Source organism: Silene latifolia, chromosome 1 (genome assembly GCF_048544455.1).
Source record: "Silene latifolia isolate original U9 population chromosome 1, ASM4854445v1, whole genome shotgun sequence".
Taxonomy (NCBI): domain Eukaryota; kingdom Viridiplantae; phylum Streptophyta; class Magnoliopsida; order Caryophyllales; family Caryophyllaceae; genus Silene; species Silene latifolia.
Window position 1 is genome coordinate 9,945,787 of NC_133526.1, and position 142,232 is coordinate 10,088,018.

Sequence of the window (142,232 nt, forward strand, 5' to 3'; positions counted from 1 at the left end):
TTACAAAGCAGCGGGGGTCGAAAAAAGAACGTAATCAATTTCATACTTGTTCAAAAACATCGGTAATTTTTGAGCCCAACGTTTATAATTCGACCATTTAAGGGTTCGACTTTAGACAAATCGGGAGCATTCTTAGACATAATCGACATTGTTACAAAGAATAATAATATAGTTTTCAAATTGTTAGTCGAAATCGCAGAATAATGAGAAAGATTAGAGATAACCGATTTGTAGTGACGTGGTATGGAAGCCACCGCCTTGAAAACTATATTCCGCACGACCGTGGTGGCGATCGGCTAGTGCTTTAGTTCCCCAAGGATAACACTACGCCTCTCAACTCGGTTTCGCCCACTCGGAATGTGAGACTTGGAACAACAGAAAGTTTTACTTCACCCGAAATTCGTAGCGAGAGAAGATAAGAGAAGAAGAGATTAGAGAGAAGGGAGAGTGTTTGTTGTGTTGTTGAATGTTTGAAGAGTGATCTATTTATAGCAAAATAGATCAACAAAGATTAGTGGAAGGGAGCTCGCACTTGATGGTAAGCTCCACTGAAGCGAGTGGAGGGAATAAAGGAGCATTTAGAGCAAAGACTAGCATCCCACCAAAGATCGGTGGTAGGGATTAAAGGAGCGCAAAGACTATAGCATCCCATCGACATGTCTTCCACCAACAAAGACACTTGGACACTCCGACCAAAACAAAAACAAACGGTCCGCTACGCCCAAAAAGATAGGCAAAGCCCGCCGCAGCGCGATTGCCAAATCCGAATCCCGAATCCCGAATCACGAATCACGAATCAGATCCGGGCCGGGCGGGCCGGCGCGCGCACTGCGATGTCTGAATTAAGCACCTCGCAAAGCTTCCACAAAAGCCTCCCATGACCCACTAGTGATATGGTAAGGAGTGTGGTCATATATAAACACAACACAAACACTATTCCTCACCAATGTGGGACAAAATGGAAAAAAGACTATGCAAATAGTAGCCCCTATTTCCAACAATGCATACTCCAGTGCTCCACGGCAACTGGGGTTAGAAATTTGAAGGTAGAATGTCTATATTTGCGAAAAAAAAGTCATTTCTAACTCTTCTAACGTTTTTCTAGCCATAAGGGTATTAGTACTTCTTAAACAATAAAGGGTAAGAGCTAAACTCAAAATTTAAATTTAAAATAATACCGTACAAGTTGCTTATGAGAAAAAGGATTATACATCGGATGTATTACATCAGACTTCAAATATTTTTGAGTTTTTGTGTACTTTTTTTCGAGCTTTATAAAGTTTAAAAATTATGTGTAAGTTTTTTGACGTCAAAATTCAAATTTTTCTGAGCTTATATGTAATATTTTTGAGTTATACTGTAATTCTTTTAGGTTTATGTTTAAAAGAATGAACTCAAAAACTTTCTATTAAAAATTCAAATTTTTTAAAACAAAACTCAAAAACTTTATCTTAAAACTAAAAAATTATACCATCTGATGTAGTACATCAGATTATAATCCACTTACTGCTTTCTTATGCAAGACGATTATAAGTGTGAAACGAGTTCAAAACAACTCATTTAGTCACTTAGTGAGCATTTATTAGTGAAGTGAAGATACTTTTTCTTATTTTAAATAACACCCCTGGTACCAAAAACAAGAGGTAGTCGTTTGGTACGTTTAATGAATTTTTGAGTTTTTGTGTATTTTTATCGAGTTCTATACATTTTTAATTTTATTATGACGCAAAAATCAAACTCTTCTTTAAAAAAAGTGAGAAAAAAATAAAATAAAAAAACATATAAAAGCGTAATGATGCAATAGTGAGTGGAGAAGAGTTGACTAGAGCAAAGGAATAAAAGAGAAAAAAAGAAGGTGCGGCGGCGACATTCTCGCAAGGAGATAAACAAGGTGATTATTCTTTACTCTTTTCGTATGTCTGCAATTTAGGATTTTCATCCACATTTTGTTGGTATTAATTTCCATGTTTTACTATTAAGATAAGAAATTGTAATACTATCTCATTTCCATGTGTTAAATGCTTGTTGTTATTATTTTCTGCTGCAATTTTGAGTTAGGTTTGTTGAAAATGATGGAAACGAAGCAGTCACCGCCTTCCCACCCAACGTATGACTTGAAGGCTGTCATCAAGCTTGCTCTTTCTGAAGATTCTGCCAACTTAGGTTTTCTCTTTTTTCCCTACATTTTATACTCTTTCCGTCCCCGTCATTTGTTTTTTTTTTTTTTTTTTTTACATTTTGGGTGTCTCGGTCTCGGTTAATTGTTATCTTTTTTATTTTAAGAAAGAACTTGATGAACAATTTGATCATTTACACTCAAATTATTCCACTTGTCATTTGATAATTGGCTCCCTCCTCTTTCCTTATCTTTGTCGCCAAAAATCAAAGATAATGATTATTGACCGACGGAGGAGTATATATTATTCCCTCCATCCCATTTTTATAATTTAGAATTATGAGAGAAAGAACCGAAGAGGATGGACAAGGATAATTGATCAATCTCATTTCCGCTTCTAATCTTACTTCCGTTGGAATGATTTTAATCGGATGTCGAGGACATACTCCCTTCGTCCTGGTCAATTGTTGTCATTTATTTTTGGTATAAAGACCAAGTAAAGAAGAAAGGACCAATTATTACATGATAAGTGGACCAAATTGAGTGTGAATGATCAAATTGCCCTTAAAATGCATTCTTAAAAGAGAAAAAACAACAATTGAATGGAATATGACAACAAATGACCCGGACGGAAGGATTACTAAAGCTAGGGATTTAAGGGTCGTATATACGTTGCCTTATCCAATAATCCATAGTTGGATCAGTCGGCAGCATTTCGTGTTCTGTGTGTAAGAATATTGGACTCGGAATGGTCCATTCTGTGTCTGTATCACTTGCGAGTACATTATGATATCTTTGGCTGAAAAGATTTCTCTTATCATTTTGGAGTACAGAGTTATTTTATTTTCAGCATCGTCTTTAGACTTGTGCATCAGTGTATGGGCTGAGGGCCTATGACGTAGGAAACTATTAGGGTTCGTTTGGATTGAAGGAATTGGAGAGAAGGGGAGGGAAGGGAAAGGGAGGTATTTAATTTCCTTTGTTTGGATAAAAAATATGGGAGAAAGGAAATGGAAGGGGAGAGAAATGAGAGGACTTATTTTCCCTCCTATAGAACAAACTATAATCTTTCCAAAGGTGGCAAGATTTGGAAAGAAAACATTATTTGGACTCTAATTATACCACCAACATCCTTCAATCCTCCATCCATTCTTCATCTCCCTCCTTCCTCCCTTTCCATTTCCCTTCATAATTTTTGTTATCCAAACACCCACATCCCATTTGCCCTCTCCTTTTCTCCCCTCCCTTCACCTCCCCTCACTCCCCCTCCCCTCCCCTTCCCTCCTAAAATTGTATCCAAACGGACCCTTAATGATAAATTTGTATTACTGTCCTACTACATAGTTATAGAGACATGTACATAGCTTTCCTTTACATGACAGTAGTGTGTATCATCCTCAAAGTATAAAGATGAAATAAGAAGTTTAAGCGTTGTCCTTGTGAAATAACTTTTTCCTTGGTGCAGGGGATGTGACATCTTTGGCCACAATTCCAGAAAGTATGGAAGTCGAAGCCCAATTTCTGGCAAAAGAGGATGGAATCCTTGCAGGTGTTGCCCTTGCAGAAATGGTATTCAGTGAGGTGGATCCGTCCTTAAAGGTATTGGCACATGCATGTATTCCCTCCGTCCAATTTATATTATCCCTATTTGACTTTGTTAGTCAGCTGAATCAGTCAGCTTTGACCTTTAATCTCTCCAATTATATGTAAAAAGAATTAAAGAGGCAATATAAAATGTGTAACATTTGATTTAAACTTTTCTGTCTGTGTTGTGTTTTAAAATTGTAACGAGATGTCGGTCAAAGTTAATGTCGTTTGACCATGACAGTTAAATAGAGAATTAAAACAAGATGGAGGTAGGTAGTACTCCTATTGTTTTGTAAGTTATTCTGCTCTTTCTTAAACTCAAACCGTGCAGAATTTTCTATTAGGTGGAGTGGTTCCAGAAGGATGGGGATCATGTTTATAAAGGACTGAAATTGGGGAAGGTGTATGGTAATGAAATAGAAAACTTTTATCTTCCCAAGCAAGCTTTGTCTTTGTTAAGAATTCTTTCTTCATGACTGGTTGTGTGGTTTGATGCAGGCCGGGCACACAGTATAGTAGTTGCTGAAAGAGTGGTTCTGAATTTTATGCAGAGAATGAGCGGCATTGCAACTCTTACCAAGGTTTGTTATGTGATAAATCACAAACTTAATGCATAATTAACACTAATTTCCATCAGTGGACACACAATTGTGAACATTACATCTCCACCCTTTTGCCTGTTTATAATTTGTTTTATAGGATTCACATTCGACTTTCTTCTTCTTTCTCCCTCTCACAAGTTGGTTCAGTACTGCGAATAATGTTTGCGATCAACCACTTCACATCGCTCACTACTTTACTTTGTTGTATTTTTCATAAGCGAAACTTACCTTGTCTGCTTGCAATTCAAGCATTAATATCTCCTTCACTATATTCTATAGCCCTATGCCCTGTAACGCCGCTTTAAATGTCGGCATGACATTGGTACTATTCTGGGTTTCAAAACTTGCGTGCATCAAGAAAGCTAAAGGTTTATATATCTTTTAGGCGATGGCTGTGGCTGCACATCCTGCTATTATTTTGGAGACAAGAAAGACTGCTCCTGGTTTGCGCTTGGTGGATAAGTGGGCGGTGTAGATCTTTATCCTTCTAATCATATCCCATTGCACATGATTTGTCAAATGCTGCTGTTGACCTTGAATTGTATGCTACTCACAGGTTCTTATTGGCGGAGGGAAAAATCATAGGCTTGGTTTATTTGATATGATGTTGATAAAAGATAATCATGTATCTATAGCTGGAGGGGTGACAAATGCCTTGAAATCTGCAGACGATTACTTACACAAAAACAATATCCAGATGGAAGTTGAGGTGGTCATCAGTTCTCTAGTATCTGAACTGTTGTATTGACTTGATTTTATGTATTTCTAATCTATTACCCTTTCTTTTCCCTTGAGATTTTTACACTTTCCTTTTTGGAGTGTTTTGGTGGATTCTTTACAAATTTATTTTGCGAAAACAGACAGTTGAGTGTGAGTGGACCTCTCTCTGTTTTTTTTACAACATCATACCTTAATTGCGAAATACGGTCCCCTTTTTTTAATCCACATGCATACCTTCTATACTCCTAAGATGTTTTAAATGCAAGTATAAACAATCCGATGCAGTAAATAAGTATCATGAGGTTTCTCTTAATGCTTGCCTAGGCTTTCGTAATGTAACTTTGGTGTGTATATTTGTATAATCAAGCTATTATATATTAAAAACTGGGCAGCTGTTGAGATTAATATGTGCTCCTCCATGTTCGTTCTGTGTGTAAAACAGATAGAAACGAGAACCTTGGAGGAAGTTGGGGAGGTATTGGATTATGTGTCCCAGACCAAATCTTCCTTGACACGGATCATGTTGGATAACATGGTCATCCCACAGCCCTCCGGGGAAGTTGATGTTTCCATGCTCAAAGAAGCCGTTAGAATGATAGACGGAAGATTGGAGACTGAGGTATTTCTCATATTTGTAGGTCTAAAATCTAAATGTTTATGTTGGGATTTTTTTGTACAAAACACACTATAATATACAAGAAATAATGTTAAGCACACAATATTTTGTTATTGGATTTTTCCACAACCCAACTTGTATTGCTATTCGAACTGTAACAATAATAAAATCATCCAACAGTTAACTAAGAAGCTAAGAGTTTCTCTATATGCTTAAATCGCGATATTAAACATAACACATACTTACAACAATGACAATGAGCTCTATTATATTTATAAGGTTCTAAGTCCTAACTCTACTAGCCACATAAAGAGTCTTGATATATTACTAACACAACTCCTAATATTTACCTCTAGTAGTACCATAGATTACTGAGGAAAAACGTTACTAACTTACCTAAAAAAGTAACCACTAAAGACTCTAAAAGCTAGTCTTCAAAATCTTGTGCTAATTCCTAATATTTACCGCTAGTTATGATAATTCATACTCCGTAATATATGACAATTTGTGCATTAATCTCTATATATATTTGGGAAAATTAATGGTCAAAGTTGACGAAGGTATTTGTCGGTATTTGCTTCTCCTCCTACTTCCATAAAGTTGAATAGCTGATATCGGAGAAAAAAAACTATCTTTAAAGAGGTAGTTTGTGAAATAAAAAAAAAATGATAAAAGACTTTTCCAAGAAAGAGCAGACGATGAAGTTGGTTCTTTATGTGAATGATCTGTATCATAGTTCCAGGCATTTTATAGATCTACTCTCATGGGTAACTGTATTAAGTTTTTTTCTTATGCTTAATCTTTAGATCCCATTTTCCTCATCTCTCACTGAGAAGCTATAGTTTGATCAGAGGTATAACTGAGGCCACCTAGTGTAGGTGGGATCTTATTTGGGACTGGGGTGATGTTAATAAATGTGTGGGTAAGTTCATCCTCTCCAAAGCACTTTTATGGATAGGTAGGTAGCATCATGAACAATACTCAAGGTATATGTAGTTTTGTTTGATGAAGAAATCATTTCACTGTTGTAGGCCTTGTGGAGAAAAATTGAGGGTATATTATCTTATCTTTGGTTAGGAAGTTGGGTTTCAGGAAAATGCGGGGGTACATAGTACAATATTGGAGGGTATATTATCTTATCTCCTTCCTCTCTTTCCCCTTTTCCCTTTCCTACTCATATCCCAAAAAAGTGTTAATATGTTTATGTGCTAAAGCAAAATTATATGTGAGCATTGCTAAAGACGGAAAAAGTATATAATTAAAAATATCATCACTCCGTTACCTTCAAAGAGCACATAATATTTGTGGTGATTAGTGACCAAAGATTTGTGGGACTGTGTAGCTGTTCTCAACAACAGCTATAAGCCTATAATGCCTATATGCCTCTGCCCATCCGCTGACCTGCTGCATGCATAGCTCGGAGATTTACACATGTACACAATATTGCCTTGGCTAGCGAGGAGACTAGTTCTGAGATTGTCTCCAGCCATTTTCTACCATGTTTGATCATCTTTGAGCCTGAACTGGATATTATAGAAGCTGTTTTGATTTTGAGGCATAAAATTTAGTTGTTTAGTTTATTTCATAATATTTATTATCCAGTTTCTTTGGTGATTGTGTAACAGGCATCTGGAAATGTTACCCTTGATACAGTGCACCAAATTGGTCAGACTGGAGTTACCTATATTTCAAGGTAAGAGCATAATTTTCAAGCTGTGGTAAAAACAGTTGGTGTGAGTGACCTTGCTTAATTTGGAGAATTATGCTACTTTTGAGCCATGCAAATGATCCTAGTGTGTTGTCGACAAGCTTTCATGATAGTTGTGCACTTGTGCGTCAAAAAACTGTCTGACCTAAGAACTTTGAGACTTAAATGCTAGGGTTTCAGTTTCTAGGGTCAAGTACAGAGAATAAGTTTGCAATCTACTGGTGATCTTTGAATAATTCCTCTACGTTTTTTTTAATCTTGAAATAAGTTGAAAGAGTGGCGTCCTAGTATTTAGGAGACTATAGTCACCATACCGTATGAACTTTAAATTGGAAGGTGCTACAATTGACTTTTCCACACTTTGTATTTCCATTTCTAATGGAGCCAAGGGCTTGCAAAAGTTGCAAAAGTTTGGCTTTGGAATATGATGTTATTAAACAAGTATGGGTCACCAACTCTACTTATTTTATTTCGAGTTGGCAGTCAATTGATGCATATCTCGACTCAGTTTTAATTTCATGATAGATCAGCCTCGTTCCTCCAACCTCTAGAACGCAGCTTAGGTTCTACCCTACTATACTTGTATAGTTGTATTTCTCGCATGTACAAGTACAACTTTGTTTTATGAGTTTTGCGTCTGGGCTTTGTATCACAGTGGCTCCATCCTATCTGTTAGATAACCAAAAGTTCAAGTCACCTTGGATTATGAAGTTATAAAATGCATCGTCAACCTTGTCCTTAGTGCCAACTTCTCTTAGTTCTGCTCCTGTGTAAAGGTCTTAGCCTAGTGGTACACAGTGGAGACCGAGAGTTTGTGGTTGATAGTCACATGTACGATGAGCTAAATTCTCTGACTCTATCTTACATATGCTCTGACATTAAGTATTACTTTGATTTACGTCAAATGTTGCTTAATTGATCTGCATCATGATTCATGATAATATGAGTTGCTTGCAAAACGAGCTATTGCGTTTTTGTATTTGTTTCTGTGACTAATGTAGGCGTTAGAAAAACCTAACTTGCATATTTGTTTCTGCAGTGGCGCGTTGACGCATTCAGTTAGGGCACTTGATATCTCCCTTAAAATCGACACCGAGCTTGCTCTACAAGTCGGCAGGCGAACAAATCGTGCTTGATCCTCAAACCAATCATTCAAGCATCAAATTTACGGGACATCAACTTTGATCAGTGGAGCATAATTGCTTCTATTTAGTCTCATAAAATTTGTCAAGTTTCCCAAACCACAGTTGGCAATCTGTAATAATCTTTCAGTCATACATTTAAAGGGGAGTCAGTCCTTATGTTTTGGTATAGACCATCCGGATTCGAGGAGGGTAGGACTACTACTCTCACTCATATGTAAGAGGCTAAGAGCTTTCATCTAACACAAATATCTTGGCTTTTTCGAAAGTGTTTTTTGAGTGACCGAATACATTATAAAGTGATGTTATGAATTTATGATCACTCCATTTAAAGTTCTTAGTTTCGAACAGGTGATCAAATGATCTCATACTAGTAAAGGTTTGTGAGGATAGTTCTCAATTTTGTGTAAAAAATATCGTGAAAATTTAACGGGGGATTTTGACGTTAAATAAAGTTAGTAAATAATTCGTCTCTATTTCCATTCATTTATTTCATTGAACTTTAAACTAATCTTTCAACCAAAATATAAACTGAAACTTATAAATCTATAAACTACAAATTGTTAAAGATTTCATTTGTTTTATTACTACAGATAATGATTCGACCCATACTTATAAACCGCTATTATTAGCTTCATGTTCAAAAAAAGTACATCAAAATAATTTGAGGAAATTTGTAAATAAAATCATTAGCTTTATCGTAAAAGAATATTTTCATTAAAATACATGTTTCATAGCACTACTCAATTACGTTGATTAGTTTTGCAGTTTTTTTTTTCCAAATCAAAATTCAATAAGGTGAAATATGGAAAATTAATGGGTCAAATATCATCCCACATAAGTATAAGACAACCTTTTCATTTTTTCTATGCATTTTATTTTGTCTTAATTATCCCACTGCACGAACGTATTTTAAGCTTAAGACGGATAATACGCCCAATATCATCCCACATAAGTATAGGACAACCTTTTTCATTTTTTCTATGCATTTTATTTTGTCTTAATTATCCCACACGAGAAAAAGAAACATATATCAGATGTACTACCTCAGATTTATTTGTTTTTGAGCATATGTGTATTTTTTCTAAGCTTATGACCTCAAACTTTACTTGTTTTTGAGTATTTGTTTATTTTTTCTAAGTTTATAAGTTAAATTTTAATTTTTTTATGTCAAAACTCAAATTTAACTAAACTTATATGTAATGTTTTTGAGTTTAATGTAAATAAATGAACTCGGAAACTTTATTGTAAAATTCATACAGTAATTTTTAAAACAAAACTCAAAATTGTTAATACAATACGGTGGTAGTACATCGGATATATAGTCTACTTACTCCACAAAAACCACGAAGTATTTTAAACTTAAGACGGATAATACACGAGTGTGGGATAATTACCATTTTATCAACTAGATAAATACAATAGAAATCCAAAAACAAATATACATCAAAAATATTAGGGATATTCTACATGGTACCCCTCAACTTTTCGACTTTCTACGTGGTACCCTTACACTTTTTAAAACATACATGGTACCCCTAATTGTTGTCATTATCACTAAGTGTACCCCTAAACTTTATTTTCCGTCAATTAAACTCAGTTTTAGGCGTTAAATAATTACTTGGACGCGTAACCAAGCTTGTCATTTATCATCCCATGACATAAGGACTCTATTAGGCTCAATATCCATCTTTGGACGTGATAATTTGGCATGGGATCAATAAATTTTCCGTCAAAAAATTTCTAGCCCATATATATGAATAAATATTAGGATCGAGATGGATATTGGCCTGGAGTCCATATGTCATGTGATAATAAATGATGTTGGTTACGCGCCATCATCACTTAACGCCTAAAACCGAGTTTAATTAACGAAAAATAAAGTTTAGGGGTGCACTTAAAGTGAATGACAACAATTAGTGGTACTACGATGTTTTAAAAAGTGTAGAGTGCATCTGCGTAGAAAGTCGAAAAGTTTTGTTAGGTGTCTGTGTAAATATCCCAAAATATTAATACTGGTCCGCACGTGTTTAAAAGTAGTTCGCTCTTAAAAGTTGAAGCACAAGTTCCTTCCTTCCTTCTCCATCACCGCGATCACACTCTCGCATCCCCAAAAAATGGAACCACCACCGGACCACCACTCCAACGACCACGACGCCACCTGTCTCGCCACCACAGATCACCCATCTCCACCAACACGCATCCCAACTCCACCACCACACCTAACCACCTCCGCCACCTGCTGCAAATGCGGCGGACCCACCGCCCTCACTCCACCACCACCATCAAACTCCATCCCTAGCTACCTCCCTATCCGTTACCCCGCCGTCAACCTCCCTCCCGACGCCGCCTCCCGCTCTCAACAATCAATCATCCTAACCCCCGTTCCTCAACCCTCGTCCGTCCCGCCGCTCTCTCCGCCCTTCGCTTTCACTCTTCCCGTTAAACGCATCACCTCGCCTTCCGATGTCAAGCAATTCGTCGAATCTCCTTCTTCCGGCAAGCCTTTCCTCGGTTTCGTCGCCGCGCTCGCCTCCGCGACCCGCGGTCGGAAGATCTCCGATCCTTGCCACGTGTCCGATACTGTCGCCGCTATCGTATCCATCTTGCGATCGTTAATTTCCGCCATTGATGAGATTCCTCCCGCCGCGCAATCGAGCAGGTACGGTAATCTTGCTTTTAGGGTTTGGCATGAACGGATGACGGAATCTGCTGTCGAATTTATGAACAATATTTTGTCGGTATCGTCGCAGGAAATTAAAGGTTCTGTAGTTGAGCTTGTTTCTTACTTTACTGATAGTTTCGGGAATTCTAGTAGGATTGATTACGGTACTGGACACGAAACCAATTTCGCGGCGTGGTTGTATTGTTTGGCTAGGTTAGGGTTGATTAAGGAAGAGGATTATCCTGCTGTTGTTATTAGGGTTTTTGTTGTTTATTTAGATTTGATGAGGAAATTACAGCTTGTTTACTGTCTTGAACCCGCGGGATCTCATGGAGTTTGGGGGTTGGATGATTATCATTTTCTGCCTTTTGTGTTTGGTTCCGCTCAGCTTATTGATCATAGGTATATGAAGCCTAAGTCGATACATAATGAGGATATTCTTGAGAATTTCTCCAAGGAGTATATGTATCTTTCGTGTATTCAGTTTACTAGGAAGGTTAAGAAAGGTCCCTTTGCTGAGCACTCGCCTTTGTTGGATGATATTAGTGGTGTGCCTAATTGGACTAAGGTTAATGGCGGCTTGCTTAAGATGTACCGTGCTGAGGTCCTTGAGAAGCTCCCTGTCGTTCAGCATTTCCTCTTCGGCTCCATCATTCCTTGGTATGCCTTCTGTTTTCGCCTCTTAGTTTGCGTTGTGATTGTTAGTAGCATGGATTTTGTCATTCTAGTGTTTGTGATCAATGCACTGTTTCATTTTTTGCTAGTGGAATTGAGGTTGTTGAAATCGTGCTTTGATGTAACTAGTCAAGATATTTTGCCTTAGTTGGTAGTTGGTTATGTTTTTCTTTTCGGGTATAAGGGAGTCATAAGGGCAAATTTCTATACTAACAGGTTTCAAACCCCAATTCATGAGTATAACCGCTAAATGGCAGGTGATAAACTTGTCGTCAGAGCCGAAATGAAGTAGTGTTGTATGGGATGAACCATAGAGAGTTTAAAAGGTGTTTAAAAGCGCACCAAAGTAGCGATCCAAACACAAACTATCTTTAATGCAAAGCAACATAGGGGGAGGGGGTTAGATTTGAATCAAATTAATGAACTAATAAGTCAAGAGTTGCGAAGGGTGTTACCTTGCATGGCACTTATTGAGAGTTAGAAAGGATGTTACACAGAGTGTATTAGAATGTGAATGTCATTTCTTTGGAGGGGTTGTATGGGGTGATGATCACCGTCTTTCAGTGGCGCTTCTAGGTATTAGAAGTCGGGGGTCTGGAAAAATGGACAAATCACTAGACACTACTTTAATGATAGACCTAAAATTTCATCAACATAATTCGAGTTTTCACGAAAAAAATCAAGATAAAATCGTAGTTAACTATTAAGCTAGTTAATTAAGATTTATAGTTTACACTTACTCGTTTTTAGAAATGATGCTTTTGTATGAGATTATGAGACTCACAAAAACTAAATTGTAGTGTGAAAATTACTAGTACTTCTATTTACTGAAAATAAAAGACACTTATTGTGACTAGTTATACAAAAAAAATTGTTTGAAAAATACAGACGAAATCTGCAATAAGCAAGATTTGATCTACCTTTAAAAATTAAAATGGATTACATTAACTACCAATGGGAGAATAGAAAGAAGTGCAATAATACTATGTTACATTATGTCCATTTTCTATTAAACTATGGGTGAACACAAAAACTTATCCTCCGTAAGTCCTTGCATTATTGTAACCCTAAGTAAATGGAGTGCACTAAATACCAAGTTGTGGGGGTCCAACTCCCACTCGTATGAGCCAATCAGAAGGCTATATCAGTATGAGGAAAAATTAAGAACAATGAACCTAAATTGATTGTTGAGGGAATAGAACACGCGTCCAAGGAATCTAACTTAATGTCTTCATCCACTGTGTTTACCCACTGAACCAATGAAAGAATGCTGATACTTTAGTCTGGAAATACTTAATTATTTTGGGAATTATGGGGCTGCAGACAATCCCCCTGTATCCCCTTTAAAGACGCCACTGCCATCTTTTGAGGGATGGCACGAAGAAGTGGAGTGAGAGTTGGGCAAGGGATGAAGAGTCAGGCTCTTCCATGTTTTGCTTAGGCCTTAAGAGTGGAGTTGTCGATTTTTATGTTCCTTGGTTTAATCGGGACGACTAAAAGTTAGAGCACAGGGGAGTTTGATATGGCAGTTTTATAGCGGCTCAAGTGTGATAATTATCCATTTATAAGGCGGTTTTGGACGACGATTTATGATTTTGTCTCATGCTAGATGTAGATGCATATTTATCGATATTTAGCGATGTTTCGAGGAGGATCCTGATTGGCATGAAATTAATGTTTGTGGATGAAACAAAGGAAGCCTTCAAAAGTCTAACTTGTGATCAATGGAACTCAAACCTGGGAGTCAACCAAAGTCAATGGTCAACACGAGTGGAACCCAAAACCGAGCCATCTTGAAGTCCAAGCCTAAGAACCCAAGTTAGGCCCTGAATTTTAGATTGGAAAATCAAATTAATGAATTAAGAAGTCTAAGAATCAACAATGTAAAGCAAATGTTTAGGTAATTCAAGTGATAACAAGTCTTAGATTCAATAAATATTTATTGATATTTAGCGATTATTGATTGATTGGCTTTAACCACCAATTAATCCCAAGTACTATATATATTATATATTATATTCTGTGTTGAGTTTGCTCTCTAAGTGGCACCTCCTGCGACAGCTGCTTGGCACACAATTACTAGTCTTAGAATCGAGTTGAGCCGTTGAGGGTAGTTCTAGATCTCGTCCGAAACCAAACCCAGGCGAGACTTTCTTCCCGAAAATACGGTCCCCAGTCACTTCAGCCGCTCCAAGTGGAACAAGTCTTAGAAGTTCGTTCGGTGTGAAAGTTTGGGCCTTCTAGTGCTCAGTAGATATCAAATTTTTCAGAAGGGTTGGTCTTACATACACACAGGTGGAATTGAAATGGTTTCCGCTTTTTAAAAGAGCAAGTGAGAAGGGCGGTGGACAGAAATGGTACCATTGATCAGTCATTCCAACCATGCATTGCACTGAAACCAATATTTCCTAAAAGTAGACGACAAGTTTCTAAGGTTGGGACTTCTCAGAATTCTTGAGAGTGAAAACATGAGTTTCCTTCCCCCTCGTAAATTTAATCATTCAAATTGTTTAACGAATTAAAATGACCCTAGATATTAAACAACTAAAACTACAAATTCAAATGTAACTCAATTGCGAAAACAAAAGTTTCCTACTTCCTTTAAGTTTAATCTAGTGTTTACTTTCTCCTGCCCTTCCCTCCGTCCCTCCCTTTTCATCCCCTCCTTCCCTTCCCTCCTAAACTGTTATTCAAACACACCCTCGTATTCTTGTGCAATGTTTCATCTTTCAAGAGATTCAATGACCTATAAGTCTTTGGTTTTTGAATCTGTTGGAGTAACAGAAATAGCTCAATAAATGGGATGCACTTGTTTTTAGCTAGCAGTTTGTCAATGCATGAGTCAATATTTATTGTAGGTCATCACGTACCAATCTCTATGTTCTTAACATAAGGTAAGGCTCCATATATTCGACACCTTTATCTTGCCAACTGAAGCCTTTGAAAGTGGAGACCTAAGGGTAATGCTATTTTATTTTTAAATGTTTGTGTACATGTTTCGGTGCGTTCAGAAGTTACCCAAGCAGTAGAATTTTTTTCTTCAGAAAATTAAATTCAATAATTTAGACGCGGTGCAATATCAATCCACAGGCTATCAAGTGGTATGATGCTTCCTTGTTGTCCCTGTTTTAGTCAATAATCATGATTATTTAGATTTAGCAAGCCTTCTTCAGTTTCCATCTCATTACATTCCTTGTTTAGGTACTCCCTAATCCCTATAGCTAACTTTACTAGGTTAGACTCTGTAGTTCACATATACAAAATTGTTAGAATACACCGCTTTAACGGTAAACAGGGTGACAGCTGCATGCCATAATAGAAGAGGCTTTGTAGTTCACATTCGCTGGAGTATTATTGGGGGTTCGGGTTACTTTGGTTCATAGAAATAGGGCAACTCGTTATTTTGTAGCTTGGTGTACTTTTTGTCCTTAATTGCTTCTGCACACTACTTGTTATTGTCAGGTAGTGACTTTTTTTTATGTGATCAGGGAATGATGCGGCAGCCTCTTTGATTCAGGCCTTGACGTTGAAGGTCACATTCCTTCGGATTGAGACGTGGAATCTACCGGCTAAATGGAAGTGGAACCGACGGTCATAGCCGTCATATGTACGTTTTGGGTATATGCAGTATTTGAGTTGGATGTTAATATCAAACCATAGATTTTGGTTTATACATATGGCTGTTAAATTAGGTATCACCAAATTTAAATAATTTCCAACTAGTTAGAGATTACATATTTTGTAGTTGGTACTTGTGTTAGGAGGAAAAAAATGAAATATCCCTCTCCCTCTGCATGGCAAAAACAAACTTCAATGTTTCGAGTTGTGCGGACTTGTATGAATGGAGGTTCTGTTTCAGTGATTTGTTATAGTCAAACCAACTTCAATTATTAATGTTAGTATTATTATTCTAGCTAAAAAGGTTAAAATATAAAGTTATGCATCTTACTCGTCCTGTGCATTGAGGAAAGTTCATAGAGCTAAACGGTTGTTCACGTTAAAAACTTGGACAATTGGGCGCCCTGCTGAATTTTCGAACAATAAGATATCCGATAAAAAAAAGGTTGTAAACGTATATTTTGTCCATCATCCCACCTCAAGCTTTTAAAAGGAGACAAAGTAAAGGTCTCAATTTTAAGAGGAAACCACTCCGAATCCAAGTTAAGATCATCTTTCTCATCTCGTCTAATTGACTGTCTTGTCACTTGTGTAGCACTAAAACTTGGGAGAGACGGTCTCTCACTAAGTTATTGAGAGACCAATCTTTCGTACCCTTTTATTTGTATTTCGTACCTTTTTTATTGTTGATCGTGACCTTAGTAATTTCAATCTATTTACATAATAAATGTACCCATTTTATTATTAATCATGATTTGTACCTATTTTATTATTGTTAGTACCATTTTTTCTTAAAATTGTACAATGGTCTCTCAATAAAGCTTATTAAGAGACCGTCTCTCAGGAGACCTACTCCTTGTGTAGAGATGGTAATTGGGTCAGTCTGGTTGAGTTTGGTTTGGGTCGTAACGGGTTCGGGTTATATCGGGTCAAGTCATTTCGGGTCAAATGATGTGTCGGGTCGGGTTTGGGCCGCGTCATTATCAGGTCCGGTTACGTTGTCACATTAGTGCAAATTTTGACATAAATTTAGTTTTTAACCATTCTTTGTTTTAATTACTTCATTATATCTTAATCTCAATCGTCATCAATTCATCATACACGCAAAACATTTTCACCATATCCGGGTTTAACCCAAATTCAAAATAAGTTGGATATTGCATATCAAAGTCATGACAATTTTTCATAGGATGCAATGTTTTAGAGACCAAATCTAGAAAGGGATCAAATATAATACTCCCTAATCAGCAAACAATAAAATGGTGCAGATTGCAGAATACTTGGAAGAGACCAAAATAATGGCACCTAACTAAATCCGTCCAAGAAAAATAAAAACAAAATAATGAGACTCTAAAACGGTTAAAAAACTAGTCCGTTAATTCGAATTTTTGATTGTGATGTTGGATGGGCGGCATAATTATAATCATAAATTCATAATCAATAAGTATGAATTTATCATAAATTCATAATAATAATCATAATAAATCATGCCCATCACCTCAAAACCTGCATTCTCCAGGATGTGATTTCTGAAAGTGAAACGTAAACCATTTTAAAATTACAATAATCATCCTTATTTCAATTTAATAAAAAAAAATCATCACTTTCATACACCTTGGAATTTTCTTCAAATTTAATATATACTACTCGTATATTCGTTGAATTTTACATTTTTAATTCAATTTCCTCCTCCAAATAATAATCAAACATTTGTGTCAACAAAAATTAATATTAATCAAACAAAGATCTACATTTCTCCTTTTCTGTTTGTTTTCTTGCTGTTTGTTTTCAAACTTTTTGAAGAAAAGCAGGTGAAATTCTGTAAGTGGGCACCTCTGTTTTTCAATTTTCACCACTTAATTATTGTAAATTAATTACAAGATCTATTAATTCCTATAATTCCAGAAATTTGGCTTCTTTTCTGCTACTTATTTGATCAATTCCCACATTTTTGGGGACTCGATTCTGGGTAATTAATTATTCATTTGATCGTCTAATCATTTTTCTGGGTTGTATGATTATACCCTTTTATTATTGCAATTATTATTGATTTTGATTGTATTTATTTGGTATAATTTATTGTATAAATTGATCCATTTGGGTATCATATACATCAATTGTTTGGGGGTTTGAGTATAATGGTGAATTTGTACTATTGATACTATTGAACAAGCACAAGGTTGGTTGGTCCCTTTACCTGTCCCTTTAAGTGATCAAAGGTGGGTCCTTTGACAAAAGTTTGATAGTCCTTAAACTGAATAAAGAAGAGTAAAAAAAAGTACCTTTTTTGTGGAATTATTATTGATCTAATACCAATTACCAAATGGCTACCATTGAAACTGATTCGTCCTCCGGATCACGGAATCCGTTGGTTGATAAGAAGACGGTGCCCAAAGTTAGGGCACCGCCTTCTTTTACTTCAATTAAGTCGTTGCCAGCAAAGTTTAAGTCGATGGATGCTATTGAGGGAATTGGTGTTTTCAATTCTACTTTTAATGATATATTAGAAGGGTATGAGTATGATGATGAACAAGGGGATCAGGGAAATAATGATTCACCTTATGGAGGAGTAAGGGATTTGCCTGACCTCGATGATGACGACTCTGATGTTCCTTCTTCGCCTTCTATCCCGTCTATTGCTGAGTCTAAATGGAATGACACTTCTTCTCCTTATGCTAAGAAGGTAACATCTTCCCTCTTTTTTGTCCTCATCTCGATCAAGATTATTTATTCTGTGTTTGCTTGATTGTAACTTTCACCCTGAGTTTCCTGATCAAGCTTAATTATGTACTAATGTTCTTTGCAACTTATATTTCTATCGCTAGCTTACGGAGTATATATTGAAATCTTGTATTTGGTCAGAAGTGTGTTAACTTGCAGAGTCTTCCTCTTATGCATAGAAAGTGACAAAAAGTCTCATTCTTTTTGCTTACCTGGTTTTGTTGATTAATGCCTCTGATATTCTGATCCCCACATCTCTGGGGACATAGTTTCCAATTCGAGTTCAGAAATCTATCCGCAAGATACTCCCTCCATCCCAATTTTATTGGCACCTTTCCCGTAAAAAATATTTTAAAATTATTGTCCCCTTCTAAATGTTGTAAGGAAAAAAGATGAGGATCCTATATTACCTCTGGACGTGAACTATCACAATCTCCACCACAATGATATTGTCTCAACTCTCTTTAATTCAAAGATAGTTCATCCCTTTCCCTTAAATTCTCCTAAAATAGAAAAGGGGTCGATAAAAATGGGATGGAGGAAGTAATTTTTACGAACTATGGCCTATGTGAAGGTATTTTCTTTGATGTAAGTTGCTTATAAAGCAAAGAGGTGCAATGAACATGGCATGGGAAGGTAGATGCAATCCTTTCGGGGCACCCTTTTTTATTAAATTGCTTGGTGTGGAGATTGCCCTATCTTGTTGCACCTATTCCAATTCCACTGCAGCGATATTTGTTACTTCCATTTGGCAAACTGCAAATCTTTATCACTCATGTTTCTGGAACTTGCACTTGTTTTTATATAGCCGGTTAGCTGTTCGTTTGAGTTATAATTCTTTTTTTTCCAATCTATGTAACTTAATATTCACATCATACATTCTCCATCATCAAGGAACTTTAATATGTGGGTAAGAAAGTTGCTAAACCAAATAAATTTGTGCGTAGTGAACTTTTAAAACATGTTTTGACTTATATTTATCGTCTTAATTCACTATATCTCACGTACTGTATTATTCCATGCTGTCATGCAACTGGCTGTTAGCTGTATGTCAATTTATTTTTGAATGGCAATTATGGTAATGACATGATGGAAATTACTTTTTTCGTTGTTACTTCGTACTTAAAGTTGAAATTTATTTTCCAGAATATCCACTCTTGGTATAAACAACCTGATGGGAATTGGAAACTTGGAAAGATTATATCTAGTTCAGGGACAGAAACTATCATTTCTCTGCCTGAGGGGAAGGTAAGATGATTACCAAATTTTTAATTTTAATGGTTTACACTTGCTCTACTTTGTTTACTTCATACAGACACACCAACTGTAGGTTGTAAAAGTGCAAACTGATCGTTTATTACCAGCAAACCCTGACATCCTTGATGGCGTGGACGATCTTATGCAACTAAGCTATCTCAGTGAACCTTCAGTTCTCTACAATCTTGAATACAGATATGACCGTGATATGATTTATGTGAGTGATTCTATTATTGAATGCTTGCTAAAAGATTTATCATTTATATTTAGTTTTTTCGAATTCTGATAACTGTTGCTTTGCATTGAATCAGACAAAAGCAGGCCCTGTGCTTGTTGCTATCAATCCTTTCAAAAATGTTCCACTTTATGGAGAGGATTATATTGAAGCATATAAGTGTAAATCCACCGAGAGTCCACATGTGTACGCAATTGCAGATACTGCCCTTCGGGAAATGACACGAGGTGCTCGACTTCGTTTATTTATTATTATTTTCTTTGGTCTTCCTTCCTTTTTTCTCTGTGACTTTGTAGAAGCTACACTAATCAATACTTGTATGTTTCTTTGTCTTTCTTTTGTTTTTTAATTTATCCCTTTTGTTTCCTTTTTATTCCCTTTTGCAGATGAAGTGAATCAATCAATCATCATAAGGTGGGTGTTATCTTCTAGCACTCCTTGTTAGGACATGGTATAACTTGTTTATGGATTAGCTCTGCATGACCAGCTCAGTTACTTACACCTGGTTATGTATTTTTGTTAATCATGAAGTTGTTTAGGGAATTTGTTTAATCATTTATCAGTTGACACTTGTTTTTCTCATCTTTAACAACTTTTCATGAAGCTAGAATAACCTCACCCAGTCCCTTAAAATCTCCTCCCATGGGGGGTAAGGGTTCAGATGTTTTGATGACCCATAATGAAATTGCTTCTACTGCAAAATAGGAAGCACAAACATATTAATGAACCATTATATTCCAAACCCTGATAATATTGAGTCTTTGGCTTTGTTGATATGTATTTACTCGTCTTTTGAGGTTCTAATCTCTCTTTCTGGCTAATAGACAAATCATTTGAGATATGTGACATATGTCTGGCATTATGACTAAATCTAGTAGCCGAACCAATTTTTGGTTGTCAACGTCCTGAAAATGCAAGATAAGTCCTGACATCGCTGATGAACATTTTCATTTATGATCTAGTGGCGAGAGTGGAGCGGGAAAAACTGAAACAGCTAAGATAGCAATGCAATATTTGGCTGCACTTGGAGGTGGAAGTGGGATAGAGTATGAAATATTAAAAACCAATCCTATCTTGGAAGCGTTTGGCAATGCAAAGACATTAAGGAATGACAATTCAAGCCGCTTTGTAAGTTCGTGGTTTCGACCTTCTGATTGAGTGACCAAATGTTACGTTGGACGTGCGCCTGAGTTTGGTTTGGAGAAATAATATAATACTATCGTTTGCGTACATATGGCAGGGAAAGCTGATTGAGATCCACTTCAGTGAGACTGGAAAAATCTCGGGGGCAGCGATTCAAACATGTGAGCCTGCTTTATCTAATTTGTTAAAAGTTCTGAAATTTTCAAGATTGATGTTGCCGGGCCACTAACTACGCATTTCTCCTCTTTCTTATGGTTGGCCTTATTGGTTTTGAGGATACAGTCTTACTTGAAAAGGTCAGCATCTTCTACTGCTTCCTTTGATTATCATTGTTTTTGAGGGGTAATTGTAATATTATTTGTTTACCGTTTTATCCTGACTATATTTGATTCATAAACAGTCCAGAGTGGTACAATGTGCGGAAGGTGAACGATCATACCACATATTTTATCAGCTGTGTGCTGGTGCACCAGCTTCTCTAAGAGGTATATGCTCTCTTGATTTCTGTATTGCCTTGCTCATTGTTATTGTTTTTAGCATGGCTTTATTGATTACTCGTAACAAGTTTATCCCCCTTATGAGTTTATCTCATAGGTTCGTGCATGTCATGAAGGTTGTTTAGTGAGAGATCATGCGTATATATTAGACTACTAATGAATCGGAAGGCTTCACTAATATTTTCTGAATACAATCTCTGATTCTAGGTGCTCATTTCTTCTTATTCATAGGCCCTGTCAGCCACCGGTTCTGCTTGTTTAGGGTCTAATTACCTGCTTAACTATTATTAGTGATTTGTAAAATGTTTGTCGATGTTCCTCCATTATACTAACCGCATACCTCTAGATGGAATGCACCCGGTTACAACAGGAAAGATTCAGTTGACCCTATATACCAAATCTTGAAATTTTATCTATATTGAACATTGCTGAATGAGATCAATGTTTGTTGGGGAACCAATTTTGTACATGCTCTTAGTTAGCGCATGAAGTTCTTAGGAGACTAATAATTAAGTGTTCATTGGTAGTGCAGAATGCTTGATCTAAGCTTATGGCAATTTTTATCGCATCATACACGTAAAAAGTAATAAATTTCTTCTTAAGCCCTTAACCTTTATTAACATACTGGTTACTTGAACTGGTTGTGATTGTCACAATGTCAATCTTCCATCATTTGTTCATCTTTGTTTTGTAGACTGTTCTGGGGTGTTTTGAATTTCTTTTTTTTGCCTTTGTAAATTCCAGAGAAATTGAATTTGAGGAACCTTGATGAATATAAATACCTGAGACAGAGCAATTGCTACACCATTGCACGTGTGGATGATGCTGAACAGTTTCGCATTGTCATGGTACACAGATACTGTTATCTTTTTGCCATTGGAGAGGAAGAGAGACTGAGAGTATTGATAGACATTTCTATTGTCATTCAAGCTTTCTTTTTGTGTTGTTTTCAGGAAGCGTTGGATGTAGTTCATGTCACTAAAGATGACCAAGAGAGCGCTTTTGCAATGGTCGCTGCTGTGTTGTGGCTAGGGAATGTCTCTTTCAATATTATTGACAATGATAACCATGTAGAACCAGTGCCTGATGAAGGTACGTCGTAAATGCCAGGTCTGATGATTTCAGCAATAGTTGTATTGGTTTTTGCTTCAGGTATTGTTTTCCTGGCATCAGTAGTGTGTTGCCTATTGATGGTTAAAGATGAAAATTTAAGATAGGAAGACCAAAAATGTGAGTATATCTTAGGTTGTGTTTCTATATTTCCCATATCCCCTTCATCAGGATGGTTCATTGACATATTGTCGACTGGTCACTAGTTTATTTATCAGAAGTAATTGTTGAAGGAAAAAGGCAACAACTTGAGGAAAAAATAAATTTTTCGCGTTAGTGAGTGGAAAATTGCCTCATGGAAGAGAGAATATGATATCCACCCTCCCTCTTTTGTTTCCCAATGAAATGTGTAATATTTGTATCACATGTGGCTTTTCGGTTTTCAGCTCTTCTTTCTGTTGCAAAGTTGCTTGGCTGCGAAGTGGAGGAGTTACAACTTGCTTTGTCCACCAGAAAAATGAAAGTTGGAAACGACAATATTGTTCAGAAATTAACACTGCCTCAGGTAAGTTATTCTCTAATCTTTCAGGTCAGTTATCTAGAAAAATGAGTAACATGTGAATCCAGATACTCACTGTAGTTTGTAGCTTATTTTGTTTTGTAGCCGTATTCCATTTCGGATCCACAATGCTACCCTTTGGCTTTTTATGTCAATGTGAATGCTATTAAGTTGTTGTCAGGAAATAGTTTATGATTACATGATTACAGACTTGTTGTAGTCATTATGTTTGCAAATTATTGTCCACTTTGGGTTTCAGATTTTTGAGTGTCATATTCAGGGGACTTGTCTTGGGAATTTTGTGGAACTAATTAGTTTTGACATCGTGACTTACTGACTTATAAAGATAAAAACAAAAAGAAAATGAGATCTATGGTGATTCTGTTGTTGAATGTGGCATGCTGAGTGTTTGAGTGGTTGTATTCACCGGTTAAGGAGAGGTAATTAAGTGGCTAGAAGGTTGGTCAAGGTTAAATCTAATCATAAGGGGCAGTTGTTAGTTACAAGTATATGATCGAGGGCAACATGCCCAGGGCAAATAATGGAAGACCCATGACTTGTGTTTAGAGAAGTGTTTCTCAGCGCGAGTGATAAGAGGCGATAGCTGATAGATCTGTAGCAATTTAAAATAGGTTGAAAAGTTAGGGGGATGTCGTAGTTCGAATAACAGCATATGGCGAGACTAGAGATGATAGCATGTGAGAAGTCCACCATAGCACGTGAAAGCACAAGGAGGGTTGTGTGAGCGATGAGAGATCTTATTCAGGGTGTGATTGAAGGTTTTCAAAGTCTTTTAATGCTATACTTCCTGATAAATGGGACGATTAAAGATGATAATAAAATCAAGGGATAGTGCTCTAATGGAGGTGGTGGGTTTGTGCCTTACAAGAGGTTGGCAAGGATAATGTGAATGATATTCAGTCACTTTTGATATAGCCACAAAACTTGTGATTGTTGAGTCAGATTATGATTTTGATAGCGGTGATGAGTTTTATGCATATGAAAAAGGGGATAATTGTGAAAAAGAGGATTGATACTTGTTTTTTGGGGTTAAAATCGAATAGGGTAACTCTTTAAGAGATCTCGGATATGTGGTAGAAAAACCGGAAAAAAAGAAACATAGTCCGATACGCCCTTTGGAAAATGGCTAAAATTGAAATGTATAATTCACGGTTTTCGGGATTCTAGGATCCCGGAACAAAATTCACCGAAAATCTGACGGAAGGTCCCTCGAGTCTGATAAAGCGGCCACACAAAATTTGAGGACCAATCGGAGACATTTGAGGCAGCGGGTATTCAATTAACCAGCATCGGCCGAAATTATCATGTGAAAAATGGATTCATACTTGTTTTTGGGGTTAAAATCGAATAGGGTATCTCTTAAAGAGACCTCGGATATGTGGTAGAAAAACTAGGAGAAAAAGAAACTACAACCGGTCATGTCTGGAAATGGCTAAAATTGAAGTGTATATAATACACGGTTTTCGGGATTCTAGGGTCCCGGAACAAAATTTACAGAAAATATCACGGAAGGTTCCTCGGGTCTGATAAAGAGGCCACACAAAATTTGAGGACCAACCGCGGACATTTGAGGCTGTTGGTATTCTGCATTAGCCGAAACTCGAATAATTGTGAAAAATGGATTGATAAATGTTTTTTGGGGTTAAAATCGAATAGGGTAACTTCTCAAGAGACCTCGGATACGTGGTAGGAAAACCGGGAGAAAAAGAAACATAGTCCGGTACGACCTCTGAAATGGCTCAAATTGAAGTGTATTGGTTTTCGGGATTCTACGCTCCCGGAAAAAAATTCACCGGAAATCTCACGGAAGGTTCCACAAAATTTGTGGACCAATCGGGGACATTTGAGACTACTGTATTCTCTATAAACCTGCATTAGCCGAAACTCGAATAATTGTGAAAAATCGATTGATACTTGTTTTTTAGGGTTAAAATCGAATCGGGTAACTTTTCTGGTATAAAAACCGGGAGAAAAATAAACATGGTCCGGTACGAACTCTGGAATGGCTCAAATTGAAGTGTATAATATACGGTTTTCGGGATTCTAATCAAAATTCACCGGAAATCTCACGGAAGTTCTCTCGGGTCAGATAAAGCGGCCACACAAAATTTGAGGACCAACCGGTGACATTTGAGGCTGCTGGTATTCTATAAACCAACATTAGAACTCGGATAATTGTGAAAAATGGATTGATACTTGTTTTTTTTTGGGATTAAAATTGAATAGAGTAACTCCTTAAGAGACCTCGGAGAGGTAGGAAAAGCGGGAGAAAAAGAAACATAGTCCGGTACGACCTCTGGAATGACTCAAATTGAAGTTTATAATATACGGTTTTCGGGATTCTGATCAAAATTCACTGGAAATCTCACGGAAGGTCCGTCGGGTCAAATAAAGCGGCCACACAAAATTTGAGGGACTAATCGGGGACATTTGAGGCTACTGGTATTCTATAAACCAGCATTTGCCGAAACTCAAATATTGAGTAAGGTGAGATAGGCTAAGGGAAGCTTCATCTTAGATGATTTTAGATCATTTTATGCTTCGGAGACTCAAGGACTATGTTACTATGGGTACGAGTGTCGGACACGGGTACAAATCTAAGTGTTGGGTTTGGCATGACTAAAATTGTGAGACACAAGGCCCCGTTTTGAAAGGAGGATATGGGCCATACGGCTATACGGGTGGGGGACACGTCTTCAAAACAAAAATACATTACTAAAGTTTTGAAATATTTCAATAATGGAAAGAAGTTTAACAAATAACACTTAAATAATCAAATATAATACTTAATGCCTTATTCCTCTTTCCTTTTACTTTTGTGGTGTGATCTCACTAGTTTAGCTCTCTTGAAGTGTTGGACTAATAATTGCCAGGTACAGATGCATACCTATAGGCTATATCCATGTCGTGTCGTGTTGACACGGGTACGGTTGGGAAAGTGAAGTGTCAAAGTAACATCGCTCAAGGAAACAAAAATACTGTGGAAATAAAATTTTGCTCTCATACATCTGTAACTCTGTCACCTGGATGATATTCTTAATTCTTATCATCCAGTCTTCGATCTTTTGTATAATTTCTAATTTGTTTCTTGAATTGTGGATCTGCGGTGCATAGCTGTGTTGTTGTTGTGAGGGCATATAATCTACAAGGTTGACTATAATTGTTCCTTTTTTCTTTCAGGCAATTGATGCCCGCGATGCATTGGCAAAATCCATTTATTCTTGCTTATTTGATTGGCTTGTTGAAAAAATTAACAAGTCACTCGCTGTAGGCAAACGGCGCACTGGAAGGTCCATCAGCATTCTTGATATATATGGTTTTGAATCATTTGATGTATGTTCTTCCTGGTCTTCTCTATCTGATTGCGTCCTTAAGCTTTCTTTCCAAATTCATTGGTCGCAAATATTTATTTAGTGTGTTTTGTTTTCCAGAAAAACAGCTTTGAACAGTTCTGCATCAACTATGCAAATGAGAGATTGCAGCAGCACTTCAATCGTCACTTGTTCAAATTAGAGCAAGAGGTATGTTTGTGATGAAGGTTTCATGATTCTAGAGCCTTCAGGAGTTGTTAATTGAGGACATCACATCGTTTCAAAATCAGATGGCTGTTTTTCCTGGTTCTTTGTTTTTGCTTTAGTTAGTGCTCTGCTAGTCTAAAGAATATACAAGACATTCTGTTAATTGTTGAGGGTGGATTTGTTATGCGTGATTCAATATTGTTCTAGATTGGTCTTCCTGTGGTTGACAGTGAAACAATGATGAGTGATATACTTATGTTACTGAGATGGTTTGTACCATATCCTAGCCATGCTACCTAATGACCATGAACATGTATATGATATCCATTATTTTTGGCTAGGAATATATTCAAGACGGAATTGATTGGACAAGAGTCGACTTTGAAGATAACCAGGCTTGTCTTAATTTGTTTGAAAAGGTATACATAATTTTTGAATTTTATTGTTGAGCCAATGAGGTCAACGTATTTTAGATGTACGCTGTATATTGGTATTGTCCAAACACGTGTTGTATTTTTTGTATTTTTATCTCTCCATTCCTCCTTTTTTTTCTTGCAGAAACCCTTAGGTTTGCTTTCTTTGCTTGATGAAGAGTCCACTTTTCCTAATGGCACAGACCTAACGTTTGCGAACAAGCTTAAGCAGCATTTGGCTTCAAACCGTTGTTTTAGAGGAAAGCGCGAAAAGGCATTTAGCGTGTCTCATTATGCAGGGGAGGTAATCTATTACTTTTCTCTCCACTCTTTTATGTTGATAGGTCTGAATTTCCTCAGAGCCCTCATTTGGCAGGATCTTCACTAGGCACCTTTTTGTTTATGTTGTATCTATACTCAAGTGCTCTGTCTGATCTACTAAATGGTTGTTCCGAAAAGGATGAATGTAGACAACCTTTGCTTCATGCTTATATGGCTATTCACTATTAAAATCTGCCACCTTTTAGGCCCAGTAATTACTCTATAAAAGTTGGCAAATTGAATCTCCGGAGTTGAAATTTGTGATACTGCTACTCCTTGCAGGTTACATATGATACTACAGGATTTCTGGAGAAAAACAGAGACTTGATGCACTCAGACTCCATTCAACTTTTGTCTTCTTGCACAAGTCCTCTCCCACAGAAATTTGCTGCTAGCATGCTTGAACTTTCAGAAAAACCTATTGCTGGCCCGTTGTACAAGTCAGGAGGAGCTGACTCACAAAAATTGAGTGTTGCTTCAAAATTCAAGGTATGTGACATGTTACTCAAGCAATCTTGGATTGTCCATGGATTTGCTTCTTAGATAAAATGTAAAATTTGCAATGTTAAATTTAGTAACTTTCCCCTTTTTTGGTATTTCCCAACAGTAGATTAATTTAGTTGCTGCCTTGGTTTTATATGGTTTAAAATTTGAAATCTCTCTTTATCATAATATTAAGCTAAATTTAGCGGGATCATTTTGTTATTACACACAAGAAAGAGATGTAGATGTATCTTCATGGGGGTACGGAGTGATTGTAATCCCGGGTTTCAATCGCAACTACAAGTTTCTTCCTGACTCTGTTAAGTCGCTAATTTCATTTGCTCACATTAATGGTGTTTACAGAGCCAACTATTCCAGCTAATGCAGCGTCTAGAGGGTACCACATCCCATTTTATCCGTTGCATCAAGCCAAACAGCATGCAGTCTCCTGGAAGCTATGTACAAGCTCTTATATTGCAACAACTTCGTTGTTGTGGTGTACTTGAAGTAGTTAGGATTTCGAGGTCTGGATTTCCTACCAGAATGACTCATCAGAAGTTTGCCCGAAGGTATGAAGCCATTTACAATACACTACCTTCTAAAGAAAAATGTTTATATGATGTCAAAAGTTAACAGATAGTTTTCTATTCATTCAGATTGATAAAATAACTCCCTAATTTTTTTCTTGTTGATATATTGAAATAGGTACGGGTTTCTTCTTTTGGAGAGTGTTGCATCACAAGATCCTTTAAGTGTTTCAGTTGCTATTCTTCACCAGTTCAATATTCTACCCGATATGTATCAAGTTGGTTATACAAAATTGTTCTTCCGAACTGGACAGGCAAGATAATCGATTGTTATATTTTCATCTTCATTTAATTATGGTAGTAATAACCAATACATGACTGTTTATTGAATTTCGGATTTATCGGCTAAGCAATTGTATGTGATCACATCTTATAACAGTGGTACCGCAGGTATCAGAGCTGGAGATATTTGTTCCATTAGACCTTTCCGTGAATATTATTGACCTTTACTGCCAGTAGATTACATGAATCTGTAGAGCAAATTAGTTTTTAGCCCCTATACTAATCTTGGCGGTAAATGACACTTCTCCATAAGAGTTGTGTGCTCTATGAGACTTGAATTTTCTGAACGTTTAGTACCTGCATAACTTTACATTTTTTTTGTTTAGGATACAAGTCTAATATCTATACAATATTTCTCCTTTGTTTAAACTTAAACTTGGCTCTATGTTTCCTGTTTATGGAGCGTTTCACTTGTGGTTTTGCCTGCTATCTTCTTGTGTTTCATCATTCATTTGGAAGCCGACATCTTTGAATTCTCGGTCTTTCATTTGATTTGGTTCATTTAAACCAAAATAGTTAAAAGGAGTGCCTATCGGCAGAACAAAAGAGTGCTCTTGCAGTCTTGCACCACATTTGTGAGAGCACTCTTTGAAAGCTCTCACTGTGTTGCAATGCACACTTTGCATTTGTTTGTGAAGGGTTAAAATTTGCGCGGAAGTTTCCCCCGAATAACAATCTTGTTCATCGTTTATTTAGATTGGGGCTCTTGAGGATACAAGAAATCGTACCCTTCATGGGATTCTACGTGTCCAAAGCTGCTTCAGGGGTCACAAAGCTCGATGCTATGTGAATGAGATCAGGAAAGGGATATCAACCATTCAGTCATGTAATAATCTCTATTCCTGGATTTCTTATCACGTCAATTCTTCTCTATGCTTTGTTGAATGTATCTCCACGTTTCTGCTCATCTGGAACAACTACTGAACTGATGGATATTGGTTTAACAGTCATTCGGGGTGAGAAGTCCAGAAAGGAATTCGCTGTCTTGCTGAGGAGACATAGAGCAGCGAAGTCCATACAAAAACAGGTTAAGTGTCGAGTCGTTAGAAAGCGGTTCCTGAGAACTAGTGATGCTGCAGCTGTGATACAGTCAGGTAATTTCGGTCACCTTCTTATTTTCCCTTGATGGATTACTCTCCATTCTCCGAGAAATAGCCTCTTTTTGAGACATCTGTTTCATCCTCTATTTAGTTATCATTTATTCTGTGTGTTCAAATTGGGGAGGGCTTTCTTGAAATTTTATGCTGGGTGTTATCTGAGATACATACATTCTTTTCATTCTTACTCGGTTGTTTTCTGCTGTCATTCCCTTTTCCTTTTTCTTGTCTAAAAATTGAAATGAAGCTTCACTATTTCTGACTTGCTTGATGATGGTTATCCAATTCTCTCTCTTTTCGAAATCTTTTGCAGGCATTCGGGGCTGGCTAGTCAGGAAATGCTCTGGAAATATTGGCCTGCTAAACGTAAGAGTGTGAACAAACTTTTGCTTTTCTTTTAAACTATTAACTATACATGAAACCTCTAACTTCGCTGCCTGCATCTTACCTCTGTGACGTATTTTTGTATGGAAATGGGAGGCCAAACTGAAGCTAGTTTCATTAAGAAACAATCACTGAGTTCAAACTGGACATATTCTTCTTGCTAATTTCATTAAGAAACAATCGCTGAGTTTCGAAATTATTAGACAAAATTAGTTTTCCAGGATCCAGGAACCCTGCGTACGAGTACGTGTGCATCACTCAATGCACCTAGTTTAGAATCTTTGACAAGGATTTTTTGTACCTTTTCTTTCTTCGTATTTGATAGTGCATGTTTTCGTTTATTAACATCAAGGTCATCTCGAACAGAGTAATATGTCGGATGAGGTTATGGTAAAAGCCACATATCTTGCCGAATTACAAAGGAGGGTATTGAAGTCTGAGGCTGCCTTCAGAGAGAAAGAAGAAGAAAATGTTATTCTTTATCAGAGGCTGCGTCAGTATGAGAATCGTTGGTCCGAGTACGAGTTAAAGATGAGATCCATGGAAGAAGTCTGGCAGAAACAAATGAAGTCACTTCAGTCAAGCCTCTCTGTCGCCAAGAACAGCCTGGCAGCTGATGATTCTGCCAGGCCTTCTGATGCATCAGTTAATGATTCTGGGGAGCCCGTTTCCAGAAGTCACGAAAGTAATGGTATAAGTGGTGGGCCTACGAGTGCCAATTTGACCGTTATCAGTCGATTGGCTGCGGAGTTGGAGCAACGCAAGCAAGTATTTGGGGACGATGCCAAGTTTTTAGTTGAAGTCAAATCGGGTCAGGTCGATGCTGCTTTGAACCCAGATAGGGAACTTAGGCGGTTAAAACAAATGTTTGAGTCATGGAAGAAGGATTATGGAGCCAGACTACGCGAGACCAAAGTAATCATGAATAAACTTGATACCGAAGATACTGCGAATGACAAATTAAAGAAGAAGTGGTGGAGTAGAAGGCACAGCATGAGGATTAGCTAGATTTTGTAGAATTGTGAGAATCCACAGTTAAAGCTGTTTTAAAGCTCGTGGAATTATAAGTTTGCAGCATATATGTATATTTCGGTGGCATTATTTTTGCTGATATTCTGAACCAGAACAGCAAGTTAGCTATAGAACCACCCATATCATTGAGACAGACAAGGGTGATAATGAGAGTGTTCGCCTTGCTGAATGGCGGCATCTGACTGCTTCAGATGATTGTATAATTATATACTTATTGAGTTGCGATTTACAATTGAAATGATTTTGAAAGAAGTGAGACAGGTGAAATGTACGAGTAGCTGAATTTTATTCGTTTGAGTTGTGATTATAGAAGACAGTGAATCTGATTCGGATTTATTTGAACAGATGCTAACAAGGCGGTACATGTATAATGTCCCGATATACTATTTGTGTTGATTTATGTTACTTGTCTCTCATAATATTTCTGTTTTTATTTGCTGCAGGTTAAGTATTTTGTCCTACATATATTCAATATTTTTCCAAAATCATATACGGAGTACTCCATAACTTTTTTTTTTTTTTTTTGACAGGTGGAAATAAAGAGTTTTTATACAGAAATAGGTTTTTAATTACTTCATCTTCTATGTTCCAATCTAATCTAAAATAGATATTAAAGTCCATTAGATGTGTCGAATTTGGATCAAATACATTTAGATTCAAATGTAGGTAAAAATGTTGATACTAAATGCAAATTGTTTTGTAGGGTATCAATTCAGAGTTTATTAGATAACTCCTTGTGAATTGATTAAGTGCTCAAATGTATCGCAGGAAAGTCCAGGTCAAGAAACACCAACTTATATCAAATCACAAATTCTTGTTTCAGATGGTCCAGCTATTTTTATCGCCTATGATAACCTTGGATATAAAATAGTGTCAAAATCTCGTCTTTTTGGAAAACACCAAAGTTATCACTAGATGGACCGACTTACATAAAAGAAGAGTAAGGGGTCGTTTGGTTGCATATAGGAATTTGCATTGCCTAGGAAGTCATAAAACACGTGAATTTGGAATTCATGTGAAGAAGTGCAATTCATGTAGGCATTAGAATTCATGGGAACTTCCAATTCATGTGAATTGGGGTAACCAAACAACATACCCATTTTCCAATTCACATAAATTTAAGTTCCTACATTGTTTAGTGGGTAACCAAACGACCCCTAACTATTGTGAAAGACGGTATCATACTACAAGATTAGTTCAAAATGGGAAAGGATTGTGTTTAAAACGAAGAATATTTTTTTGGGTACAAAAAGGTAGGAAGAATATTCGGGTAGAGGATCTGTCCCAAATATGTGGGAGACATTTACAATTGTAGGCCTCAAGTTTGTTTGGCAACAACAGTCTTAACTTTAACGCCAATGCCCGCTCTCTTTAAAGGCATTTGCACTCTTCTATCAATCAAACCATTTTTCTCCTTCATACCATCCTTCAGGTCAGTTTACCCTCTTTCCTTCCCTTGTTTAGTTGTTCTTCCCTTTTTCAATTGCCTCCTCATTTTCAATTTAATTTTGATTCCTTTTTTTATATTCAATCGTCGATTCTAATTCCTCATTTTTTAGCTTTATTTTTAGTTTTAGCACATTGCATGCACACAAGTTATCCCTTTTTTTTAATTTTACCAATTTAATTGCACCGTGTTTGAATAAAAGTGGGTCTCTCCCATAATTAATTTCAATTGTTGATGTCGTTATCATCATTATATTTTTGAGAAAATGGAGTCAAAACTACACCATTTTCTTACAACGCAACACGTTGGCTTATGTTGACACAATGACACATCACGTGTGATTATCTATCCAGTTTTCCTTCTTTACTTTGACAAATTTTGATTATCATGTCATCTCTGGAGTGAGACGGTGTCACATCGTAAGACGGGGAAGTAACAAATTAGCCCCATACGTTTACTCTTATGTGCAAATCACCCCCACAAGTTTCATTAAGTGCAAACTCACCCCATAACTTTATGTTTTGGTGAAATTTAGCTCCATGTGATTAATTTAGCTAATAATCAATTATATTATTTCTTCTCTTATTGATTTTCCATTTAATTTCCCTCTTCTTTTGCAAGAAACCTGGTGAATTGTCCAAGTTATCCCTACCACACTCCATTTGTTCTTAAATAAACCCAAATTCATGCTCTTCTCCCCGTATGCTTCATTGGCTTCCCACACCTTCCCACACCTGAAGATCCTCCACCACCACGTGTGAGGTGTGACGCCACTCTCTACAACCCAGCTTCAACGGCGCACCGCCCTGACCCGCACTACGTCGACCCAACACACATGCCATCCAACACCATCGACAGTTCGACCATATTCGTCGTCGACACCATAAGTTAATTCAAGGGTGAGGAATGGTTTATTTCGTAGTTGCGAGGGCATATCGGAGGTGGAGTGTGGCAAACTTGGTGCGGTGGTTGATGGTTATTTTGAACTGAACTTAGGTTTGTGGTGGTCGGAGTAGATGGCGACGATCTTGGTATGGTGGTCAGAGGGAGAAAGGTGGTAGTGTGATGATAAGGGTAGATTTGGGTTTTCACAAATTAGTAATAATGAATGGGAATGAATAATATTTATTTATTATGTCAATTTAATTTTTATGTTTTAGATTACAAAAGTTTAATAATAAAATTGAATTGCACCAAAACACAAAGTTATGGGGTGATTTTGCACTCAATGAAACTTGTGGGGGTGATTTGCACATAAGGGTAAACGTATGGGGTTAATTTGCTACTTACCCCCATCGTAAGACACTACATTTTTATAAAAAGTTTATGCATTTTAGTATTATGAGTATTAATTAAGTTGTTTTTATAAAATGAGACGGTGTCACACCATAAGACAGTACATTTTTGTAAAAAGTTTCTGCATTTTTGTATTACAATTTACAAGTATTAAATAAGTTGTCTTTCTATAAAATGAGACGAACCGTCTCACACAAGAATTACTGCATCAGGTTCTCTTGGACATTAAATATATCATCGCCATGAAATGTCAAGTATATACGACTTGGTAGGTAATACTAAGATTTAATGTTATTGTGTGAAAAATGTGGAATAAAACGTGTTTCTTCTTGTTCACGTTCCAGGAACCAGGTTCTTTGACCCTACTTTGGCATCTGCATATATTGCATTCTTCGGGCTGTCATTTCTTGACAGCCCGATTTTATTGAATCTTCTTCCTACAATTTCAAGGTACTTGCTACACAAAATACATCTCTTTGTGTATATATATTCTTCTACAATCTAACTTTTGTAGTAGCTCATTCCATTTCCAACTCATTCTTATCCTTGGTGTAGGTACAGTAAGGTTGTTGCTATTTCGACATACTGCTTTTTTTCATAATGGGTTCCCTTCAACGACCTTTATACGCGGCTGCTGCTGTTGCTGTAGCATCTGTTACTGATCTGCCAATTAAGTTTAAGAAATCAAAGTCAAATGACCCTTGTAGTACTTCTTCAGCAAGTTTACATTCCCTGTCAAATTCCGAACTTTCATGGGTATCTCACATTTCAGTCTCCAAGCTAGCAAGTTTCTCTTTTATCAACAGAATTCAGGTCCCATTGCCTAATATTAAAATCAACCCTTTACCGATAACCAACTGTAGTAAAACCTGGAACGGAAATTCTGTCACGTCATCTCCCCTTTTGGTTAGTTTATACCAGTCAGCTGAGTTGACCAGGGCATCGAAACCAAAACCATGTTCTGACGATTTCACTAGTAAAGGTGTCCCGTCTGAGGACTTGTACAGGTGGCATTTGCCTGACCTGGCGGCTGTCGAGGGTGCCTCGGGTTGTTCATCTGAAAAGTCTAGGACAGTAGTGGTTTTGCTGGGATGGTTAGGAGCAAAACAGAAGCACTTGAAACGATATGCAGAATGGTATACTTCAAGGGGATTCCATGCTATTACCTTTACTTTTCCGATGTCTGAGGTTCTTAGTTACCAGGTTGGTGGGAAATCAGAGCAGGATGTCGAATTACTTGTAAACCATCTCGCTGACTGGTTAGAGGAGGAGCATGGAAAGAACCTTGTTTTTCACACCTTCAGCAATACCGGTTGGCTAACGTGAGTGTCCGGTTTTGCCCTTTAATCAATTACCGTGTTTATCTCATGCTTATTGTATTGACTTTGTGCGTGCCTTGTACAGATATGGGGTTATGCTTGAGAAGTTTCAGAAACAGGATTCTTCTTTGTTAGGCAGAATTAAAGGCTGCATTGTTGATTCAGCTCCTGTTGCGGCCCCTGATCCTCAGGTGATTATATTCCCAATGCTCTATTGAAATTCTCTCTTTCTTGATCATATATTTCAGAAACATGTGTAGTTGATTGGTAATTTGTAATCAAAAATCTATTCTCGAGTAGCTGAAGCCTGAAGCAATGATTTTTTTTTTCATCCTGTCATCATTTTTGATTTAGGATCTTTCTCATATTCATATGCGTGCCATTTCTTTGTTACAGTATTATTTAAGTATAATGCTTTCTTGTTTAACGAAAGGGAGTTTGTTGGAATTTAGAAAATTTGATTTATTGGAATATAATGCAGGTATGGGCGTCGGGTTTCTCTGCAGCTTTTCTTAAAAAGCAAAGCATAGCAACTAAGGGGTTATCGACTTTACATGATTCAGCTGATGAGGAACTTGTTACCCGGAAAACTGCTAGAGAGCCAAAACCTGCAATGACTGAAACAGCTCTACTTACTGTCTTGGGGAAATTCTTTGAAGTTGTACTAAAACTTCCTCCAGTGAACAGGTCTGCATTCTCTACTGGAAAATTTGTGTCATTATTTTGTAATATCATACCACTTCCTGTGATTGTTAACTGGGAATGAGTTGGTCGGGTCCTGGTTCTTTATAAGTAAATTCGCGTAAACATTCCTGCAAGTTATGCTCCCTCTCCCATACACGTTCTGAAACCTAAAAATGCAACTCGTACCTACTGCTTATATAGGTATAAGTTGCTGCTAGCATGCTTGAACTTTCAGAAAAACCTATTGCTGGCCCGTTGTACAAGTCAGGAGGAGCTGACTCGCAAAAATTGAGTGTTGCTTCAAAATTCAAGGTATGTGACATGTTACTCAAGCAAGCTTGGATTGTCCATGGATTTGGTTCTTGGATAAAATGTAAAATTTAGTAGCTTTCCCCTTTTTTGGTATTTCCCGACAGTAGATTAATGAAGTTGCTGCCTTGATTTTATATGGTTTAAAATTTGAGATCTCTCTTATTATAATATTAAGCTAAATTTAGCGGGATCATTTTGTTATTACACACAAGAAAGAGATGTATCTTCATGGGGCATGGAGTGATTGTATGCCCGGGTTTCAATCGCAACTACAAGTTTCTTCCCGATTTTTTTAAGTCGCTAATTTCATTTGCTCACATTAATGATGTTTACAGAGCCAGCTATTCCAGCTAATGCAGCGTCTAGAGGGTACCACATCCCATTTTATCCGTTGCATCAAGCCAAACAGCTTCCAGTCTCCTGGAAGCTATGTACAAGCTCTTATATTGCAACAACTTCGTTGTTGTGGTGTACTTGAAGTAGTTAGGATATCGAGGTCTGGATTTCCTACCAGAATGACTCACCAAAAGTTTGCCCGAAGGTATGAAGTCATTTACAATACACTACCTTCTAAAGAAAAATGTTTATATGATGTCGAAAGTTAACAGATAGTTTCATGTTCATTCAGACTGATAAAATAACTCCCTAATTTTTTTCTTGCTGATATTTTGAAATAGGTACGGGTTTCTGCTTTTGGAGAGTGTTGCGTCACAAGATCCTTTGAGTGTTTCAGTTGCTATTCTTCACCAGTTCAATATTCTACCCGATATGTATCAAGTTGGTTATACAAAATTGTTCTTCCGAACTGGACAGGCAAGATAATCGATTGTTATATTTTTATCTTCATTTAATTATGGTAGTAATAACCAATCATGACTGTTCAGTGAATTTCGGATTTATCGGCTAAGCAATTGTATGTGACCACATCTTATAACAGTGGTGCCGCAGATATCACAGCTGGAGATATTTTTTCCATTAGACCTTTCCGGGAATATTATTGACCTTTACTGCCAGTAGATAACATGAGTCTGTAGTTCAAATTAGTTTTTAGTCCCTATACTAATCTTGGCGGTAAATGACACTACTCTATAAGAGTTGGGTGCTCTACGAGACTTGAATTTTCTTAACTTCTAGTACCTGCATAACTTTACATTTTATTTGTTTAGGATATAAGTCTAATTTCTACACAGTATTTCTCCTTTGTTGAAACTTAAACTTGGCTCTATGTTTCCTGTTTATGGAACGTTTCACTTGTGTTTCACTTGTGGCAACATCTTTGAATTCTCGGTCTTTCATTTGACTTGATTCATTTAAACCAAAATAGTTGAAAGGAGTGGCTATCGGCACAACAAAAGAGTGCTCTTGCAGTCTTGCACCACATTTGTGAGAGCACTCTTTGAAAGCTCTCACTGTGTTGCAATGCACACTTTGCATTTGTTTGTGAAGGGTTAAAATTTGCGTGGAAGTTTCCCCGAATAACAATCTTGTTCATCGTTTATTTAGATTGGGGCTCTTGAGGATACAAGAAATCGTACCCTTCATGGGATTCTACGTGTCCAAAGCTGCTTCAGGGGTCACAAAGCTCGATGCTATGTGAATGAGATCAGGAAAGGGATATCAACCATTCAGTCATGTAATAATCTCTATTCCTGGATTTCTTATCACGTCAATTCTTCTCTATGCTTTGTTGAATGTATCTCCAAGTTTCTGTTCATCTGGAACAACTACTGAACTGATGGATATTGGTTTAACAGTCATTCGGGGTGAGAAGTCCAGAAAGGAATTCGCTGTCTTGCTGAGGAGACATAGAGCAGCGAAGTCCATACAAAAACAGGTTAAGTGTCGACTCGTTAGAAAGCGGTTCCTGAGAACTAGTGATGCTGCAGCTGTGATACAGTCAGGTAATTTCGGTCACCTTCTTATTTTCCCTTGATGGATTACTCTCCATTCTCCAAGAAATAGCCTCTTTTTGAGACATCTGTTTCATCCTCTATTTAGTTATCATTTATTCTGTGTGTGCGTGGAATGGGGGATGGGGGGTTAGGCTACAGTGGTAGCATGGAAATCAAATTGGGGAGGGCTTTCATGAACTCTTCTGCTGGGTGTTATCTGATACATACATTCTTTTCATTCTTACTCGGTTGTTTTCTGCTGTCATTCCCTTTTCCTTTTTTTGTCTAAAAATTGAAATGAAGCTTTCACTATTTCTGACTTGCTTGATGATGGTTATCCAATTTTCTCTTTTTTCGAAATCTTTTGCAGGCATTCGGGGCTGGCTGGTCAGGAAATGCTCTGGAAATATTGGCCTGCTAAACGTAAGAGTGTGAACAAACTTTTGCTTTTCTTTTAAACTATTAACTATACATGAAACCTCTAACTTCGCTGCCTGCATCTTACCTCTGTGACGTATTTCTGTACGGAAATGGGAGGCCAAACTGAAGCTAGTTTCATTAAGAAACAATCACTGAGTTAACTGGACTTATTCTTCTTGCTAATTTCATTAAGAAACAATCACTGAGTTTCGAAATTATTAGACAAAATTAGTTTTCCGGGATCCAGGAACCCTGCGTACGAGTACGTGTGCATCACTCAATCACTGAGTACCTAGTTAGAATCTTTGACAAGGATTTTTGTACCTTTTCTTTCTTCATATTTGAAAGTGCATGTTTTCGTTTATTAACATCAAGGTCATCTCGAACAGAGTAATATGTCGGATGAGGTTATGGTAAAAGCCACATATCTTGCCGAATTACAAAGGAGGGTATTGAAGTCCGAGGCTGCCTTCAGAGAGAGAGAAGAAGAAAATGTTATTCTTTATCAGAGGATCCGTCAGTATGAGAATCGTTGGTCCGAGTACGAGTTAAAGATGAGATCCATGGAAGAAGTCTGGCAGAAACAAATGAAGTCACTTCAGTCAAGCCTCTCTGTCGCCAAGAACAGCCTGGCAGCTGATGATTCTGCCAGGCCTTCTGATGCATCAGTTAATGATTCTGGGGGCCTCGTTTCCAAAAGTCACGAAAGTAATGGGCCCAGTAGTGCCAATTTGACCGTTATCAGTCGATTGGCTGCAGAGTTGGAGCAACGCAAGCAAGTTTTTGGAGACGATGCCAAGTTTTTAGTTGAAGTCAAATCGGGTCAGGTCGATGCTGCTTTGAACCCAGATAGGGAACTTAGGCGGTTAAAACAAATGTTTGAGTCATGGAAGAAGGATTATGGAGCCAGACTGCGCGAGACCAAAGTAATCATGAATAAACTTGATACGGAAGATACTGCGAATGACAAGTTAAAGAAGAAGTGGTGGAGTAGAAGGCACAGCATGAGGATTAGCTAGATTTTGTAGAATTGCGAGAATCCACAGTTGAAGCTGTTTTAAAGCTCGTGGAATTATAAGTTTGCAGCATATATGTATATTTCGGTGGCATTATTTTTGCTGATATTCTGAACTAGAACAGCAAGTTAGCTATAGAACCACCCATATCATTGAGAGACAGACAAGGGTGATAATGAGAGTGTTCGCCTTGCTGAATGGCGGCAACTGCTTCAGATGATTGTATAATTATATACCTATTGAGTTGCGATTTACAATTGAAGTGATTTTGAAAGAAGTAAGACAGGTGAAATGTACGAGTAGCTGAATTTTATTCGTTTGAGTTGTGATTATAGAACAGTGAATCTGATACGGATTTATTTGAACAGATGCTAACAAGGCGGTACATGTATAATCTCCCGATATACTATTTGTGTTGATTTATGTTACTTGTCTCTCATAATATTTCTGTTTTTATTTGCTGCAGGTTAAGTATTCTGTCCTACATATATTCAATATTTTTCCAAAATCATATACGGAGTACTCCTTTATTTTCACTTGTCAAAAAAAAAAAAAAAAAAAAAAAGAGTTTTTATACAGAAATAGGTTTTTAATTACTTCATCTTCTATGTTCCAATCTAATCTAAAATAGATACTAAAGTTCATTAGATGTGTCGAATTTGGATCAAATACATTTAGATTCAAATGTAGGTAAAAATGTTGATACTAAATGCAAATTGTTTTGTAGGGTATCAATTCAGAGTTTATTAGATAACTAACTCCTTGTGAATTGATTAAGTGCTCAAATGTAAGTCAAGGTGAAGAAACACCAATTTATATCAAATCACAAATTCTTGTTTCAGATGGTCCACCTATTTTTATCGCCTATGATAACTTTTTTTTCAAAAGTGGTCACCTTGGCTATAAAATAGTGTCAAAATCTCGTCTTTTTGGAAAACACCAAAGTTATCACCTGATGGACCGACTTACATAAAAGAAGAGTAACTATTGTGAGAGACGATATCATACTACGAGATTAGTTCAAAATGGGAAAGGATTGTGTTTAAAACGAAGAATATTTTTTTGGGTACAAAAAGGTAGAAAGAATATTCGGGTAGAGGATCTTGTCCCAATTATATGGGAGACATTTACGATTCTAGGCCTCAAGTTTGTTTGGCAACAACAGTCTTAACTTTAACGCGAATGCCCGCTCTCTTTAAAGGCATTTTGCACTCCTCTATCAATCTATCTATCAATCAAACCATTTTTCTCCTTCATACCTTCATTCAGGTCAGTTTACCCTCTTTCCTTCCCTTGTTCTTCCCTTTTTCAATTGCCTCCTCATTTTCAATTTAATTTTGATTCCTTTTTTTTAAATTCAATCGTCGATTCTAATTCCTCATTTTTTAGCTTTATTTTTAGTTTTAGCACATTGCATGGACACAAGTTATGCCTTTTTTTTATTTTATCAATTTAATTGCACCGTGTTTGAATAAAAGTGGGTCTCTCCCATAATTAATTTCAATTGTTGATGTCGTTATCATCATCATTATATTTTTGAGAAAATGGAGTCAAAACTACACCATTTTCTTACAACGCAACACGTTGGCTTATGTTGACACAATGACACATCACGTGTGATTATCTATCCAGTTTTGCTTCTTTACTTTGACAAATTTTGATTATCATGTCATCTCTGAAATGAGACGGTGTCACACCGTAAGACTGTACATTTTTATAAAAAGTTTATGCATTTTAGTATTATGAGTATTAAATAAGTTGTTTTATAAAATGAGACGGTGTCACACCATAAGACAGTACATTTTTGTAAAAAGTTTATGCATTTTTGTATTACGATTTACGAGTATTAAATAAGTTGTCTTTTAATAAAATGAGACGAACCGTCTCACACAAGAATTACTGCATCAGGTTCTCTTGGACATTAAATATATCATCGCCATGAAATGTCCAAGTATATACGACTTGGTGTGTGAAAACTGTGGAATAAAACGTGTTTCTTCTTGTTCACGTTCCAGGAACCAGGTTCTTTGACCCTACTTTGGCATCTGCATATATTGCAATCTTCGGGCTGTCATTTCTTGACAGCCCGATTTTATTGAATCTTCTTCCTACAATTTCAAGGTACTTCCTACACAAAATACATCTCTTTGTATATATATTCTTCTACAATCTAACTTTTGTAGTAGCTCATTCCATTTCCAACTCATTCTTATCCTCGGTGTAGGTACAGCAAGGTTGTTGCTATTTCGACATACTGCTTTTTTTCATAATGGGTTCACTTCAACGACCTTTATACGCGGCTGCTGCTGTTGCTGTGGCATCTGTTACTGATCTGCCAATTAAGTTTAAGAAATCAAAGTCAAATGAACCTTGTAGTACTTCTTCAGCAAGTTTACATTCCCTGTCAAATTCCGAACTTTCATGGGTATCCCACATTTCAGTCTCCAAGCTAGCAAGTTTCTCTTTTGTCAACAGAATTCAGGTCCCACTGCCTGATATTAAAACCAACCCTTTACCAATAACAAACTGTAGTAGAATCTTCGACGGGAATTCTGTCACATTATCTCCCCTTTTGGTTAGTTTATATCAGTCAGCTGAGCTGACTAAGGCATCGATGCCAAAACCGTGTTCTGACGCTGACACTAGTAAAGGTGTCCGGTCTGAGGACTTGTACAGGTGGCATTTGCCTGACCTGGCAGCTGTCGAGGGTGTCTCAGGTTGTTCATCTGAAAAGTCGAGGACAGTAGTGGTTTTGCTGGGATGGTTAGGAGCAAAACAGAAGCACTTGAAACGATATGCAGAATGGTATACTTCAAGGGGATTCCATGCTATTACCTTTACATTCCCGATGTCTGAGGTTCTTAGTTACCAGGTTGGTGGGAAATCGGAGCAGGATGTGGAGTTACTTGTAAACCATCTTGCTGATTGGTTAGAGGAGGAGCATGGCAAGAACCTTGTTTTTCACACCTTCAGCAATACCGGTTGGCTAACGTGAGTGTCCGGTTTTGCCCTTTAATCAATTCCTGTGTTTATCTCAGTCTTTTTGTATTGACTTTGTGCGTGCCTTGTACAGATATGGGGTTATGCTTGAGAAGTTTCAGAAACAGGATTCTTCTTTGTTGGGCAGAATTAAAGGCTGCATTGTTGATTCAGCTCCTGTTGCGGCCCCAGATCCTCAGGTGATTATATTCCCAATGCTCTAGTGAGATTCTGTTTTTCTTGATCGTATATTTCAGAAACATGTGTAGTTGATTGGTGAATTGGTAATTTGTAATCAAAAATCTATTCTCGAGTAGCTGAAGCCTGAAGCAATGATTTTTTTTCAATCCTGTCATCATTTGATTTAGGATTTGATTGTGTCATTATTCCGAGATCTTTCTCATGTTCATATGTGTGCCATTGTCTTTTTAATTTAAGAATGATGCTTTCTTTATTTAACGAAAAGGGGTTTGTTGGAATTTAGAACATTTGATTTATTGGAATATAATGCAGGTATGGGCGTCGGGTTTCTCTGCAGCTTTTCTTAAAAAGCAAAGCATAGCAACCAAGGGGTCATCAACATTACATGATTCAGCGGACGAGGAACATGTTACTAGAAAAACTGCTAGAGAGCCAAAACCTGCAATGACTGAAACAGCTCTACTTACTGTCTTGGGGAAATTCTTTGAAGTCGTACTAAAATTTCCTCCAGTGAACAGGTCTGCATTCTCTACTGGAAAATTTGTTTCATTATTTTGTAATATCATACCACTTCCTGTGATTGTTGACTGGGAATGAGTTGGTCAGGTCTTGGTTCTTTATAAGTAAATTCGTGTAAACATTCCTGCAAGTTATCCTCCCTCTCCCATACACGTTCTGAAACCTAAAAATGCAATTCATACCTAATGCTTATATAGGTATATAACATGTTACTATTGGCGCATCAGGATGTTTATTATGTCAAATTATCTTAGCATTACTCAAACTCGGTTGCAAGCGTCTGACAGTAATTTCGGTGTCAGAAACGGTCAGTTTGCAAAAAAAAAAAAAAAAAATACATTTTCAGCCTAAAATAAATTGTCTTAGAATCATGTGTTAGTGTGAGAAATAGTGTTGTATCGACACACTTAGTTCAATAAAGCGCGCCTTGATGCGTTGGCCGGAATGGCCGCTTATGAAGTCCTTGTTAGTCTTTCTAATTAATCTACGACTTGTGAGTTGTGAGGTGCTCTATGCAATTTCATATCTAACCGGTGTTCTCATTCAACAATTGCATGGTTTTTGTTATTTGTCATATATTGTGCAGTTTTTTAAATGAATTTTGTTTGAAATTTGATGGAAAAACACTAATATTTGTCGATAACAGGAGGTTATCAGATGTGATTGGCGTGCTGTCATCAACACAACCTAGCTGCCCACAGCTCTATATCTACAGCTCGGCTGACCAAGTTATCCCAGCACATTCTGTGGAATCGTTCATAGCACAACAGCGAAAATCAGGACACGAGGTCAGGTCCTGCGACTTTGTCTCAACACCACATGTAGATCACTATAGAAATGATCCACAACTGTATACATCTCAACTTACAAATTTTTTGCAAGATTGTGTGCTTAAATGTTGCAAAGGGTCCTGTTGAACTCATGGGGTAATAAAGGGTAAACAAACCGAGCCTCATAGATTCTTTAACACAAACAAGTTCATGATTTTACAGTGGTCATATTGATAGGCATAGGCATCAAGATTTATCCTTGGCCTTTCTGTAACAAGCTTCAACAATGTATTCAACTAATACTGTACAGATTCAATCTTGACATATTGATAGAGAAATTGACGGAGAAGCATCGTGTTGACATTTTCTTATTTGTTAGCCGAGTAAGTCGATGATGGACCATTTTTGTTGTTCGAGCATTCCCGGCCATGTTTAAATGTTCTTTTCTTCAAGTTATAACTTATAATTGTAATTTGTGACACTGGTTTCTCTAATCTTTCAATAAGGAGTGCAAGTCTCAAAAAATCAGCTCGTTATCGTCAGTTTTTGATCTCGAAGATGTCTTTACCTAGCGGTTACGACTTACGATGAAGACATCCTCGACTATTGGTCTCGGGATGGATTATAAGTTTCAAGTTGAATCCCTTTTCCCTACCATCTTTGTGTAGAGGGAATTTATAGAAAATTGAACTCGGGTTTAGAATTTGGCTTTGAGAGCCATATTACTGTGGCCCTGTTTGGTAAACATCGGATTGATATTGGTAGAAGCAGATTGTAAAAGCAGATTATAATAGCAGAATTTGTTGACAGATTTGACTAGCATATTCAATTAGCAGATTTTATTAAGGGGTGTTTGGTTCACGCGTGAGTATGGGTTTGGAATCGGGAATCATACCTGGGTGGTATCGGGTTGGAACTTGATACCTCATACCTTGTGTTTGGTTCAATTTTGAGGGTATGGGGTTAGAAATCAATCAAAGCTAAAAACTCTTCAAAATACAATATTTTTAATAATAATTTTTATACTATTAAATCACGTAGAGAAAATTTAATTAAATAAATATATAAAATATTTTTTTTTACAATTTTTTTTATCACTTTTAATATTTGTAATTTGATACCATGGGTATCAATCTCATACCCACCCCCCTCCATGGGTATGAGAAACTCATACCTCATGGGTTTGAGGTATGGGTATGAAACCTTCAATTTTGTCAAACAAACACATGGTATGGGTTTGGTTCATTCTAAACTCATACCTCATACCTATATTGGATGAACCAAACACCCCTAAAGGTGTTTGGTAATTAACATATTCAAACTAGCAGATTATCTCAATCCTTTGTAAAATGACAAAAAAGGACATGGATAATTTATTAACTAATATTTGCCAACATACATCATCATACAAACAATTTAATTAATAACTAATGACTTCGATTTCTTCTACTAGTCACATACTTTACTCTAAATTGTGATAAATCATTCATAATTTGCAGTAGTATAAGCAACAAGACGAAAAAAAGAGCCATTTAATCTAACAAATAATTCTGAGTTCAGAAAATTCAAAGCATAAACAAATAAATTAGTTGGATTACCATGTAGTACATAGAAGAATTTTAAAACAAGAGAAAAAAATAAGAACGTACCTTTTTCAGAGAGGAGAACGTATGAGGGACTCTAGAATAAAAGTAAGGTTAATATTTCTAAAGGGGTAAAAGGGTGAACATATTCTTTTTCCAATCTACTAATAGAATATGCTGGTGGGAGCAGCATATTGTAAAATAGTAGATTCGACCCCAATCTACTATTTCAATATGCTGTTTATCAAACACCCCAAATAGCATATTGACTGGTCAAATATGCTAAAACCCCCAAATATGCTATTTTTTGTGCAACCTACTGTTTACCAAATACACCCTGTATGTAAGACTTTTGCGCACTGACAAAAAAATAAATAAATGAATTCGGTTAAGTAAGTGGATTATACATCTGATGTAGTACATCAGATGTTATAGTTTTTGAGCATTAATATAAAGTTTTTGAGTTTTAATCTAAAATTTTTGAGTTTTATTTTAAAGTTTTTGAGTTTATTTACTTAAACTTTAATCTCAAAAAAATTACATATAAACTCAAAAAGATTTGATTTTTGACATCATAAAACTAAAATGTAATTTATAAACTTTATAATACTCGAAAAAAATATACAAAAACTTAAAAAGTCATTAAATATGATGTAATATATCCGATGTACAATCCTTTTTCTCGTGATTTTTCTGATCCCTAAAAATTAGGAACGACCAGTAAACTCACTATTGCAAATATAGTACGTATAATCTAAAATTTGAAACAACGAAAGTCGCCCAAATTTAATGGAGCCCAATTTCTCTCCATTTCCTAAAAAGAAATGGAGAGGCAAGTTCTTATTAATGGTCCGGATCACATCTTGACAATATCTAACGGTTCTCAATTTACGCATAAAAGTAAAGGAAAAATGGGAGTGAAAGGGATAAATATTATTAAAATAGATTGTGAGAGGAAATGGAGAGAAAGGAAATAGAGAGGATCCAAATCCAAATTTAATGGCATCGTAGGCTCGTAGCTGAATCCCCCACCAGGTGAGGCCACCACCGTGATTAATATTCAGCTGCGATAATAATACCACATGGATATTTGGATTATACGGCAATATGCCATGGACTCATGGACCCCTTGAATAAAAATTGCGGTCTTTCTCAAGACAAAATTAAGTAATGAAAGGCTACGGACACATCGCTATATTCCTCATATACCATCATTATAAATTCACGTATTGTCCACCCAACCGTAATACTCTTGAATAATACTCTTCTACGTCGGATAACCACACACCTTTACGTCTCCCTTTTTGTTTCATCTTACTTTTCATCAACCATAATCCACTACTAAGACCACCCCCAAGTAAGGTCAATTGTGGGGGTCAATTTATGGAAGGTAACCTTAATCCTTAATTAAGAAAAAAATTAGGATGACCTAAGGGGTGATTAAGGTGAGTAAAGGTCAATTTATGACCCTTATTGGCTCAAATTGACCTCCTTTGTGACCCAATAGGTGTCACTCTCTGGTTGGTTGTTCAATTTATTTTTTTTGCTTTTCCTTTTATAATGTAGAATTAGTTTGAAACTTTTAGAATTATTTATTTTCATGTTTTTTTATCTTATGTATGCGATTTTTTTTAATTATATTTGCGGTTTTTTTTGTTGTCAATAAAATCGTCTTTTCAATTTTTAAATTTTAACAATATTATTTGATAATTTTTTTCCAGTAGTGTATCCCATTAAATTAATATTTAACATATTGGACTACTTTTATTTTATGAAAAATGCAAAAATAACTTGTATATATTTAGTTAGTAAATAATGATGGAAAAAGTAAGAGAGAGGTTTTAGTGAGGTAGAGAATGTGTGAAATGATGAAAGTGAAAAATAATTGGATTAATTGACCCAGGTCGTGACCTTCTGCTTGGGAGTGTGAAATGGGTCAAGTTAATAAGGGGTGATTAAGAGTAAAAATTCTGATTGACCCGATTAAGTCGACCTTTTGCTTCGGGATGGTCTTATGATGACCCTTGTTGAATGTTTTCATTTAGACCTAGAGCCTAGAGGTGACAATTGGGTCAATCGAGTGAGGTCTGGATCCAGTCAAGTTGGATTTTGATTATATCGGGTCAGCCTATCTTTTCAAGTCGAGTTGAATTCGGGTCCGGTCGTTATCGGTCGGGCCATTTCAGGTCAAATGATGTACCAAGTTATTATCGGGTCTAGTTATTTTATCGCACTACTTTGACCATTAAAATAGTTTTCGATCATTATTTGATTTAGTAACTTCATTATTAAGTCAAACGTATCAAACTAAATACTAAAATTCATTTCATTTTGATTAATATTAAACTTAATAATTGTCGAATCATTAATTTAATCGGGTTATGGGTCGGTTCATATAGGGCCGGGTTCGGATCATTGATTATCGGGTCATGCTGGGTTATAGGTCGGATCAATTTTAATTTGCAATATTCCTGAGTTCTATCAAGTCGGTTTTGCTCGAATCGGGGTAGATTTGGACCGTAATGCTGGAAAAATAACCCATCATGCAACAAAGAATCATCTCAAGTCTCGTTCCCCATATAATAAGGAATTGAAGTTGTACATTCACATTTGTATATTGCTCCATTCATGTGGTTTTAAATTTGTCACCACATGCACCTTATATATAATACAGTATGTACCATCTACTCCATACGTCTATGCATATTCGTTCCATTTTAATTTTGTGGCTTGATTATCATTTTACATGTTGAGAATAGTACTCCCTTTGTACTAACTATAATTATTTGTGGTCGATATTGTATGATAAAACATGAAAGTGAATTAGCACCCCGACATTCATTATTGATTAATAAGAATGCTTAAAAAGAAAGCATACATTACTAAGGTAAATTAGGATATGATTAAAGTATTTTTATGAAATTAAACAAGGTCATGGTTAAAGTTTGAATCAGAGTTTAACAAAGTGGCTTTTGTAGGACACCGTTTAAAACTGAATTTTTCTTTCAATTTAAGTAATGGAAGAAGCGAATATGATTAGAGTATTTATATGAAATTTGACTAAAAAAAAAGTTAGATAATGATGTAAGAAAAGATATTATGGAGTATAAAGTAATTTTCACCGCATTTTGGTTTTGACTTGACTCGTATAGTCGTATTTGATCCAATTTAGTTGATTTATTTGAGAAGCGCAGCTGTAGGAATGATCGAAATTAAGTGAAGCGAAATAGTGTGAAAGGCAGCGAAAACAGAAGTAAACAACCCCTAACTGTGATGAATGACTAATTATTCAACGAATAATGCACGCGGTATCTCTGAAGTTTGACATTTTGCCTGAAATACCTCAAATTTTTTACCCGAAAAAGTTTAAGAAGCTATAACTCGTGTTTACGAGTTCAGAACGTGACAACTTTTTTTTTAAATCAATCATTTTTTCGAGAACTACGATTTGCAAACAAAATCGTCGTATTTGGATTCAGGCTAGAAGTTTTTGTATGTCTAAGTTTTTTTTTTACCGAACAAACTTTGAGTGACCATATCTTAGACCTGGCAAACAGATCGGGTCGTGTCGGGTTCGTGTTACATGTAAACGGGTCACAAACCCTCCAACCCAAACCCGACCCAATTAAATATCGTGTCGTGTTCGTGTCGACCCACTTACATAAATGGGTCATCAAGACTCAACCCTAACCCGTTTATTTCGTGTCGGGTTCGTGTCATGTCCATATTTGGAAAGTTTAAGCATATTTATGTGATGGAGGATCAAGAAAAATTAGGATTAATTTAGTAAACAGGTCATTCGTGTCGGGTTCGTGTTTAGAGAGCTCAACCCAAACCCAACCCAATTAAATATCGTGTCGTGTTCGTGTCGACCCACTTACATAAATGGGTCATTGAGCCTCAACCCAAACCCATTAATTTCGTGTCGGGTTCGTGTCGTGTTTTCATGTCGTGTCATGGTTTGCCAGCTCTACCATATCTCTTGGCCACGAGTTCCAAACTCGATATTTTTTTTTTCAAGTCGTAATTCTCGAAAAGATAATCAATTTAAAAAATAAAATAAAAAAATTGGTACTCACTAAGTTCATAAACACGAGTTATAAGCTATTTAATTTTCCAAATTAAAAAATGAGATATTTCGTATAAAATGTCAAATCTCAAGAATACAACGTACATTTTCCGAGTATTCAATTATGAGCGAGAGGACGACTGGACGAGTAATATTGGAAGCAAAGAGAGTCCCCCCTCTCCCTACCATCCCTAAAACTAAAGAGCACATTACTAGGCACGTGGTTTGTGTAGTCAATAAATCCTGGGGAAACTCATCCTCCTTCCTTCCCTCCCTCAACTTTGCACACTTCCACACCACATTTATTCATTTTCATTTTCATTTTCATTTTCATTTATTCCTCTTCCTTCCTTCCCTCCACACACACACTCTCTCCATCTCTCTCTTATTCCCTTCCATCATTATTACTACGTTGACGGAATATTATTACCAGTACTAATGGCCGGCATCGGAGACGATGAAGCTACTCAATGCAGCCTACACCCTTTGAATAACACTTCCCCTGGTGGCGGTATCTGTGCCTTATGTCTTCAAGATAAGCTCGGCAAACTTGTCTCCTCCTCTTCTTCTTCCTCCTCTTCTTTCCTTCCTATTCCTTCCATTTCCCCTCCTTCTCTCAGATCTGACCCCCTTCCTTCCAACCACACCACCACCACTCGTAACCATCACAACACCACCACCTCCACCACCGCCGGAACCAGTGGGCCCCGCATACCGTTTCTACTCACCACCAAGAAAAAGAAGACTTCTTTATGTGATACTGGTGGTAGTGGTGGTGGCGGTTTGATTCTGAAGAGAAGTAAATCCACCACCGCCACCGCACGCTACCACCACTACGACGACTTTACTAACACTCCTCGTCGAAGGGGTTTTTGGTCATTTCTTCACCTCTCTCATAAAAAGCCACCATCTTCCTCCTCCGCCGCCGCCAAGTCAGCAGCACAATTCTCAACCACCACCTCCACCTCAGCAGCAGCAGCACCACCGTCAACATCATCGTCAGTTGTGGTAGTCGTGGAGGAGGATGATGACGACAGCAGTCCAGACAACGGAACAGCAGCTACGTCATCGATTGATAACAAGGTTACCAGATCCAGATCTGTAGGGTGTGGTAGTAGAAGTTTCTCTGGTTTCGGCGACTGCGCTCTTCGCCGTGTCGAATCTCACCGCGAAGGCAGCGGCGGTGGCGGCGCTAAGATCAAACACCGTCATTCCACTTCTACCGCCATGCGGGAGAAAGTCCGATGCGGCGGTCTGTTCGGTGGGTTCATGATGATCACTTCATCCTCGTCATCAACTTCTACCACGTCATCCTCATCTTACTGGCTCGACAACAACAACAACAACAACAACAACAATAACAATAATAACAGCAGCAGTGCAGCGGGTGTAAGGCCGAATGCAAATCATGGCGGAATCGGAATGGTGCACGGAAGAGGGAGGAGTTGGGGATGGGCATTTGCAAGTCCAAGGAGAGCATTTGGTGGTGGTGCTTCGACAAAGCCGGGTTACAACAGAGAGATAATTGCAAATGATGATAGTAAGACTAAAACAACAACATCTAATTTGGCTGCTATTCCTTCATTACTCTCACTTAAAACTTAATTTCAGATCGCTTTTTTACTAAAAAAACTTATCTTGTTAATTAATTACTGCGCGAATTTTCCTGGTTTAACTCAATGATGGATTCATGGATTATATATCTATATTTGCTGTTTTAGGATTATAAATTGTATGTGTATCCTTCTCACTAACTTATTAAGACTAGCTAATCCAACTCTTATTTCATTTCATTTCATTGTATTGTATTGTATGATGATGATTCATGATTAATGGACCCCCAAAATCCTTAATTATTATTGCAATATAAAAGTATATCACTATCAATTTGGATGGAGATAAAATCCACTATGGTACTTGTAAAAGTTATACATAAAGTGGAGTCCTTTTATCAGGTGGTAGTATTTTAGTAGTAGTAGTAGCAGCTAGCTAGCTTAAGATTGCTGATATTTGTGTTGCTGTGAGTGTGATTGGAATTTTGGAAGTAAAGGAGCTGAAAAGATGCTCCTTCCTTTACTTTAGTCTTTAGGTATCTTACTGATTTGACTAGGACTGATAAAAGTATGCTTATTACTGTATTTCCCTTTTTCATGATTTCTTTTAACACAAATCTTTCAAGCTTTTTACAAGATGATTCCTGTAAAAGACACACTCAAGGTTCCACCTTTCCCCATGTTATCATTCACCGTCTTTTATTGTCCTAATCACTTTGTTTCCTGGCCACTCCGTATATACATACTCGTTTTAACTTGTAATCTTTGTCTCGGCCAATAGTATACGTATTGAGCTATAATCTGTCTATGGCGACAAGGCAAGTTGGGGGGGGGGGGGGTTGGGGCATAATTAGAAAGAGATTAATTAAGTATTCCTACACAAAGAGCAAAAGAGGAGGTCGTTATCTGCAATACTTTCAATCAGCTCAATGTCTTAGAGAAAAAGACAGGAGCAAATGGGGTGGTCATACTCATACACTCATACATTCATTTATTTCATTAATAAGTGGTCCAGTTTTATTAGGATGGTCATGGATGTGATCACTGATCAGCGCAGGTTACTCCCCCAACATTTACAAAGTCTTCCATTCCATCATTTCAAGTACTTCAATAGTTCAATGCAATACGCACGCTACACTATGTTATGTACCAAGTACTCGATTTGGGATCAGAAATTTGACAAGGGTCAATGATACCATAAATAAGATTTACTCATTTTCAACTTTGTGCAAAAACAAATTACATAAAACAAAATCATAACGGTTTCTTAAATTGAATGAAAAGTTTTTCAAAAATCTAATTTGTGGTCATTCGAAAAGATGATTCATGTCAGCCGATCCCAAATCATTTTGGGATTAAGGCTCTGATGTTGTTGTTGTTGTTGCTGCTATTATCTTTGTAAATTCACAAAGCCATGTGAAAAAAAAGGGTATACCGTATACGTATGAAATCCCAATAATGAATATACTTGTACTTCAATGTCTTTATTTTTTTTTTTTAAGATGGTAAGCTACGTGGTAAAAGCTTCAACCTTCTGCATCAACCGTTACTTTAATGCGGTGTTGTTACTCTAGCTGCCAACTTCAATTCAGTTCGTCTAGCATGCCTCTTACAGGGTTACAGGTACTTCAATTCAGTTAACCTAGCATGCCCCCCACCCGAGTTACAGGTCAATAATTACACATTATTTACACCTCTAATTTTAATTAGTCCTTATTCATTTGTTGTTATAAAAGATGCAAGAGTTGTCGGGAGATAATGACACAAGACAACTCGCGAGCAGCTCAAGCTTGAGCTTAGCCCGGTCAAAGATTGGCTTGTGCGAGTTTGATTCAAACTCGAGCTAGACTCGATAACTTAACGAGTCGAGTCGAGTCAAGCCGAGCTAACATAGCGCGACTCAAAATTGTATGATAAAATAATATTTTGCTTTTATTTTTTAAAAATATTTATCATGATTATATTTTGGTATAACCATATCACAAGTCTTCATTGTTGCGCAATATTTTACAAAAATTTCTCATAATGCCCTTAATTTAGTCAGATTTCCCAAGATACCCCTGTTTTAAAGAATGTGCCTATAGTATCCTTGAGGTCCATTTTTGTGCCTACGCTACCGCTTAATGTAACGATCGTTAAGACCATTCCCAAGCAAGGTCACGAGGGAGGTCGCGACCTTGTTGGGTCGCCTTAACCAACAATTAAGCATGAGATTAGTGTGACCTTTTGGTTGCTCTTAACCTTATAAGGTCAATTTGTGACCTCTTTGGTTGCTCTTGACCTTATTAGGTCAATTGGCGACCCAATAGGTGTCAAATTATCATTGGTCGTAAACAAAACAAAAAGGGTTGGAAGGTGAAAAATGATTGGGTTGATGACTTAGGTCACGACCTTCTGCTTGGGAGATAAAAATGGATCAAAGTTAATGGGCTATGATAAATACAACCCAATGGGTTGTATTTAAGAAACTAAAAAATGAAATAAACACTTAATATATGCATTAATTGCATTGATTGATGTGTAATTTATCCTCTAATTTCTAAACTAATACCAAATTTGGAAGGGTATTAAATGTTTAAAAACAACACATTGGGTTGTATTTAGCATTTTCCTAAGTTTTAATAATGTGGCAATAAACTAGTAATTTAAATTACGAAACTTTCTCATAATGCTGCTTAATTTTATCAAATTTGCCATAGTACCCTGCTTTTCATTTTTATTTCATATTTATTAATAATTTTTTATTTTTAATTACTAGTTCATTGGTCACATCATCAATTTAATGGCCGTTATAACAGGGATACCATGGGTAAAAAAAAAAAAAAAACTTAAAGAGTCTCATAGGCAGATTGGCAGATTCTTAAAGTATGGGTACCATAAAAAATTTGACAAAATAAATAGACCATGAAAATTTTCCGATATTTTTATATCTAATCTCAGAATCATGTTATTAAAACTATGGAAAAGAAAAAAAAAACGATGAACAATTATATATATGCTCAAGTTAAAAACCCCAAGCATGGTAATGAGTTCGATTTTTTCAAGCTTTGATAAACTCAAGATCAGCTCGAACTCGAATTTTATTTCATCAGCACAAGCGGAGCAAGGGGAAGCTCTAGCTCAGTTCGAGTCGTTATGACACGCTAGGCCCCTACGCACGACCTTTACAACTACTCGGTCAGGCTACCGATACACTCAGCACGCGGAAGTACAGATGATTCATCATATCCGTTATTGGTTGTTAATGTGCAGTGCATGCTACTTGTACAACTACTCGGTCAGTCTACCGATACACTGAGCATGCGTACACTGATACAGTGATACAATAGCCAATATAGAGAGTGCATGCTAGACTATAATAGGACCGGTTGGCGGAATTATATCCGGAGGTGGTGTAGACGGTGGCGGAAACACTTCTGGCGGAGTAGGCGGAACAACATCAGGTGGCTGCCGTGGCGGTTCAGGAGGAGAAGGAATGGGCGGGTGTGGGAAATCTGGGCCTGATGGGTTGGGCCTTGGGTCTGGTGGTGGTGGAGTTGGTCCAATTTCTCCTGGGGGAGTGGGGATTATAAATTCAGGGGGTGAAGGATCAATCTGAGGAGGATCCCTTGGCAATTCTGGCATCTCTTGCGGCGTTGTTGGATCCACCTCGTTTATTCGTCGTTGCGGAAACTCTGGTGGTGGCTCGGAAGACGCCAGGGAACGCCATGTGAAGATGCCGGTTGAAGTAAGTGTGTTGGCATTATGTAATTGCGGTGGTATCTTAATGTAGGTGAATTGGAGATTGAGATGGTGTGGTTTAACGAGACGAGTAGAATTGGAGAGCAAATTGATGAGTGAAACTGAAGTCATGCTTGCCATTTTGTTTTCCTTGGTTTAAGTTTAACTGAAGTATGTACGAGGGTTGGACTTTGGAGGTTGATGTTTGGAAGGTGGTTGGTTAATTATGTGAAAACATGACACGTATTTTGGTACGTGTTAAAACAGTTTAATACGTGTCTCACATCCCAACAGTTTTACAGAGGTATTGTAAGTTGTGTCCTGACTCACTGACTCCTGAGTCCTGAGCATGGGTTAGTAGGTTACTACATTTCTGATAACACAAAAATACAAAATCTCATTGAAGACGCCACGTATCCGTCACTTTGGAGTGACGGATACCATTTTCTCTCACAAATAACCCAAATAGAGGAGAGAGGGAAGCACATGGGGGTACCCCCACCTTGTCCCCCCTATCCGTTTTGTGAGTAGCATTACCCGTCACTTGCTCCGACCCGTCTTCAGCAAGACTAACTGTTCTGATAATTGATGAGGGAGATTTAGTAAAAATGAAATAACAACCGTGCTAATTACCCCTATTACCCCTTACTTAAATACACACCGTAACTGTTTTTTTTTTTACTCGGTAAATGTGTCACAATGGCAATTTCAATACTGACAGAAATCGAGTCCCGAGTACTACTACCGCTCATGACTTAATTAACTAAGCTAGTTGACATATACAATATGCCAAAATGCCAAAAACGATATCCTACTTGTTTCTTTAATAGATAATCAATTTTCATTAGAGAGACGCTAATTGTTCTATAAGATGAAATAGGCCAGAATTCAATTCACATTTTCGGACACTACGACCGCCCTAAACAAGCCAAATCATCAACCCCACCCCTAGGCCCTAGCCACCAATGCCCATACTCATTCATCTCCCCTCTTGACCCGACTGTCTGGCCATGCGTATGGACGATGCTCCTAAGTCCTACCCAACGCGACGCCCTCATACTCTAAGACCAAAGCCCTCGCTACAAATATTCATCTCAAGGCCGCGAGTTTCTATTTTCCCCTCAAATCCACGAGTTTCTATTTTCCCCTCATACTCTAAGACCAAAGCCTCGCTACAAATAACACCCACATTTTATACACAGGATAATATTCATAGATCCACCCATGACCCAACATTATCTGAGAAAGCTGGCTTTCCGCCGTGATTGCTAATTTAAGTTCTTCAGTAAGGCAGAACACTGTTCATTGTTAAACTTTCTTCCCCCTTTCCCCTAACCAAGTTACCAAGGTGCATTACCCCCATACATTGGATAATACTCGCCTGAAAATGCAGCAAAAATTGGCAACCAGAAAATGAGTATGATCACAGTTTGAACAATGCTGCTAGGCTGCTACTGCTACATTACTCCAACAGTCCCAACTCAACTACAACTCTATGATGTTGGAGTGTCCGACATGGTTATTTTGTAAAAAATCATGTTTTTACCTAAAATTAAGTGTCAGAGAATCGTATTGTGTTGGATAGTCAAATACGTAACACAACCCCCCGTAAAGGGTAAATTAACATCATTTCGAATCCATACAACCTGCAGTTGACTCTACTGCTTTATCCTTTGCAACCAACAAACTGCCTTATTTCCATTAACTCTATTATGAGATACCCTCTTCTGGATACTTCACACACAAATATACAAGGAATGATGGGAAGTTAGCAGGTCAAAAGTCACTGATATTATACCCCTTTGACAACCAGGTCATACTTTTCATTCTGATAAGAAAATGTATCCAAGGCAAGCAATCTCAGTATGGTATACTCAGTCTATACTGGATATCATAAGCAATAAAGGGGGTTCTAAAACTTCAATACCACGGAGAGCAATTCGATATTTTCATGATACGAGGAACAAACTTTGTGTACCACAGTTCAATTTATGACCTTAGATGTAAGAAAATCACATTCCCACGCTCAAAATCTACACAATGTGATTACCGTATTAAAACGCACATTGACTATCATGGAAATTACTATAGCCTAGTGACTAGTGTACAGAACCTTCACTTGTCTATGTTTCAAATAAAACCATTAGAGCACTCTAACATTCTGATGTATGCAAAATAAAAGGTTGCTAATCAACACTGCCCCAACCGCAAACATTTTCTAATAACTACAAACCTAGTTTGGATACAAGCTATTGTGTCGTATTCTATCCTATATCAAATTTCTACCACTCCGCAAAGAACAAACCTAATACTGTCCTTATTTACCAATCTTCATCCATTTTCAACATAATGTACTAAAGTATTCTATATTGATAGACTCTAAGCAAAGACTACAACTACAAGGAATGCCCTGCTAAACCTTCCTGCTTACAATAATTTCTCGAAAAAAACTCACATTCTGCAATCATGAAGGTTCATACCAACAAGATAACTCATATGGAACCAAGGAAACAATTAAAAACAACACGAGGAAACAGAACATGTTAATTACTTATAAAAACTCCAAAATACTTGAACAAACAATGCTCCCAACAGCAGCAACAAACTAGGTTAATTCGGGAGCAACATTAGCAACAAGATAGTACTAGTACAGCGAAATGAAACATAATCCAAGCTGAACAACAATGCGAGAGTAATTAATTAGAAAAGATGAATACATCAGTAATTAGGCTGGCCATAAGAGAGCAAAGCATCACCAGTAAGACGACAAATACGCCATTCCTGCATAACATCAGCACCAATCATCTCATAAAACTTAATAGCATTAACATTCCAATCCAACACACACCATTCCACTCTCCCATACTCCATCTTAACCGCCTGATGCGCAACCGCCTTCATAAGCATAGACCCTAGCCCCCTTCTCCTATAACACTCCCTAACAAACACATCCTCAATATAAAACCCAGGTTTCGCAAGAAAACTCGAGTAATTCGGAAAAAACAGAACAAACCCAGCAACAACAGCATCCGGTCCAGACTCAGGACATCGGAAGGACACCTCCTCCGGGTCGGACTCCACGGGTCGGGTTAGTTGGAAGGTTTTATGAACCGGGAGGAAAAGCGAGAGAGTAGGAGTGTGGTGGAGAGGGAGTGGAGTAGAGGAAACTTCTAGAAGGAAGACGGTGAAGGATTGGAACGGAGGTGAGTTGAAGAGGGTGGCGGAAAGGGAGGTTTCCGTGGCGGAGAAGAGGTGGGTTAGTTTTTCGAAGACGGCCATTTGATGGATGAGTTTGTGAATGTAGGGTACGTCGGAAGGGGTGGCGAGTCGGACTCGGGTGTAGAGTGCGGTGGTGGGTGGGTGGTTTGGGTTAGGGTTCATGTTTGGTTCTGGTGCTGGTGTTGGTGGCGGTGGTGGTTCGACGGCTGCCATCTGAAAATGCGGTGGGATTTAAGGAAGGTGGTTTAGTGGAGGTTGGTAAGTTTAGGAGGAGAATTGGGAATGGAGTTGGTTTTCACTTTTTTGAGTTCAGTGTATTGATGCGAGTCGGCTTTACTGGACTTTGTTGGCGGATTTATTTTGGCCCATTAACCCGTTACACGTGTAAGTGTGTCACACATTTTCATGTCCTTCGTCAACATTCGCCAAAATAGTTGAATTATCCAAACTCATCGGCGGCCAGCCGCCCGAAAGTTGCATCTCAATTTTCAATTATTTGGAACTAGTATAGGCCCCGCGCGAATGCGTGGTATTTTAGATAGAAACATTAAAGAAAATAATAATCAAACTGATATTTAACTTAATTTGAAATTTAATTGTAAATTTATTGTTATTATTATTTTGTATTAATCGGTGGAGAAGCGAAAGTTCAGTATAATCCAGATGAAAGCCCAATAACATATATGATATAATAAAAACTCAATTACAGATATGATATAATAAAAGCCCAATTATAGCCAAATTCATTTAGGCGGGAAAATTTTTGAGAACTCTTATTCTTTTAGTATAAGGGGAATTATAGCCAAATTCATTTAGGCGGAAAAATTTTTGAGAACTCTTATTCTTTTAGTATAAGGGGAATTTTGGATATAGATTTTAGTATTTGGGTTATGATAAATACAATTATACAACCCAGTTGGTTGTATTTAAGCAACTAAAAGAGGAAATAAATAGTTAATATATGCATTAATTGCATTGATTTATGTGTAATTTACTCTCTTATTTCTAAATTAATACCAAATATAGAAGGGTATTAAATGTTTAAATACAACTCAGTGGGTTGTATTTATCATTTCTCAACTTTTTATCGTTTATAAAGTACTATTTTATTTACGGTTTATTAACTGTTAAATCTTAGGTGAACTAATTTATTAGAGGTATACTTAAATTTGAGGACAACTAGTTTTAATCTCGTGCAAAAAATACACGGGTTAATTTTTAGATTATGACATACGAAACATGTTAGTTAATACAACAATTAGATATATTTAAAACTTTATTACTACATTAGTTTCAAGCAAAGTAATTTCGTTCATATACTAACTTTTAATTTCTTTTAATATTGATTTGTTGTATTTGTTAACATACAATTACAAAACTAAGTCTACAATTATTTATTTTCATATTTATTTAACACAAATTAGTACTATCTCCGTTTTATTTATTTATTTACCTTTTTTTATAATATGAGAAATATTTTAATAAAAAATAAATAGATAAATGAGACGGAAGGAGTATGAAGCCTAGGAGCTATTCTAATAACGGCCTTTAATCAATACAACCCTTATACATCCAATAAGTGATAGAAAAATTATGTAAAAAGAAGAAAAAAGAATAGTTGTGTTATGAAATAAAGGGAATAGAGAATTAGAGAGAATTGTAGGGACTAGGGAGGAGTTAGAGCGAAAGTAAGGGAGACAAAACTGTATTCTTATTCCATTATGAGAGGTATATATACGCATACAATGGTAGAGTTTTCATAATATAATATATTCTATAATCCTATAAGATATAAACATGCATATAATAATAATATTTCCTTCGACGACTGCCATTTTTGTTGGGAAAGGTGCGGGATTTAAGGAGGGTGGTTTAATGGGGGTTGGTGAATTTAGGAGGAGAATTGGGAATGCACTTCTTTTCACTTTTCAGTTTTTACCACTTATGTTTTATTTGGGTATATATGTGTTGCTTTTTTATTCATTATTTTTCCTTTGAATAATAACTCTCATAGAATGAAATTGGAGTTGCGAGGATCTCAATCTTATTAACAAGTTAGACAAAGAAATCCTATTGACATGGATAACGGCTAAATGTAAATTATTATCTAATATTTATACATACATGTCATATTATCCATCTAATAAGTATATATACAAAACATATAATGGTATTGCAATGAAATTTGTAGTAGGCTACTATATATTTAACTCATTTTATCATTTATGTAAAATTTTAAAATTTAGAATTTTTAACAAATTGATATAGATGATATACTAAGACTAGCATTTATTAAACTTCATAACTATGTTACTATAAAAAAATATAATTTATGAGAATTAAAATATTGAGAAGATAAAAAATCCCTATAATCATATATGTTTTAAACTCCTTACATTGTGAGATTTATCTTTCTCAAAAAAAAACAAAAGAAAAAAAAAATAAAAAAATTCAACATTATGCATTTATTTGTCCTTTCATCTTCACTTACTAACTTTATTTATCCTAAATGAGAAAAGGACGTTCAAACTTTCACATAGAAATTTTAGTACAAAATATATACAATCTAATTAAAACACAACCTTAACCATTTTTTTTACATGGGTGCCATGAATTACTAAACTCATTGATGATTTGAAGGTGTTTTTTTTGTTTTTCTTAAAACTACATATTATTAGTATATTAATCAAAACAACAACTAAGGTACAATATATAGTCTATAAATAATATAAAATGGCAAGCTTATAGTATAATAACACACCATTCACTTTTTTGGAGAGTTCTAAGCAAACCATGTCATCGTCTATTATTTAAAAAAAGAAAAAAATAGATAAATTTCATAATTAAATTTTAAACTGAGTTAAACACCAATAGTATAATTGTTAAATTTTTCAATATCTATATCAAAGAAACCGCGTATAAACTATTTTGTAATAACACAATCATCAAATTTGGCTTTTCATTCTAAAAGTAAAGCTAAATACTTCCTCCGTTCCATATGATAGTTTACGTTTGCTTTATGCACATATGACAATGTTTGTTTTCTTTTGTTTATATCTTTAGTTACATATCATTAAAAATTATAAAAATTTGATATTCAAAATGCTCTCGGTAAGACAATTTAAACAAGATCTCACATGACTATCTTTTATGTTATACATTAGAAGTTGTATTGAAAATTCTTCTCACTTATGAATAATGCACAAAAAGCAAACGTAAACAATTCAATGGAACGGAGGAAGTAGTCATTAAATATCAAAATAAATACTAATTAAATTTTTGGATTTTTATTATTATAAAAATTTTGGCTGACAAAATCATCATTTATTTTTTTCAGCGTTTATAGTTCTCACGTATTCTTTCAAAACAATGTTAACCATTTAATCTATTATGAATTATAGTTTGTGAATAAAAATATAGAAGTTTCTATTTTGAAAATTTTCTTCTAGGTTGAGTTATTACTTAAATCAACTGTTTTAAATGAAATAATAATAAAAGGTAGAAAAATGACTGACATGGATGAAGTATAATAAAAAAAATAGAAAACAATAATAATAATAATCGTTGCAAAAACACTAACAAATGTAGCAATATCCGTGGCAAAATACTAATAATCGTGAGCAAAAATTTAGTAAATTGTGGTCATATACATAACAATAAATATATGCGTATTGATTAATATTTTTTTCCTTAGGAGTCTATTTTGTCCTTAAGGTCTAGTGCGATCGCAAATTCGTGTTTGCATTATACTATCGACAACATAGCCAGTCCCGTGAATTTCACGGGTAATAAAACTAGTGGTCGTTCAAAAGACGGAGGATGGTCATACTCAAGCTTCAAATCCCCCTTTCAATCTCACACTGCGTAACTCACGAATCAGGAATACGTTTCGATTGTTATTGCGTTGTTGGTGTTCACAACCTCTGATTGTGATCCACTGACCACGAAGGGGCAAACATGCCTTCTTGAAAGACATCATGAGAAGGTTTCTCTCCTCTAACGTAAGTTGAAAATTGGAGTTAAAGGCCCTCAAAACAGGTTTTCCATGACACGGGCCATTTCCCCACAACGACCTGATTTCTCTGCCAGATTTGCCAAATACGGATAGTACTCTCTTGCGATAAAATCAATCTCCAGAAATATCAAAACCGATGAAAACAAACAATAAAATATTACCACATTATTTTGAGGAGAACTTCATAAATTAAAACTCAAATAAAATAAATTAGAGTTTAACCAATAATATTTAATAACCAAATTAAATTAAAACAAGAACTAAAGAACTAAAACTACAATAATTTCAGGATTTGAGTTCATCTAATAATGTTTAATAACCTAATTAAAAAAAAAAAATTGTTTAATAAGCAAATTAAATCCAAAACCAAAACTATAATAATCATGAATTATAACTAAAATAATTTTGTATTTTCAAGTTACTTTCTTTCTTGCTTATTTTATTACCAACACTGCTATCAATTTTCAGGTTACTTTCTTTCTTTCTTACTTATTTTATTATCAATTATTATTTTCAAGTTACTTTCTTTCTTGCTTGTTTTATTTTCAGGTTACTTACTTTCTTAAACACATTATTATTTGATTTGTTTCGCTTGATTATGACTGTGTTTGAGTATTGAAATGAAAAATACATTTAGTGCATGTTTAGCCTGGTTTTATGTTATGTTTTTCTGTTTTTCAGAATGTGTGTTTTAAAAAGCTGTTTTATGACAAGTTGGAGATGGGTTGTTCGAGCTTGAAAAATTACTCTTGAATGTCTTTGATATTTGGCTTACATTTAGACATACACCTTTTTATTTCATTGACCTTTATTTTTTTTATTTACTTTTTTTTATCATCATATTAATGGACAATGAACTATTCAAGTGAATCTTTAGAGTACAACCTCCCTATAATCTATAATCTGACCCCAAAAATTAATACCCCTTACACACACACATACACACACACACACAGCACTCAGATTACAGGTAGTTTACCAAAAAATATCATAGATGTAGACTTGACAATAAAGAATAATTTACAGTGCAAAAACCTCACAAATTCTATGTTATAGAGAGTTTGTGACAACCCAAATGCCTTCATCAATTCGTATGGTCTTAGCAATATAAGCCTCTCATGAGGATGAGTTTAGGCAAAAGGATAACGAAACTTTCTCCTTGGGAGAAGTTTTGTTGATCTTGTCAATGTTAAGAAGCATGACATGTTTGAAAGATCCCTTTTGTGATCTATATACGTCAAAGAGTTGGAACTTTGGGTTCAATCATGTACGTAGTCTATCAAAATGGTATTACTCGAGTGTCGAGGTACCATGATGATACATGGAGTTTAGTGGGAGCTAAAGTGAGTTTCTTAGTCTAAAATATGTGCTTGACATATTATTGACTAGAAATGTAGCTAAAGTGATATTTCTTAGTCTAAAATATGTGTTTGACATATTAGTGACTAGAAATATTCTCGGGTGAATACTTGAGAGTAGCATGGCGCATATTAAATATCCGGATCTAATGAGATAGATCTCTATGGATATTAGCATTATAGTCAGGAGACTTATGTGATAAGATTCTTGACTCGTTCAAGTTGTTGAACAATTAATATGATCTCTTGTGCTTCCGCTACAGGATCTATTAAATATACTAAAAGCTTCTCTCGTCGGGACTTATCATGTTGAGAATATGAGAAGTCATTACCAATCATTTCCTACTGAGTGTCACTAGATGATTATCAAGAGCATCCTTGAGTACTTGAGAAGCACTGAGGATTTACTCTTGTAGTTTGGAGGAATTTATGAATTTTGTGTAAAAGGACTACACGGAAACATTCCTATGCTTATAAGATGTTATGGGCCTCATTAAGGAATGGTTAGCATGTAAGAGTGCTATGTGCATAAAGAATAATATGTATAAGAAGTTATACATATGTGTATAAGAAGTTATAAATGTATAAAGCAAACATGTATGAGGAGTCATACATAAAAGATGTCATATGAAGAATGTGTATGTATAAGTGTTATACGTACAAATCATGAACGAAAGCTAAGTACATTACAACATCTGATGTTGGAAAAGAGATAGTTGATAACCAGAATTTAATGGGACTAGAGTAGTTCTGTTAGCCGAATATCGTATCCCAAGAGACTGTGAAAACAGTGGGAGTGTTTGACTGGCTTTAGAACCAGAGTCTAAAAACTTGTTTAGACATGTACTTAGAAAGGGTCTATGTGATGAAAAGATTGCATAGAATAAGGGAAAATAGCAATGGAAATTAGAGTGATGCAACTGTTGCTAATCTACTAACCAAAGCCGTTGGCATAAGGTAGACATGATGGTTATGTTATCTCAATGTGATTGAACAGTATACCTTAATTGCTGTAGATCGTTATGTAAATATTGGATAGAGTATTGATATTTACATAAGTGATGATCGCATTCATTGTTTGAGTCTCTTAAAGAACTCAATTATTCAGTTTGACTGAAAACATGAATACCTTGTTTATCTGAATAAGTTGTGGAGACAATGTTGAACAATATTCAAGTGAATAAGATGAACATTGTATTTTGTCCCTAGTCACTTAATGAGGTGACGTCTCGGAGTGACTAGATTGTAAGTCGATTGATGGTTGTTCAACACCATAAGGTCATATGTGATGACTGGTCGATTACATAGGCAGAGTGTGTGACACTTTGCCGGACAGTGACCATTTAGAGAATCCCTAAGTTCTATTATAGACGCCTGGTCGTGGCGGGGATCTCTAAGATGTTCTAATGAGTCGATTCTTTTGACGGAGACTATTATCCGAGCAAGTGCGGTTCCGAGTGACTTTGGTTTTGTCCTAGGTCGTGCCGTGAAAGGAGGCCAAAAGGGCATTTACTAGGTCATGGTGAGCTGTATTGTGCAATAGGATAAATAGGGCATACATGAATTGTCCACCCACGTTGGGTAACTATATCTCAAGGCCACTCGAAGAGTTAATGACTACAAATGCGTGGCCACGCTCGGAAGTAATCTGTGAGAGATTTTCCCGGTCAAGTAGTCACACTCCCGATCGAGAAAACCACTCGCGATGTGTTCATGTGCAAGTGCGACCTGAAAGACACCTTGCATTGAGTATGATATTAAAACGGACAAGAGAATTGGTAGCGCACACCTTGTGTCGGACAAGTGAGAGATTGTTGGAGTTAGTGTCCTCCACAATAGTGCGTTAACATAATAAATCTCATTAATGGAATATCATCAGATATTTATTTATTTGATCCTCGTCAGTTGATTAACGTAAATCGATAACGGTTGGTGACTAGAGTTTGACGTTATTGTCGTGAGACTACGGTGATCAATCGACCCCTTTCGGTCACACCTATAAGAACGAACCCCAATTGATAACTAATTAATTGTATGAGATACAATTTATTTAGTCCCTTGATTTAAAAACTAAAAAGTTAGTCGATTATTTTTAGAGAGATTTCGAGTTGCGAACTCGAGGAGCGACAGTTATTATTTAATTATGCAATAATTGAATAATGAGTTTTGGGAAACGGATTTTAGTTAATTAACTATTAATTTACTAAAATTGTACTAATTGATTAATGTGATTAATATTAGTACGTAAATAATATGTGTAGTGGTACACGTATATTTACGGAGTGAATTGGACGAATTAATTATGGAAATATTTAAACATGAAACGATGTTTAAAATAAAAATTACACGGATTTGTGCGACAAATATAAGAACCAACATGGACCCGTATATGGGCAAGTGGACCGTGTAAAATAAGAGTAGTGGATGATTACTCACATAATCATTTCACCTTATTTTGTATACTAACATAATTTATCTTATATAAGATTTTGCATGTGATGTAAGATGAAAAATATAAGACAAAATTTGTCCACTACCACACTCCATCTCACCCGCCACTTTTCCCTTCCTTATACTCCATCAATTGTTCATTTTTCCACACTACCTCACTTTACACTTTGCATGTGAACAATTCTTGTACATCTCTCTAAAAATATTACTCATCTTTACTAAGTTTGTTAGTAAACATATATAATTACTAAGACTTGTTAGTAATATCATAAATAATATCAAGGGTTCAATATTAACAAGTTCTAGTTCAATACTTGTTATTATTTTTTGGTAAGTTCTTGGGTGCAACAAGAAGGAGATCTTCTCTTTGAAGATTAGTAAGGAGGATCATCCATTTGGAATAAGCTCAAGAACAAGCTAGTAAGGTGAACTAGTTTGTGCCCTTTTTACCACAAAATCAATGTAAGGAAATTGTTTTTCCGCCTTATACATACTTTCATTTTTATGCTTTCATATTAGCATGCATGTTACATAGATCATCTAAATGACAAATTATGAGATAATTTAATTTTTATTAGAGAGTCTAATATGGATCTATGATCTTTCATTAGTATCATATATAATTATACAATTATTTAACATACACAAATATAATATAAGTAAGTAATAAGTAGGAGAGAGAATGTGGGTTACTCCCTCCTATTCTATATGATCTTCCACATTGGTTTTGCACTAATATTCAGTGGAATGTTAATATGTGAATGAAAATGAAAATAGGAGAGAGAATGTGGGTTCCATGTTATATCAACCACAAATGATAGACAACTAAGAAAACTGGATGATCTTTGTGAATTTTGCGCTTTAGTAAATGTGGAAGATAGTGAATAGGAGGGAGTAATATTCTATAATTATTTCGATTTGATTTAATGCATATCAATCAATCAATACAATATATTAAATCCAGAAACCAAGGGACTCCAATGTAATTAAAGAAAGTTATACAAATTAATCATACTATAAAGTTATATATTAAATTTAAAATCTACCCAATTTTATTAAAATTTATAGTTTATTAGATGTATAGAAATGTTAATTATTTAACATACAAAAATATAATATAAGTAGATTATAAATAATTCAAGTTAGATTCCATAATATGTATTATTGCATAATTCTTTCGATTTGATTTAATGCATATATGTAATATATTTATATATAAATATATAATCCTCTTAAAATTGCATGCTTAAGTAGTAAAAGTAATTGCGTCAGTAAAGAAAATAATGGTAGTAACATTGGATATAGTTATATGATAGTAATCACTCATTTGAATAGTAAGAGTAACAATATTATCAACGAGATTAGTGAAAGCGGTAGAAACAACAACGAGAGTAGTGAAATAATCAATATTAATGCGGCAATAGTGAAAGTCACAATAATTACGCCAGGAGTAGTGAAATTATCAATATTAATGTGGCAGTAGTGACAGTAACAATAATTACGGCGAGAGTAGTGAAAGTAACAATGATTACGGACAAGTAGTGAAATGTTATTACTATTGTTTCATTAATAAGAGTAAAATATTAATAGCGGGAGTAGTGAATTTGTCTCAAAATTTATTTCATCCTAATTTTAGGATATGTCATAAAAAAAAATATAGTAATAATAAATTTATGGTTTATGCAACTTTAAGTAATTTTATTTAACGAAAAAAAACTTAATGGTAAGTAGAGGTAGCCTGGGCGAAGCCGGACACCAATACTAGTACTATATATTTCAGAAACCAATGAACTTCTATGTAATTAAATAAATTCATACAAATTAATTATACTATATAGTTTGTAATCGATAACAGTGTGTGATCTTTATATTAGTTGATTACGTAATTGAATTAAACTTATACAAAGTATATTACATTTTTACGTACCTTATAATTCGATTCACAATAATTTTTTTCATAAATTATATTTTTATTATATGATTTGCGCATAGAGATTAATATTGCTAATATTAAAATTAAAATTATAGATAAATAAATAAAAAGAGGAAGAGTGAGAAAGAGAATTGGAGTTGAACTTGAAAGGACGAAGCATCAGCCAAATAGAACACAAAAGAAAGTTAGGGAAATTGAATTTGTAAAAGAGAATGAGTGACCCAAATTTTGTATCCTCCGTAGAATGAATGTTTCATGAGATATTTTGATGGAAAGCTCTTTAACATTGTTGGAAAAAAAATTAGGCATTGGATGTATTACATCTATGAACTGTTCTTCTATATCAACGTCTATCTCTATTCTCTAGCATGATCACTAATCAGAAATGTAACCGCTGTTTCAACTCGCGATGTCTTATTCTTCCTTCACAGCTGAATGTCGACTTCCTGCCATAATGACGCCTGCATTTTTCACAATCTATTAAGCATTTGCTATTATAGCTTGATTACTTAGATTCTGACTTCTGATTTCGAGTATTAAATCCGACACCATACGACGCCGTTTTGCGTCCAATTTCCGATCACGAACCACCTTTTCTCGCCGAATTTTGAGGAGATCGTCGAATAAGTTACGGGAAGATTCATGTTTGAGGATTTTGTACGAGGATTTGAGTTGAGTGAAATTATCGTTCGCTTTAGGATCGTTAGGGTTCTTGTTGGGGTGGAGAATTAGGGCTTTTTGGTTGTATGCTTTGCTGATTTCGAGGATTGTGAGTTTCGCGCCTTCTTCTCCAATTAGGCCGAGGATTGTGTAATGGTCGATTTCTGGGTGTGGGAGGTCCATGATTTTAATGGCGGATTGAAGGTATGAGTAAACCCTAGGGAAATTGATTTGGGAATTAGGGTTTGTTCGAAGGTTGCGGGGGAAGGGTAAAGAAGGGGATGATAATAATCCGTGAATATATTTCCAACTAGCTTAAAACCCGTGCAAATTAGAGTGAAACTGTAAGATCAAGAATGATCTCTCATAGAGCTGTTAAATGTTCGAGATGTCAAACATACAATTACAGAGACAGCCATAGTATACATCTTTACACTCATTTTCTAGCTAATAATTTGGAGAACTGAATATTCTCCGTCAGTAAAACGTTAGCTCGAAGAGGGAAAGTTAAGATTGGGAGACAGCTTGTTGTACACAGTTTAACATTTTATTGTAACTGTGAAATCCCAAGAACCAGAATTCATAATCGTCAGTCGTCACTACTTGTAAATACTTCTGAGAAGGTTTCTTCGTATTCTCACTTTGGTTGAATCGCTTGATCTTCCTGATTGGAATCGCAACCTTGTAACGGAATCTAATTGAATCTCCTGTGGGAGCTGAGGCTTTAGCAATTGCCCTGTCACTGCAAAATGCAACTTTGTCTGTCGATATGAACAGGCGACCTGCAATTGCACCAGCTGTCGTGGATAAACAACATCGAGAAGCCTTTAATAGTTGTTCTCCTTCTCTGACACTAAATATTTGCTTGAACACTTTGTAAGCTCCTAACCTCAACTTTCCCTTCACTATCATGTTCAAAGATAGCGCACATATAAGCTAAAAACTCAAGTAATTAAACATTATGTTCCCATTTTAAAGCAAAACAAACGAAAAGATTTATCGACATACCAAGGTTGTTCATTGTGCTGAAAATGGATTCCTTTTTGCATTGCCTTGAACATAATGACTTATCAGCAGTGCCAGAAGTTCCAGTCAATAATTTCATGTCGGAGTTTTGGGTTTGATCGTAAGATAGTCTAGACAACCCATTTCTAAGAACATGGTCTCCAAGCATGCTTTTCACACTCCTTGATTTGAAGGCCTCGGAAACATTCATTTCGCCGTGTTTTTTTCTTTGATTTTTTTCTCTAAAGAGTGTTGTGATGACCAAGTATTGCTTGATGTGGGTGGTTGGCAGTAGAGATGAGGTATGCCAAAAAGAAGTATATATAGGAAGGAGGCAGTCATGTGGGTTTTGTTGTGTGAATTTTTAAACTTTTAAGTGCATAACTGAGTCAGGCATGAGTAATCTAGGTCATCCATGGCTCAGCAGAGTCAGCATCAATAAGATTTCTTAACAAGTTGAGCCCATTTTATTTATTTTGAGTTATACTTCCTCCATTCAACTCCACTCTACCTATTTCACTTTTGTACACTATTCACAATTGTGTATTCAATTTCGATTTTCTCTCGATACGTAAGTGGATATATATTCATGTGGGATCTTGTTTGATTAAATCTCTACGAAAGACATTAAAAATATCTAACTTTTATAATTTTTGCAAATACGTAGCTAACGATATTTAGCGCGTAAAATACGCGTTGGCAAACGTGAAAAAAGAAATTGGTAGAGTGGAGTTGAATGGAGGAAGTATAACATATACGTTCTCAAATAACCGCAAATTAGGTAGTTAACAGAATATTCGTCAAATCAGGAGCGATATCAGGTTAGTGGAAGCATTCATATGTAACCATTGTAGCTTTTGAGTAGGCATTGTTACTTTCTGATGCCAAAAATAAAGTGATTGGAAAGAGGTTGTTATTCCTCAAAGCACCCCTATCTATTTACTAGGGCAAGCAACTTCTATATTTGACTATACATAATACATCAAGATTCATTTTTTTTTGTAAATACTGTTGCTTATCGAAAATTAGCAGGACAGGCATATAGGAAAAGTAAAGTTGACACCTTTTTAAAATCTCTGGACCAATGGAAATCTAGTGCAAAATGACATTGGCATTACTAAATTAACTTCTGCATGTTCTTAAAATCTTTTTTTACTACTCTTTTCGAAATTTTTCTAGTAATGTTGCTTTCGCAGTTTTGCTTTGATATAAAATTAGATAAAGTAAAATTGTTCACTAAACTATACGTCGTATTAATCAGGTCATGCTCAAGAACACTCTTAATTGGCTTTTGTGAAAGTCTACATCAGCAATGATCCACTTTTGACGAAGTCCATTTCTTCCAGAGCTGGGTCATTTTTGCGAAAGGAATTCAGAATGTTGATTGATCTTAAATTGTTCTTTGCCAAATGGGTTTTTAGTGGGAGTGTAATGCCCTTCAGCTCTTGGGGCAATGGTAAGAGCGTCACCAGGTATTACCCAGTTTCCATACGCACATAAACAAGATTTTCGCTGGATACAAAAGATAATAAAAGCCGTAGATCAAGTAATATAAGCATCCAGGAAGTGCTCCATGATAATAAGAATAATAATTAAAGTAGTTAAACCCCCTAGCAATCTGAATGCACATGTAACTATGTAAGGGATTAAATCATCAGACAAGAAATCAATCAAACATAATAATATAACACAATGTTGGTCTTAATTTAGGAAATATCTTTTCATTCCCCACTTTTGTTTATTGTATGTATAATGAAATAATAGATTGTGAATGATGACAGTATGAGTGTATGGCATGCACATGTTCATGTTAGTTATGCTAGTTAGTGTGTCATCTTTATGCCGTCAAGCTTTTGAGTAATCTATTCTAACTTTATCATCATAATACTCCCTCTGTCCCGGTCATTTGTTGTCCTTTTCCATTTTGGGGTGTCTCAGTCATTTGTTGTCCTTTCTATTTTAAGAATGAATTTGATGAGTAATTTGATCATTCACAATCAATTTGTTCCACTTGTCATTTAGTAATTGGCCCTCTCCTCTTTCCTTGGTCTTTGTGCCAAAACCAAAGGACAACAAATGACCGGGACGGAGGGAGTACAACTTTATCTCATTTGGCATAAAATAGAGGTTGCATTATGGCAGATGAGATGAGATCCTCAACTGATGAAGTTAGTCGTGTAGCTTTACCTTTCTTTTGTCAGCCTTGAATTAATTTTTTTAGGACATGTATTTTGCTTAAACCGGGGAGAAAGATTCAATAACTTATGGCTTTCAGATATGATAGAATAAAACAAATCGATCCATTGGGCTGTTTGTACTTCTTACGTTGTGAAGTAGCGGCTGAGATCAACCACAAAAAAATGTCTCTTTTCAAAGGAGAGGTTGCATACATCTCACCGTCCTAGTTGGCTTTAGAATAGAACTGGCAAACTGGTTATTCGACTCACGTTTATGTCAAGTCATTTTGGGTATGTTATGTATCATGTCAATTAGGGTACTATCATTTTTTGGGCCTCTTCTGGCGTGCTTTTTCTATTCACTTGGGACTTAAGTCTGTTTCTTGAGGTATATTAGAGCCTTAGCGGGCCATTTAGGGTACTGTCGTTTTTAGGTTGGTCAAACAGGTTTGATTCAAGTGATTTCAAGTCGTATTTATGAAGTTTTCTATCTTTTTAATCCATTTGTTATGTAACTTAAGCGTAATTTCAAGTTAGTCATTTTGGTTCATTTAAGATTAGGTCCAATAAACTTCGGATCAATTTAAGTTTTAGGTCTTGTTTCAATTATTAAGTACGGGTCTAATTCGGATCTCTAATGTTCAGGTTGGGTCAGTCCTTTGATGCAATTCTCGACACAATTTTCATCTGGGCTTATTCAGAAACAACCTATTTGTGTTGCTGACAGAAGGGTAGGGTTGCGTAAATCCGCCCCCCTTTGGCCCCTTACCCTGAAATTTGTGGGAGTCGATGAGGCACAGAGGTAATGTTGTTTTCAATTTTCACAGTCAAATTCAGAACTTTTCCTCTAGTCTTGATAATACATGTTTTGATGTTGGAGTATTGAAGAATAAGCTTCCCTTGAAGATGTTATGTTACAGATACACAAATAAAGCTTGAATTGAAGCCTTTAACTAGAGTTGTAGCTTTTAAGTTCAAAGAAAACTGAGTTGGTAAACAATTGTCAGATGCTGAAGATGTAGAATATACAGTAAACTCATTTCCTAACTTATGTATGGAAAACAGAATGTTTTCCTTCTCTAAAATTTTCATTCAATGTGAGATCAAGTAAGGTTGTGATACTGCTTGTTGTAAACAGTTGAACGTTTTCCTGTAATTCAGGAATCCCATAAACCAGAATTCAAAGGCATCTGTGGTAACTACTTGGAGATACTTCTGTGAGGGCTTCTTCCTATTCTCGCCTTGGTTGAATCTCTGGATCTTCCCGAGAGGAATCACAACCTTGTAATGGAATCTTACAGAATCTCCAGTTTGGGTTGAGACTTTAGCAATTGGCCTGTCACTGCAGAAAGCTACTTTGTCTGTAGAGATGAACAGTCGCCCTGCAATTGGACCAGCTGTTGTGGATAAACAGCAACGAGAGGCCTTCAACAACTGCTCTCCTTCTCTCACACTAAATATTCCCCTGAACACTTTGTCAGCTCCTGATCTCAGCTTTCCCCTGACTGTGATTTACAATGATGGAGCAAACATCAGCACAAAGATTTCAGGTAAAAATTCATTAAAATCTTCATGCAAAATAATGAAGAAAAAGGCTATTGAAGTTCTAATTAACATACCAATCTTGTTCATTGTGCTGAAAAGTGATTCTTTTTTCGTCTGCCTTAAACTTAATGACTTCTCAGCATTGCCAGAACTTGCAGGCAATAATTTCATATTGTTGTTTGTGTTTTGATCATAAGTTAGTCTAGACAACCCATTTCGAAGAACATGATCTCCAAGCATGCTCTTCATACTCCTTGATTTGAAGGCCTCCGAAACATTCATTTTTACGCTCTTGTTTTTTGCTTGATTTTATATATGTTTTTGGGTACTGATACCGATGACTAAGTCGAGGTTGGTAGTGGAATTGTGTTATGTCAAGGAGAGGTATATATAGGAGGAAGAAACCATGTGGATTTTGGTGGGTGAATTTTAAACCTTAATAGATAGATGCATAAATGAGTCAGCCATGGGCCATCTGACTCATTCATGTATCAGCGCAAACAAGATTTCTTAGCCTGTAAGTTGACCCCATTTTGCTAGTTTTGAGTTAAATAAGATATTATTAATTATAAAGTTGGTAGTTAACTGAATTTTCATTGAATCAGGAGCTGAGGTCAGGTTAGTGGAATCATTCATATCTAAGCATTGTAGCTTTTGAGGTGGCAATGCTACTTTATCATGTTCAAAAAAACTTGATTAAAAAAGGTTGTTTAGCAAAACAGATTTATGCAGACAATTTCTTGATTTAGCTATGCATATATTTAGATTCATTCGTTATCGAAACACCGTTTTTATCAAAAATCAGTAGGACGTGTAAAATGGAAAAGAAAAGTATTAACTTTATAAGATCACTAATGGAATCTTGTGAAAAATGAACTTTGAGATTACTTAGTCATTTAATATAACTGTTACTAACTTCTGCATGTTCTTATAGCCCGTTTTTGCTATTTTCTGTGAATTACCAGTCAGTTAATACAATTCTTACTGCAATCTTGATTATGAGTTAATATTGATGTTTTTTTGTTCGATAAAAGATTTATGATACATAAGAGTTTATGCACAAGAATTTTTAAATTGCCTTTAAGAAAATCTACCCCAGCAATGACTTCTTTTGACAAGATACATATTCTTCCCTAGCAGGGTCATTCTTTGCCAAAAGAACTTAGTATGCTGATTGCTGATCCAATATCATACCTTACTGAATTATATGTCTCTTATGTCAGCAAAATGGCCTTTATGTCTTGGATAATTATATAAGCATCAATCAGTTCAGTAAGCATGCATGGGTCAGAAATGATGGTTGGCGAGTATGGCGACCTAGGTAGCACGGACACTCCTCCTAATCGGCCTTCCCGTGTCGGACACGACACTCGTCGGACACACGTCAAACATTTCGGACACTTGTAAAGCCGTGTCTAACTTTCATCTTTTATTTGGGCACGTGTCAGACACGTGTCCATGGTATTTTGAGCCGTGTCCATGGTATTTGGACACACCTTCAAACGGAATCAAGTTGAATTTAAGCTAAGTGACGTGAATTGTTATATGGTGAATTTGGTGGGGAAATAAGTTGAATTGGGGGTAAATGATGTTCTTTAGACTAGTAATGAGATGTCGAAATAGATTGATTATAAGTTGGTTTTTGGTTTTGGAAATGAGAATGAGTTATAATTAACGTCAAGTTTTACCTTCACTTATTTAAATTTAATATTCAATACTTTTTCAAAAATAAAATCACACATAAATAACTATAAAATATATATTTTATTAAATTTAAACGACGTGTTCCGTGTCCTAAATTTCATGGGATGCCGTGTCGCGTGTCCGTGTCGTGTCAGTGTCCGTGTCCGTTTTGGTGCTACCTAGATGGCGACTAGACGAACAGTCTTTGATCACCAAAAAAATGTCTTCTGAGCCTTTAAGATAAATGGCACTCACCCATTTGACCCACAGAGACTTTGTTTTTAGCTTTGTACCTTCACCTTTCCTTGTTCAACCTCGATTTGTTTTTTTCTTTTGAGGAAATCCAACTTTCTTAATCAATCTCCATTCTAACTCGAGTTATATTCAATATTTTTTGTGCCTTTGCAGTATAGTGGAACAAAGCAAGTACACTCGCTTATTGATTTGTAATTTTGTACGTATATTGTGAAGCAGACAGTGGACATTATTTGAGGCACACACCACATTATGGGTACACAACTTTTCCCGGTAGGATGCGGTCGTTAGGGTGATGTTCTTGTTGAGATTTTTAGTCTGCAACTTTGCTACCTCTGAGCACCAGAGGTTCCAATATGTAGAACTCTGTGACGTTTATTGAATTACTGCAATAGTAATATGTAAGTCTAGACAGGTTTTTCAGTTGGATTTCTAACTCTTATAAACCGCCTAAAATTTCATTAGGCGCGTCTCATGATAGTATAAAAGATTATGAACTATATATATTAGTCTGATCAGCATTCAGCAAAACACCTCATCTTTTGGTCAAATACTGAATATCTAAAACTGAATGTGGACATTCGGCCTTAATGACTTCTTTATGTTTACACAATCCATTAAATATTTTCTCTAAGCTTGATTACATAGTCTTTGATTTGAAGTTTTGAAGGTGAAGCTTTCCTTGGTGATGTTAAAAATATACAAAAGTAGCTCGAATTGAAGCCTTCACATTGTGGTATAACTCGTGAGATGAAGAAAATTGAGCTGTTAAAACAACTGTTAGATGCTAGAGAAGTAGAATATACAATAAACTAATTTCCTAGCTAGTATATGGAAAACAGGATGTTTTCCTTCTCTTGAACTTTCACTCAATGTGGGATAAGTAAGGTTGGGAGACTACTTGTTGTAAATAATTGAACATTTTTCTGTAATTCAGGAACCCCATGAACCAAAATTCAAAGTCGTCTGTTGTCACTACTTGTAAATACTTCTGAGATGGCTTCTTAATGTTCTCGCTTTGGTTGGATGTACGGATCTTCCCGAGGGGAATCACAACCTTGTAATGGAATCTAAGAGAAACTCCGGTTTGGGTCGAGACTTTAGCAATTGGCCTGTCACTGCAGAATGCTATTTTGTCTGTCGAGATAAACAGCCGCCCTGCAATTGGACCAGCTGTCGTGGATAAACAGCATCGAGAGGCCTTTAACAACTGCTCTCCTTCCCTCACACTAAAGATTCCCCTAAACACTTTGTCAGCTCCTGATCTCAGCTTTCCCTTCACTGTGAATTACAATGGAGCAAACATGAGCACAAATTTTGCAGGTAAAAACTCATTTCAACTTTAAAGCAAGGTAATTAGAACAAATATTGAAGTTATAGTTAACAACTTAACATACCAATTTTGTTCATTGTGCTGAAAATTGATTCCTTTTTTGTATGCCGTAAACTTAATGACTTATCAGCATTTCCTGAAGCTCCCTTCAGAAATTTCATATTGCAACTCGTGTTTTGATCATAAGTTAATCTAGACAACCCATTTCTAAGAACATGATCTCCAAGCATGCTCTTCATGCTCCTTGAATTGAAGGCCTCCGAAACATTCATTTTCCCGTTCTTGTTTCTGCTAGATTTTATTTTATTTCTTACGGAGTATAGATGTGATGACTATGAGAAGGCGGTTGGTAGTGGAAATGTGGTTGGCTAAGGAGAGGTATATATAGAGAAATGAAGTCGGTCATGTGGATTTTGGTGGCTGAATTCTAAATCTTTTAAGATGCATAAATGAGTCAGACATGGGTCATCTGACTCATCCATGGCTCAGCACCAGGAATAAGATGTACTACATGAGATGGCCACCAAACAGGATTTCTTAGCCACTAAGTTGACCCCATGTTGTTTGTTTTCTGTTAAATAGTTGTTTGTTTTCAGTTAAATAATAGGATATTAGGTACTTAACTGAATTTTTCGGAGACTCGGGGAGTGTAGGTCAGGTTAGTGGAATCATCATTCTTATGTAAGCCTTGTAGCCTTTATAGGTTTTGAGGTGGAAATGTAACTTTTTGATGCCAAAAAAAAGTGAACTACAAGAGGTTGTTATTTCCTAAAGCAGCCTTATCTACTTTTTAATCCAAAGATTTTCTGTATTTGTCTATACATACCTATAGACTCATGTTTTGTAAATACAGTTTCTGGTAAAAACCCGGCAGATCAGGTAAATTGGAAAAGTATACGTGATACGTTTTGTAAACTCAATGGACATAAAATTAGTCTTTTTATTTTACTTTTATGAACTTCAGGATGTGCTTTTTATATTGTGGATTAGCAGTCGGTTAATACAGTCCTAGATATCAATTTAATTACGGGTATCCAGGTAAAGTTTATTGAATCAAACAGGATACGGATGCTCATACTCGACACCTTTACTGATCTAATTTTGTTGTTTTTGTAGGAGACTAAGATATTGATAAGCTCACGCACATTAATTAACTCTTGAATGCATATGAACGTCTACATCAACATTGATCTACTTTTGACAAGATACATTTTCTTCCGCTGCAGGGTCATCTTCGCTTGGTAGAGGAATTCAGAATGCTGATTGAAGTTAAATCATGCCTTTCCAAATGGCTTATTTTGTGTCGGCAAAATTCCCTTCTTTTCTCTTGGACAATGATACGAGCGTCACCAGGTAGTACTCATTTTCAGTAAGTATATAAACAAGATTTGATGTTGGCCTTAACTAGAAATGTCACATGAGGCATGGAGCCAAGGTACCTAGATTATCTAATAATATATTCTCAATTCTTTTACTTTATTGTATGATTTGTATTCATAAGGCAATAGAATAAGATTGAAAATGATAATAGTATGACATGCCCATGTTAGTTTAGCTAGGAGGAGGGTGTCATCGTTAAGCCATAAAGTTTTCGGGTCAGCTGCTGTAATTTTATCATCATCTTACAACTTTATCTCAAAATGGTATAAGAATGAGATGGCGGCCGAGATCGTGAACTGATTACTGAAATCTAGCCTTCTATAGCATTTAGAATGCCTTTTTTTAGTTAAGAAATTTGAATTTTGATTGATCCTAAATGATTTGTCTAATTCTTTTCTTATGTCACCAAAAACCATTACGTCACCAGAGGTTCTTCAATCTCGGTTAAGTAAGATTTGCTGGGGCCTAAAAATGAGAGATGTCACAGACTGGCCATGGAATCAGGAAAATAGAAAATGTCACATGAGGCATGGGACCAAGGTGCCTATCACCTATCTATTGTATGAAATTTGAAAAGATATGTTCTTCAATTCATCCCTAAATCTTTTGAGTCAGCTGTGCTAACTTTATCATCATCTTCAATTCTCCATACTTTATTTTATATTGGTATATGCCAGATAAGATCATAAACTGATATAATTCTATAAGCAGTCCACTTTTATGATCATGGCAATATGACATGTGCAGATGTCATCGACGTCTGCTTTGTTTAGTGCATTGGAACTTCTCAGTTCTTACTTTATAGACAAAGATAAACATTTGTTATGGTTGTAACATTTTTTATTAAAATTAGCTAAAGCAAGTAAACAGGAAATGTAAAAGTGACATCTTTTAGGTTAATGAAAGATTAATGTTGAGGGACACGGAAATTATTATTTATTTATTTTGCATTTTGTCGAATTTAATTGTTAAAATAGATATGATACTACTCATTACATTATACTAATGCAGGACACCATAAAGTACTACTTATAGGTCTGCTACTGTCTGTTGTATGCCAATGCTCTACTGCTCTGTAATTAAGCTTTGTGTTGCTTCCTGGTTATAATATGATAATATGACGCAGTAGAAGATTCTAATGGCCATGTTAATCATGCCATACACTATTTTATTCATACATATTATGCCGAATTGAGGACTGAAAACTTTCTTCATGCCATACACCGAGGCTAGTTGAGCATGTGAATTAGCTTAAACTCAGTTATACTTCAGAAACTGTCTGCTGTAGAATTAGCCTAGAGAGCTTTTTCAGTTGGATTTCTAACTCTTAACCATCTACAATTTCATAACGCGTCATGATAGTATAAAAGATTCTGAACTATATAAATTAGTCTGATCAGCATTTAGGACTTTCTGCCGTAATGACTTCTGTATGTTGACAAAATCCAATAAATATTTTCTCTAAGCTTGATTATTTAGGCTTTGATTTGGAGTTTTTAAGGAGAAACTGTCCTTGGTGATGTCAAAAATATATAAAATAGCTTGAATTGAATCCTTCACATTGTGGTATAACTTGTAAGACAAAGAAATTTGAGCAGTTAGAACAACTGTTAGATGCTAGAGAAGTAGAATATACAATAAACTAATTTCCTAGCTAGTATATGGAAAACAGGATGTTTTCCTTCTCTTGAACTTTCACTCAATGTGGGATAAGTAAGGTTGGGAGACTGCTTGTTGTAAATAATTGAACATTTTCTTGTAATTCAGGAACCCCATGAACCAAAATTCAAAGTCGTCTGTTGTCACTACATGTAAATACTTCTGAGATGGCTTCTTAATGTTCTCACTTTGGTTGGATGTACGGATCTTCCCGAGGGGAATCACAACCTTGTAATGGAATCTAAGAGAAACTGCGGTTTGGGTTGAGACTTTAGCAATCGGCCTGTCACTGCAGGATGCTACTTTGTCTGTCGAGATGAACAGCCGCCCTGCAATTGGACCAGCTGTCGTGGATAAACAGCATCGAGAGGCCTTCAACAACTGCTCTCCTTCTCTCACACTAAATATTCCCCTGAACACTTTGTCAGCTCCTGATCTCAGCTTTCCCTTCACTGTTATTTAAAATGGAGGAAACATGAGTACAAATTTTGCAGGTAAAAACTCATTTCACTTTCAAAACAAGATAATCGAACAAAAGGGATATTAAAGTTATAGTTAACATACCAATCTTGTTCATTGTGCTGAAAATCGATTCCTTTTTTGAATGCCGTAAATTTAATGACTTATCAGCATTTCCTGAAGCTCCCTTCAGAAATTTCATATTGCAACTCGTGTTTTGATCATAAGTTAATCTAGGTAACCCATTTCTAAGAACATGATCTCCAAGCATGCTCTTCATGCTCCTTGACTTGAAGGCCTCCGAAACATTCATTTTCCCGTTCTTGTTTCTGCTAGATTTTATTTTATTTCTTATGGAGTATAGATGTGATGACTATGAGAAGGCGGTTGGTAGTGGAAATGTGGTTGGCTAAGGAGAGGTATATATAGAGGAATGAAGTCGGTCATGTGGATTTTGGTGGCTGAATTCTAAATCTTTTAAGATGCATAAATGAGTCAGACATGGGTCATCTGACTCATACATGGCTCAGCATCAGGAATAAGATGTAATACATGAGATGGCCACGAAACAGGATTTCTTAGCCACTAAGTTGAGATCATGTTGTTTGTTTTCTGTTAAATAGTTGTTTGTTTTCTGTTAAATATAGCGTATTAGGTACTTAACTGAATTTTTCGGAGACTCGGGGAGTGTAGGTCAGGTTAGTGGAATCATCATGCTTATGTAAGCCTTGTAGACTTTATAGGTTTTGAGGTGGAAATGTAACTTTTTGATGCCAAAAGAAAGTGAATTACAAGAGGTTGAAGCAGCCTTAACTGCTTTTTAATCCAAACAATTGCTGTATTTGACTATACATACCTATAGACTCATTTGTTTTGTAAATACAGTTTCTGGTAAAAACCCGGCAGATCAGGTAAATTGGAAAAGTATACGTGATATACGTTTTGTAAACTCGATGGACATAAAATTAGTGATTTTATTTTACTTTTATGAACTTCAGGATGTGCTTTTTATATTGTGGATTAGCAGTCGGTTAATACAGTCCTAGATATCAATTTAATTACGGGTATCCAGGTAAAGTTTATTGAATCAAACAGGATACGGATGCTCATATTTGACACCTTTAGTGAGCTAATTTTGTTGTTTTCGTAGGAGACTAAGATATTGATAAGCTCACGCACATTAATTAACTAACATTGATCTACTTCTGACAAGATACATTTTGTTCCGCTGCAGGGTCATCTTCGCTTGGTAGAGGAATTCGGAATGCTGACTGAAGTTAAATCATGCCTTACCAAATGGCTTATTTTGTGTCAGCAAAATTCCCTTCTTTTCTCTTGGACAATGATACGAGCGTCACCAGGTAGTACTCATTTTCAGTAAGTATATAAACAAGATTTGATGTTGGCCTTAACTAGAAATGTCACATGAGGCATGGAGACAAGGTGCCTAGATTATCTAATAATATATTCTCAATTCTTTTACTTTATTGTATGATTTGTATTCATAAGGCAATAGAATAAGATTGAAAATGATAATAGTATGACATGCCCATGTTAGTTTAGCTAGGAGGAGGGTGTCATCGTTAAGCCATAAAGTTTTCGGGTCAGCTGCTGTAATTTTATCATCATCTTACAACTTTATCTCAAAATGGTATAAGAATGAGATGGCGGCCGAGATCGTGAACTGATTACTGAAATCTAGCCTTCTATAGCATTTAGAATGCCTTTTTTTAGTTAAGAAATTTGAATTTTGATTGATCCTAAATGATTTGTCTAATTCTTTTCTTATGTCACCAAAAACCATTACGATGATTTAAGCATCACCAGAGGTTCTTCAATCTCGGTTAAGTAAGATTTGCTGGGGCCTAAAAATGAGAGATGTCACAGACTGGCCATGGAATCAGGAAAATAGAAAATGTCACATGAGGCATGGGACCAAGGTGCCTATCACCTATCTATTGTATGAAATTTGAAAAGATATGTTCTTCAATTCATCCCTAAATCTTTTGAGTCAGCTTTGCTAACTTTATCATCATCTTCAATTCTCCACACTTTATTTTATATTGGTATATGCCAGATAAGATCATAAACTGATATAATTCTATAAGCAGTCCACTTTTATGATCATGGCAATATGACATGTGCAGATGTCATCGAAGTCTGCTTTGTTTAGTGCATTGGAACTTCTTAGTTCTTACTTTATAGACAAAGATAAACATTTGTTATGGTTGTAACATTTTTTATTAAGATTAGCTAAAGCAAGTAAACAGGAAATGTAAAAGTGACATCTCTTAGATTAATGTTGAGGGACACGGAAATTATTATTTATTTATTTTGAATTTTGTTAAAATAGATATGATACTACTCATTACATTATACTAATGCAGGACACCATAAAGAACTACTTATAGGTCTGCTGCTGTCTGTTGTATGCCAATGCTCTACTGCTCTGTAATTAAGCTTTGTGTTGCTTCCTGGTTATAATATGATAATATGAAGCAGTAGAAGATTCTGATGGAGTGATGGTCATGTTAATCATGCCATACACTATTTTATTCATACATATTATGCCGAATTGAGGACTGAAAACTTTCTTCATGCCATACACCGAGGCTAGTTGAGCATGTGAATTAGCTTAAACTCGGTTATACTTCAGAAACTGTCTGCTGTAGAATTAGCCTAGACAGCTTTTTCAGTTGGATTTCTAGCTCTTAACCATCTACAATTTCATAACGTGTCATGATAGTATAAAAGATTCTGAACTATATAAATTAGTCTGATCAGCATTTAGGACTTTCTGCCTTAATGACGTCTGTATGTTGACAAAAGCCAATAAAATATTTTCTCTAAGCTTGATTACTTAGGCTTTGATTTGGAGTTTTTAAGGAGAAACTGTGCTTGGTGATGTTAAAAATATAAAAAATAGCTTGAATTGAATCCTTCACATTGTGGTATAACTTGTAAGACGAAGAAAATTGAGCAGTTAGAACAACTGTTAGATGCTAGAGAAGTAGAATATACAATAAACTAATTTCCTAGCTAGTATATGGAAAACAGGATGTTCTCCTTCTCTAGAACTTTCACTCAATGTGGGATAAGTAAGGTTGAGAGACTGCTTGCTGTAGATAGTTGAACATTTTCTTGTAATTCAGGAACCCCATGAACCAAAATTCAAAGTCGTCTGTTGTCACTACTTGTAAATACTTCTGAGATGGCTTCTTAATGTTCTCGCTTTGGTTGGATGTACGGATCTTCCCGAGGGGAATCACAACCTTATAATGGAATCTAAGAGAAACTCCGGTTTGGGTTGAGACTTTAGCCATTGGCCTGTCACTGCAGAATGCTACTTTGTCTGTCGAGATGAACAGTCGCCCTGCAATTGGACCAGCTGTTGTTGATAAACAGCATCGAGAGGCCTTCAACAACTGCTCTCCTTCTCTCACACTAAAGATTCCCGTGAACACTTTGTCAGCTTCTGATCTCAGCTTTCCCTTCACTGTTAATTACAATGGAGCAAACATGAGGACCACTTTTGCAGGTAAAGTCTCATTTCAATTTAAAAGCAAGATAATTGAACAAAAGGGATATTGAAGTTATAGTTAACATACCAATCTTGTTCATTGTGCTGAAAATTGATTCCTTTTTCGTATGCCTTAAACTTAATGACTTATCAGTATTGCCTGAAGCTCCCTTCAGAAATTTCATATTGCAACTTGTGTTTTGATCATAAGTTAATCTAGACAGCCCATTTCTAGGAACATGATCTCCAAACATGCTCTTCATGCTCCTTGACTTGAAGGCCTCCGAAACATTCATTTTTGTGTTCTTGTTTCTGCTTGATTTTATTTTATAATTTACGGAGTATAGATGTGATGACTAAGAGAAGGCGGTTGATAGTGGAAATGTGGTAGGCTAAGGAGAGGTATATATAGAGGACGGAAGTCGGTCATGTGGATTTTGGTGGATGAATTCTAAATCTTTAAAGATGCAATAATGAGTCAGACATGGGTCATCTGACTCATCCATGGCTCAGCACCAGGAATAAGATGTACTACATGAGATGGCCACCAAACAGGATTTCTTAGCCACTAAGTTGACCCCATGTTGTTTGTTTTCTGTTAAATAGTACATGATATGGCCACCAAACATGATTTTCTTATTAGCCAGTAAGTTGACCCCTTCTTTTCAGTTGGCTTTGTGCTTAAATATTAAGTGACTTTAAGAGGTTTTTACTCTACAAAGCGGCCTTATCTACTTACAAATCTAACAACTATATTTCGCACTTGGGATCCTTTTACTATCCGAACATATATTTTCATTTGTTTTGGTAACAAAGTTTCTTGTAAAAAATCGGCTAAACAAGTTAATAGCAGGAAAGTTAAAGGCGACACCTTTATAAAAACACTGCACAAGGAAAGTAAGAGCTAAATGACATTGATATAACTAAATGGATCATTTTAGTGCAACTTTTATCAGCTTCTACATGCTCTTGTAATCTGTTATTTTGTTTTAATGTGAAGTTTTCAAAGGATGCAAGACGACATTATTCGTCTAAATTATGTGCATTTTCTATTTTATGAAGTATTGAGTAGGAGTCATTGAATGTAATTTTCAATGCACTTTCGGATCATCCATAGACAATGTTCGTGTTGAATCAGGCCGTCACAAGAATACTTAGAAAAAGCCCTTAATGAATACCTCGGCACTGGGCCAATTCTGACATGATAATGTCTGCATTTTCTTCCATAGCATTTATACTGCCTTTTTTTCTCTGGTTTAGAAATTTGAATACTGATTGGTCCTAAATCGTTTGTCCAATTCTTTTCTCATGGCAGCAAAACACATGACGATGATATAAGCATCACCGCAGTTCCTCAATCTCGGTTAAATAAGATTTGCGGGGACCAAAAATGAGAGATTTCACATACTGGCCTTGGCAGAAAATGTCAGATGAAGCATGGGACCAAGGTACCTACCTATGTGAAAATATGTGTTTTCCAATTTATCCCCTTTTTTAAATGCCTTGTAATACGAGTAGAAAGTTGGAGCTGATAACAGTATGACATGTCCATGGCAATATGACATGTGCAGACGTCATCGGCGTCACCTTTGTCATCTTTAATCCGTAAAGCTTTCGAGTCAGCTGTGAGAACTTTATATCATCATGTTCATACTTTATTTCACAATGGTATATGCCAGATGAGATCATAAACTGATCTTTAGTCCTTTGTTCAAGCATAATTCTATAAGCAGTTCACTTTTATGATCATGGCCTAGGTAGCACCAAAACGGACACGGACACGGACACTGACACGACACGGACACGCGACACGGCATCCCATGAAATTTAGGACACAGGACACGTCATTTAAATTTAATAAAATATATATTTTATAGTTATTTATGTGCGATTTTATTTTTGAAAAAGTATTGAATATTAAATTTAAATAAGTGAAGGTAAAACTTGACGTTAATTATAACTCATTCTCATTTCCAAAACCAAAAACTAACTTATAATCAATCTATTTCGACATCTCATTACTAGTCTAAAGAACATCATTTACCCCAAATTCAACTTATTTCCCCACCAAATTCAACCATATAACAATTCACGTCATTTACCTTAAATTCAACTTGATTCCGTTTGAAGGTGTGTCCAAATACCATGGACACGGCTCAAAATACCATGGACACGTGCCCAAATAAAAGATGAAAGTTAGACACGGCTTTACAAGTGTCCGACACGTTTTGACGTGTGTCCGACGAGTGTCGTGTCCGACACGGGAACGCCGATTAGGAGTGTCCGTGCTACCTAGATCATGGCAATATGACATGTGCAGACGTCATCGGCGTCACCTTTGTTTAGTGCATTCGATCTTCTTAGTTCTTAGTACTATACAGACAAAGATAAACATTTTATATGAAGATTAGCTAGAGCAAGTAAACAGGAAATGTAAAAGTGACATCTTTTAGATTAATGTCCGATCTTTCTGGCAACTGCAAGTGAAGTCTAGTCCTTAGTGACTTTGAGATTACTGAATGAGTCATTTAACAGGAGTATTAGTTTAATGTCATTGATTTTTGCGCATGCTCATATGAGCTGCTATCATTGGCAGATGCATGCTTCAGGTTTTTTGGGGGGGGGGGGGGAGGGTCAAGGGACACCGGAACTTTTTTTTTTTTTTTTCCATTATATGTACAATAATTTGGGATTAAGGTTCTGTTGTTGTTGTTGAATGATGGAGGACACCGTAAATAATTTTTTCTGCCTTAATCACTTCTTTATGTTTACACAATCCATTAAAATATTTTCTCTAAGCTTTGATTACTTAGGCTTTGATTTGAAGTTTTGAAGGTGAAGCTTTACTTGGTGATGTTGCAAATATACAAAAGTAGCTCCAATTGAAGCCTTCACATTGAGGTATAACTTGTAAGATGCAGAAAATTTAGTTGTTAAAACAACTGTCAGATCCTAGAGAAGTAGAATATACAATAAACTCATTTCCTAGCTAGTATACGGAATACATGATGTTTTCCTTCTCTAGAACTTTCACTCAATGTGGGATAAGTAAGGTTGGGAGACTGCTTGTTGTAAATAATTGAACATTTTCTTGTAATTCAGGAACCCCATGAACCAAAATTCAAAGTCGTCTGTTGTCACTACATGTAAATACTTCTGAGATGGCTTCTTAATGTTCTCACTTTGGTTGGATGTACGGATCTTCCCGAGGGGAATCACAACCTTGTAATGGAATCTAAGAGAAACTGCGGTTTGGGTTGAGACTTTAGCAATCGGCCTGTCACTGCAGAATGCTACTTTGTCTGTCGAGATGAACAGCCGCCCTGCAATTGGACCAGCTGTCGTGGATAAACAGCATCGAGAGGCCTTCAACAACTGCTCCCCTTCTCTCACACTAAAGATTCCCCTGAACACTTTGTCAGCTCCTGATATCAGCTTTCCCTTCACTGTTATTTAAAATGGAGGAAACATGAGTACAAATTTTGCAGGTAAAAACTCATTTCAGTTTCAAAACAAGATAATCGAACAAAAGGGATATTAAAGTTATAGTAACATACCAATCTTGTTCATTGTGCTGAAAATCGATTCCTTTTTTGAATGCCGTAAACTTAATGGCTTATCAGCATTTCCTGAAGCTCCTTTCAGAAATTTCATATTGCAACTCGTGTTTTGATCATAAGTTAATCTAGATAACCCATTTCTAAGAACATGATCTCCAAGCATGCTCTTCATGCTCCTTGACTTGAAGGCCTCCGAAATATTCATTTTCCCGTTCTTGTTTCTGCTTGATTTTATTTTATTTCTTATGGAGTATAGATGTGTTGACTATGAGAAGGCGGTTGGTAGTGGAAATGTGGTTGGCTAAGGAGAGGTATATATAGAGGAATGAAGTTGGTTATGTGGATTTTGGTGGATGAATTCTAAATCTTTAAAGATGCATAAATGAGTCAGACATGGGTCATCTGACTCATCCATGGCTCAGCACCAGGAATAAAATGTACTACATGAGATGGCCACCAAACAGGATTTCTTAGCCACTAAGTTGAGATCATGTTGTTTGTTTTCTGTTAAATAGTTGTTTGTTTCGAGTTAAATAATAGCATATTAGGTACTTAACTGAATTTTTCGGAGACTCGGAGGGTCGAGGTGAGGTTAGTGGAATCATCATTCATATGTAAGCATTATAGCCTTTATAGGTTTTGAGGTGGAAATGTAACTTTTTGATGCCAAAAGAAAGTGAACTACAAGAGGTTGAAGCAGCCTTATCTGCTTTTTAATCCAAACAATTGCTGTATTTGACTATACATACCTATAGACTCATTTGTTTTGTAAATACAGTTTCTGGTAAAAACCCGGCATATCGGGTAAATTGGAAAAGTATACGTGATACGTTTTGTAAACTCAATGGACATAAAATTATTGATTTTATTTTACTTTTATGAACTTCAGCATGTGCTTTTTATATTGTGGATTAGCAGTCGGTTAATACAGTCCTGGATGTCAATCCAGGAAAATTTTATTGAATCAAACAGGATACGGATGCATATATTTGACATCTTTACTGAGCTAATGTACTTGTCATCGTAGGAGACTAATATATTGATATGCTCACGCACATTAACTCTTGAATTCGTGTCAACGTCTCTATCAACAATGATCTACTCCTGACGATAAATTTTCTTCCGCTGCAGGGTCATCTTCGCTTGGCAGAGGAATCCAGAATGCTGATTGAAGTTAAATCATGCCTTAGCTTGACAAATGGCTTTTTTTGTGTCAACAAATTGCCCTTTATTTATTGGACGATGATACGAGCGTCACCAGGTAGTACTCATTTTCAGTAAGTATTAGGGTTTTTTTTCAGAAACTACCTTATATTTAGGAGTATTTGTAAAAATACTACCTTACATTATTTTTTTTGTTTTCGACTACCTTTGGTTTCTTTATTTTTGGTCAATAACTACCTATGTTAAGAGTCTAGACGGAATTAGTCAATTTTATGGCTTTAACCTATCTCCCATGAGTCCTTTATGTTTCAAACCTGCTTAGATCCTATTTTGGGAAGTTATGATGTACTTACGCTTAACTTTAAGAGATGTTCGTAGTTATTATTGAAATGTGAAACCATAAATTATGCTTATTTGAAGTTAAATTGTGGTTTGAACGCACTTGATCATTGTTGTTTGGTGTTAAGAGAGTAATGTGAGATAGGTTAATGTCGTTAAATCGACCAGATTTCACCATATTTTCAAAGATAGGTAGTTTCGACCAAAAAAAGAGAACAAAGGTAGTCTAAAACAAGAAAAATAATATAAGGTAGTCTTTTTACAAATACCCCTAAATATAAGGTAGTTTTTGACAAAAAACCCTAAGTATTATAAACAAGATGTGATGTTGCCTTAATTAGAAATGTCACATGAGGCATGGAGCCAAGGTACCTAGATTACTGAATAGTATATCCTCAATTCTTCTCCTTTATTGTTTGATTTGTATTCATATTTCATAATGCAATAAAATAAGATTGCAAATGATAAAAGTATGACTTGCCCATGTTAGTTAAACTAGGAGTGTGTCGCCTTTAAGCCGTAAAGTTTTTGAGTCAGTAACTTTATCACCATCTTTCTACTTTAACTCAAAATGGCTTAAGAAAGAGGTGGCAACCGAGATCGTGAACCGATTACTGGAATCTAGTCTTCTGTTGACATTGTTGATATTAGTTGTGTAAGTGGACCTTTCGTTGCTCACCTTTGAATGAATATTTCTTAGGAAATGTAGCATTCTTAATGAATTTTCGTCTACACAGGAGAAAAAGACTATTCTCTGGTATTGGAGCTATGTTCTTCGACTTATCCATTTTGGAACCATACATGTGAATAACGTGACAGTCAAAAATAAAACATTAATCCAGAAAATAAACCACACACCCTTAACTCCACCTCTAGGGTGGTGTTGTTGACTTGCAACTTTGTGTCCTCTTCAACACGTGAGGAGTCGAAATGTAGAATTGGGGTTACTTTTGTTGAATGTCTGAATGTAGTGATTTATAAGTGTAACTCTAAAGAATCATCTGAAAACACCGGATCTTCCGAACAAAGAATATCTAGTGCTGAATGGCAATTTCCTGCCTTAATAACAAGGGGACTTCATAGGTTTCCATCAGTTTCTTTCATGTTTTCACAATCTGCTTATACATCATATCTAAGCCTAATTACTAACATTCTGATCATTGAGTAGTAAAGGATAAGCTCCATTGGAGATAATTAATACACGAAACTCGAAATTGAAGCCGTAAAATAGAGGCCAGAAAATTGAGTTGTCAGAGACGTGTTTGATGCTAGAGATGTGGAATATACAATAGACACATTTCCTAGCTAGTATGCGGAAAACGGAATGTTTTCCTTCAGTAAAATGTGGAATATACAATAGACTCATTTCCTAGCTAGACTGCTTGCTGTAAGCAGTTGAACATCCTCTTGTAGTTGAGGAATCCCATGAACCAGAATTCAAAGTCGTCTGTTGTCTCTATTTGTAAATATTTCTGGGAAGGCTTCTTCACATTCTCGCTTTGGTTGAACCTTTTGATTTTCCTGAGCGGAATCACAACCTTATAATGGAATCTAAGAGAATCTCCGGTTGGAGTTGAGACTTTGGTTATTGCCCTGTCACTGCAGAATGCTACTTTGTCTGTCGTGATGAACAAACGGCCTGCTATCGGGCCAGCTGTTGTGTATAAACAGCATCTAGAAGCCTTCAACAGTTGTTCTCCATCTCTTACACTAAAGATTCGTCTAAACAATTTGTCGCCTCCTAGTCTCAGCTTTCCCTTCACTGCCATTTACAAAGAAAACCCACAACATGAGTTCAAAACTCGCGAATATTTAACGACTGCTTTGAATCGTGAAGCAAAACAAATGAAGATAAGGATATTGAAGTTAATTAACATACCAAGATTGTTCATTGTGCTGAAAATTGATTCCACTTTGCTGTGCCTTAGACTTGCTGATTTATCGACATTGGTTGAAGTTCCGGTCAATAACTTGATGTTGGAGTTAATATTTTGATCCTGAGTTAGTCTAGACAACCCATTTCTAAGGACATGATCTCCAAGCATGCTTTTCATGCTTCTTGATTTGAAGGCATCCGAAACATTCATTTTCGGGCTCTCTTGGTTTTGCTTGTTTTTTCTCTAAAAGAATACTGTAATGGCTAAGTAAAGGTGGTTGGTAGTGAAATTGAGGGATGCAAAGGAGAGGTATATATAGGAAGGGCTAAGGAAGCCGGTCATGTTGATTTTGGTTGGTAAATATTAAACCTTTTAAAAATATACATAAATGAGTCAGACATGGATTATCAGTTATCTGACTCATCCATGCATGGCTCAGCACAAAGAAAAATTCAGCCGAACAATTAAAGTAACAGGAAAGTTAAAGCCTAAAGGTGACACCTTTATAAAAACACTGGACAAGGAAAAGTAAGTGCTAAAGGACTTTGGTATAAACTAAATGGATCATTTTAGTATTACTTTTATCAGTTTCTTGTATTCTACTTCCTCCATTTTCCTAAGTTTGCCCCATTTCATTAAAATATACCTCACATTTCATTATTTTATGGGGCAAACATAGGAAAATGGAGGAAGTATTATTTGGTTTTTCGGTGAGGTTTTTTAAACGATGCAAGACGAGATTATTTGGCTGGGTATATGATGGAATTCAGTCAATTAGTTCATTAAATTATGTGCATTTTCTATATTATGAAGTATGGAGTAGTAGTCATTCAATTTAAATATCAATGCAGTTTCGGGTCATCCATAGACAACGTGCGTGTTGAATCAGGCCGTGCACAAGAATCCTTAGAACATGCCCTTAATAATGTATGCATTTTCTTCCATAGCATTTAGAATGCCTTTTTTCTTTAGTTAAGAAATTTGAATATTGCTTGATTCTAAATTGTTTGTCTAATTCTTTTCTTATGTCAGCAAAAACCATGACGATGATATAAGCATCACCGGAGTTTCTGAATCTCGATTAAATAAGATTTGTCGGGGCCAAGTGCAGCGGCGGATTTGGGGAGGGGAAAGTGAGGGCACGTGCCCTCACGTGACGGAAAAAAAAAAAGAAAAAAAAAACTGAAAATTTATGTTTACATATTTAGAGCGCCTATTTTTAGCATGATGATGCTCTTGGTCTGGTGGTAAGAGGCTTATAAACTTCCCTGATGGTCTCGTGTTCGAATCTCACTATGGTTAGGTTTGGCTTAATTTTTTTTTGTTTTTTTTGTATGTTCAAAGTTAGATTTAATTAATTGAATTTCAAAATGATGCTACAAGGGTTCGAACCTGGGACGTTAGGCTAGTTTATTCAACGATTGTCCAACACACCAATTGCATACTAATATTGTTTGTTAAGCATATATATTTTTATATCTATAGAATTATACACTTTTAAGTAGTTAAAATATAAAATTTCCCAAAACATGTCTTATAAATAAAGATTATGGTACTCTTTGGTTAATTTTTTTACTATTTTCATGACGATAATATATGAAATTGAAGGGGTATCTCGATTTTTTTTTACACAGGACCCCCAATTCTACCGCCGAAAATGGATATTCCCTCTAAAATAATGCACTTGGGCTTGTTGGTATTTGGTTTAGCCGTTTAGGGTTTGTTGATATATTTTTTCTTTACGATTATATTATTATGTATTGACGATGAAAAAATTTTAATGTATAAAAGTTGTCCGCAAATTTTTTTTTTGGGTGTGCCCCCCCTTTAGTCAAATCCTGCATCCGCCACTGGCCAAGTGACCAACAATGAGAGATGGCACAGAATGTGTGTGGGCTTGGGATCAGAAAATGTCACATGATGAGGCATGGGACCAAGGTATATATGAAAAGATATTATCTTCAATTCATCTGCTTTTTTGAATGCGTAATGTAATAATAGAAAGTTGGAGCTGATAACAGTATGACATGTCCATGTTAGTTAAGTTAGGTGGTGTGCCATCTTTAAGCCGTTAAACTTTCGAGTCAGCTCTGCTAACTTTATCATCATCTCCAATTCTTAGTTCTTACTTTATAGACAAAGATAAACATCTATTATATGGTTGCAGCAGTTTTTATTAAGATTTGGTAGAGCAAGTAAACAGGAAATGTAAAAGTGACATCTTTAATTGTTAAAATAAATACGATATATTACAATATACTCCGTTTATAATAATAATGCAGGACACCGGAAAGAATATTTTCTAGGTCCGCCACTGTCTGTTGTTTGCCGCCACTGCTCTACTGCTCTGTAAGCTTTGTGTTCCTTCCTGGTTATAATATGAAGCAGTTGAAGATTCTGATGTTTATGTTCATCATGCCATACAACGTTACAATCTGTTAAAAGTTGTAAGAGCGAAGGGCCTTGCGTTTTTGGGAGTTTTTCTCCACCCCGGTGGCCAGACCGCACTTTTCATTTATCGATGGGCATTTGACAGTTATTTTTGGTTAAAACAGTCTTACAATCAACATTTTTCATTGAAGAATTTGATGAGAAACGACAATTCTCATTGACATATGCGGATTTTGGTACTACAAAACTCCCAATATTCTCTGGACTCTTTGCTAGAACAAGAAACAAGTTTTTTTTTTTTTTTTTTTTTTTTGGGCAGCTGTAAAAAAAAGTTTTTATACGGTCGGCATTTGACTCATTTGGTCAAATGCACTTATTTTACTAATACCGTAAACTAAGACAACCAAGTAACTATATCGGGTAACAAAAGTGTGTTGTTGTAGGTATTTCTCCAGAGTTTGTCTATTAAGGGCTTAAGGCTAGAACAAGAAGCAAGTGTTAGTCCTATCCCGTGAGATATTTTGCAATACCCTAGGATAAACAAGTATAGGGATCAAAACACTATCTATCAAAGAAAAGTTGTTTTGACGCGACTGTATTATTATCCAAATCGTCTAAACTAATTTCGTTCTGAGACACAAGCTAACGAAGAGGACACTTTAATTCTTGGGTCCAGTCACCCAAATTGGAAGGAATTAGTGAATACAATTAAAAACAGTTAACAGAGTTAGTTGGGTGTCAATAAAATTTAACAAGCATTGCTTTTGGTGGCAGTGCATTTTTGTGATGCAAAGATTGGCAAATGCCAACTACGACTATGTTCCACTTACCAAACATAATTCTACCTTTACATTGATGACCTAGTACTTAGGCATGTGGCATGCTACATTCTGCAGAAAGAAATGCGACAACAATGCCGCCCAATTCTACCTAAATTGTACTTGTAGACTTTAGTCAAGAAGCACTATTTAAATTATTCCGTCTCAATTATTTGTTTACCTTTAATTAAAATACTCTTTTTTTTTTTGGTCTAAATCATCCAGTAATCCGAACCACATTGGGTGTTCAAGGATTACGGTATTTAAACCCCTCCCAATTGCAGTTGTGGGGATCGATCCGCAGACCACCCTACCAAGCGCAGCCCCATGCTACCACCGCGCCTAACGATTGGTAAAGAATATAAAAAGTAAACAAATGAATGAGACGGAGTAAGTAATTGCTAATCTTAATCTAACGAAGAAATTAGGATGACAATCATGCCGCCCAATAACTCATTTATCAATCTCTCTGTATTTTCAATATGGCCATTTCACTTGGGACACCTTATTTCACAAGATAAAGGAAGAGGTTTATATAGTTACATACGCAAAAACTTAAATAAGACCGTTCGTTATATAGTATACGTAAATCAAATCAACTATTCCTATATAATAGGTACATTGCATGATAGAGTACATCATTAATTACATCCCCTTAGCCTTAATTCTGGAATCCAACCCATTAGCCTTTTAAGTGCACATGGAATTGGTTAGAGTAGGACCGACCAGATTTGGGATGGAAATTATGTTTCTTGGTACTACTGGCCAACCTTTTTTTTTTTTTGCAATTATGCATTTTTTTTCCGCTTGCGTACATAATTCTTCCGCCTCGATCAATTGTTTACATTTGGTTTTGACAAAAGGAGGGGACTATTTTTGGTGGTGTTATTACTTATTAGTGAATGGGCAAGTCACAAGTGGATCATAACAAATGTGTATGATCAAATTACCCGTACAAAATCTTCTTAATATAAAAAGGTAAATAAATAAATGAGAAATTCTAAAGTGGAATAAGTAAACAAATTAGCGGAACTGAATGAGTATTTGTTTGGTTAATTTTTTTCGTAGTTGCTCATTCATGTACAAGTTTTACTTATTCATGGACTTTTTTTCATTATTTTTCCATAATATGTCATTTGCCTAATTCTCTCTCTCTAATGCTCTCTAATTCTCTCCCACACAAAATTAATCGAATCCCCAAAATTAATCAAATCCATCAAACTACACAATAGTGAATGCTACTTCTCGTATCGATCGAGTAATAATTTTAATTCTTAATTTTATTAATTATATTATATCAAATTAAGGAATTGGTTTACGCTAATTACATTAGGGTTTGTTTAAACCGTCCCAGTATTAGGGTGGGAAACGGCGGCTGCCGCCAACTTTGGGCAGAGGGACAGCGTAAGTCGGTTGTGGCAATGACGTTGGTGGTGCCTGATTGTGGTGGCATGGTAAGAGTTGTTAAGGGTAGTGGTGACCAACGTTTTAATGAACAAAATTCTACACTTACTGCATGTTTCCTACACAGCAGCAACTCTCCTATAGGACCGTCCTATAGCATAGACTGACCCAATAAGATAAAGCCCAAGCACAAGTCATTACTATATCAAGTTTTTTATTTTATTTTGATAACTTTATGACTTATTTTGAAAACTAACAAATTTAAATATGTATATTATCAACTTATAATATTAAGTTATTAATATAAAAATATTTTTTATATTTTTACTAAGTAATTTTAATGGGTCTCATATTATTGGACCAGTCTTATCTAAATTTATGTCTTATACAACAATTTGTGCCTACACAGGGGCGTCTTAAAACAAATGAAGGCCCAGTACGACACGGAAAAATGAGGCCCCAAATATGAATGCACAAGTCTATTATAATTTGATGTTTGTATTGAATTTCATTAATAAAAACTTGTAATCCGGTGATCAAAAGCGGAGACCCAGTTCCCACGCCCGTGGTTGCCCGTGGTCTTAGACACCCCTGTAATCCTACAAACATCCCAACACCTAGCCAAGAAAACAAATGATGCAAATCAATAATGCTTTATTTACAAGCAGCCTTCGATTAATAGAAGTAATTAATTTACCCGCATAACGAGAAGAAATGGATATGATAAATTGAAAGGGATACAGTTCAAGATCTCAAATTGTATCAATGTCTTTTACTTTTCCTTTTTTTGTGTTGAATGTTTTTTTATTTATTCTACTTTTTTGCTATTTTGGTAATTTTCGCACAAGAGAGACGCCGGTAAAGGTGGTCGATGGTGGCTGACAAATGGTGGTTGGATGGTTGCAATTAGAGTGAGAAAAGAGTAAATGAAGAAGAGAGAGATTGAAGAAGGGTATTAAAATGAAATCATTAAAATAAAAGGGGCATTATGGTCATTTACGTCCATGAATGAGTAAAATCCGTACATGAATGAGCACCACCCATTTTTTTTTTATTTTCTCGATTAATTTTCCTTCCACTTATTTTACTAAATCATATGCAACTTTTTTTTTTTTTTGAGAAATCATATGCAACTTTTCTATACGAAACAAAAAAACACTAAAACACCCACCATCTTAACCACCTCCTACTGCTGAACGACCACCACCGCCATCACTGGTTGTGTCAAAACCAACTTACGAGAACAGTTTCTGGTTTGAAATTTTCAGACTCCGTTGGACCTCACCTTCTACAATTAATTTTTCGAAATACTTCCTCATATGATGTTTGAAACGACACATAAACAAGTTTAGTCGATTAAAATGTGGACCATGGCAATCGTAAAGCAAGTAACAAAATAAGTCGATTATATAAGATACTCCCGACATTCTATGTGAAGGCTAATAGTAAATGTGCAATCGTAATAAAAACAAAGCCATAATGAAACGGAAACCAAGTCGTAGCCAAGAGATGGATTTTCCCCTCCTTCGTCGATCACTACATAATCACAGGCAACAAGGTCGTCCTATCTACATGAAATCCACAATAGATAAACAAGTTTTCTCATTCAAAAAGCACAATGCTTAAACTAAGTTCACCTCCCAAATCCGATCAAACTAGCCTGTATGGCGAGGTTGTACATTTCGAATCTCACTATTGCTGACATTTAGTAAAAATTATTGTGTTTTGTACAAGATTCGCTCTAGCTAAGTTTTAGACAAACCCACAAAATATGACTCAACTACTAGTAATTGGCTATGTTACCTATGAGTGGAGGAGTGCGGCTTTTGGGATGACATAGGACTCGCAGATCCTGGAACCGGAACCCGTGCACCATACACCATGTGCGGAGGAGCTGACAGATGGACGGGAGTACCAATGGCAGGCCTGCTCATTGGCTGTCCAATGGTCGGAGCACTGTAAATGCCGACTCCTGGAGCGTTTGAAGACGCCTGTTTGTTGGATTTGGCAGAAGAAGGCGCAGAAAGAGCTGTATTCGTCTGACCTGTAATTGGTCCCTGTGATGTCGAAAGATCTGCACCGTTTACGCTAGTGATATCATGGATGCTCGATCTCCTCCTCTCTTTGTTCATCGAGTTTAACCTAACAAAGTACTTCTGCGCATGGCTCGCTACTTGCGTGGGTGTTCGCGTTACCACAAAGTTGCGAGATATGCTCCTCCAATCTCCTTTCCCGTATTTCTCCAAACCCAGAAGAAATAACCTGTGGGTCAACCATAGTAAGAGGTATTAACACCAATATTACTTCAAAAACGCCGAAAAATTGACAGGCAACCAGAGATCCCAAGCTAAGATGAAAGATTTGTAAATGAAAATCAAACCAGTACTTTACTACTTTCACACCTTTCTCACATCCAAACCAAATTCATCTAGGATTCTGGGTCATATAAGCCTGTAAAGTCTTACTCTCTTTAACATTGCCAGGGTTCTTTTGCTACGGCATGAAACAGTCGCTTTTTCAAGAGTTTGCAACTCCTCAATTCAATAGATATACCCGATATTTCTCACAATATGCAATCAACCACATTATTTTTATTAATATTGAAGATTGACAGATGTGCGACTCAGAGAATTATTCAAGCGTACAATTACCTGGCAGAGAGAGATAAAAGGAGAACATATGCTGTTTCTAAATGGCCATGAAACTGATTAGTGATAGATATTTGTAAATAACTGGCTCGGATCGTAATCTACCATGTTAATTAACATCAAAAGAACCAACCACATCAGTTTGTTTGTTACCATTTGTATAATCAAATGACCTCTTTTCAACTTAAGTATTCCATTCACTTTCACCATATATTATCACCATTCAACTTTGTTGGTCAAACAATGTTGAATTGCACCCAATATTTTCGCACTAACAATAGTTACAACTTTTAAAATGATAATGTGAAAAATCAAACATGGCAAAGGCTGCATTGTATAATTTGTATTTCTACAAATATGTGCAGAAATATCTGCGTCGTAACTATCATGGTCAGATTAGAATCGACAATTTTGGATGAAGATAGTAGTTAATATTTGGTGTACAACAAATACCACAGTAAGAGATCCGTAGTACAGAGTATAAAATAGCTGAAGCAGCAATAGGAAACAATCACACAAGCACAAAAAGAAGAAAAAAACAAGAAAACTAATCTATCTTGACTCTTTAGACGTAAATCACACTAAAACTCACTGTCTTGACACATAAAAACAAAGCATCACACTGTGATTCTCTTTAAAGACACAGATGGTCTTTAAATTTAGGAAAAAATATGGTGCAAGCAAGAAATGCTCCGTATCTTAGTGTATACTTCTTCAGCCATTATGAATAGTTACAAGAAAGCACTAGTTTAAAAACTAAAATAGTTTTTTTTTTAATTGACTAATGCATTGCACTAAATTCTCCTCGTGAATTTATATTTTCAAAGTACATTCGATTGTTTTAAGGTAGTGACAGTAATTTCCAAACATAAACTTAAAGGTCTTAGAGCGATAGTTCATTCAGCTGTCGTTAAACAAATGCAAAGCAGATCCTGGTATTCAGCAAGGAAATGGAGGGAGCATTGAAAAAACAGTAAGACCTTAATCTATTCCACCTATTCCGATGTAAGGTGAACATAGAAGTTCTCTATAGTCAATACTATTTACTGACAAATTGCACGAAACTCTAGTTAGCATAGCTACTACTACTTGAAGAGACAAAGATACAACTTGAACATGGCATCTAATAACTTGATATTAACAAAAGCATTATCAGAGTGCCTCAAAAACTCTTGCCTATGCCTATTATTAGACATATACTATTATTAGAGAGTATATTATAGTGATGAAGATCTATCTTGTTTATGTTAAAGATAATAGATATTCTAGATCTAGAGTTTTGGGTATTCTCCAAGTTATATTGAGCTATAAATAATTTTTACCTATCAATAATAATCAAGTGATTATATTGTTATATATTAAACGGTAGAAACACCGAGAGCCTATTCCAAATGACTCAGAATGATAGCTTTGTATTACGTCCCAAATTACAAGACTGGCACCGTGTGGTACAACTACAAAGTAATAAGACTCCTGGCAATTTAGAAACGCACAATGACACGATAGAGAAGGATAATCATATCCACCAAATATATCCCAGTGGCCGACTCCTAGTAAAGCACAAGTTCTAATCGTTTGGGAAAGGAAATTGTCACATTGTGAGAACTAACAAAAACAAGACCTACTAATTAGTCAAATAGCATAAAATTTTGTACAATTTAGTAAACTTATCTTCAAACGCCAGCACACCCAACAGGAATAGCTGACAGGATAATTGAACTTTAAACACAATTTCGATTCTCACAACAACAACGGTCCCCTTAGTGCCTCAAGGGCACCAGCAAATGGAGGGCAAAACATAAGTCAAATATACACAACCTTACCTTCGTAACCTTAGCTCTGTATTAACAACACAACAAAGCTTTTTCTCATATGACCCAGTGAAAATGGTGTCGAGAATTGCTTGGAATGACTATTGACTACTACCTCACAATAAGAAGTCCAGGGCATGTTAAGTGTTAACTACATCCCGGCACATTCACAAATTCGGAAGGCAAAAAACCAAAGAAGTATCTGCGGATCTAACACTATAAAACGGTTGTTTAAGCTATAGTTAAGCTGAGGTCAGAAAGCATATAATAAAAATTAGTGTGATTAAAAATTTAAAAAAAAACAGCTACATAAAAAAGAGTTTATGCCAAGCAATATAGAGAAACAAAATCAAAAGTAGACATAGTCAAACTTGCCTGTGTTCGTCCTCTGTCCAAGCTATGCCTTTACGGCGCTCCTGATCTGCTTTTGACGCCTTGCCTCCATGATTGGATTCGTTAGCTGCACTCCCAGATTGACTCTTTTTCTTGTCACCCGTTAAACCCTCTGAAGAAGAACTATAGGAAGGCAAGGGAACACGGCCGGACTCGATCTCGTTGATATCCTCAAGTAGGATTTCATAATGATCCTTAACCTCTTCTATGGTCTTCCCTGCCACATCAGCGGCTATCTTTTCCCAACGATCCTCCGAATCCTCTGAATGAGTCGCGATGGCATTCTCAAATGCCTTGTCTTGCTCTCTACTCCAGATACTGCAATCACTTTTTTCTTCCACACTCATTAATTCTTGTTCAGGTCCACTACCAACTTGCCAAGCTGTTGTTTGGAATCACTCGAATGTACTTAGTCTGAAATAACCAATACCAACTGAAGAATTACTGTACTAGACCACGATAATTCAAAGGTGGAAAACTGCAGTGGGTCCAGAACACTAAAGAACAACCTTCTAATATAACCGACAACACCCACGAACAAGGACGGAAGGAAATCGATTGTGACCAGATCTGCAATAAAAAAAGGGTTTATTTGAGCTGAATATCAAACACAGAATGAAAGAGAATCAAATTCTAGGCTGCACAATATTAGATAAATCACTTTAACAAAAAAAAATACTCGAAATCGAGTGTTTACTGTTACCTGTGATGAAACAGCACACAAAAATGGAGAAGCTAATAGGTGGGAGATGGAAAACAAGCAACAAAATTTTAATTTCCAAATCTAACAACAACCAAATTCACCAATAGCCCTATCTAACAAGGACAGCTTTTACAGTTTGAGGCCCACAAAAGGCTGGTGGTCCTCCAAATTCTCTTATTACTGATTTTCTTTTTAGGTTACAATGGCTAAGAAGTACTGAGTAAAAGGGAGTAACAGTTTGCAATAAATACTCTCACATGTCTCAACTTAAACAGTAAAACTGTGGCAAAATTGCCTTTTAATGTCACTAGGAATAATCAGCCATAATTGCCACTTTGATTTAGTCCAGTGTCCATCATCCTCATCAAGAAAAAATTAGTTACTGAAACATGGAAAATTACAACTTTACTGAATTTTCGAATTTCCAGTTCCAGGTTGCGAAAATTTGAACCCAATGAATGATAATTGAAAACATGTTTACTGAACCAACAGTCGGTGCATTGTCTCTTTTTGACTTCCATCATACACCCATCAACCCCCACCACCACTAAAAATGTGTGAAAAATCTGATGCATCAACGGCAATACTTAAAACCCGGAAAAAATTATATATTCCTATAATTTCAACAACCCATTTGCACCAGAAAAAAGCTCCGGACCTTAAACGAAAGCAATCAACCCACATGCTAAGAGTAATTGATTGTGACATAATGAGGCGGAAAATTAGCATATAACAATCTGGCAAAGTTGGGAAAATATCTATAACACAGATAACTTACTTCCCCACACGCCCGCTCCCACGCCCCGAACCCTACATAAAATTAAAGAAGAAGAATAATTGAAAACTGAAATCATGGATGGGGACCCAAATGATAAAAGAGATAAGGAAATAGAAAGAAATACTCCCTTGTTCCAATCATTTGTTCGCCTTTGATTAAAATACTCGTCACAAAAATAGGGAAATGGATATCAGGAATGATGTTGATAGAGTTATTTAGCACTCATTGAGAATTGAGTGCATAGAATGGATCAAGTGAGTTGGTCCCAACAGACAGCAATAGCAGTAGTAATGCACGAGCTACTTGCATAATAATGCAGCTTTACCTTTGGGTGTCCAAGAATAATGAGAATTGCGGTTATTTACTTACTTTTATGTTGATTTTAGGGTTTCTTTGCACATTTTGCAACCATTAACAGAAAACAAAAAAAAGAAAAAAACAATCAGTTGAGTATGTCTTGTTATTTCACCCACCATATACATACATACATAATGACTGATGAGAGAGACCAACCCACAAAGAAATTGAAATCAATTCCGTGTTCCCAAACACTACCTTAAGAATATTTGACTGATTAAATCAATTAGATAAGAATAAATCAGGGATGATGGTAACAAAAATACTAAAAAATGAAAACTTTGAACAATCTAGCAGAGAAACTGATAGTTAAAAAAGTCAGATGATGCTTAAGAAACAATCAATGATAAGAATAAGCAATAAAAGTTAGTAATTTTCTGGGTTTAACCAACCAACCAACCTTGTTAACAATGTCATTCATTAAAGCATTCAACCAACACTCATCCTTCCTGCTGCTTCTTTTCTTTTTAATTATGCTTCCTTCAGCAGTAACTAACCTGTGACTGCGTGAGTGAGTGGGAGTCACAATTCCTGTGTGTATTTGTGTTTGAGTCTCTCTCAAATTCTCAATCTTATTTCTGTCTTTCTCGCTCTAACGTTTTGAGTCCTTTGTTTTCAATTATTGCTTATTATCTCCATTTTTTTAACTCTTTTTTAACCCAATCATTCAGTTTGGTGTACGATTATTCTATATCATAATCATTTTTTGCTTATCCATCCCTCCAAAGATATAAACTTTACATATCCAAAATCATTATTCATTATTAGGGCTTGCCGGAATCCATGAAATTATTAAGGGGGTAAGTTTTATTGGGCGATAACTACTGGGTAAATTAATTAGTGGGGTAATGAGTTCCTTGATAATATGTTTGGCATAAGAGTAATGATTACTGAGTAGATCTTTTGCTCCCTTAATCATTACCCAGGGGGAGGGTGGGTAATGTATTACCCCTTTACAAGGATAATAATTTCAGGAGGTGAATAATTACCCGCATACCAAACATGGGAAATACACCTCACATATTACTCCCCTATTCATTCCCCTTCTATTACCCTCAATCCAAGCAAGCCCTTAGAGTTATCTTTCGAGTCAAAATTACCGGAACACCCCTGCCCATTGAGTTAGGATCCTCTCCATTATAGTTGTGAAATGTGGCGGGCTAGGTTGGTCCAGTCTGGGTGTGTGGATCGAAAAATGACAGTCCGTTCAGCACACAGCCCAGCCCGGCCTAACCCCTAATGCCACTATTTCCTCGGTCTGGTCCGTTCCAAACACAAATAAAAAAAAAAAAGGATAAATGGCAAAATACTACCTATTATAGTCGAGAATTTTTAAATTACTACATAATATGCTTACTTATACAAACTACTACCTACAAACTTACAATTATACTCAGACTACTACCAATTGGACGGAAAACACAACTTAAATGCAAAACTCACCTGACTTCCCCCTTCTTATATTTTTACCCTAAATTTATACCCATATTACCCTTACTAATTCTAACCTTTTAACCTTAACTAATCAAATCCTTTATTTTCCTCCATAATCCTCTTTATTGAGCCATTTTTTCCCTCCTCAATTAACCGTCCCTTAATGTTTCTCTTTTCTCTTTTTTGGATTTTGTTCTTGTAGATCTGGGAATTGATGTCCTCAAAACACTCTCATTCACAATGCTCATTGACATCCTATAATCAACAATATAAAAATGTGTGTAATTAATCAACAACAAATTCAACAATGTATACATCAAGTATAAAAAAGACACAAATTTTATACCATTAATCATCAAGCAACAAAAACCCCCAAAATATTACCAATAATAGTGTTCATTATAAAGTCAGGGTTTCAAATTAAGGAATAGAAGCTATACTTGAATCACTGACGGATAGATGATCCATGATGATGATAATGGGAGTCCATTTTTGAAATAATGGTCAAAAATAAAATATTTGTCGTTTTGGGTCGGTTTTGAAAATATTTGTCAAAATGGTCTCCACGTAGGCTCGGAATTTCTAGACCTGAAACACGCCACTACTAATGGCGTGTTTTGTGAAGGAAACACGTCATTAGCAGTGGCGTGTCTTTACAACAATATTTTTCCCCAACTGACTGAACTTAAAAAAAAAAAAAAAATTTACATAAGACACGCCATAGGGGGTGGCGTGTTTCCCCTCCGAAACCCACCATTCCCAATGGCGTGTTTGTTTTAGTCCATTTTTTAATGAAATTTCTTTCCCTACTCATTATAAACACGCCATTGGTAGTGCCGTGTTTTAGATCTAGAAATCCCGAGTCTACGTGGACACCATTTTGACAAATATTTTCAAAACCGACCCAAAACGACAAATATTTTTATTTTTGACCATTATTTCAAAAATGGATTCTGATAATGGTGAAAAACTATGGATTTTGGCGATTAATGGAGGCTGTAATTTTGATTCACAATGAGAAATTAAAAGGATAAGTATTTTTGGGTAAGTTTAGGTTAATTGATGAGTGAGGTTGGGTAATTGTTGGAGAATGTTAAGTGAGGGTAAAATAGTCATAACACATTAGATGAGTAAGCTCAGGCGACTTATTAGTAGCAAATACCCATTTTCCGTCAAATTAGTAGTAGAATGTATTTAGTTGTAGGATTTTAGATAGTATTTTGTAAAAATAGGTATATTAGGTAGTAATTTAAAAATTTATGACTTTTATAGGTAGTAGTATGCAAATCGTCGGATATAGGCCCAACCCTACCCAGCACTGGCCCGCCACTCGGTGGGCCAAGTTAGTGCCACACAAAACTAGCCCAGCACTGGCCCGCCCTAGCCCGATTTTCATTTAGTGTCGTGCCCCGGCTCCACTTCCCCATAACGGCCCACCGCACACCTCTACTCTCCGTTACCTCAAATTAATGGATGGTCTATTACCTCTAATAGAATCTTTTTATATATTATTGCTCCTACACATCATCATCCATTACTTAAATTAGACCGTTAAATCGATTCAGAATAATATCTACACCGTTGAGAGGTAATGGAGAAAGAACACAAAATCTCATTTGTGACGGCACGTATCCGTCACTTTGGAGTGACGGATACCATTTTTCCTCACAAATGACCCAAATAGAGGAGAGAGGGAAGCACATGGGGGTGCCCCCACCTTGTCCCCCCTATCCGTTTTGTGAGTGGCATTATCCGTCACTTGCTCCGACCCGTCTTCAGCAAGACTAATTGGAGAAAGAAAGTAATGGAGAGGATCCAAATTGCTACCCATTGGCTATTATTCATTTGCTTATCCAAATTTTTATTCATTAATGTACGTGTACAAGTTAATCAAAGTTTATTTTAACTCTGATTTCTCAAAGAAAAATCTATTTTACAGTCGAGTTTTAACAAAATATTATAATAAGTGGTAATGTTATTTTTTTTTTAAAAATAATTGGTCTGCTTTTAAGATGATAATTTCTTTCTTAAGGATGTTCGTGTTGCTAAGGTTTGGGTCGAGCAAAGGAAAGTATATAACTTATAAGGAGGGGTTTTGGTCTTGGCTCTGTGCATACGTAGCGGCCTAGGGACGCAAGTCATGGGTGGTCGATAATGGGTAAATTTTGAGTCTAGGAGATGCCCTCGAAGACTTTGACACCCAAGCCATCTACCCCCAGGCTCGGTTTATAATGACCCGACCCGTTACCGTCGTAACATAACCCCAATAAGATGGAATGTGTACCTTTGAGCCCATTATTTTTCCTACTTAAGCTCAAAAGGCACAAGACCTTGTTATTAAGTGGTGGGTGGAATCCTTTGTAAACATATCACAAGCTCCTTATTTTCCCGATGTGGGACAACTTTTCCTCTTTGAGGTGTTACACAATTACCCCGTTTCTTATACTAAGGGCATTAGTAATAGAGGTTCATCACAAGGTTTGTATGATGAGTTATCCATTATTTTAGAGGTTTGTCTACAAACCTCTTATTGTTGGAGATGAGTATTAAGGTTCATGGATGAGAAGAGTTACAAATTAGTATTCAGGTTTGTGGAGAGAGAATGTGAGAGCAGAAATAGTTTAGTGGACCCTGATATGAACATTGAAAATGTTTATTTGTTGTTGGTAGGAGGTTTGTAGGTAATTGAGTTTGTACATTAATTTATGTGGCATGAAAACAAACCCATTAGAGATTCATCTATTATCAGCCCTAAATAATAATTACACTATGCTTAATAAAATAAAGGGATATCTCTCGTCTACCCCTAAACTTTTTCGTTTTCTAAGGCGTACCCTTCGTTTTTCCAAAAAAAAACTTTGACTGACAGTAATTCTCTGTTACGAGTTCATTTTTTTTCAAACCAATTATCTCGTCAATGCCTTGAATTTGAAAAAAAAAATTAACCGTTTTTTGAACTCGAAACCGGTACTTATGGTTAGTCAAAGCGTTTTTAACGAATAAACTTTGACCGACCATAATTCCCTACTGCGAGTTGAGTCGTCGGTAAATTCTTTTTCAAACTGAAGACCTCTTCAAGACGGTCAATTTTTTTTGAAAAAAAATTATCGTATTCTGAACTTGTAGCCAAGAGTTATTGACGGTCAAAGTTTTTTTTGCAAGAAAAAAGAGGGGTACATCTTAGAAAATGAAAAAGTTGAGGGATACACGAGAAAATATCCCTAAAATAAATTATATTTATACACATTTTCTAATTTCATAATATGACTATTTTGCTAGGCTAATTTTATTTTAATCTTGTGTAAGTTATGGGTTTCTCATACCCAAGGAGGAGAGCGGATATGAGATTGATACCCATGGGTATCAAACTAAAATAAACAAAAATATGAAAAAACAATTTATAGCATATTATATTCAATTTTAAATCAAGTTCCAAACTCATACCACTAGGGTTATGATTTCTATTCCAAACTTATACCCGTGAAACAAACACCCCATAAGGGATTTTATTAAGAGTATCTTCTACCGATAGTTGTGAAATTTCTTCCAAAATATTGAAGGCAACTTTAATGGGTAGACACTAGACCCCTTCTAAGTTTGGTCATTTTATTCGCAAGAGGCAAGAAAATCAAATTCTCAACCAGTCATTTAAGAGATGAGAACTTTTACTAATAAGTAATAACAGCATTTAAGAGTGTCGTGACTCGTGACTCGTGACTCGTGAGACCTAAAATACTCGTACTGAACAGTTAAGCGGGTTGACCAAAACCTCAACTCACATCTCTGATTCATTTCTTGATGAATACCAGCAAAAGCCTAGAAAATTGAAGACATTAATTTAAAAGTCAAAGGTATTATTTCATCATCAAGAGTTCAGATTTCTGTAACAATCTGTTCTCTAATTTTCAGTTCAATCAAATTAAATACTTCTGTATTGTAGGTATTGAAATGGACATTGATCAAGATAAGCTTATACTAAGCGGGTTAACATTTTACGGATTTCACGGAGTCAAACCCGAAGAAAGAACACTCGGTCAACGATTCGTTGTCGATGTCGATGCGTGGACCGACCTCCGCGATGCTGGCATTTCAGACAATGTCGCCGATACCATCGACTACACTGAGATTTACAGGTCAGTCAGTCAATCACTCTTTAATAGAAGTAGAACAGTTAGTTTCGTGTTTCTTGGATCACGCGTAGTTTGTAATTATGTTGATGATATGTTTGTTGGCTTGGCAGCATTGTGAAACAAGTAGTAGAGGGACCGCCTCACAATCTGCTAGAGTCGATAGCGCACCATATTGCATCCAATACATTTGCCAAGTTCGCTCGAGTTTCAGCTGTTCGTGTTAAGGTTAAGAAGCCTCATGTTCCTGTTCATGGTCAGATGGACTATTTGGGTGTCGAGATTTTCCGTACCAGATCACCTCAACCTCGAACCTGATTTCATTTCTATTACCAATCGTCTTCTGGGATATTGTTTTAGCTCAGAATCTCAGATAGTATGGACTATGGACTGAGATCCCCTCTACTGAGAGCATACAATCGTTTTCTAGGATATTGTTTTACCATTGTGTTATCACAGCGATACATAGCTTAGAATCTCGGATAGTATGGACTATGGACTGAGATCCCCTATTGAGTATTGAGTAGAAACTCGCTGTCAAGTTTTGGTTATTGTATTGGAATCTGCAGTAATGCTACATTTCTTTGACAACTTTTTTTTCCTCTTCATTTACAGTCCAATACTGTTCTCCTGCAAATCGTCGCTTTCCATAATTAGCCATCTATATAGTGTGTCCCGCCACGTCTCTTTCAGAGTTGCTGCCATTTAACGAACGGATGACCTTTTGTATGCATTTTTGTTGGTTTTAATCATTTTCAATTTTTCTCCGTCTCTGAGTTATTTCTTAAAACATTTTCTGGTGCTTCAAAACTTCTGTTCCCTACTCCAACACCATTCGTCTGGCCCTCTTCAGTATAGTTATCGAGCATTAACAACTGCCTGCCTTAACAAACCTTTTAACTTTCAAGGTGACCAAGTTAAAACCAATAACTGGTGATACGAGTGGCAGCTTTGTAAGCCAGCTTTGTTCAAGAAATCGGTCAGGAAGTTCCACATAGCATGCCCGGGATGCAATTGCATATGCAGAGCCCATCTGCGATGGCATTTCACGGACAGGAGCCCTTATCTATTCAGTTCTTTCTGTTTTAGTTTCTCTTGAATGGTTTCGACCTAACATCAACAAATTGTTTCCAAATGATAGGGGCGCGAAAGTGCTTTTTTGGTTAACAAATTAGGGTGGAGGAAATCTGAGAGTTGAAAGTAGGAAATTTGTCCTCAAACTTATCTGCATACTCCCAAGAAGCTTCAGTTTCTGCAAAATTCAACCCGCTGAACCAAATATCGAGTCTAAGCCATGTTGTTTCACCACTCTTCTGCCCAAGATGGACTCAGTTTCTATGACAGCTGAACTATCCTTATTTCTGAATCGAGGAATCAGAGGGGTGTCAGGCGATACACCTCTGAACTGTATGAGTTGAGACACATGAAACACATTATGAAATTGTGCTTCTAGAGACAACTTCAACCTATACGCAACCATTCCAATCACTGCTTCAATTTGAACGGACCAAAGTATTTTGCAGCCAAGTTTTGATTCACTCTTGGAGCTATGGTAGATTGTCTATATGTCTGAAATTTTAACCATACCCAGTCTCCTGAACATTCTTTCACTTCTACAGTTCTTCTACAGCTCTACCTTTATCAGCTAAACTCGTCGGTCTGCCCTCCTGAGCTTTATTGAGGTGATATTTCAAAGAGTGTCAACTCTTGTTTCACCCGGCAGACAAGGGAGATAGACTAGTGGATAGGACCGTGTGACCGGTCCAAAATCGGACGGAAACCGGTTTGGACCAGAACCGAAAACGACAAAAATCCAGACCGGATTACAAAAAATCCGGTCAAAGACCGGACCAGACTGGTTGCACCGAAATTGTTTTTTTACATATCCACCTTTTCAAATTCCGGTCCAAAATCTGGATCGGTTGGACTGGAATAAGCAGGGCTACAATGTTTTTTTAAATAATATTTTAAGCAAAAATATCAAATAAAAACAATTCCAGTCATTCTGGTTCGAACCGGAAAATTAAGGAGTAAGCTAAGTTATACTCCCTCCGTCTTGGTCATTTGTTATCCTTTGTTTTTGGCACAAAGACCAAGGAAAGAGAAGAGAGTCAATTACTAAATGACATGTGGATGAAATTGAGTGTAAATGAGCAAATTGTTCATCAAATGTAATCCTAAAATAGAAAGGACAACAATTGACTGAGACACTCAAAAATAGAAAAAGACAATAAATGACCGGAACAGAGGGACGAGATTGAAAATTGGTATTATACCACCATTGAGAACTACATAGACATTGCAAAAAAGTTTCTAAACATCTATTTACCGCCTCAATTTGGCCCATCCATATGAAGATGGTATGCAGATAGACAACGGTTTGCTGGGTTTGCTCATCATTTATGATTTTATACTTAAATTGAGAAATTAACTACTCTATGGTATGTTTGGGAACATAGATTTGAATTTGAATTCCGGAGTTACAGCTAGTCACTGCCTCATGGGTCACGTTGGTCGGGTAAAATCGATCCGAGAGACGGGTAGGTTCCGGGCGGGTCGTGTCAGGCCAAATGCTTGACTACCCCAGGTAGTATTCGGATAATAAGCCCTATGCTTCAATCATCATATCTCATCTCATCCCATATCTCATCTCATATCTCATATCTCATATCTCATATCTCATCTCATCTCTCATATCTCATATCTCATATATTTCTTTAATGCAATAGCCAAATGTGTGATGTGCCATCATAGTTTTTCATCTAGAGTTGATGTGACGGTTAAATAACGCACAACTAAATAAGGAAAAAACAAAGACTAATTGAAACTTGCCTTTAATAAAAAATTATTATTAAATATTATATTCAACGTAATTTATTTTCGCAGTACATCTTTTACTCATTTCAGTACTTTTTTTCCCATTATTTTCCATTTCCCTACCCTTGAGATAAAAAAAAACATAAACTCTTCTTCTCTCAACCTCGAACACTTCAAACTTTGAATCAATCAAAACTTATTTATATGCGTTTGCTGGTGAGTTTGCTGGTCATGGCCCATGGGTAACGGATTGTGAGGCAGTGGCCAGGGGCGTGGTGGTAGGGGTGGTTAGATGGTGCTGGGTGGGGTTAGGTTGCTAGATGGTACAAGGTAATATGCGGTTCTAGATGGTACATGGTAATGGTTTCATGGTTTTTTTTGTTTTTTCTCTAGGTAGTACAATGAGAGAGGAGAGAGGGGTGAAACCGTGAAAGTGAGAAGGGCAAAATAGTCAAAGGTGTACTGTAATGAGTAAAATATGTACTGCGAAAATAAACACTCATATTCAATGATCTTTAATGCGTTATAAATGTCTTTTATGATATATTAAAATCTATTTTGAAATACATTTTAGCTGAATTTATAAGACTTATAAAATACGCCTACAATTATAATTAAAAGAGGATTAACATGTGATTTTCAAAATATCTTTTACGAAATTATTATTTTCTTTTCCGAAAATTAGCCAAAAGTATTTTGAAAAATACTAAGTACGTAATTTTTTTTAAATAGCAAAATTTTAGCTAGTCGTAGCCTATTTCGAAAAGATTTCAACTATATTATTAAAATGTTACAGTATAAGATATAGTTATTTTATAATCCCTATACCATGTGACGCATATAAATTACATGTGACGAAACACTTTATATTAAAGAAAATATAAATATCTTATTGGGTTCTTATATATTTAAGACATATAAAGTTAATATAATAGAATATTTATAAATAGATAAAGTGAACAATCGGTAAGTTGGGATAAAAGAGATTAATTGGTGAATTTGGTAAGCATCCACCAGTAAGTGGATTATACATCCGATGTACTACCACCAATTTATACTTTCTGAGCATTATAATAAAGTTTTTTAGCTTTGTTTTAAAAATTATGAGTCTTACTATAAAGTTTCTGAGATTAAAACATTAAGCTCAAAAAAATTACAATAAAACTCAAAAACATTACATATAAAACTAACATAAATTTGAGTTTTGACGGAAAAAAAAATTAAAATCTAAATTATAAACTTTATTAAGCTTTGAAAATATACACATGCTCAAAAATAAATAGAGTTTGAGGTAATAATCTCAGAAAAAAATAGAAAAATGCTCAAAAACAAGTAAAATCTGAGATAATACATCCGATGTATGTTCTTTTTTCTCAGCATTCACAATAAAAGAAAAATTCTTAGGTGTACCCAAGATATGACATTATCATACACTTAAACCAATAAGAATATTATAGTTATAAACATTAACATCGATTGTCTTGATAAATGAGCGGTCTCATTGTTTAGGGCGTACAAAAACATAGTAGATTTATACACATAAGAAACTTTGTGAATAAAAAATCGAGAATATACATAAGTGACAAACTTTCTTGATCCCATGATCACTTCACTTATAGCAGATAATTTTTTTATATATGTCAATAACTCAATAAGAACAAATAAGAAATCATAATAAATGTGTATAAGGTGATCGAGTACATTACAAGTACAACAATGAAAAAATGTTTGAAGCCTGACATATTGTGAGGGTTACGAACACGCTGAAAAAATAATTTCAATTTCAAAATATTAGTTTTTATGAATATTAATAATGAAATAGCAATCTTTTATATTAAATATTTTAATGGAGGCCCATGAATTTTCACGGGTTTAAACCTAGTTTCCCTAATTTCTCGAATATAATTCCATGCGAGGAAAACATTGGATCTCCCGGTGAAGTGTAATGGCAATGTATGTAAATGCCAAACGCATGCCAAATTGCCCAAGTACAATAATTCAATTTTGACACTAGAAAAAGTGAAATAATTCAATTTTAACACCAGAAAAAGTACAATAATTCAACAAAGATATCCCCCCGTTTTGCAACATGTGATTTGATTTTTCAGATTTGTTTTTACTAAATGAATGGCAACTTATCTATCTTCATCCACTCATCGAATGCCGCCAACACGACATAGTGGATGATAATGCAGATGGTACGTTTAGATGACAATTGTGCCAAATATAGGAATTAGAAAATTTTGTACTGTAAATTTGAGGGTTGTTCAATTGCCATCTTTTTATATTAAATGGAAAATTTAAAATTTATTTAGTTATTCGACGACTTAAATTTGAGGGTTGTTCAATTTCCTTTATAACAAATTCATATATGCCATTAACTTTGTGGGTTGGGCTAGTCACTGCCTCATGTGTCACGTGGGTCGGGTAAAATCGATCCGAGTGATGGGTCGGTTCTGGGCGGGTTGTGTCGGGCCAAATGTTTGACTACCCCAAGTAGTATTCGTATAATACGGCCGGTGCTTCAATTTTCCTAATCTCACGAATATAATTCCATACGAGGAAAACATTGAATCTCCCGATGAAGTGTAATGGCAATCAGCTAGTCTTTGCTTTGTGAATGGTAATCCCGTCATTAGCGCGAGCATTTTCTCACAAAAAGGGAGAGGGGATAAGGTGGGGCACCCTCCATGTGCTTCCCACTTACCTCTCAATGGGTATTTTGTGAGAGGAAATGGTATCCGTCACAAGCTTGTGACGGATATCACCCGTTTTCAATGAGATTTTGTGAATGGCAATATATGTAAATGCCAAATTACCAAAGTACAATAATTCAAGTTTGGCACCAACAAAAAGTACAATAATTCAACAAAGAAGAGATCCCCCAGTTTTGCAACATGTGATTCAAAAAAGTACAATAATTCACATTTGTTTTTATTTTACTAACTGAATGACCAACTAGTCTATATTCATTCACTCATCGAATGACAACACGACTAGTAGATTTTTTTTAATCATAAAAAAAAAAAAAAAAAAAAAACGACTAGTGGATATTAATGCAAATGGTACTTGCATAAATTCTTACTTTAGACGGACATTATCCATCTACAGATAGATCTTGTCCCTCTTACAAAATGAGAGTAGATAGTGCAAGTTTTTGAAAAATGGATATCTCCACGTGTCCTCTCATTTGCATTTTGTGAGAGGATCATTAACATCTACAACTTTAGATGGATAGTGTCCGTCTACAATGAGACGGATTGCTTGGTCACATGTAGACCTGGCAAATCGGGTCAACGGGTCAGGTTCAGGTCCGGCCAATTGAGTCGGGTCATTTCGAGTTTCTAAAATATTCAGGTTAGTTCGGATCGGGTCGGGTCATTTCGGGTTTACAGGTCTGTTTCGGGTTTGTTGGTCGGGTTGTTTCGGGTCAAGCAGATCGGATCATTTTCGGGCCAATGATTAAGAAGGAAAAAGGCATTTCAAGTCTTTTGGGGCCAATAAAAGTTATGTTTTGTCGGGTCATTTTCGAGTTGGGTAGTTTCGGGTCGGGTCATTTCGAGTCGGGTAAGTACGGGTCTATGAAAGTTCGGGTCATTTTCGGGTCGGGTCAGGTTAATTTGGGTTTCGGGTGCGGCAATTCGGGTATATTTCGGATCTCGGGTTATCCTTTTCGAGTCGGGTCAATCGGGTCGGGTTGATTTTGCCAGGTCTAGTCACATGGAGGTTTTGTTTAGCTCACAATTGCCAAATATATGTAAGAACTAAATTACTTCCCAAAATGGAATCAATCAATACATATATATAAAACAGAAACTTTTCAAGCGATATTAGAGAGTCCAACTTTTTAAGAATTCTCATATATAAAATAATTTTTATATAAAATTATTATCATTATCCTAATAAGTGTAGATCTAGCTTTTTCCTCTTAATAATTTATGAGAAAATTATCCTAATCGAAGTAGATCTAATAATTTATGAGAAAATAATCCTATTAGACGTAGATCAATTATTTATGAGAAAAATAATACTAAAAGAAGTGGATCTAATAATTTATCTATTATTCTTTACTAAAATAATAATAGGAAAATAACTTTATAAAGAATATTTATTTTAGAAATATTCATAACGCAAAAAAGGTCATATAATAAACGTATAAAAGTGTTAAAATTGCATATTTTATAAACATACAATTACTCATTATGAGGAAAAAAAAAAAACAAAAGAGATCCTAATTTTTTACAAATATAATAATACTCCAAATTCTAAGTTGTTCGACTTTAACTAACTAGTGAAATCCGTGTAGTAATAAAGATAATTTTATTTTATTACATTTTTGAATATTTGCAAGATTTACAAAATATTCGAGTTGTTAATTATAATCAAACCCCTAATTATCTTCCAAAAACATAAGAAAAAGCTGATTTTTATTTTAAAAAAAATACTCTAGAAAAAAGTCACATGTCATAATAGGAAAAAGAAGTAAGGAATGACATTTACTTGGCTTTTGGCTTTTACACTGGCGGCGGGAGGAGAATTTTTTTTTATAATGACAATATTAGAAATAAACAACTTCAACGGTGGCATGAAATAGTTTTAATTCTGAATATGATTAGATTATCAATAATATTTACATAGGATTAAAAAAAATTGAGCTATCATTTAAAAATATTAAATAAGTCTCATATCGATTTTGTCAAGCCAAAAATTTAAATGGAAATGAACAAAGTCAAGAATTACAATTTTATACGGGACTAATAATCCAAGAACCAGCTAACTATGATTTTATGAATGAATCAGTGTACGATAAATATATAGAAAAATTGAGCGGACTATATATAATCTGCTATTATATCACCGAATTTTTTCTTCAAACTGGTTTCAAATTCATATCAAATCCATAATAGACGTTAAAAATGTATTGAACTGCCAAATATACAAAATTATTCGGTTACATCAATTTTTACTTTCTAAATTCCAATTCATCTATGTGTTTTTATTCACTTAATTATTTACCGCGTTTGCGTATGGCTGGTTATTACTATGTCGTGCATTAATTGTATATTTAAAAGTGCAATAATTTTTGCAGTAGCTTTTCATAATTTATTTTTTGGGAAATTTTCATTTTGGTGCCCCAAGGTTTGGGTTAATTCCACTTTAGTGCCCTGAGATTTGCATAATTCCACTTTGGTGTCCTGAGGTTTCGACTACTTCCCACTTTGGTAACCCGAGTTTTGAAAAAAAAAAACTCTTTTTTTTTGTTAATGGTTAACTATGAGGTATCGCATATGAGTTTAGTTGAATATAAGGTACTGCTTAGTGTAATAAATTAGGTTAAAATAAAGACAACTAATTGCATATATATTGGTTATGAAGTGAAACGATTGTACATATATAATTAGTAATTTGAAGCCATTTTCTTAAATTTGAAACTCTTTTTTGAAAATTTGTTCATTTTGTTATTATAAATAAAGAGTAGAATAATAATGTAAGATAATGATACTTGATTTTGTTGATAGACAAAATCTCAAATAAACAAAAATGAGTTATAATTTTAATGAAATTAATCTAAAACTAATCAAGTTTAACAGTAGTAGGATATCCTACTCCGTCCAATCAACATAAAACTCTTCATTTGCCTTTTGGAGGTCAGACTTTGAAAAGTTGATCATTAATTCACTCAAAAATATATCCCACATCTACAAAATTAGACGTCATATTATATATTTCGCATGAAGTTCATAGGGAACAGCCAGTCTCAATGGTAGATAGTCAAAAACAAATTTATTGTTTAGAGATCTAACAAAAATCCTCCAAACAGTTACATATATAATTGAGATATCTGTTGTTTTGCGTACCACCATTCTACATTTATACTGTCGTATGCTTACAAAATGGAATTGGTAGATGTTGTAAGTTAATATAATTTGTGAATCTTATAAAAGTCAGTCTCAGTTATCACGTATTCATTTTAAGGAATTAAACCATATTTTTGGGAATGACGTTTTAAGTTGACTAAAATCGGTGGTGCGTAAAACAATAAAAATAGGTAACTACATAATATAATTAACGTAAACCAAAAAAAGTACTCCCTCCTATTCTCCATATTGTTCCCCTTTGTTGGGGGCACAAGAATTAAGGAGGGAAATAAAATATTAATTGTGAGTTGGGTGGGGTTTGGTTATAGGAGAGAGGAATGAATAAAATAAGGAATTGTGAGTTGGGTGGGGTTTGGTGATAGGAGAGAGAAATGAATAATTAGGAATTAAATAAGAAATTGTGAGTTGGGTGGGGTTTGGTGATAGGAGAGAGGAATGAATAAAATAAGATTAAAAGTTTCCAAAAAAGGAAAGGGGAACAAAACCTGAATAATCCGTTTTAGGAATAGGGGAACAAAATGGAGAATAGGAGGGAGTATCTTTTATGTTAAATGGACCGATGATCCATCAATAATCAACTAAATCAACCCAATAGTTTTGTTTGTTCCGATTTTCAACATACTTAGGCCTTTTTTTTATCAACTTAATAGAATTCTACTATCAGACCATGACAATGTAAATTAAAGTATTAAACCAACGTTTGCAATCTATTGTTCAACAAATTCTTAGAACATTCAACATGCATATTGCAAAAGATGATCCTAATAGAAGCCTCATGTATTCTATGTAATAGAATCACATATATTTTTGTACTGTTGTTTAGAGATTACTAATTTTATTGGAATTCAGTATGGATTTGATTTTACGATAAAGTATATAGACCAAAACACTCTTAATTGTAGATAGTCAAGGTAAACTTATGCTATAAGAGATTTAACATTTTCTCTAAACACACTAAATATAGATAATTATCATACATGTTGCTGTACGTAGCACCATTTAGTTTTACGTAGTTGTTATAGGTTAAAATAATTTGTAAAACTCATAAAGGTCTGTCTCAATTATTAAGGGCGGTTCATTTGGTAAGCTGCACTATGTTTATGGAGATAACGTTTTGTATTTAATTAAAAATCAGTGATGCCTATAACAATAATGAAAAAACTAACTACATACTCTTACAATGTTACTTGATGTTTTTCAACTGAAATGATAACTACTAAATGACAAAACTTCTATTATAAAAGCACTAATAGTTCATTGATGATCAACTACACCAATCACGAACTTTTATTTATCAATGATTTAAACATAATTGAACTTTTTTTTTATCAACTATAGAATTAATTTATACAGATGATCCTAATGGGAGTTCCGTGCATTGCACGGGCTTTTCAACTAGTTAAATTAGGAATTTAAGACACAATTACGCCTAAATTGATGTCATTAATGCTTGATTTAAGGTTTTCATTCCTTTTTTGACACCTTAAATACAACTCTAAGGGTAGGGTTGTATTTATCATTTTTCTTTTATTTTATACTCCGTATTAAATGAAAAATTCTAAAATTAATTAATTTATTCGATGGCTTAAATTATTTGTTGTTTTTAAGAGAAATCACGTCAAATTTTCTAAAAAAAAAGTTTAATTAGGCTCTATTTGGTAAGGTATTTTAGGTATCTTATTTGCTCAAAATAAGCTTATTAGACCAAAATTTAAAATACGTTTTTTAGTCATTGCAGTATTTTTTTTACAAAACTTTCCATTTACCTACCCATTCATTAAAACACAAAATCTCATTTGTGACGGCACGTATCCGTCACTTTCGAGTGACGGATACCATTTTCCCTCACAAATGACCCAAATAGAGGAGAGAGGGAAGCACATGGGGGTGCCCCCACCTTGTCCCCCTATTCGTTTTGTGAGTGACATTACCCGTCACTTGCTCCGACCCATCTTCAGCAAGACTTCCTGAATTACTAAAACAATGGGATTGTTAACGATGTAAAAATTAAGTTGTGGCAAAAGGGTTAGAAAGAGTGATTGAATATGAAGTATTGAATACTACTAATGGGGTATATAGCCAAACAGATTAGAAACGATGGTACAAAATGCCCCGTGCATAGCACGGGCATTCCCATTAGTTATCATATTATTTTACGTCATTCCACCAAAATCAGCTATTTTTTCAGTTAGTTTGACAAATATTTATTTATATAATCAGTTAACTTATCAGCTCCTAATTTTTAGCTACGTTATCAGTTATCTTTCCAGATTTTAGTTAACTTTTCAGTTTTCAACTACCTTTTCATCTAATTTGTTAGGGGATGGAGACTGACCTGGCAATACGGGCCAGACCCGAATGACCCGACGCGAAAAGGCTGGCCTGAAACCCGAATTTGTTTTACCCGAGTATGGCCCGAAACTCAAATTGACCCAATGTTGACCCGACCAAAAAAACCCGACCCATAATTGACCCGATCCAAAATGATTCGAAGTGATCCAAAATGAATGGAATCGACAAGTACTAACTACTAAGTCATAATTGATATTATACATATCAAAATATAATTTCATTGGTTACAACCGTCCGTAATAAATAGTTAAATTTACATAATAATATTTCTTAATCAAAATAGTACTAACCAAAATTGTTTAGACATTAACTAGAAAGTGACTAGACCCAAAATGACCCATACCCGAAAGTGACCCGCCTCGAAATGACCCGATAACAGCTCATCCGAAATTGACCCGAAACTCGAAATGATCCGCTCCATCCGAAATATGCGTCAGACCTAAATAACCCGACCCAAATTGACTCGAACCGATTTACCCGAATTGCCACCTCTAGACTCTTATTATTGGAGACTCCTCCAGTAATCCAGTCCTTCTATTTAAAGGCCTGGAGCTTCATGACTTTGTTATGCAGAAAATCAAAGCAACAACAAGCTGAGCTACTGCAATAGGTAAGCCTAAAGGCTAAAGCCCACTTTCCCTCATCGATACTCCTATACTCCTATATAGTTTACGTATCACTTTGAATCCCAAACTACATACTCGATCTATTTGTTTCATTGATTGATAACTGAAAGAGTTTACGGTAAACTCGCAACTTTTTGACTACATACTCTCTGTTAATTCAAAAGTTGGTCGTTTAAATTAAAACTTATGTAACTACATACTCTCTGTTAATTCAAAAGTTACTCTAAGTAATTTGTTGGATAAGGAGGTTTAATTTATTTCCAATGTTTTCGCAGCGAATTGGTCACAAACTCATAACAAGTCATAATGAGGGCGGAGGTCGTTTTAAGGGTGGCAGCAGCAACAATAACATGCATGTTCCTTGTTATTGCACCGGCAACGTGCCAAGATGTGTCGTTTAATCTAAGACAAGAACAATACTCTCCATTTGTGCAGCGGGTCCGAGATCAAGTCAAGGATCCCCGACTGCAATACCATGGCATACCTATGATTAGTCCACCCAATCAACGTAACGTTTATCTTTACGTTAATTTAAATGCTCGGTAAGTCACTCTTATGTACGGACCATTAATTGTCTCATCAACATTTAATTTGTTCAAATTTTGAGTTAATATATTGTGTGCAATGCAGACTCGCCAATAACCAGGCCTTCACAATCGGCCTCCAACTCCGTAGAAGCGACTTATATCTCCTGGCATATCGTGACCAAGTGGACGGAAGCAAAAATCGAGCGTTTTACTTTCGAGGTGAAATTCCTGAAGCAGATGTTTTCCCTAACGTGGTCGCCAAAAAGGAACGTGAACAAATGAGAGTTCAGTTTGATTATATAAGCCTTGAAACAGCGGCGGGTCAACCCATAAATACCTTGCAATTTGGGGTAGCAAGTCTAGAGAGTGCAATGAGGAATATGTATGGCAGGAAAGACGTATCGTCAACAAACCCATTTAGGAGGGACCAGGCTAGGTTCCTCCTGATTACTATTCAAATGGTTGCTGAAGCAGCGCGATTTAAATATATAGAGAAAAAGGGCGATTTCAGTTTGAGTAGTGATTATCAGGTGAAAAGCCTGGTTAACAATTGGGGTTCGCTTTCAGTGCAAATTGCAACTTCTGGGGATAGTGATCGGTTTCCGAATAATGTTACTTTACAGGTCGCTTCTAACCGTTATTGGACAATTACCAATGTTAGTCAGATTAAGCCTGATATGGGGCTTCTCAAGTACGAGAGAGTCGCTACTTTGGAGGATGCTCAGATTGGCCGTGCTGTTGCTTGCTAGCACTGTCTGTATGTAAGCTTAATATCTCTGAATAAATGAATGTAAGTCAGGTTTATAATGTGGTATGTATGAAGCTATGTAATGTCAAATAAGAGTATTCGAGTTGCTACGGTTGTGTTACAAGGAAAATTGTCAGCAAAATAAACAATAACAGTATCTCAACCAGAGCTCGACTATGATATCAAGTTTTGCACCAAAAAACAGACTACATTAAATCAAATAATCAAGTATCTTTATATAAAGTTTATTAACACTACATAAAATCAAATAATCAAGTAGAAAATTAAAAAGATCCAAACTTTCATCTTCACCAAACTTTTTATTCATTGAGAAATTACAAACATGGCTATCAACTCTACAAATTTTCGCTAACATTTAAAATGTTTGAAACTTGCAATCTTTTTCAAACTATTTTTTTTTTCAAAAAATTATATATTTGTTTTATTAATTAAATTTTCATTTATAACTAAGGAAATTATAATTTTTCAAATTTTTTGGTTATGATTTTTTTAAGTATGATATCACAAAATAAACTTTATATAAAGATTTATGAAACTATTTTACAAAATATCATTTCTCAATATTTTTTTTTTTTTGCAAGAATGTTATAATCCTCTTATTCATCCTCAAGGGGTAAAGAAAAGGATACAGTGCCTTACAAAAGAATATCCCCTAAAGCCTCCACAAAATGGAGGCTAAGAAATACTAAGTCTAGAGATAATCCTAGAATCAAGTTTAGGAAAAGTAACATTCAACAAATACGTGCTAATAGTGAACTTAAGGGAGTAAAGGAGCTGATCCACAGTAGATTCAATGTTTCTGAAAATCCTCTTGTTCCGCTCCCCCCAAAGTGAGTAGATAGCACCAGCTACACAGCTTGAGAACCAAGCATTCTTCCAATGTCTACTACTACCTCTTGTCTTGGCCCACAACAGCTCGTAGATGTAATTGTCAGTACGACCAGAAATATGCATCCAATTCAGCAGCCCTTGCCATACCTCACGAGAGAAAGGACATTTAAAGAAGAGATGCGAATGAGACTCACAAGCATTCTTACAGAGAATGCATCTATTCATCAAAACAAGTCCACGAGCTTGAAGACAGTCAACAGTGGCAAGCCTCTTTTGAATAGCCAGTGAAGTAATGATGCCATGCTTATTCATCAAAATATCATTTCTCAATATTAGGTAGAAATTAAAGGCTGGATTATTTTTGTTAAATTTGCTTAAATTGAATGAAGGACCCGATATATTTGTTTAAGTAATAATAACAATGAACAATAGCTTATGCGAAAAAAAAAAGGAATCAAGTGTATAACTCACCAAAAAAACACAATAAAAGCGTATATGCTAAATCCCGCACACCATTTTACTCTATCCCGCACATTTTACCCCTTGTTTCCATCACTACCCTTCATAAAAAAAAAAAAAAAAGTTCTCTCTCTATCCCCCTCATCATCCCGGACCACATCGATCAGCCTCAACGGACCACCTTATGCCAGCCTCAACGACCACCCTACGCCAGCCCCAACCACCAGCCCCCGCCCCGTCAATCCTCAAAATGCTAAATCCCTTTTCCCCAATCCTCAATCGTCTTTCACTACCCATTCCTCAATCACCACCGTTCACCCATCCCCTATTCCCGACGACTATCCATCATCATTCACCCCCCGTCGTCATTCATACTCCGTCACCGTCGACCCAAACGCTCTTCACCATCACTGTTTACCGATAGTCGTTCACCCTCCGTCGCCGACGACTCCATCGCCCTTTACCCGGCCATTGTCGTTCATACTCCATCGTCGAAGACCCAATCGGCGTTCACAAATCCTATTCGCGACGGCCCAGATGAAATCCCATGATTTCATGGTACTAAACTTGCAGATCTGATTTTTTTAAGGATTTTTTAGGTTTTCTCTCTCATAGTCTCTCATGATGTGGGAGTAATGAGAGGGGTAAAGTCGGAAAAAATGGAAAAAAATGTGTAGGATTTAGTAATTTGTTGTGTTGGATTTAGCAAGTCCCTAAAATGGAATATAAAAGTAGGAGTAAATACCCGCAAATAAGCAACGAATAGAAATAGCTGAATTAGAATAGATGAAAAGGTTCAAGGATGAGATCAGATTTTTAGAGTAAAAAACAATAGTGGAAAAAATCAATCAATCAATACATATATATAAAGCAGAAACTTTTCGAGCGATATTAGAGAGTCCAACTTTTTTAGAAATCCTAACAAGAATAGATTTCGAAAAAAATTAAATAAATAAAATTATCCTAATAAAAGTAGATTTCTTAGTATTTAAAACAAATTTTAATAAAATTATCCTAATATAAGTAAATCAAATATATTTTAATAAAATTATCTGTATATAAGTAGATTAAAATTATCAAATAAATAATAGAAATTCATAATAGTTCAAGTTATCGTATTTATTTCCCCCCCACTTATGGTCTCATACATTTTTGATTGCATTCTCGCATAAAATTCAAGAAACTGGCGGATAAAAAGATGAATTTATTTTATTTAAGTGTTATGTTAAGATGATGTAGTGTAAATTTACGTAGTTACACGAAGTATAAATTACGATTTCATTAAAATGCAATCACTAAATAATCATTGGAGTGTGTGTATAGAAATTATAAACATAAATGCTTCCATATACATTCAAGTTATCAATACATAAAACATTTCAGTAATCTATATATGTTACTATTTTTGTTTAACTAATTTAATTTCTATAAGAATGTGGAGATCATTAGATGGAGTAATGAAACCGAGAAAAGTTGAAGTAGAATTTGGGGTTGAAACAACTCAAAGCTTTGGTGTAACAATGGAACAACTCATAGTGTTATTCATATGATGAATTGATGATCGGTTCAAGACTCACGCATTAATAGTATCACTTAATTTCATCTACTACAAAATTTCATATATACCACCAGCATATATCCAAGTAATCTAACCATTACGAAATACTAAAAATACACTATGTAACTATATGGTGTATTAATGTCATACACATCATTCATATACTATATCTCAGATTTCATCATAAAAATTAACCGAAACCTAAAAAACGAGCTTAATAGATAACTGAAAATTCGTAACCGATCAGTTAACCGATTAAATAAAAACTGCTTTTTAAACTAACCGAAAGATAGCTTTTTTTGATAATATGGCATAAAAGGACATAGTAAGTACTCCATATCTATAAAATATTATTAAAAGGCTACCCTAAAATGACCAATTAAGTCCATGTAGACAATGCCACACAGGATAAAAAAAGCCACGCAAACATTCATAATTTATAATTAATATTGACATTTTAATTGAATTTTTTGTGATAAAGCATGTTAATAAAATTTATAATTTTGTAATTAAAATTGAAATTTTAATTAATTTTTTTGTAATAAAACATGTTAATAAATTAATTAAAACTCTTCATATTACTTAATACCTACCATTTTTATTAACATTTTCCTACTTAATTTATTTTTTTAATTAAATATGGTAATAAATTGATTAAAATTCTTCATAATACTTAACACCCACCAAATTAATTAAAAGTTTATCCTATTTAATTAATTTTTATAATATAATAAATAAATTTATTAAAACTCTTTATATTACTTAACAATTAACACCCATAATTTTCATTAACATTTTTTCCTATTTAATTCACCTCTTGAGTTTCTTGGCAATCAATTATCTAATTAAATAATACCACAAAATAAATTAAAAATAAAATTAAAATATTGGAATTTATGGTAGTATAATGGCTATAAAACTTATAATACCTATAATGATTTATGTCTATAAAATTTTATTAAAAGGCTAACCTAAAAAATGTGACATGGCAAGTTTAGTTGTGATGTGACAATTTTGAATGTGACATGGTAAAAAAAAAAGTGAAATGGATTACCAATTTAAGAAAATTAAAAAATATAAAGTAAAAAAAAATTAAAAAATATAAGGTATAAACGCAAAAAAGAAAGAAAAAAAATGGTAAACTATTGATCTCCTCTCATAATTTTTCGAATTTATTTACCTAATTTATTTAACCATTATTTCTTTTATTTAATGAAATAACCTTTTAACTTTCCTTTCATCATTATTATATATACTCCGTATTTATGTACCATATTTTTTATTTTATTTTCATTCATAAAATTTTGAGAGAATTTGTAGAATTTTTCATATATATAACTATTATATTCACCCTAATTATCAATTTTATTCAAAAAAATAGCACCTAAAGTATACATAGAAATAAACTAATTGTTTCGTTTTTTATTTTTCTTATGTTTTGTATTAATTTGTTATTATTTTTTGTGTTTGTATTAATATTGCAGGAGAACGAATTTCCAACTTTATTCAAAAAATTGGTAGGTAAGGTATAACTAAAGAACTAAATTAATTATTTCGCTTTTTATTTTTATTATAATTTGAATGAATTAGAATCTTATTAGTTATTTTTTTGTGTTTATATTAATATTGCAGAAGAATGAATTTTCAACTTTATTCAAAAAATTGTTAGGTAAACTATACATAGAGAACTAGATTAATTAATTCACTTTTTATTTTTATTATGTTTTGAATTAATTAGAATTTTATTAGTTATTTATGTGTGTGTGTGTTTGTATTAATATTATAGGAGGATGACATATTCACATATCAATAACAATGCACGAGATCCGAAATAATGGCTATGGATCTTCTTTACAGATTTTTTTCTTGGTTTGGATGACTCTTTCATTTTTATCGGTTTTTCTTTTTTCTACAATGGTGTATTTGAAATATCGAATGGTAGCAAATCTTTAATAAGTTGTTGACATGTTGTTACATTATTGTCCTTCTCTCTTTCCTACACTTTAGTCTCTTTTGTAACACTTATGTTATATTTATATTTTGTCAAACAGGTTACAAATCAAATTGCTTAGCCAAATTGTTAAAGTACGATGCACATATGTCAATTTGATCTTATCATAGTGTTATAAATGCATAAATATTAAATAGTAATTAGTTAGAAACTGATTCTCATTCTCCAATTCATTGTCCCAATTCCAATGCTTTCAAGCCTTTAAATCATTTTTTGTTTTCTATCAAATATACTATTCTATAACTCACAATATTTTTTGGATAAATATTTTTTTGAATGATTTGTTTATATTTTATTTTCTCATGATTTAGGAAAGGCTAATATTTCGTATGAAGTATAATAGTATTGTTTTGATTATAATTTTTGATGAATGATCGAATTTGAAGAAGCTATGTTTAGAATCGTATATGCATAAATCTCTATTTATTGCGCGATTCCGATAAATGTGTAATTACTAATAATAATTATTAGAGTTCACCTATAAAGTTTTGATTCTTATTTTACTCTCTTACTTTTTGTCCCAAATCTAATCTTATATATACTACGGAGTATATTACTATAGCCCAAAATGCGATATTTTAAATATATGTAACCTTTTCTTGGAATTATTCGGAATAGTTGTTAAAGTTGCTCACATAAAAGTTCACGACCGTTTCTTTGCAAGATAAACACAGGGCCAAGTACTTTAAAATGCACCAAAACGACAATAAAAACAATATCTTCATTCAAGCAATAAAGAGGTAAGTTGCAATGTTTGTTGGTGAAGAAAACCATTCATATTCTATAATCTTTAAGTCGATCAAAACAATAGTCAAATAATAAAGAGACAATTGGAAGAATCACTAATTAAAGAGGCAATTGAAGAACCATTAATTAAACAGGCAATTTAAGAATCATTAGCAACTCAAACGAGAAAATTGAGAGACAGTGATTTTCTTTCTATAAAATCTCACCAAAATACAAATTCATATTATTTTATTTGATACCAGGTTGTCCAAACCAATATTACCCATCCTTCAAAAAGTCGGGTTTTTTTTTGTTCTCTCTGTATTTTAGAGTATTTTATTGGAATTTTGTGTCTCATTTTTCCTTTTTTTTTGTTCATGTATTTATATTTAATAGTTTTAATTGGAGGTGCCAATTCAATTAATTAACTTGATAATTTAATTAATGATGTTATTGTAGGAGGTATGTATATGTTAATGCGATCCTAACATGGATGTGCTTTAAACTTCGCGTAATTATTTTGCATACCAAATAAGAAATATTTTTACGAGACTAGCATAATTATCCATATCGTACGAGTCTTAGGATTTTGACGGGAGTATTTATTTAAATTCTATATCTATATGTGTACTTACTATAAGTGAAGGAATAAGAAGATTATATTTTTGTAGAGAATGAAAGGATAATGAATGAAAAGTAATCACGCTATATATTTCGAAGTTAGGAGGTTTTTAACTACATATGAAGTAGAAAATAAATCTCAATGTAATGTGTTCATATATGGAAGGGTGACTTCTTTTAATGTTTTGTTCTATTGGTAGCAACTTGTACTCATATTTTTAAATCCTTTGAAAACAGGGGACGGCAATAGAGCGTAAATTCATGTTCCAGTACTTATATGGCGTCAAGATTGTCCATAAGACCAGGAGTACCCGAAAATTCAATTTGAGGGATTGTGTCCTCGCCTCAAAACAACCAAAACAACCAAGTTATTCACATTTTGGTTTGCCTATTATCCCGAATCAAAAATTTGGAGTTTATTAGACCTTTTTTTTTTTAAAAAAATATCGCTCCCACAGTCATGTTCATTTATTTACCTTTTTTTTAATTAAAATTAAACAAATGATTGAGAGGGGGGGACTACTCCATATAAGTTATTCACAAATTAAACACCTAAACATAGTCATTTGTTAACGATCCCGTGATTTTCACGGGTTCCAAAACTAGTTTAATATTATAAATTGAAGTATTTAAAAAAAAAACAGGTAGCTTATTTCTCACATGTTTCGCTTATTTTGGTAAATAATTTATCCATCAAATACTAACAGCAAAAAAAGATAAATGAAATTTTGGTCAGATAAATTTAAGCTTATTTTTTTTCGAAACAGGGTCTAAATATGAGATTTTTAATTTCATGATCTCTTGACCTTCATAATATCAAGTTAATTTCTTTTTGATATTTTTTTTGCCCATGTTTACTTACTTTTGAACCTATTGTTAGGAGTTTATCTCATGTTCCATTTTTAATTTTATAAACTCGATTTATAAAATAAATAGCTATTGGTTCAGAATACATATTAACAATGAGACATTGTAACACAAAATACGTATATATCATAATCATGAGAAATAGAATAAATAAGCAATTGGTTCAAAATAAATAGTGTTCCATATAAGAAAATTGTTAACTCTACAATAAGAAAAAACATATTTGATCAAAAGGAAAATTTATCAACCTTGTCCAACTATATCTCTTTTGTCTTGGATGCAGCGAATATAAATAAAGTTTCACACTCAAACTTAATTTTAAATAATGTCAACCGTAGGTGTTAGCTAGACATGGGTAAATAAAATATCAGAAATAAAGTTTCAGACTCAAACTGAATTTTAAATCATACATATCAACCGTGGGTGTTAGCTAGACATGGGTAAATAAAATATCAGAAATAAAGTTTCAGACTCAAACTGAATTTTAAATCATGTCAACCGTGTGTGTTAGCTAGACATGGGTAAATAAAATATCAGAAATATTTGAAAACTGTAGAATAAACGATAATATAACATTTATATGGAACGAACTGTTTTAAGATATACACAAGTTGATATATGCTTTTGAAAATTTTTATTTGTGACAACTAAGGGCAAGTAATTTTTCTAATTAATATGGGTATTAGAAAGCCTACATTCGTCTTGTCCCCTCGCCCGTATGACATCCTTACTTTTAGGAGTCGTTTCTTTCCTATTATTCGAGACTTGGTAGAGTATTTTAGTCCCGTTAGACTTTGGGAGCAAAATTCATTACCTTTTAGGAATTTCACACTAAATGTACGTCATCCTCTTTGCAATGATCCTATGTATTGTTTTTGCAGATTCGTCAATACATTAGTTTGACCATGATTTTTGAAATATTAATAGTCAAAGTTATAAACAACGTTTGCCCCTTCAGAAGCAATGGAAAAAATGTTTATTAAGAAGGGAAAGGAGTATACATGATGAATTATTTAACATAACTCATAATGGTATGTTCTACCAAGTGTGGTATGTTGGTTATGTTGTTGAGGAACATCAACTCCGTAAGAGGACTATCTAAAGTGACATTTTCTTATTATTAATCGCCATGGGAAATTCGAAATAGAAAGGAAGATAATTACGGGTTCCAAAGTTGGCAAAAGGTACTGAACTGAGCATAGGAATGACTTCCTCGGATACAAAGATTTCTTTCGTTCTTAAGCGGAGATAATATACATTGAGGCTATGCTACGCTAAACAATAAACAAGAGTCAGGGACAATCACTTAATCATGTTGGAATTTATGTGTTGAAACCAGTTTTTAGTAATGACCACCTTTACGTAGAAGTGGCAAGAACAACGTCATCCAAGGGATTAAGGTTCTCATAAATGTATCAAGGTCAAACGAAGGGACATTATTTACAAAAATTTTTTCACAGATTTATCAAATTATGTGTCGTATTATATATTTTGCATGAAGCTTTTAAGGACAAGTAGTCTTAATTTGTGTAATTGTAAATAGTCAAAGACTGTTTCTGTTAAAAACCGATGACACGTGAGATTATAAAAATAATCACCCTAGAATCCAATTATATCTGTGAATGTTATACAACTGATATAATCAATATCAAATGCCAACATTTTTGTTGCGTTTTTGTGGGGGAAACTGATGATTAATCACTCCTCATCTAAATCAACTGCCGAAATTTGGTTTGCTCTCATTTTCAGCACGATTTGACTTTTTGTTAAATTTAATAGTTTTCTATTACCAGACCATGGTAACGTAAACCAACGTTTCAGCGCTGCCATAAAATACTAACTTGGTAACTCAACGATTTTAAATGATGTCATAAAACTAATAAATGATGTTGCCCCGTGCATTATATGCAATAGAATCACATCTATTGGAATTCAGTTTGGATTTGATGTTGCGAGAAGTTTATAAGGAGCAAATCCTCTTAATTGTAGATATATAATCAAGGTAAAATTATGTTTAATAAATCTAACATTTTCTTTGAACACACCATATATGATTATGATAATTTTTGTTTTACGTAACATCATTCATATTTACGTAGTTGTTGTAGGTTAAAAATAATTTACAAAACTCATAAATGCATGTCTCCGTTATTACGGATTCATTTTGGTGAGTTGCACCATGTTTACAGAGAGTGTTTTTTATCGAATTAAAAATCAGTTGTGCTTGCGACAATGAAAAAGCAAAGTACATATTATAACTAAATCAGATGTTATAAGTACTATTGAATGTCAAATTTTTATGGTAAAAGCACTAATAATTCATCAATAAACTATACCAATCCCGAATTTTTTTCATCAATAATTCAACATAGTTGGACTTTTTTGTTAACTTAAGAATATATTTTTACAGTTAATTGCAATAGGAGCCCCGTGCATCGCACGGGCTTTCCAACTAGTACATATATATAAAGCAGAAACTTTTCGAACGATATTAGAGAGTCCAACTTTTTTAGAAATCCTAACAAGAGTAGATTTCGAAAAAAGTTAAATAAATAAATTATCCTATTAAAAGTAGATTTCTTAGTATTTAAAACAAATTTTAATAAAATTATCCTAATATAAGTAGATCAAATATATTTTAATAAAATTATCCTAATATAAGTAAATTAAAATTATCAAATAGATAATAAAAATTCATAATAATTCAAGTTATCGTATTTATTTTCCCCAACTTATGGTCTCATATATTTTTAGTTTGTATTCTCGCATGAAAATTAAAGAAGCTGGCGGATAAAAGATTAATTAATTTATTAAAGTGTTATGTTAAGATGATGTAGTGTAATCTTAGGCGATTACACGAAATATAAATTACGATTTCATCAAAATGTAATCACTAAATTATCATTGGAGTGTGTGTATAGAAATCATAAACATAAATGCCTCTATATACATTCAAGTTATCAATACATAAAACATTTCACTAATCTATATATGTTACTATTTTTGTTTAACTAATTTACTTTCTATAAGAATGTGGAGATCATTAGATGGAGGAATGAAACCGAGAAAAACTGAAGTATAATTTGGGGGTTTAAACAACTCAAAGCTTTTGTGTAACAATGGAAAACTCACAGTGTTATTCATATGATGAATTGGCGATCGATTGTAGACTCACGCATTAGTAGTATCACCTAATTTCATCTACTACAAAATTTCATATAAACCACCCGCATATGTCCAAGTATTCTAACCATTACGAAATAGTAGGTGCTACATACTCAAAATACACTATGTAACTAATTATATTGTGTATTAATGTCATACACATATTCATATACTATATCTTAGATTTCATTATAAAAATTAACTGAAACCTAAAAAATGAGCTTAAAAGATAACTGGAAATTCGGAACCGATCAGTTAACTGACTAAATAAAAACTGCATTTTAAACTAACCGAAAGATAGTTTTTTTTTTTTTTTTTTTTTTTTTTTTTTTATAATATGGCATAAAAGGACATAGCAAGTACTTCATATTTAATATTATAAATTGAAATATTTAAAAAAAAAAAAACAGGTAACTTATTACTCACATGCTTCGCTTATTTTGGTAAATAATTTATCCACCAAATACTTACAACAAAAAAACATAAATGAAATTTTGGTTAGATAAATTTAAGTTTATTTTTTTCGAAACAGGGCCTAAATATGAGATTTTTAATTCCATGATCTCTTAACCTTCATAATATCAAATTAATTTCTTTTTGATATTTTTTTGGGTCCATGTTTACTTACTTTTGAACCTATTGTTAGGAGTTAATCTCATGTTCCATTTTTAATTTTATAAACTTGATTAATAAAATAAATAGCTATTGGTCCAGAATAATATTAGCAATGAGACATTGTAACACAAAGTACGTATATATCATAATCATGAGAAATAGAATAAATAAGCAATTGATTCAAAATAAATAGCATTCCATATTAAAAAATTGTTAACTCTACAATAACAAAAAAAAACAAATTTGATCAAAAGGAAAATGTATCACAATTATCCAATTATATCTCTTTTGTCTTGGATACAAATAATATAAAATAAAGTTTCAAATCAAACTGAATTTTAAATCACGTCAACCATGGGCGTTAGCTAGACATGGGGTAAACAAAATATCAGAAATATTTGAAAACTATAGAATAAGCGAGAATATAACATTTTTATAGAACGAACTATTTTAAGATTTACACAAGTTGATCTATGGTTTGAAATTTTTTACTTGTGACAACTAAGGGCATGTAATTTTTCTAACTAATATGGGTATGAGAAAACCTACATTCGTCCAGTCCCCTCGCCGGTGTGACATCTTTGCTTTTAGTCTTTTTTTCCCTATTATTCGAGACTTGGTAGAGTATTTTAGTCCCGTTAGACTTTGGGATCAAAATTCATTATCTTTTAGGAAATTCACACTAAATGTACGTCCTCTTCCCAATGATCCTATGTATTTCTTTTGCAGAGTCGTCAATACATTAGTCTAACCATAAAATACTTATTTGGTAACTCAACGATTTTAAATGATGTCATAAAACTAATAAATGATGTTGCCCCGTGCATTCTATGCAATAGAATCACAAATATTTTTTATTGTTGTTTAAAGAATAATAATTCTATTGGAATTCAGTTTGGATTTGATGTTGCGAGAAGTTATACAAATAGGATTATACATCCAATTGTACCATAAGCATTGTACAACCAAGGTATAAGAACCCGAGTTTATATGTATTTTTTCTGAGCTAATTCAAAGTTCATGTTTTTAATGTGTAAATGGATGAGTTCAATACTTTCTAATAAAGCTCATATTATTTAACATAAAATTCAGATACTTTATCACAAAGCTCAGATTCTACATTGTACAACATATACAACTGGTTATATAATCAATGAATTGGAGAAGTTAATAAGAAGCAAATACTCTTAATTGTAAATATATATAATCAAGGTAAAATATGTTTAAGAGATCTAACATTTTATTTGAACACACTATATATAATTATGATAATTGTTGTTTTACGTAACATCATTCAGTTTTACATAGTTGTTGTAGGTTAAAATAATTTACAAGACTCATAAAGGTCTGTCTCCGTTATTAGGATTCATTTTGGTGAGCTCCACCATATTTACAAAAGAGTGTTTTTTATTAAATCCTCCTATTACTAAGAGAATAAAACTTCTCTTAGTTTTCCCTCCAAAAGCCATATAGCTAAATAAGGTAATAAGTAAAATATTCTTTTATTATATTATTATTATCTTTTCAATAAATATATTCTTATAGTTAAACTCTAACATTTTAATAAATTCATTACTATAATTTTTCATTAAAATAAATTAAAATTGGTATTAAACTATAAAACTCTAATCTTTTAATTAAATTCATTATGGTTTTTTCATTAAAATAAAATAAAATTAATACTAAACTATAAGTTACTACATTTTTTAGTAATGCAATAATTATTACCGTAGAGAATAACTTGACACATGCTTACTACTAGCTTCGTGACAAAAAAAAAACTTAACTTAATTCTTTTTGAATAGTTTTCCATTTCAATTTTTTGTTTCATATCAAAATACAATGTAGTGAAATATCTCCTATCCTCCTATATATTAAGAGAATAAATTTATCCACAATTTTCCCTCAAAAATTCACCCATGTTTTAATAAGGAAACAATTGTATTTATGGGTGTTAAATTTTAATAAGGAAACATATGAGAATTATAGTTATATCATGTGAATATGTGATAAATTTAAAGAGGTAACAAACTAACAATATAATGGTCATGGAACACCTTTAACTTTTTTTTTTTTTTTTTTTTTTAATTTGGCACTTGACACCCTATATATATCAAGATATGTATGGATATTAAAAACAAGTTTTGTTGATAAAAAAATTCCCCTTTACTAAAGGAATAAAAGCTCTATAAATTTTTTTCCACCTAATTAAGTGAGATGCTCTATGATTGGTACTCACTCCTTATATTATACCATATTAATTCTCTATATCTTTTTTTTTTTTGACATATTAATTCTCTATATAATAAATAGGAGATACTACTACAAATTTTAATATACATTAATGGGATATTTTGATTTTGATTTTGTTATACATGTGGGATTGCATTAATAATAATATGTTAATATGAGACAAAATATTCTACAAATTTTTTTTCATAATTCTATTTTCTGTCTTGTGATGATAAATATATTCTCTCTTATAACCCTTAAGTATGTTACCAAGTTATAATGTTTTAACGTCTTTGTACATTATTATCTAAAAAACCGCGCATTTGCGCGGGATCTACATGAGTTAAAAACCAATTGTGCTTGCAACAATGAAAAAGCAAAGTACATATTATAACTAAATCACTTGATGTTATAAGTACTATTGAATGTCAAATTTTTACGGTAAAAGCACTAATAATTCATCAATCAACTATACCAATCATGATTTTTTTTTCATCAATGATTCAACATATAGTTGGATTTTTTTGTTACTTAAAAACATATTTTTACAGATAATCCTAATAAGAGCACCGTACATCGCACGGGCTTTTCAACTAGTATGTAATATAACACGACAAACAACCATTAATTAGACAATACATCCACTTTTAATTTATAATACTCTGTATAAGCAAAGTTAAAGACGCCAATTTTAAAAAAATTGGCAATATGAAGTGTTAGAAATTTAAATGATATAAGCTAAATTTGGGTTTTATAGAGGACGAAATAGAGTAGTAATTTAAAAATACCGTTAGAAATCACTGCGAGATTGTGAAAGGAAGCCATTAATAATCCTCTATTTACTAAATGAATAGGTGAAACTCTCATTTTTCCCGCCTAAAAATATTTCCTAAAATTGTGCTTTGTATTTTTGGCATATACTATAGATATGAATCATCTAAATAATATATGATGAGTTATAAATAGGCATAATTTTTTAAACGTAAATATTTATAAAATTCAATATTTTACATTCCCCACAAATTTATCTTCGGTTTTTTTATGATAAAGAAATTGTTTTTAAAAAAAAAAATGATAAAAATTCATTGACATTTTAAGAAGTTGTGGCTAAAAAAATTTATTAATAAGAAATTAAAAAAAAATAACATCATTATTTTCTCGGTAAAAGTAAATATCTCATTAAAAATACTCAATTCATGACTTCTTAAGATTTTAATTTTAGTTTTTCAAATAAAAATATAATGATAAGAAACATGAAAAATAATTGTCAATGTCAAATCTATAAATAATACTCTAAAAAAAGAAAAAAAAAACTATATTTATCGCGCATATATTGCACGGGGTCTATACCAGTTTGATATCAACATAAACAAATAACACGTAATGGATGATAGATTGATAGTGTGGTTCGACACTTTCAAATTTCGTACTATGACTAGCTATTTTGATGGACTCATTGTATTTTAATTTTGAGTAAATTATCAATTACACCGATGCATAATCCACTTTTTTACATTTATTCCCACGTCAAATTTTTTTAATGAATTACACCCAAGTTAATAGCTCGGGTTATAAATTGCACCCAATATCGGATTCCGACCACATTTCCATCAAATTTCAATTTTTTTGGGTTAAAACATTAATTTTAGGACGATTTTGCCCTTCTTCCTTTCTTTATTAAGCTTATGTTTTTTTTATGTTTAAAATCTCATTCATTCCCAGCTTCTTTAATCTTCTCGCTCATATCTTCCCCAATTTGATTTCCTTCATTGTGTTCCTCATCAGTCATCATCAAGGTAACTCATTCCCCATTATTTGTTTCCGTTCCTTGTGTTAAGTTTAATTAATTTGCAGTCAATAAAATTCGTGACTTTGAAGAATGAAGAAGAACTTACCCGGAAATTAAGGTCACCAAAATTAACCTAATTTAATTCCCAACAATCATAAACCCATCAATTAAGGTAAAAAACATTGAACACTTTCAGAGCAAAGATTAACAATCAAACAATAAACTACAAACACATACGAAAAAAGAGAAAGAATGAGAACTTACATAAATTTGGGGATGGATGAACAATCTTTCAAATAAATGAGCTCAATGATTCAAAGATTATGATGGAGATTTGGGGGAGTATTTAGGGGAAAATGTCTGAGGGAAATATTTGGGGAAAGTTGAGGGAAAATTAAGGAAAAATAGATTGAGGAGATGAAATAGAGAAAGTAACTCAAAAATCACATAAAACTTAGACTAATAGTTGGGGGCAAATTTGTCATTTTATAATTTTGTTGCCTGAAAATGGGGTTGAGTGCAAATTATAACATGCGCTAATAACTTGGGCGTAAAATAAAAAAAAATTGACGTGAGAGTAAGTGTAAAAAAGTGGAGTAAGTGTGGTTGTATGTAATTGATAATTTATTCTTTAATTTTGTGTAATTATATTTATACACACGTGGGTCAGGTAAAATCTCTCTGAGAGACGGGTCGGTTCCGGGCGGGTCGATTTAGGCCAAATGTTTGACTACCCGAGGTAGTATTCGTATAATACCACCAATGCTTCAATTTCCCTAATTTCACGAATATAATTCCATGGGAGGAAAACATATATTGGATCTCCCGATGAAGTGTAATGGCAATGTTAAGGATAATCATATCCTTCATAATAAGCAACAAACTATATAATTGATATGGTCATGATTTTGAGTATAATATCTCACAATTCTATCCTTAATTATAAGAGATTATTATGTTCATACCTAGATCTATCTCATGTATATTTGTATAAATAGCTAGCTATTGTAACTCATCTTAATCAAGTCAATAAACATATATCTTCTTCACATGGTATCAGAGCGATTATTGGTGTAGGTTTGTTGCTTATTATGAAGGATATGATTATCCTTAACATGCTCCCTCAAGATGAACTGTCGTGAGGTTGGGCACGCATGTGATCGAGTTTTGTCCACCCTTTAAAGCCAAATACCCCCATGTCGTCTTTCTCCCACCACCCACATCGAACCGAAACCGTCCTCATGCCCATACTGCAACCCTACTCGAAGCGCCATCCACATCAACCTGGACCCTCGACAGTGGTGCCTCACACCACATCTGTAACACCCCGGCTCAAACCGGGTCGAGAGCGGTTACTTATGATAGCTCACCAGGCTGTGTACATGGCCCACAGATCAACGCGGGTCCTTTATAGCGCATTTTGTCCTCACTCATGCGCATCCCGGGAACCTTCCCAGGAGGTCACCCATCCTAAGACTACTCCCAGCCAAGCACGCTTAACTTTGGAGTTCTTTCGCATGGATGACCATAAAAGAAAGTGCACTTTGTTGATATGAATAGTACTTCCAATCCCTTTAAGCACTAGTCATTTAAGCCTATCACTGGACCTCTTCAATTACCGTGGGGTGTTACAACATCACTGATGACCTTAACACCCTCGCTATGCATCAACCTTATGCAGGCCCTGATGACCTTGTCATTGGTGACGGATCAACCCTTCCTATAACCCATACCGGTTCATTCTCTATCTCGAATTCTGCTCATACTCTTCGTTTTAATAACGTTCTTTGTGTTCCTTCTATTTCGCGAAAATTGCTTTCAATTTCTCAGTTTTGCATTGACAATAATGTCATTGCTATATTCTCACATGATTTTGTTTTCTTAAAGGATAAAACCACCGGATCAATCCTTCTTCATGGGCGAAACCGAGCTGGAACTTACGAGTGGAACCCTACACCTAAAGCACTCGTGTCCAGTCGCTCCAATGTCGTCTTCTTGTGGCATCACCGTCTTGGGCATCCCTCCACACCAACCCTCAAGCTGCTCAACACCCGTTTTAATTTACGCATTTCAAATTTCCAATTTTGTAGTTTGTGTTTAATGAACAAAAGCTACAAGTTACCATTCTCAACCTCCACACTAATCTCAAACGCACCATTCGATATTATATTCTCCGACGTATGGACATCACCCGTAATTTCGGCTGATGGACTCAAATATTACCTCCTTTTTGTCGACCATTTTACGCATTATATATGGCTTTTTCCCTTAAAGAAAAAATCTGACACCGCTTTAACCTTTCATGGTTTCAAATCTTTAATCGAAAATTATTTTAACAAAACCATTAAACAATTTTACTCCAACAATGGAGGCGAATATGTCAAATTAACTCCTGATTTATTAAACCAAGGTATCACCCATTTAACCTCATCACCTCATACGCCCGAGCACAATGGTTTTGCCGAGAGACGACATCGCCACATTGTTGAAACAAGATTGGCCCTCCTAACACACGCCAATCTACCCACCCACTTCCGGCCCTACGCTTTCACCACTACCACATATCTTATCAACCGCTTGCCCACACCCACACTCGACAACGACAACCCATATTACCGCCTCTTTCACCAACAACCTAATTATAATAAGCTTCATAGCTTTGGATGTCTATGTTAGCCATGGCCATGGCTTTGAGGAAAGAGAAGAGGGTCAATTACTAAATGACATGTGGATGAAATTGAGTGTAAATGAGCAAATTGTTCATCAAATGCAATCCTAAAATAGAAAGGACAACAATTGACCGAGACACCCAAAAATGAAAAAAGACAACAAATGACCGGGACAGAGGGAGTAGATTGAAAATTGGTATTATACCACCATTGAGAGAGAACTACATAGACATCGCAAAAAAGTTTCTAAACATCTATTTACCGCCTCAGTTTGCCCCATCCATTTGAGGATGGTATGCAATAGACAACGGTTTGCTGGGTTTGCTCATCATTTATGATTTTATACTTAAATTGAGAAATTAACTACTCTATGGTATGTTTGGGAACATAGATTTGAATTTGAATTCCGGAGTTACAGCTAGTCACTGCCTCATGGGTCACGTTGGTCGGGTAAAATCGATCCGAGAGACGGGTAGGTTCCGGGCGGGTCGTGTCGGGCAAAATGCTTGACTACCCCAGGTAGTATTCGTATAATAAGCCCTATGCTTCAATCATCATATATCATCATATCTCATATATATTTCTTTAATACAATAGCCAAATGTGTGATGTGGCATCATAGTTTTTCATTTAGAGTTGATGTGGTGGTTAAATAAAGCATAACTAAATAAGGAAGAAACAAAGACTAATTGAAACCTATCTTTAATAAAAAATTATTACTAAATATTATATTCAATGATCTTTAATGCGTTATAAATGTCTTTTTTGATATATTAAAATCTATTTTGAAATACATTTTAGTTGAATTTATAAGACATATAAAATACGCCTGCAATTATAATTAAAAGAGGATTAACATGTGATTTTCAAAATATCTTTTACGAAATTATTATTTTCTTTTCCGAAAATTAGCCAAAAGTATTTTAAAAAATACTAAGTACGTAATTTTTTTTAAATAGACGAAATTTTAGCTAGCCGTAGCCTATTTCGAAAAGATTTCAACTACACTAAAATGTTACAGTATAAGATATAGTTATTTTATGATCCCTATACCATGTGACGCATATAAATTACATGTGACGAAACACTTTATATTAAAGAAAACATAAATATCTTATTGGGTTCTTATATATTTAAGACAGATAAAGTTAATATAATAAAATATTTATAAATAGATAAAGTGAACAATCGGTAAGTTGGGATAAAAGAGATTAATTGGTGAATTTGGTAAGCATTCACCAGTAAGTGGATTATACATCCGATATACTACCACCAGTTTATACTTTCTGAGCATTATAATAAAGTTTTTCAGCTTTGTTTTAAAAATTATTAGTCTTACTATAAAGTTTCTGAGATGAAAACATTAAGCTCAAAAAAATTACAATAAAACTCAAAAACATTACATATAAAACTAACATAAATTTGAGTTTTGAAGGAAAAAAAATTAAAATCTAAATTATAAACTTTATTAAGCTTTGAAAATATATACATATGCTCAAAAACAAATAGAGTTTGAGGTAATAATCTCAGAAAAAAATAGAAAAATGCTCAAAAACAAGTAAAATCTGAGGTAATACATCCGATGTATGCAGTTAATGTATTATACAACTGGTTGTATATACAACTTATTCAATGTAGTTAGCTTTGTTACAAAGTTGCCGAGCTTTATTAACAAAATTATCGAGTTATGGTACAAAGTTATTGAGCTTAACAGAATAATTATTAAACTCAATAACTTTGTAAAATAGCTCAATAACTTGTAAAATAGCTCAACAACTTTGTGTAAGAGGTCAATAACTTTGAGGTGGTTGTATAATGCTATTATACAACTGGTTGTAGAATAGTATTTGTGCGATGTATGTTCCTTTTTCTCAGCATTCACAATAAAAGAAAAATTTTTAGGTGTACCCAAGATATGACATTATCATACACTTTAACCAATAAGAATATTATAATTATAAACATTAACATCGATTGTCTTGATAAATGAGCGGTCTCATTGTTTAGGGCGTACAAAAACATAGTAGATTTATACACATAAGAAACTTTGTGAATAAAAAATCGAGAATATACATAAGTGACAAGCTTTCTTGATCCCATGATCACTTCACTTATACCAGATAATTTTTTTATATATGTCAATAACTCAATTAGAACAAATAAGAAATCATAATAAATGTGTATAAGTTGATCGAGTACATTACAAGTACAACAATGAAAAAATATTTAAAGCTTGACATATTGTGAGGGTCACGAACACGCTGAAAAAATAATTTCAATCTCAAAATATTAGTTTTTATGAATATTAATAATGAAATAGCAATCTTTTATATTAAATATTTTAATGGAGGCCCATGAATTTTCACGGGTTTAAACCTAGTTTCCCTAATTTCACGAATATAATTCCATGCGAGGAAAACATTGGATCTCCCGGTGAAGTGTAATGGCAATGTATGTATGTAAATGCCAAACGCATGCCAAATTGCCAAAGTACAATAATTCAATTTTGACACTAGAAAAAGTGAAATAATTCAATTTTAACCCCAGAAAAAGTACAATAATTCAACAAAGATATCCCCCCGTTTTGCAACATGTGATTTGATTTTTCAGATTTGTTTTTACTAAATGAATGGCAACTTATATATCTTCATCCACTCATCGAATGCCGCCAACACGACATAGTGGATAATAATGCAGATGGTACGTTTAGATGACAATTGTGCCCAATATAGGAATTAGAAAATTTTGTACTGTAAATTTGAGGGTTGTTCAATTGCCATCTTTTCATATTAAATAGAAAATTTAAAATTTATTTATTTATTCGACGACTTAAATTTGAGGGCTGTTCAATTTCCTTTATAACAAATTCATATATGCCATTAACTTTGCGGGTTGGGCTAGTCACTGCGTCATGTGTCACGTGGGTCGGGTAAAATCGATCCAAGAGACGGGTCGGTTCTGGGCGGATCATGTCGGGCCAAATGTTTGACTACTCCAAGTAGTATTCGTATAATACGGCCGGTGCTTCAATTTTCCTAATCTCACGAATATAATTCCATACGAGGAAAACATTGAGTCTCCCGATGAAGTGTAATGGCAATATATGTAAATGCCAAATTACCAAAGTACAATAATTCAAGTTTGGCACCAACAAAAAGTACAATAATTCAACAAAGAAGAGATCCCCCAGTTTTGCAACATGTGATTCAAAAAAGTACAATAATTCACATTTGTTTTTATTTTACTAACTGAATGACCAACTAGTCTATATTCATTCACTCATCGAATGACAACACGACTAGTAGATTTTTTTTTAATCATAAAAAAAAAAAAAACGACTAGTGGATATTAATGCAAATGGTACTTGCATAAATTCTCACTTTAGACGGACATTATCCATCTACAGATAGATCTTGTCCCTCTTACAAAATGAGAGTAGATAGTGCAAGTTTTTGAAAAATGGATATCTCCACTTGTCCTCTCATTTGCATTTTGTGAGAGGATCATTAACATCTACAGCTTTAGATGGATAGTGTCCGTCTATAATGAGACGGATTGCTTGGTCACATGTAGACTTGGCAAATCGGGTCAACGGGTCGGGTTTGGGTCCGGCCAATTGGGTCGGGTCATTTTGAGTTTCTAAAATATTCAGGTTAGTTCGGGTCGGGTCGGGTCATTTCGGGTTTACAAGTCTATTTCGGGTTTGTTGGTCGGGTTGTTTCGGGTCAAGCGGATCGGGTCATTTTCGAGCCAATGATTAAGAAGGAAAAAGGCATTTCAAGTCTTTTGGGGTCAGTTAAAGTTATGTTTTGTCGGGTCATTTTCGAGTTGGGTAGTTTCGGGTCGAGTCATTTCGAGTCGGGTTAGTACGGGTCTACGAAAGTTCGGGTCATTTTCGGGTCGAGGTGGGTTAATTTGGGTTTCGGGTGCGGCAATTCGGGTCTATTTCGGATCTCGGGTTATCCTTTTCGAGTCGGGCAATCGGGTCGGGTTGATTTTGCCAGGTCTAGTCACATACTCACATGGAGGTTTTGTTTAGCTCACAATTGCCAAATATACGTAGGAACTAAATTACTTTCCAAAATGGAATTAAATTAGGAATTCAAGACACAATTACGCGTAAATTAATATCATTAATGCTTGATTTAAGGTTTTCATTCCTTTTTTGGCACCTTAAATACAACCCTAACAACCCTTAGGGTTGTATTTATCATTTTTCTTTTATTTTATATTAAATGAAAAATTCTAAAATTAATTAATTTATCATTAATATATTTTTCTATGACATATCCTAAAAGTACTATGAAATAAATTTTAAGACAAATTCAATACTCCCGCTATTAATATTTTACTCTTATTAATGAAACAATAGTAATAACATTTCACTACTTGCCCGTAATCATTGTTACTTTCACTACTCCCGCCGTAATTATT

The 142,232-nt window shown here is 35.0% G+C and overlaps 17 protein-coding genes and 1 long non-coding RNA gene across 26 annotated transcripts; 9 read left to right on the forward strand and 9 right to left on the reverse strand.

The window, feature by feature from the left end:
• Positions 1-1,797: 1,797 nt before the first annotated feature.
• On the forward strand, positions 1,798-8,803 carry LOC141597524 (quinolinate phosphoribosyltransferase [decarboxylating] 1a). The gene is made up of 10 exons (XM_074417994.1): positions 1,798-1,891; positions 2,059-2,163; positions 3,582-3,715; positions 4,048-4,111; positions 4,202-4,284; positions 4,691-4,774; positions 4,862-5,014; positions 5,468-5,644; positions 7,267-7,334; positions 8,389-8,803. Exons 2-10 carry the CDS (start codon positions 2,070-2,072, stop codon positions 8,483-8,485), a joined length of 954 nt encoding a protein of 317 aa, XP_074274095.1. The 5' UTR covers positions 1,798-1,891; positions 2,059-2,069; the 3' UTR covers positions 8,486-8,803.
• A 1,726-nt stretch (positions 8,804-10,529) lies between these two features.
• Positions 10,530-15,752, forward strand: LOC141597470 (uncharacterized). The gene is made up of 2 exons (XM_074417938.1): positions 10,530-11,816; positions 15,320-15,752. Exons 1-2 carry the CDS (start codon positions 10,609-10,611, stop codon positions 15,324-15,326), a joined length of 1,215 nt encoding a protein of 404 aa, XP_074274039.1. The 5' UTR covers positions 10,530-10,608; the 3' UTR covers positions 15,327-15,752.
• Positions 15,753-16,785: 1,033 nt separating this feature from the next.
• On the forward strand, positions 16,786-39,750 carry LOC141597477 (myosin-1-like). Of its 3 annotated transcripts, XM_074417953.1 has the most exons (24): positions 16,786-18,132; positions 19,317-19,418; positions 19,501-19,644; positions 19,739-19,889; positions 20,049-20,076; positions 20,625-20,790; positions 20,903-20,966; positions 21,088-21,101; positions 21,206-21,290; positions 22,047-22,150; positions 22,256-22,394; positions 22,799-22,917; positions 26,113-26,265; positions 26,364-26,453; positions 26,792-26,869; positions 27,009-27,167; positions 27,467-27,673; positions 28,031-28,236; positions 28,373-28,508; positions 29,233-29,362; positions 29,484-29,630; positions 29,947-30,005; positions 33,756-33,769; positions 38,811-39,750. In XM_074417953.1, the coding sequence occupies exons 1-24, from the start codon at positions 17,773-17,775 to the stop codon at positions 39,436-39,438; spliced, it is 3,483 nt and encodes a 1,160-aa protein (XP_074274054.1). In that variant the 5' UTR covers positions 16,786-17,772; the 3' UTR covers positions 39,439-39,750. The 3 variants fall into 3 exon arrangements, with proteins under 3 accessions (XP_074274054.1, XP_074274045.1, XP_074274049.1); XM_074417944.1 differs by lacking the exons at positions 33,756-33,769; positions 38,811-39,750 and adding an exon at positions 30,384-31,411 and having other exon boundaries at positions 16,790-18,132; XM_074417948.1 differs by lacking the exons at positions 33,756-33,769; positions 38,811-39,750 and adding an exon at positions 30,384-31,411 and having other exon boundaries at positions 16,795-18,132; positions 29,947-29,999.
• LOC141597499 (uncharacterized) lies at positions 32,243-36,545 on the forward strand. Its single transcript, XM_074417969.1, has 7 exons — positions 32,243-32,481; positions 34,137-34,242; positions 34,348-35,114; positions 35,197-35,302; positions 35,593-35,798; positions 35,997-36,107; positions 36,443-36,545. The coding sequence occupies exons 3-6, from the start codon at positions 34,393-34,395 to the stop codon at positions 36,085-36,087; spliced, it is 1,125 nt and encodes a 374-aa protein (XP_074274070.1). The 5' UTR covers positions 32,243-32,481; positions 34,137-34,242; positions 34,348-34,392; the 3' UTR covers positions 36,088-36,107; positions 36,443-36,545.
• A 742-nt stretch (positions 39,751-40,492) lies between the features above and the next one.
• LOC141597491 (uncharacterized) lies at positions 40,493-44,272 on the forward strand. Its single transcript, XM_074417960.1, has 6 exons — positions 40,493-40,704; positions 41,451-41,556; positions 41,660-42,426; positions 42,509-42,614; positions 42,928-43,133; positions 43,781-44,272. Exons 3-6 carry the CDS (start codon positions 41,705-41,707, stop codon positions 44,049-44,051), a joined length of 1,305 nt encoding a protein of 434 aa, XP_074274061.1. The 5' UTR covers positions 40,493-40,704; positions 41,451-41,556; positions 41,660-41,704; the 3' UTR covers positions 44,052-44,272.
• A 5,448-nt stretch (positions 44,273-49,720) lies between these two features.
• LOC141597507 (uncharacterized) lies at positions 49,721-51,349 on the forward strand. The gene has a single exon (XM_074417977.1). It carries the CDS (start codon positions 49,995-49,997, stop codon positions 51,159-51,161), a length of 1,167 nt encoding a protein of 388 aa, XP_074274078.1. The 5' UTR covers positions 49,721-49,994; the 3' UTR covers positions 51,162-51,349.
• A 6,010-nt stretch (positions 51,350-57,359) lies between these two features.
• Positions 57,360-58,490, reverse strand: LOC141597515 (GCN5-related N-acetyltransferase 8-like). Its single transcript, XM_074417984.1, has one exon. It carries the CDS (start codon positions 58,259-58,261, stop codon positions 57,548-57,550), a length of 714 nt encoding a protein of 237 aa, XP_074274085.1. The 5' UTR covers positions 58,262-58,490; the 3' UTR covers positions 57,360-57,547.
• A 9,856-nt stretch (positions 58,491-68,346) lies between these two features.
• On the forward strand, positions 68,347-91,010 carry LOC141597661 (uncharacterized). The gene is made up of 15 exons (XR_012522889.1): positions 68,347-69,341; positions 70,732-70,942; positions 72,293-72,449; positions 72,809-73,197; positions 75,284-75,531; positions 76,068-76,453; positions 77,690-77,816; positions 79,611-79,996; positions 81,196-81,322; positions 83,114-83,499; positions 84,797-84,929; positions 86,317-86,382; positions 86,584-86,969; positions 88,173-88,302; positions 90,695-91,010. It is a non-coding gene; the product is annotated as an uncharacterized LOC141597661 (long non-coding RNA).
• Positions 68,797-69,918, reverse strand: LOC141597629 (GEM-like protein 4). Its single transcript, XM_074418029.1, has 2 exons — positions 69,474-69,918; positions 68,797-69,370 (listed from the first exon to the last, which is right to left on the reverse strand). Exons 1-2 carry the CDS (start codon positions 69,679-69,681, stop codon positions 68,973-68,975), a joined length of 606 nt encoding a protein of 201 aa, XP_074274130.1. The 5' UTR covers positions 69,682-69,918; the 3' UTR covers positions 68,797-68,972.
• LOC141597613 (GEM-like protein 4) lies at positions 72,530-73,958 on the reverse strand. Its single transcript, XM_074418028.1, has 2 exons — positions 73,267-73,958; positions 72,530-73,152 (listed from the first exon to the last, which is right to left on the reverse strand). Exons 1-2 carry the CDS (start codon positions 73,472-73,474, stop codon positions 72,740-72,742), a joined length of 621 nt encoding a protein of 206 aa, XP_074274129.1. The 5' UTR covers positions 73,475-73,958; the 3' UTR covers positions 72,530-72,739.
• On the reverse strand, positions 75,714-77,024 carry LOC141597580 (GEM-like protein 4). Its single transcript, XM_074418026.1, has 2 exons — positions 76,528-77,024; positions 75,714-76,411 (listed from the first exon to the last, which is right to left on the reverse strand). Exons 1-2 carry the CDS (start codon positions 76,733-76,735, stop codon positions 75,996-75,998), a joined length of 624 nt encoding a protein of 207 aa, XP_074274127.1. The 5' UTR covers positions 76,736-77,024; the 3' UTR covers positions 75,714-75,995.
• Positions 79,384-80,543, reverse strand: LOC141597596 (GEM-like protein 4). The gene is made up of 2 exons (XM_074418027.1): positions 80,067-80,543; positions 79,384-79,954 (listed from the first exon to the last, which is right to left on the reverse strand). The coding sequence occupies exons 1-2, from the start codon at positions 80,272-80,274 to the stop codon at positions 79,539-79,541; spliced, it is 624 nt and encodes a 207-aa protein (XP_074274128.1). The 5' UTR covers positions 80,275-80,543; the 3' UTR covers positions 79,384-79,538.
• On the reverse strand, positions 82,872-83,906 carry LOC141597564 (GEM-like protein 4). The gene is made up of 2 exons (XM_074418025.1): positions 83,570-83,906; positions 82,872-83,457 (listed from the first exon to the last, which is right to left on the reverse strand). Exons 1-2 carry the CDS (start codon positions 83,775-83,777, stop codon positions 83,042-83,044), a joined length of 624 nt encoding a protein of 207 aa, XP_074274126.1. The 5' UTR covers positions 83,778-83,906; the 3' UTR covers positions 82,872-83,041.
• On the reverse strand, positions 86,355-87,609 carry LOC141597551 (GEM-like protein 4). Its single transcript, XM_074418023.1, has 2 exons — positions 87,039-87,609; positions 86,355-86,927 (listed from the first exon to the last, which is right to left on the reverse strand). The coding sequence occupies exons 1-2, from the start codon at positions 87,244-87,246 to the stop codon at positions 86,512-86,514; spliced, it is 624 nt and encodes a 207-aa protein (XP_074274124.1). The 5' UTR covers positions 87,247-87,609; the 3' UTR covers positions 86,355-86,511.
• Positions 89,621-90,701, reverse strand: LOC141597645 (GEM-like protein 4). Its single transcript, XM_074418030.1, has 2 exons — positions 90,424-90,701; positions 89,621-90,306 (listed from the first exon to the last, which is right to left on the reverse strand). Exons 1-2 carry the CDS (start codon positions 90,629-90,631, stop codon positions 89,918-89,920), a joined length of 597 nt encoding a protein of 198 aa, XP_074274131.1. The 5' UTR covers positions 90,632-90,701; the 3' UTR covers positions 89,621-89,917.
• A 5,523-nt stretch (positions 91,011-96,533) lies between the features above and the next one.
• On the reverse strand, positions 96,534-102,352 carry LOC141597672 (transcription factor SRM1). Of its 6 annotated transcripts, XM_074418034.1 has the most exons (5): positions 102,125-102,349; positions 101,368-101,399; positions 100,396-100,456; positions 99,869-100,300; positions 96,534-97,296 (listed from the first exon to the last, which is right to left on the reverse strand). In XM_074418034.1, the coding sequence occupies exons 4-5, from the start codon at positions 100,231-100,233 to the stop codon at positions 96,834-96,836; spliced, it is 828 nt and encodes a 275-aa protein (XP_074274135.1). In that variant the 5' UTR covers positions 100,234-100,300; positions 100,396-100,456; positions 101,368-101,399; positions 102,125-102,349; the 3' UTR covers positions 96,534-96,833. The 6 variants fall into 6 exon arrangements, with proteins under 6 accessions (XP_074274135.1, XP_074274133.1, XP_074274138.1 ...); XM_074418032.1 differs by lacking the exon at positions 101,368-101,399 and having other exon boundaries at positions 102,125-102,351; XM_074418037.1 differs by lacking the exon at positions 100,396-100,456 and having other exon boundaries at positions 102,125-102,324.
• A 4,553-nt stretch (positions 102,353-106,905) lies between these two features.
• LOC141597738 (dihydroneopterin aldolase 1-like) lies at positions 106,906-107,876 on the forward strand. Its single transcript, XM_074418038.1, has 3 exons — positions 106,906-107,009; positions 107,099-107,291; positions 107,399-107,876. Exons 2-3 carry the CDS (start codon positions 107,107-107,109, stop codon positions 107,601-107,603), a joined length of 390 nt encoding a protein of 129 aa, XP_074274139.1. The 5' UTR covers positions 106,906-107,009; positions 107,099-107,106; the 3' UTR covers positions 107,604-107,876.
• Positions 107,877-118,851: 10,975 nt separating this feature from the next.
• LOC141597754 (protein synthesis inhibitor PD-S2-like) lies at positions 118,852-120,344 on the forward strand. Of its 2 annotated transcripts, none has more exons than XM_074418039.1 (3): positions 118,852-118,943; positions 119,235-119,501; positions 119,590-120,344. In XM_074418039.1, the coding sequence occupies exons 2-3, from the start codon at positions 119,266-119,268 to the stop codon at positions 120,233-120,235; spliced, it is 882 nt and encodes a 293-aa protein (XP_074274140.1). In that variant the 5' UTR covers positions 118,852-118,943; positions 119,235-119,265; the 3' UTR covers positions 120,236-120,344. The 2 variants fall into 2 exon arrangements, with proteins under 2 accessions (XP_074274140.1, XP_074274141.1); XM_074418040.1 differs by having other exon boundaries at positions 118,913-119,077.
• Positions 120,345-142,232: the final 21,888 nt, after the last annotated feature.

Coding starts and splice junctions, on each gene's coding strand:
- LOC141597580 (XM_074418026.1), bottom strand. CDS start 76,735: ATGAATGTTTCGGAGGCCTTCAATTCAAGGAGCATGAAGAGCATGCTT. Junction 76,412..76,527: donor CAGCACAATGAACAAAATTG/GTATGTTAAGTT, acceptor TGTAATTCACAG/TGAAGGGAAAGCTGAGATCA.
- LOC141597596 (XM_074418027.1), bottom strand. CDS start 80,274: ATGAATGTTTCGGAGGCCTTCAAGTCAAGGAGCATGAAGAGCATGCTT. Junction 79,955..80,066: donor CAGCACAATGAACAAGATTG/GTATGTTAACTA, acceptor TTTAAATAACAG/TGAAGGGAAAGCTGAGATCA.
- LOC141597754 (XM_074418039.1), top strand. CDS start 119,266: ATGAGGGCGGAGGTCGTTTTAAGGGTGGCAGCAGCAACAATAACATGC. Junction 119,502..119,589: donor TACGTTAATTTAAATGCTCG/GTAAGTCACTCT, acceptor TGTGCAATGCAG/ACTCGCCAATAACCAGGCCT.
- LOC141597477 (XM_074417953.1), top strand. CDS start 17,773: ATGGCTACCATTGAAACTGATTCGTCCTCCGGATCACGGAATCCGTTG. Junction 19,645..19,738: donor ATGACCGTGATATGATTTAT/GTGAGTGATTCT, acceptor GCATTGAATCAG/ACAAAAGCAGGCCCTGTGCT. Junction 19,890..20,048: donor CCTTCGGGAAATGACACGAG/GTGCTCGACTTC, acceptor TCCCTTTTGCAG/ATGAAGTGAATCAATCAATC.
- LOC141597629 (XM_074418029.1), bottom strand. CDS start 69,681: ATGAATGTTTCCGAGGCCTTCAAATCAAGGAGTGTGAAAAGCATGCTT. Junction 69,371..69,473: donor CAGCACAATGAACAACCTTG/GTATGTCGATAA, acceptor TGAACATGATAG/TGAAGGGAAAGTTGAGGTTA.
- LOC141597645 (XM_074418030.1), bottom strand. CDS start 90,631: ATGAATGTTTCGGATGCCTTCAAATCAAGAAGCATGAAAAGCATGCTT. Junction 90,307..90,423: donor CAGCACAATGAACAATCTTG/GTATGTTAATTA, acceptor TGTAAATGGCAG/TGAAGGGAAAGCTGAGACTA.
- LOC141597738 (XM_074418038.1), top strand. CDS start 107,107: ATGGACATTGATCAAGATAAGCTTATACTAAGCGGGTTAACATTTTAC. Junction 107,292..107,398: donor GACTACACTGAGATTTACAG/GTCAGTCAGTCA, acceptor TTGGCTTGGCAG/CATTGTGAAACAAGTAGTAG.
- LOC141597524 (XM_074417994.1), top strand. CDS start 2,070: ATGATGGAAACGAAGCAGTCACCGCCTTCCCACCCAACGTATGACTTG. Junction 4,285..4,690: donor GCATTGCAACTCTTACCAAG/GTTTGTTATGTG, acceptor TATATCTTTTAG/GCGATGGCTGTGGCTGCACA. Junction 7,335..8,388: donor GGAGTTACCTATATTTCAAG/GTAAGAGCATAA, acceptor TTGTTTCTGCAG/TGGCGCGTTGACGCATTCAG.
- LOC141597507 (XM_074417977.1), top strand. CDS start 49,995: ATGGCCGGCATCGGAGACGATGAAGCTACTCAATGCAGCCTACACCCT.
- LOC141597672 (XM_074418035.1), bottom strand. CDS start 100,233: ATGAGTGTGGAAGAAAAAAGTGATTGCAGTATCTGGAGTAGAGAGCAA. Junction 97,297..99,868: donor TGGACAGAGGACGAACACAG/GCAAGTTTGACT, acceptor GTTGACCCACAG/GTTATTTCTTCTGGGTTTGG.
- LOC141597470 (XM_074417938.1), top strand. CDS start 10,609: ATGGAACCACCACCGGACCACCACTCCAACGACCACGACGCCACCTGT.
- LOC141597491 (XM_074417960.1), top strand. CDS start 41,705: ATGGGTTCACTTCAACGACCTTTATACGCGGCTGCTGCTGTTGCTGTG. Junction 42,615..42,927: donor TTGCGGCCCCAGATCCTCAG/GTGATTATATTC, acceptor AATATAATGCAG/GTATGGGCGTCGGGTTTCTC. Junction 43,134..43,780: donor AAATTTCCTCCAGTGAACAG/GTCTGCATTCTC, acceptor TGTCGATAACAG/GAGGTTATCAGATGTGATTG.
- LOC141597613 (XM_074418028.1), bottom strand. CDS start 73,474: ATGAATGTTTCGGAGGCCTTCAAATCAAGGAGTATGAAGAGCATGCTT. Junction 73,153..73,266: donor CAGCACAATGAACAAGATTG/GTATGTTAATTA, acceptor TGTAAATCACAG/TCAGGGGAAAGCTGAGATCA.
- LOC141597564 (XM_074418025.1), bottom strand. CDS start 83,777: ATGAATGTTTCGGAGGCCTTCAAGTCAAGGAGCATGAAGAGCATGTTT. Junction 83,458..83,569: donor CAGCACAATGAACAAGATTG/GTATGTTAACTA, acceptor TGTAATTAACAG/TGAAGGGAAAGCTGAGATCA.
- LOC141597515 (XM_074417984.1), bottom strand. CDS start 58,261: ATGGCAGCCGTCGAACCACCACCGCCACCAACACCAGCACCAGAACCA.
- LOC141597499 (XM_074417969.1), top strand. CDS start 34,393: ATGGGTTCCCTTCAACGACCTTTATACGCGGCTGCTGCTGTTGCTGTA. Junction 35,115..35,196: donor AGCAATACCGGTTGGCTAAC/GTGAGTGTCCGG, acceptor TGCCTTGTACAG/ATATGGGGTTATGCTTGAGA. Junction 35,303..35,592: donor TTGCGGCCCCTGATCCTCAG/GTGATTATATTC, acceptor AATATAATGCAG/GTATGGGCGTCGGGTTTCTC.
- LOC141597551 (XM_074418023.1), bottom strand. CDS start 87,246: ATGAATATTTCGGAGGCCTTCAAGTCAAGGAGCATGAAGAGCATGCTT. Junction 86,928..87,038: donor CAGCACAATGAACAAGATTG/GTATGTTACTAT, acceptor TTTAAATAACAG/TGAAGGGAAAGCTGATATCA.